Source organism: Pelmatolapia mariae, linkage group LG15 (assembly GCF_036321145.2).
Source record: "Pelmatolapia mariae isolate MD_Pm_ZW linkage group LG15, Pm_UMD_F_2, whole genome shotgun sequence".
Lineage (NCBI taxonomy): Eukaryota > Metazoa > Chordata > Actinopteri > Cichliformes > Cichlidae > Pelmatolapia > Pelmatolapia mariae.
In genome coordinates this window covers 15,190,103-15,301,112 of record NC_086240.1, presented here as the reverse complement: position 1 = coordinate 15,301,112, position 111,010 = coordinate 15,190,103, and the positions used below count along the sequence as shown (strand labels likewise).

General features: G+C 40.0%; 4 protein-coding genes and 1 long non-coding RNA gene across 8 annotated transcripts; 2 read left to right on the top strand and 3 right to left on the bottom strand.

Moving 5' to 3' along the window:
• Positions 1–5,953: 5,953 nt before the first annotated feature.
• LOC134643373 (rho-associated protein kinase 2-like) lies at positions 5,954–40,168 on the bottom strand. Of its 3 annotated transcripts, none has more exons than XM_063495705.1 (32): positions 39,709–40,168; positions 34,488–34,569; positions 33,873–33,973; positions 33,085–33,222; positions 31,204–31,464; positions 30,422–30,566; positions 30,013–30,151; positions 28,155–28,246; positions 25,998–26,157; positions 22,977–23,073; positions 22,782–22,861; positions 22,322–22,370; positions 22,091–22,226; positions 21,111–21,202; positions 20,649–20,895; positions 19,623–19,729; positions 19,344–19,503; positions 18,756–18,916; positions 17,245–17,429; positions 16,718–16,787; positions 16,443–16,546; positions 15,728–15,914; positions 15,200–15,293; positions 14,866–14,951; positions 14,431–14,619; positions 13,123–13,288; positions 12,024–12,091; positions 11,829–11,917; positions 10,152–10,230; positions 9,809–10,073; positions 8,988–9,258; positions 5,954–6,648 (listed from the first exon to the last, which is right to left on the bottom strand). In XM_063495705.1, exons 1-32 carry the CDS (start codon positions 39,802–39,804, stop codon positions 6,645–6,647), a joined length of 4,200 nt encoding a protein of 1,399 aa, XP_063351775.1. In that variant the 5' UTR covers positions 39,805–40,168; the 3' UTR covers positions 5,954–6,644. The 3 variants fall into 3 exon arrangements, with proteins under 3 accessions (XP_063351775.1, XP_063351776.1, XP_063351777.1); XM_063495706.1 differs by having other exon boundaries at positions 9,188–9,258; XM_063495707.1 differs by lacking the exon at positions 5,954–6,648 and adding an exon at positions 7,515–7,602.
• A 987-nt stretch (positions 40,169–41,155) lies between these two features.
• On the bottom strand, positions 41,156–53,822 carry LOC134643099 (sine oculis-binding protein homolog). 2 transcript variants are annotated; one of them, XM_063495318.1, is made up of 7 exons: positions 53,574–53,822; positions 50,801–50,930; positions 50,330–50,524; positions 49,170–49,321; positions 47,822–47,917; positions 45,705–47,654; positions 41,156–43,497 (listed from the first exon to the last, which is right to left on the bottom strand). In XM_063495318.1, exons 1-6 carry the CDS (start codon positions 53,664–53,666, stop codon positions 45,714–45,716), a joined length of 2,607 nt encoding a protein of 868 aa, XP_063351388.1. In that variant the 5' UTR covers positions 53,667–53,822; the 3' UTR covers positions 41,156–43,497; positions 45,705–45,713. The 2 variants fall into 2 exon arrangements, with proteins under 2 accessions (XP_063351388.1, XP_063351389.1); XM_063495319.1 differs by having other exon boundaries at positions 45,705–47,633.
• A 2,920-nt stretch (positions 53,823–56,742) lies between these two features.
• Positions 56,743–58,765, top strand: LOC135933804 (uncharacterized). The gene is made up of 2 exons (XR_010573944.1): positions 56,743–56,939; positions 57,675–58,765. It is a non-coding gene; the product is annotated as an uncharacterized LOC135933804 (long non-coding RNA).
• Positions 58,766–75,367: 16,602 nt separating this feature from the next.
• Positions 75,368–84,280, top strand: LOC134643121 (reticulon-4-interacting protein 1 homolog, mitochondrial-like). Its single transcript, XM_063495355.1, has 9 exons — positions 75,368–75,954; positions 76,037–76,188; positions 78,446–78,514; positions 78,977–79,101; positions 79,567–79,615; positions 79,738–79,874; positions 80,393–80,576; positions 82,373–82,468; positions 83,550–84,280. Exons 1-9 carry the CDS (start codon positions 75,657–75,659, stop codon positions 83,742–83,744), a joined length of 1,305 nt encoding a protein of 434 aa, XP_063351425.1. The 5' UTR covers positions 75,368–75,656; the 3' UTR covers positions 83,745–84,280.
• Positions 84,281–85,098: 818 nt separating this feature from the next.
• On the bottom strand, positions 85,099–110,164 carry crybg1a (crystallin beta-gamma domain containing 1a). The gene is made up of 22 exons (XM_063496104.1): positions 110,117–110,164; positions 108,480–109,837; positions 104,424–107,937; positions 103,969–104,148; positions 102,368–102,406; positions 101,450–101,568; positions 100,164–100,320; positions 99,783–99,922; positions 98,284–98,410; positions 96,832–96,867; positions 96,200–96,351; positions 95,889–96,009; positions 94,347–94,492; positions 92,974–93,100; positions 90,049–90,078; positions 89,805–89,917; positions 89,143–89,275; positions 88,054–88,193; positions 86,743–86,866; positions 86,359–86,517; positions 85,899–86,061; positions 85,099–85,198 (listed from the first exon to the last, which is right to left on the bottom strand). The coding sequence occupies exons 1-22, from the start codon at positions 110,162–110,164 to the stop codon at positions 85,110–85,112; spliced, it is 7,215 nt and encodes a 2,404-aa protein (XP_063352174.1). The 3' UTR covers positions 85,099–85,109.
• Between the last annotated feature and the right edge of the window lie 846 nt (positions 110,165–111,010).

The following is a 111,010-nucleotide window of genomic DNA, read 5'->3' as shown; positions in this document are numbered from 1 at the left end:
CAAGTGCCCCCACCTAAAATGATGACAGAGGCCAGTAATTTGCACCAGAGGTACACGTCAACTGTGAGAGACAGAATGTGAAAAAAAAATCCATGAATACACATGGTAGGATTTGTAAAGAATTTATTCGTAAATCAGGGTGGCAAATAAGTATTTGGTCAATAACAAAAATACAGCTCAATACTTTGTAACATAACCTTTGTTGGCAATAACAGAGGTCAAACATCTACTATAGGTCTTTACCAGGTTTGCACACACAGTAGCTGGTATTTTGGCCCATTCCTCCATGCAGATCTTCTCCAGAGCAGTGATGTTTCGGGGCTGTCGCCGAGCAACACGGACTTTCAACTCCCGCCACAGATTTTCTATGGGGTTGAGGTCTGGAGACTGGCTAGGCCACTCCAGGACTTTCAAATGCTTCTTACGGAGCCACTCCTTTGTTGCCCGGGCGGTGTGTTTTGGATCATTGTCATGTTGGAAGACTCAGCCGCGTTTCATCTCCAAAGTTCTCACTGATGGAAGGAGGTTTTGGCTCAAAATCTCACGATACATGGCCCCATTCATTCTGTCCTTAACACGGATCAGTCGTCCTGTCCCCTTGGCAGAAAAACAGCCCCATAGCATGATGTTTCCACCCCCATGCTTCACAGTAGGTATGGTGTTCTTGGGATGCAACTCAGTATTCTTCGTCCTCCAAACACGACGAGTTGAGTTTATACCAAAAAGTTCTACTTTGGTTTCATCTGACCACATGACATTCTCCCAATCTTCTGCTGTATCATCCATGTGCTCTCTGGCAAACTTCAGACGAGCCTGGACATGCACTGGCTTCAGCAGCGGAACACGTCTGGCACTGCGGGATCTGATTCCCTGCCGTTTTAGTGTGTTACTGATGGTGACCTTTGTTACTTTGGTCCCAGCTCTCTGCAGGTCATTCACCAGGTCCCCCCGTGTGGTTCTGGGATCTTTGCTCACCGTTCTCATGATCATTTTGACCCCACGGGATGAGATCTTGCGTGGAGCCCCAGATCGTGGGAGATTATCAGTGGTCTTGTATGTCTTCCATTTTCTGATGATTGCTCCCACAGTTGATTTTTTCACACCAAGCTGCTTGCCTATTGTAGATTCACTCTTCCCAGCCTGGTGCAGGTCTACAATACTTTTCCTGGTGTCCTTCGAGAGCTCTTTGGTCTTGGCCATGGCGGAGTTTGGAGTCTGACTGTTTGAGGCTGTGGACAGGTGTCTTTTATACAGATGATGAGTTCGAACAGGTGCCATTCATACAGGTAACGAGTGGGGGACAGAAAAGCGTCTTACAGACGACGTTACAGGTCTGTGGGAGCCAGGGATTGTCCATGTTTGAGGTGACCAAATACTTATTTGCCACCCTGATTTACGAATAAATTCTTTACAAATCCTACCATGTGTATTCATGGATTTTTTTTTCACATTCTGTCTCTCACAGTTGACGTGTACCTCTGGTGCAAATTACTGGCCTCTGTCATCATTTTAGGTGGGGGCACTTGCACAATCGGTGGCTGACTAAATACTTTTTTGCCCCACTGTATGTTCTTCCACCCATTGTTCAAAAACACACAAAAATTACAAAAGGAAATGAATCAATTAAAAAAAACAAAAAAACAAAACCTTAATTCACGAGGTAATTAGAGTCACTAAAAAAAACTGTTAAAACATAAAAAAAAATACAAAAAAGAAATTCTATCTGAAAAAGTGGAGGAGAAATGTGAAGTAGGATAAATAACTCAAGTACTTTACATAATGCTTTAGGCAAAAATAATTCATTTTTTGAATTGCAAATTAAAGACTGGAAATAAAATTAAAAGACTAACTGCGCACTGATGAGAAAGAGAAGAAAAACACCAGGAGGCTACATGCCACCTGAGACCTCAGTGGCCTGTACAGCAGGGTTCATTCATTTGCAATTTAACCGGAACAGTCACACAGCTGATAGAATGGATTAGACCGGCAAGTATGAAATATGATTTTAGCATCTGGGCAACACGATGAACTATTACATTATGTATGATGAGTGCCAGTTGGCTTTAGGCTGTTCTGAAAGATTTATTTCAGTGGAGCCCACTCACTCCACATGCACTTGTGAGATAAAGACGGACCTATTCTGGTATAGTTCAAATGGTCTCTTAAAATATGCTGTAGTCAGATGTGATACCACTGACGGAGAGATGGCTTCAGTGCAACTATAACAACTGTTTTCTTTAGTGCTGTTTGGCAGTTTAGTAAAAAAAGCAAAAAATGTGTTTTCCCAATTACACACTATCATTTCGTATACAGTCAAATGTGAGATGAAGGTTTAAAAATCAAATACTAAACCTTATTGTTTTTAATCATTTTTCTTTGAAATTGATTGATTTACTTTTAAAGACCTGGTCAAGATAGCAGCTGTACATCACTACTGTTTCTGATGCACTTTCTGAATAGTTTTTAATAACGGACATCAGTGAACAACATAAATCAACAGAGTTACTCATTGAAATGCTGTTAATATGTTATGTTATTGTTATTAAAGTTTTTTTTTTTAAATGCATCACCTTGAGATTTTAAACATACTGTATATGAAAAATCAATAATTATCACAAATGGGAATAAAAACATTGTTTCTGTTGCGTTATTGATTGATTATTCTGGCATGTGTTATAACAATTGTAATTATAAATGCTCATGAAAACATAAAGCCTTCCACTTAAAAATAAACCCTAAAACTGTATTTATAAATCTGCAGGACAACCATATATACTGTGCGATGCGGTGCTGATTTATAATCATAAAAATAAATGCTAATATACAATCATATACAGCAACACTTTACGTGGTATGATATAAAAAAAGATCTTTTAATGTGTATACAAATGTTTACACACACACGCCTATGCCAATGATCAGGAAACAAATGAGATTTCATCACGAAGGATACAGCATGCCTTGAATGAAATCCCAGTTGTCATGACACCAGTTTTCTGTGCAGGTTTTTGTCCACATTAGTATTTGGATTTTGTCACATGTCAACAACACACGTAGACGCTGCTTCCATTACTGCACGTGAATGGAAATATTATCCAGGGTTCACTGTGAAGAGAAAAACACAAGAAAGGAAATGAGAAATCCAAGGATGCTCACACATGCTAGCTAAATGTGTGAAGACAAACCCAATTCCTCAAAAGTGGGGATTCTGTATGATGTAAATAAAAACAGAATGCAAGGATCTGCAAATCTCATAAAGTCCTATTTTATTCCCAACAGGACAGAGAAAAGATATCAAATATTAGCTCACTTTGATGTAACATTGCAATAAAGGGCTGGAAAAGTAAAAGAAAGGAACATTTTACAACTAATTAGATTAACTGGCAACAATTAACATAAAATGAGCACCTTAGACAAGCATTTCTCAGAAGTAAAGATGGGCAGAGATGCAAAATAATCCACTCACAAATTATGGAATAATTTCAGGACAATGGCGTAAGACTTTGAATATGTCATCTTCTGTATTACATAATATCATCAAAGGATTCTGAAAATCCAGAGAAATCTCTGTGCGCAAGGGACAAAGCTAAAAATCAATATTGTGCAGCCATGATCTCGAAAGGCATATATACCCATCCAGAAAGCGTCTTTTTCAGGAAAGGCCTCACATATTTCAGCGAGACACTACAGTTCAAGCCAACAAATGGAAATTTGGCACATCATGAGACATAAAATATAAAAAAGAAGACACAGGACTGTTGAGCAGCTAGAATTTTAAATGAGACAAGAATGGGACAACATTCCTCTCCCAGAAGTCCAGCATCTCAGTTCCCACATTTATAGACTATTGTTAAAAGAAGAGATGGTACACAGTTGTGAAGATGTTCCAATCCAAAGATTTTTTTATACCCATTTCTGCCATCAAATGAACTTTAAACATCTGATATACTTTCTCTGTTATATTGTAAAAAAAAAAAAAAAAAAAAAATGGGCTCATGAGATTTGCAAATCATTGCATCCTGTCTTTATTGACATTTTACTCAGCATCCCAACTTTTTTGGAATTCAGGTTGTACATAAAATCACTCAAAAATCCCAGAGGAATCTTTATTTGTTTAAGTTAAGCTCTCCCTGAAGTCCTGAGTGAGCATGCTGACCTTTGCAGGGTACAATAACGTTCTCTTTTTTATCCAGGTGGTCCTTGTGGAACTTGGCGTGGCAGCGGCGGCATTCGAGCGCTGGCGGAGGCTTAAAGAAGTCCCACAAAGGCCGGCTGCAGACCTCACAGCTGGACCGAAAATGATAGAGCGCGAGGATAAACTCGTGGCCCCTGTGGTTGATGTAGGAGCCGCGATCACCATGCGGCACGGGTTCCAATGGAGTATCCTGTTCACGCCTGATGTCGTCTTCACTGTTATACTGGATCAGGGGAGACAAGAAAGCAAATGCAACATTTCGATTTACTTGAAGCAGCTGGGTAAACTGAAGATAGGATACCTGATGAGTCTTGAAAGTCTATGAAAGAAAGGAAAGCATTGATGGTCCCAACTCATTACCTTTATCTTTGGAATTTCTCTGACATCTGCACGGTACACATCACTTTGACTTATAGATCTGACACGAACCAGCTTACTGAAACAGGGAGAGAGATGGAGAAGTTAAGTCTAGGGCTAACCTAGTAAGACTTTTACTTTAGGTATAGAATGATTTAAAAATATTGTAAAGAAAATGCCATTAATTGGCAAATCAAGTCAGTTGAGATTATTTATTTCATTACTAACTGAATCATCAATTTTTGCTGTCGTCTTTCTGTTTAGATTTATTTGATTCATTAGATTTATGAATTGAAACCCAACAACCAACATGATTAACTAAAACCATAAATTTCCAAACAAACTTCCAAACAGTTCCTAGATGAGGGTAATCAGAAGCAAATGTGAGAGAAATGTTAAAATTCTGAATCAATTAAAGGACAAAACATTTTATATGGATGTCATTTTCCCAGATTCCTTTTACAACAAATATAAGAGCAATGTACATTCATGCGTTCATATCATATTTCTGTTCGAGTAACTGTTGCGTAACTCTTGGGTTACAGGAGGAAAATGTGCATACACAGATGGGCACATCATATTCTATCCTGTGGGAAAGTGAAAAATTACTCATCTTCCACCGACTTTGTGCAGTTATAAGCAGTTTCATGGTCTTTATTGCAGCAGATTTTATTTTCTCTACAGCAGTTTCTATTATATTACACCAAAACCTGCACAGCTTTGACTTTGCTATAACTCTTCATGCTCCATGTTGAGTATAACATAAGATGGAAAAGATGATGACAGGTTCACCTGCTTTGGTTGATAGAAGCAGACCCTTAAAAAAAACAAAAAAGGGTCTTTCCTGCAATGTTGAGGTTTGAAAACTAGAACCAATTAAAATTTGGGATAATGCTCTACATTTTAGACAAAGTTGCATTTGGTAAAACTGTACTGGATGGATTGTGAATGTTTTTGTATAAAACCTATGGAAATTAAAACCCATTTGCAGATTCCAAAGCTTTTCCTTTTGAGCCTTGCTAGGATTTTCATTTGTTCAGTATTTTGCATCATGAGGTACACAAAGTACTTCTCATTTAGTCAATGAACATAACATTTTTGAACGCTGCTTTTAATGACTCACTCATTGTCCGGGGTCATGAAAAGGTTTGCTTTCTCTCGATCCAGCTCAGTGTTATAGAACAGGAGCTTTTTACTGCTCACCACCACACACTAGCTGTAGTATAACATAATTATTTGGTACTGTTTTGTTGTTTACCAATATAATACAGAATAAACTACTTTTTCATTAATATTAACACTAACAACTCAAAAACAGTCACATGTTAGGTATGGTTTGAGAGCCCAGGCATGCACAACACACAAATACGATCACCAGAGGAACTAATTGAAATGCTTAAGTCTTGATTTTTTACTTTTTTTTAATGTATCACCCCAAAAATTCTACACATGGGATTTAAACATATATGAACAATCAATAATTGTCATGAAGCGCAAGAAAAAAAACAACATTGTTTCAGTTGAGTTCACATTGTTCTCTCGTATGTTATAACAGATGTACTTATAAAGGCTCATTTTCCACTCAAAAAGAAGCCATGAAACCGTTTTAATACATTTACAGGACAACCATATATAGTGTGTGATGTGGTCATAGAAACATAACAATCATATATACTATTAGCTTCACGTTATGTGCTACGATACACAGATATAGATATTTATCGTATATACAAATGTTCAAACACATGCGTAATCTTTTTACAAACGCAAAGAGAAAAAGTCTTGTCATAATTATGATGATTAAAAAGAAAAAAGAAAATAGGGCAGTTTAATCGTGAAGATTGTTGAATCTTTTTCACTGGATGAATCACTGTAATGGGAAGACTGTCCTGATTCTCCTTTTGTTAAAATGACAAAAAAACATAAATCCTTTTTCTCATGACGTCAGCCAGTTTTCTGTCCATATTAGTGTTTTTTTAGGGCTTTAGGGTTTTTTTGCTTTTTTTGATAGTCTTCTCTGAAAAAACATAACACATGTAGGCACCGCTTCCAGACCACCATTACTCCACACGGATGAAAATATTAGCCAGGGTTAACTGTGAAGATAGAGGAAAATACAAAAAAGAAGATGAGAAAAACCTGGTATGCTACCAACAGTATGGCAGGACTTCAAAGGCACGCCCACACAAAATCCACACATTGACTAATAAACAAGGAAGCTACCCAGTAACCACACAATGAAAGTGTAGATGCAGGGAAAAAAGCAGGCAGATACAGTTATATTTATTAGTGTGCATGTTTGCCCAAAGAAAAATTGAAGTAGAAGAAATCGTTTAGTATTACAGGGAAGACGCTCGTTCGTAGACATATAACAGCAGGAAAACACGTGTTGCTACTGACTTTACTTCTATTCTTTTTAAGCTAAAGAGCCTCAATTAGTGTGATTAGCAACAGTTGTGTTTACTTGCTATTTCATGTCAAAATGGCTGCTGTGAAAAGGGTTAGGCTAACTATAGCAATTAGTATAAAGGAAAGAAACAGGGACAAACAACTAGCACCCATCTCACTTGAATATAACCTACTAATAAATATTGATCCCACAAATTATGAGAATTGCTGATTTGCACATTAACTGACACTCGAAAGAAATAATCTGAGGTTCATGCTAAGCTAAGCTAAGCTAACTAGCCACTTTTTGTCATCTTAAAAGCAAGACTTAAAAGAAAAACTTTATATTATTTCATGGATTTACTCCTTCCAAATATGTTGAACCACAATTTTCCCTAATATTTCTACTTTTTGGTGATATTATCTTAAACATTTTGTAACTTCAGGATTAAACAGCAAGGTGACTTGCATTTAGCTGTAAACTTGGAAAGCACACAAAAGCATGCCTCAATACGTTAAAGCCACACATCTCATGCAGAGGTCCAGTTACCCTCTCCCTCCTCTTTAACTTTCTTCAGAAGAACATATCATCATCATCATCATCATGATTATCGTCATCATCCAATGCCCAACTCCAGTCTTTGAGGTCAAACTCAAACAGTCTGAAACATCAAGTATGAGGCGTTCAAGGAGCCTTTAGTGGTCAAAAAGCCTTTAGAGATCTATGGAGCTTGGAAAGAAAAGTGTCCGGACTCCTTTAGTTTCTTGAAGACATTTCGCCTCTCATCCGAGAAGCTTCTTCAGTTCTAAGAGCAATTGGTGGAGAGGCCCAGATTTTTAAGCCCTATTGGAAGTGTCTATCAGGGCCTTCCTTAGGGACACTCCCAATAGGGAGAGTCCTATTGGGAGAGGCGAAACGTCTTCAAGAAACTTAAAGAAGTCCAAACGCTTTTCTTTCCAAGCTCCTTAGACTATGATGACCTGGATGGCTGAGTACCTTAACAGACAGCCTTTAGTGATGCGTTAATCTGCTAGACAACACATGCCACTGTCAGAAGGGTGCACCAGGGGGCACCAGTGGGATGCTTAGGAGTTCACCAGGTACTTTACGCTGCTTTCTATGATGAGTGGGTTAATAGGCACGGCAGCGATGCAGGTGGAGAGGGTCACCAAGCTATGCTACTTACAGTCTCCCAGCATGAGAGACGTTAGAAATGGTGGGGTCAGAGGTGAAGAGATCGGGGGTCAGTGGAGGATGATACGGAGCATGGGGCCAGTGCTGAAGGACAAAAGCAAGTTAGGGTGTGGCTGAAAGTTGAAACTACTAACTGCATTAATGTTCTCATAAAACAAGACAGATACAGTTAATTAGTCCCACAAAAGGTTTGATGCCATTTTCTACTCAGTTAAGTCACCATTGATGCTCGGTGAGGTGCTGTGTGCGAGCATTAATGCTGCATCATTAATGCAGATGAGAAGGTTCAGAAGTCAGTTTAAAGCAAAATATTGTACATCAGCCAGAGCTTTGGTTTTTTTTTTAACTATGCAGAAGCTAGACAATGTAGTTAAGAAACAGCGTTTAAGACCTTTACCTGCATTTTTCATCATAATCAAACAGTTTTCATGTTTTTCATGCTAACGAAAGCTCAGAAAAGGTTCAGACAATTGAAAGTGAGAAGAGAATAAGGCCAAGAAAGCACAAATCAAAACACAAAAGATCTCCTGATGAGCACTAGATTAGTTAAGTAAAATAACAAGCAGCATTTGCTGCATATTTATTTCATTTAAATTACAAACGCTCATATTATTTTTATTGCATAAATATTTGAACAAATTGCATTTTTATACTTCTGTTGTTAGTTTCTTTAAAACGTCAATGTTGGTGAAGTTTCTTAAACATGCTCAGTTTTATTATTATAATAATAAAAACTGAAAAACATATTTCCTAGATGACTGTGAAGGGGATACCCCCAGACAGTATGTAAAATTAAAGCTTATAGTTAAGAATAAAGTAAAATTTCCAAACTTGTTTTTGTGGGTTTCTCACCTTGGCTTCCCCGATGACGGTTGCTGCCGGGTGGATTGGATCTTTACAGCGCCTCGATGGGACATGCGAGGAGAGGTCTTGGGCGAAGGTCGTGGGGATACTTGCGGAGAGGAATGGGGTGCTTTTTCAGGGGAATTGCGTGCCACAGGGGGAGGACTCAGTGTCGGGTGTTTCGGGATGCGCTTAAGGAGGTGACTGACCCAGTGCTTCTGCTCCGTCTGAGAGCTGGTCAGGAGGAGCAGTTCTTTGGCCGTGGAGATGTCATAGTTCACTGTTAATAAGATCATAAAAAAAAAAGATTAAGAGAGAGATATTCCCAAGATTAGATTTTGCAGCTTTTCATACATCCACTTTAGCGTTGATCTTTTTTAGACACGCAGACATGCGAGAATGTGAATATTGGATGCAGTAGATGGGACATTAAATGGTCTTTAACCATTTAAGTTTTGTGTGATATCTGATTGCGCTCTAGTGTCTTCTGCCTGTTGCGCACTCCACCCAGGCAGCCTGTGTGAGGTGGATTATATCCTGATGTGTACGAGAACAAGAAAGAACAGCTTTGGACCCACCCAACTCCCTCACCCCAATATCAAGTCTATGATGTATACATAAATCTATTACATGATGGTGCCATTCTAATCTTGTGTTTTTGTGTGTTTTCTTTATTTTGAATTTTGACAGCAATTAATTTTAATATTTTGGGGCTGTTTGTTAAACAGATGTTTGAACCCAAATGCATGTACTATGTACAGATTCTTGGGTAATTTTAGTGCAACCGTAAAAATCAAGTTTTCTGTTAAATCCTGAGTGAGCATGCTGACCTTTGCAGGGTACAATAACTTCTTTTTTATCCAGGTGGTCTTTATGGAACTTGGTGTGGCAGCGACGACACTCAAGCGCTGGTGGAGGCTTGAAGACGTTCCACAAAGGCCGGCTGCAGACCTCACAGTTGGATGGGAAATGGTAGAGGGTGACGATGAACTCGTGGCCCTTGTGGCTGATGTATGAGGCGCGATCACCAGAGTTTGTGGGTTCAGCTCCAGCATCCTGCTCACGCTTGCTCTCACCTTCATTGTCATATAGGATCTGGAGAAACAGAAGGCAGCAAATGCAAGAAAGCAAGAAAATAAAGAGAAGGAAACCGGGACGGTCTCAACTCATTACCTGGAAAATCCTTGGAATTTCTCTGACATCTGCACGGTACACATCAGTCTGAGTTACAGGTCGGACATGAAACAGCTTACTGAAAGAGTGAGAGAGATGCAGAAATGAAGTCTAATGCCCACCCAGTATGATAAACCTACTTTATATAGAGTGATTCAGATTTATTTAAAAAAAAAGAAAAAAAAGAAGAAGACTTGAAATGCAACAACAGATCAGTTTTGGTTGTTTTTTAATTGTCTTGCATTATTATCAAATCCCATTGTTTACACTGGCTTTAGCTTATTCCCATGTTGCTGTTTGCCATTGCAAAGATTGATTATTCCCAGAGGATGAATCCAACACCCAGCAACATTCATCATTTTTAGTTTTACCTTAACTTCCAGACAGCTACTGGATCGGGGTAACCAAATCTCTTTAAGGTAAAGTGGCATAAAGTGGGACAGTATTGAGAGATGCGTTGTAACTGTGGCATTTAACACTCTGAAAGCACAAACCTTTGAGTTTCAGGAGTGAAAAATGACTGGTCTTCCACCTGCTCTGTGTAGCTCTGAGTAGTTTTGTGGTCTTTATTTGAGCTGATTTTTTCTATGGTAATTTCTGTTATTTTCCACCAAAAATCTGCACAGCTTTGACTTTGCGATGAGTCACCATGCTCTCTGTGGAGCATTTGATGGAAAAGATGGTGACTTAAAATGTAAAATTATTTTTTTTTTTAAATTTGGACAAACAAAAGAAAAAAAACATGTTCTGAGTCAAATTCAGTGTTATATTTTAGATGATCTCAGTTATTTGGGATTCAGATATTTACTTTAGTATGATATTGCAAAGCACCATTGGCTAACAATGATTGGTGCTGCTCTCCCAAAGTGTGGGATTTGACAAAGGTTACAGTTATGATGATCTAGACCTCCTTTTTAAAACTAGAGTCAATCAGTGTCTCAATATGCAAGACAAGGCACAAAGTGTGGGATACCAGGCTGCTGATGGATTGTGGATGTGAATCTTTGTCTTAACACTCACTCAATTATAATACATTTGTTAATTCCCCAGGTTTTAATCTGGTGCCAACCTGTCAAAATTTTAATTTGCTTCAACAGGCACATGACGTTCTGCTTATTTAGTAAAGTTATTACAGTGGTCCCTCGCTATATCGTGGTTCACCTTTCGCGGCCTCGCTGCTTCGCGGATTTTTTCGTGCAATTTTGCATGCTTTTTTTTGTGTGCATTGTGTTCTGCGTCCTGATTGGTTGTAGACCATTGTCAATCAATCTCATGCCATGTCTCCTGTACAGTACGGAATGCGTTCATCGTGTGACTCTGAAGTGCTGTACTGTATGTTTGTACGTTTTCTCCCCAACAAAAACACAACAATGTTGACGAAACGTTTTGCACCGTCAAAGGTGGGTTCCTTTGGTTTCATTCTATAATACTGGACTTATTTTTCTACGAAGGTTTGAACTTTGAGAGTGTTTAAACGAGAGAGAAAAGTGTGAAAATGTTCATGCCTGTCTGAGAAAAGTGTATAAAGCATGTAGTGAGGGGATTGTACAGCCTTAAAACATCTATAATAATTTCACCTATCGCGGGTTATTTTTAGAACGTTACTGCCGCGATAAACGAGGGACCACTGTATTTACTAATGTGTTCCATGTTTAAAAGGTGCTTTTAATGACTCACTCAAGGTCCAGGGTCATGAAAGGGTTAGCTTGCTCTCGATCCACCTCGCTGTTATAGAACAGGATCTTCTTACTGCTCACGACCACATACTGTAAAGGAAATGGAAAACAATGTTCGATCCGTGGAAAATGACTCCAAGCTTTTTTTTTTTTTTTTTTTTTTTTTAAATGCAAGAAATATTGGTGGATTCATTACTTTTTTGTCCCAACCAAATCGCTTGGTGTTCTTGGAAGGAAGTGAGATCCAGCCCTCCAGCCTGGAGTCTAATGAGTGGAGGGAAAACAGGAAGGTGTTAACATACAAAAGACAAAAACCTTAAATTGTGTGAATCACTTAAAAGCAAATATTGACAGTCTCATGCTTTGGTGGCACTTTCTTTAAGAAGATAGCATTCAGTAAGGAAATTATTCCTCACTAATACAAAAGGGCAAGGCACAGGATGTCCTGTTCTCCGTTTTGAGAAACAGCAACAGACTATTACGCGAGAACTACAAGATTTCTAAGGAACTGCAATTCCAAAACATAACATGTACATAGTAGAGATATAAAAAGAAAGAAAGTAACTTAATTATTAGTAGAAATCTACACACAACTTCACTCTCCAAATCTTTTGTAGTGGAATAAATTTCAGCAAAGCCGTGCTGCATCAAGCTGTGCGTGTTTGCATTGCAAGGATTAGAGAGAAAGCCAAACTGTACAGGGATTAGCTACAGGTTCACGGTGTCAGGCAAGGGTTTGGAGTTATTTCATTCCAAACTCACTAAAATTAGGGAAGAAAATGAACCCCCCATCCGAAATTTTATGGATAAATATTGTAAAAAGCTCTTTCAAAAAAAATTGCTTTGCTTTAGTTTCAATCCACATCCTGGCTTTGAACTGCCATGCAGGGTCACCTCTAGGTTCAGGTTCGGTTTCAGGCTCAGAGGACGGTTCATAGGTAAGGGCCAGGGGAGTTTGGCCCCGCTCCTGACGCCCATCATGCTCTTCTTCGTCCTCAGAGTCAGAGCCAAAGAGAGCGTGAGCCGAGCGAAGGTTTGGCCGAGTGTCGATGCAGACGGATTTGTGTGTGCGCTGGTAGGTGAAGGACATTGATTCTGAGGTGTGAGAGTGAGTAATGCGCACTGCACCGGACCATGAAGAGAGAAGTTAAGGTGAAATGAATGGGATGAAAAGGAAGAGGCATAATGAGGAAAAAGAAAGGACTGGAAGAAAGGTATAAAGAAGTGCTTTCGGGCATTGAATATAAATGTTAAAGCAAATCTTTGTGATGATGGCAGCAGGATGAAGGGTCTACCTGGGTATCCTTCTAAGTCTAAGTCGTTGCCACTGCTGATGCTGGTGGAGTCCAGAGAGTGAATGCTGAGGGATGTGAGCTGGGATCGCAGCTGCTCAATGTCGCTCTCTTTACTGTCCAGCGTCATCTGAAGATCTAGACGCATCTGGTTCTCTTCTGCCATCAGCTAAATAAACAAACAGCTTGTTAGATGAACTCACTTTCTCACTTGCTGCATTATCAATCTAATGCAGAATATCAGGGAGATAATTAGAAACACAGAAACTATGGATATTTTCTTCCAAGAATATAAAGTGCATATTTTTTCAGTTTGATCTACATGGAGAAATGTTTTCCCCTATACAATTTCATAGCATCTTTACATGAAGTTAAAAAAAAAACAAAAAACAACATATCAAGCTGCACTTCCTTGAATGGCCACCTGAAGCTGACTTGAAAAGAGTCCATCTGCAGAATGAAAGTGCCCAACTTTCCAGCAGAAATAAAGATGATTAGAGATTAGTAGTTAAACTTCCACAGTTTTAAAATATATACACTAATGGCCACCAGTGCTACTACTCAGCCTCCTAGTGGATGCACTTATGATATCAATTTGAAAGTCCTACATCACCTCGTTCTTGACTTACTGTATTCACAAAGTTGGGTGTCCATGCTGCCGCCGACAATACCCATCAACACTGATTGACAGTACTGCTCACAAAGTCACTAAATGGAGCTCTTGTCTGTGTTTGGGCTGTCGGTAGCCTTGGAAGCATTTTAAATGCAATTAATCAGCCAAATATTTTGGTCTCCGTGTGTGTGGTTAACTGAACAAAAAAAACAAAAACAAAACTGTCCAAGAAGTCTGTGATCCACTGAGTATTATTTGGGAATTTACCACTATGAATTGGCCATCCTGACCAACCCTCAAACACTTTTCATTCAAATATGGCCATTTCTGGCTTCAAAAAACCAAGATGCTGAGGGAAATAATAGTAAAAATGAGGCTTTTAAACAAAAGTAATCAAACCAATAGATAGTAATAAAGCTTCATCCATCTTCTATGCACTCTCAGCTCAGGTCCTGTAAAAAGCACTCCAAATCTCTAGCTGACACTACAGCTTGAGAAATATTGAGAAATTCTAGCAAATACAATGATCCCAAGTCTTTTTTTCCCCAGTATCTCTGTCTGTCCGTCTCCTTCTCTACAGTAAGAATTTTAATTGGTAATCAAAATTCAGCCTCTCTCAGTATCTTACTGATTCTTTCTGGCAAATGTATCTGCTTATACGCCGTGCGTTTATTTTCTGGGAGTGTGGGCGTACTGACCGCCTCCATTTCAGCCAGCTGGTTCTGGTATTTTACGATGGCAGTGCTGAATTTCTCCTTCTCTGCTTTCAGCTCCAGCTGCAGTTTCCTGTTCTCCTTCTCCTTCTTGTGCACCTCGGTGTCAGTGCCTTGGTGGCCTCCCCGCACCTTCTCCCTCCTGTTCATCACCTCAGCCAGTTTGTTCACAGCCTGAGAGAAAAAAAAAATCATGTAATATATACTTTTACAGAGATCTATTTATGATAAATACAAGCCTGGTAAATTCAACAGGAAAGCCTGCAGCAATATGTTATATGTTTCAGTGACTTTTACCCAGAGTTCAACACAACCCTGTAGTAGAAAATTACTCTTAACAACTGATGTGACACAAGAGTAGCACGTAAAAAATAAAGTGTAGCAGACTTTCCAGACCTGTGTAGGCACCCAGACACACACCTGAATTTTTAGCGTTCTTTCGTTCTGCAGCAGCTTTTCAAAGGACTCTTTGAGACAGTTTTCTTCATCTTTTGCTTTCTGGAGTTCTATAAAAATAGCAAATCAAAACTCATACACATTTCTTAACACAATGTTTCAGAAATTTGGTTAACAATTTACAGGACAAATACTCTGTTTTTCGATAAACACAACAGTGGCTACTTTTCTGATAATTTTACATCTTTATCTGCATAAATAATGCCAACTTTTAACACACATTCTATAACTTGGAGGAAATGACTTCTTGATAGAAATTAGTTTTATCGGTTGCTCATTACAGAAGAGTGACGCTCACTTTGTTGCATTTCTTTCAGCTGGTTGTTGAGTTCTTCCTTCTCACTGGCCAGGTTGGCTACGTCCACCGTCAGAGTACGATTGGACTCTTCCAGCTGTGAAGGTGGATAGAGCAGAGGTTAGGCGATGTTATCAGTGGATACTCTGCATAGCAGTCAGGTGACAAGAATATTATAACTCATTTCAAAACAAACTGTACTTTGAGCTTTCCAGAATGAATAAAAGGGAACAAAGCCAAGCCAAACATTAGTGACTCTTATTGTTCTTAATAGTTTATGATGTTTTGTTACAGTGGCTGCACAAATGATGGTCTTGAGGGTAAATTGCTACTGACATAACTAAATATTTCCCAGGGCATTAAAGATACCTTGCAGAGTTTCTAGCTACAACCAGTGGTATACAGAAGTGTCAAGACTTTCTGAAAAGGTCATAAGTTACAAAAAAATGTAGCAACAGCAGGCAGGGACTTCATCCAAACAGCTAACAAACATTTTTTGGCTCGAACAAACAAAACTTGAGCCAATCTTACCGAGCTGATGGTGGCCTCCTTATCGCTGAGCTCCTGCTTGTGCCTCATCATCATGTCGCTGATCTCTAGCTCCTTCATGATCTTTTCTTTCTCCAGATTGGAGAACTGCTCCTCAACGACAGAACGAGCCAACTTCTCAGTGTCTGCTTTGGTCAAGCTTTCTTCCAGCCGGGTTGTCAGTGACTTCCTGCAGAGGGAAAGAGAGCATGAATTACCATTATCTTATTAATTACCAGAGCTGTATAAATCCTAGAAAGACAGGAAGATCCCTTCTGTTATTACCTAAAAATCAACAGCCTGTAGTGCTACCATGCACTGATATTTCTGGGACTATTTGTCTTTGCTGAATTATTTGAAAGCATTATTTGTCCACAATAATGTTTGGCTCGAGTGCATCTGGGACAGCTGCTAATCTGGTTCAGCTTCATTCAGTCTGTGAAAGGTCATGTCCTTCTGTTTGGCTGAGATTAATTTGAACAAGGGAAATGACACTAATCTGAGAAGACTGTTATATTCTTCAAGTACAGATAAAATGAATTTTGTAGAGTTGAGATACACATATTTAACTGCCACTGCCACTTTAAAAACTGCAAGTTTGAATGATTCGTTTTTTGCTGCTTATGTCAATTTCCATACTAAGCCGGTGATTAAGTGTTTACAGTGTTTTTATACTGAATGCAGAGTCGGCTGATCAAAGCACAGCAGCCACAGTTACCTCTCTTCCTGGTATTCTGCCAGTTGCTGCTGCACCTCTTCGTACAGCTTATTCTTCTCATCACGCTCATCCGTCAGCTCACGGATCTGCGTCTTGTAAAGGGTCTTTGATAAAGAAAACATGTAGACCCAATCAGTTTTTAGATTACACTTACAGAGTAAACGTGTGAGGAGCTAGGGAAAGCCAATTCACTTAAATGTACAATTGAAGTGGTTTGGTTGTCACTGCTGTTTGCAGATAGCATGCACAAAAAGGAAAAGAAAAGAAAGAGTTACTGTGAAACAGTGCTGTGCCTCCAGTTGGTCCTTCAGTTCCTTCAGCTGGCCATCAGCCTCCTGCTTTTCCCTGAAACAGGACCAGAAATCTGTCAGTCATTGCTGCAGGCCAACTGAACACCAGAGCCAAAGCAATGTCTTTAAATCAGAGGAAATGAATGAGACTTGCCAACAACATTAAAGTCACTAATACTCTTGCTATATTTGCATATGCATATTATCCTCATTAGATATCATGGGTGCAGTCCAATACTCATACTACCTACTTAGTTAGCCAGAAAAAGATTTAGTATGTTCTAGTACACTGTATTTTAAAAGTACCGAGTTGTGCAGTTGCATGTGGTTGCATTCTGCATAAAGCGAGCCATCGTGCTTTTCAGGGCATTTTGATGCACAATCTTCTGCAATATAGAGGGGTCAAAAGTAGTATGAAGACTGTATGTGCTATTAAGTACTTCCTAAGGGCAGCTGTAGTATATAGTGAAATTAGAATAAACAAGTATGCAGTATGTGGACATGTGTCTGACCTGCGTAGTTCTTGGTTCTGTTTCTCCAGCATCTGCTTCATGTCTAACAGTTGGTTGAGTTCCTGTTTGAGCTGTTTCTCAGAGGACTGGAGCACAGACACCTGCTGGTTCTGCATCTTCAGTTCACTCTGGCTCATACTCCGCTTGTGCATCTCCTCCTCCAGACGTGAGGTCAGGTGCAACACCTGCAAAGATACATGCAGGGATGCGAAGCTGTGGTTAATCCTACTAGTAGTTGGTTAGACACAGAGGGTATAACTTCAGAACAACTGAGCACCACTTTGTACAAAATGCTTGAAAATAAAATCACATGCTCATTACAAGAGGCCGTTGCTCACCCACCTAGCTTTCCTCGTTCATCACCACAGAACGTAGATATTAAGTCTGTAATAATGTTTTTTTTGTTCAGTCAAAGCCATGGCCAGGTGCAGAATATGATTTTACCCCCAAATGAATTTTTCTTCAGTGAGTAAAAGCACAATGTGAAATTTCAATAGTCTTGAAAGTTTACGTCAAGCAGTGGGATGACTATTATATACATAGTACACATACTATAACGATGATAATACCGACTGAATCCTGCATTGCAAGGCACAATTTCTTTCCATGGCACACCTTCATTTGCTACTTTGTTGAGTTTTATCCATTCTGTTCAGGTTTGCTTTGTTTTTCCACAGCTGCCATTGCTGAGTGGATTAGGTAAACACCCTAATTTACTTTAATTTTAACAAGTGTGTATGAAAAACGTACTGTTGGATTTATGAAAAGTGGGGAAAAAAAGAAAACTTCAGGTTTAGTAAAAGGTTTTGAGATGCTCACTGTGGCACAAGTGAGAAAAAAATGTTAAAATCCTCAAATATTAAATAATAATAATAATAAGAAGAAGAAATAAATAAATAGCATCTGTGGGTTAGTGCCAGGAAATGACAGTGTAAGTGATGATATCCAGAAATGATGGAAGTCATTTACAATGACAAGATAAGATCATTTAAAATAAGATAAGCAATACCAGAGACCTTTCCATTTAGTATTTTATTTTATTTTTTGAGAATTTTATGGCTTATGGACTTGGAAAACTGTAAATAATGACCCAAAAGTAGTGTGGTAGTAATAGAAACAAAAAAATAATAATATTAATAACAATAAGGGTTACAATGATAAGTAGTAGTAGTAGCAGCAGTATTCATTTTAAAGACTTATGCTTAAAACTCCTAGAACAGCCAGGCCATTTGTTTGTATGCATGATCAGAAATACTTTGTTCATGCTACAAAAAAAACTTCAGATCTAAAAATATTAATACCGATTTGTGAAAGGTTTGTGTGCTCGATTCATGAACAGATTTGTGCGTACATGCCATTAGTAAATGAGAGCTGTTGTGAGGTTGTTGTTTTAGAGATTGCTAAAATGGGAAACTTTGAAACTCTTAATATTTGATGTAGGGTCATTTTCTTCAAAACAATGTTTACTACTTTGTTAGTACTTTGCCATTCATGTTTCATTTGGGACAAACCTCTTCAGAAAGTTTCTCCTTCTGTGCCTGAAATTCATCCAGCTTGTTCTGCGCCTGCTTGTAATCACAGTCCAGCATGGAGTAGTCCTTTTTTAGCTGCAGCAGCTTTCCCTCCACCTGCATCTTCAAGCTGCGCTCCTCCTGCAGGGTGCACTCCATCTCTGAACCGAAGGAAATCGCAAGGAAAGACATCAGCAGGGCAATCTACACTCCACTCGACACTGGAGTACTGACAAAAATCATTGCTGCCTTTCAGTAAACTTGCTTGTGGCATGAAATAAATGGACTAGCATGAGAGGGACAGTCAGCAGCAAATCTAAACGTCAGTCTGTTCCGAGTTTTCTGTCAACCTGCTGGGAATGAACTAGAATTATTTGTCAGTAATGTTTAACATCAATTGACCCTTCATTTGTTTCTTCAACAGCTTTTAAAAGCAGCAGAAGTCACCTTTTCCCTTTCATGACTGGCTTTTGCTTAAGGCAATGCCTTACTTTGGTTAGGTGAGTTAAATATGGTGTAAACTATCACTTTTACATTTAAGAGTACTCTCCAATCAACATTCCCTCTTCCTCCCTCCCACTTCCTCACCTTTTAAGGCCTCGGACTTTGCCTCCTCTATGGATTGGTCGGTCTTCTTTTTATCAGCAAGCTTGGCTTTGGTGGCCTTGTGCTCTGCCTCCTCCTGCTCCAGACTCTGCTGCAGGGACTTCAGCTTGAACGTAAGGTCGATCTCTTGGTTGCTCTTTTTCTAAAGGGTCAAAGATGGATATTGGAGTCGTAGTGTCTGTTATTTAATGAACAAAAGTTTTTAAGGAGGAATACTTCTCCCTTCAATTTGGAAATTTGTAATAAGTAATCAAAAACAACCTTCTCAAGCTCATTGAGCTTCTCCTGTAGCTCCTTTTTTTCAGTCTGGACCTTGGAAAGAGATGACTTCACTTCTTTCACTTCTTCTTCCAGCCCTGAGATGCGTCCTGTAATGGAGCAATAGGAATTGTTTAAAAGAATGAATAACATTCATTACATGTATTCTTTTTATTTGTCAAGATGCTACCATAATGAGGCTCTATACGATGTGACAGTGTTGAGCCAAACGTGTAGTAAATTAAAAACTCTGCCTGAACTGTTCAGCTTCAGACATTACATAATATCCCAGCCCACATACATCTTTAAATATGCAGAAAACATTGCACTCAGTCTTTCTTTTCCCTGACTCCACCCACACGGAGATTCTGACATGGGGTGGGGGGGGGGGGGGGGGGGGGGGATCATCAGGCATCACAACAAACAGGTAACACTGTGGTCTACATACATCCCCTCTGACCTCAGTCAGTGGCCTCTCTGCCAGGAGTGAGCATGCTTAAGTTTCCACAAAAGGTTCTGGCTTGGGTTTTCCTTTGGCTTTTACGGCCTCTTGCTTCACTCTCAGGCTTTTGAGCAGATGTTTCCACCTATGATCAGACATTTCCCAGTGCACGATCCAGAAAAGTGATTCACATCTAATGTTGAGCCTTCAGCTCCAACTTGCATAACATCTTTTTTTCCTGCGCTGTTTACTGCAGTAACTTTTAGGGAGTATAAAGATCACATTGATTACCTGTGGTTAGGGTGAGTAAATCAGTATTTTCACTGCAGAGGTATTCATTCAATGGCCTTTAACTATCTAACAAAACAAATCAAAGCTTGATGATGAGGTAACTGCTGAAAAAAGATTAAGCAACTATAGCTTAACATAATTTTACTTCTGAACATTGCTAATGAAGGCTGTAGTTTACCTACAACTGGCTACCAACAAGAAAGTCCAAACAGAACTCACATAACCTTGCTTTAAATCTGTTTACGACTATGTTAATACCTCTTGCTGTCAGAGTGTAATAGAGAGCCACGTCTCACCCTGTAGGTCATTAATAGTTTCTGTCCCCATGTTGCGGCCTCTCCTCTCCTCCTCCAGTTCGGCCTGCAGCCCCCTCAGCTGCTTCTCCAGCTCCATCTTGCTGTTTTCAAGCTGGCTGCACTTTTCCTGCATCTCCCCGAGGCTAACGTCCAGGCTCTGGGCTTGTTTCTGCACCTCCGCCTGACTCTTCTTTAACCGCGCTACAGCCTCTTGCTCAGCCTGAAGCACAGCATTGACGTCCTCAAGCTACGGATATTAAGGGAAGGAAAATAAATAAAGAGAAGATGAAATTGTTTTTATGCTGAAGGCATTCAGAATTAGGGATTACCAATTTGGTATGTTTTTATTAACATGAATAAAAAACACATATTCAACACAGGAAAAAAAGTGCAGTGATACGGAAAATTGAAAATAAGAGAAAGACAACACCATGTTAGGTGACTTTAAAAAGCTTCCCTCACTTGTTTTTGCAGCTGGATGTTCTTCTCATTTGAGATGTGTGAATTCTGGTTCTTCTTCCTCAGATCCTCTAGCTGGTCCCGCAGGTTGTTCACTGTTGAGTAAAAACAAAGTCATTTTTAGTTAGTGTAGTATAAAAAATTTCATCCATCCATACGATATTATAATACTGTCAATCCACAACTATAAATATTTCTGAGCCTGACGTATAAATACACAATTTGACTTGCCTGAATTGAATATAAAATCAAATGACAACCACAAATATGGAAAGATATTTCACAAGTTATACATCTGATATTTAGATAAGGTACTGTGCAATAGCCTTGAGCAACTCCTTAGATTTTAGTAGGAAAATGGGTGCAAACATGTACAGTTTGTACACTTCTTACAAGCTTGAAAGTCAGTGCTTGGCGTGACGACTTTTATTCTTCAAAGCAGCCTGAACTCCCTTAGACAAGCTTTCTTATAGTTTATCAGGAATATTTCTCAAGACGTATGAAGGATAAGAGAAATTCTTCTGTGGGTGTTGGCTGCCTTTCGTTGCTGTGATGTATCATATTTTTGGTTAAAAGCTCTTTGCTTTGCACTTTGTTTGTGCAGAAATATTATTTTATACATGGAACATGCATATTTGGAATTTTTCATAGATTTAACTAAAGAAACGAAAAACATATGTGTTTTTGATTTTGTGGCTGCTCATAACAAAGTGGCAACTTAAGATTGGTTCTTTAAGCCTGATGATTCACAGTGTTACGTAGCTTAAACGAAAAAACAAAGCAAAATGAACAAATGGTCAGGTACAAGGACTGGACTGAAAAAAAAAAAAAGAACAAAAAAAAAGAAGAAACGACAAAAAACTTCAAAACTTCTGTAGTATTGCTCAAAATCACTTTAAATAAAATAAGAAGTCCTCCTTTGAAGCAAAATTTAAAGAAATGAGGGACAGCTCAAGACTCTACATTTGTTCACAGGTGCTCACGCTCGTTCTCCAGGCTGCGTTTCCTGTCAGTTTCAATCTCCACCTTGCGCAGATTCTCAGCACTCTGGTGCTGCAGCAGAGCTCTCTCTCTCTCCAGCTGCCTCAGTGAGGCCTCGACTTTCTGCCTGCTGTTCATCTGATGAGAGAGGAATTCGCACACAGTGTGAGTGGAAACAAACTCTGACCTTCTTTATCCCATCAGGTACATGGTTGAAATGCACCCGCTCTTACCTCCTTGTCTAATTCTTTGACGAGTTTGTCTAAACGGTTGGTAGCATTTCTGGGTGGTGGAAAAAAAAAGATTAAAATTTTTCACAATTAGTTAAAAATTGTCTTTTCAAAAATGTATTTATACATTGAAATTCTTCTTGCTTTTTTCTTTTTCTCTGCCACTTTTGGATTTCCTTTAACGTCTCCTAATATTGGGATTTCTAAAAGCAGCTTTGAGGATGGGATGTCACTTCCTGTTTTACAAAACACTTCTATATATCCGGAAGTAAGTGACACACCATATAAAAATGTCCTCCATGGCTCAGGGAAACCAGTTATCCTTTGGTGATGTCTAATTTAAAAACCTTTTAACCAAGACATTTAATAAGCTGACTGAACACTGATTAACATTTACGTTTATATAGCAAACAGGATCATATTTCATGATGATGATCAGCTTTGTCTGTATGTTTTATCTTACCTGCACTTTTGCTCCAGCTCATCTTTGGCCTGCATCTCATTGTCGAGCTTCTCTTCCAGTTGGGAAACCTTTTTCTGCAGCTGCTCAAATTGACAGATGAGTGAATACAAAAACAGCATTATGTGATTTTCATTTTCTCCTCAACCCCTCCCCCACCCCCACCCCCCCAAAAACCCAAAAAAAACAGGAAACTACCTCTTTTTTATTGTCTGAACAATTCTCCTTGTCCTCTGAGATTTCCTCACAGTCCTCTGAATCTTTTGCAGAACTGCTTTTACTTCCCTTTAACAGCCTGAGAACGAGAGATGGACGGTCAATAACCATGAATGCTTGTAACTGAGTCAACCTCAGGTGGATTTCCAACCCTGACAGCATCACACACCATCATCAGGTCCACATTTCTACAAGCATGAGATACATTTTGTCCCAACCAGATCCATTAAAAGACATTTTTTGCCCAGTGTTACATGACATTAGAGAGCTCAGAAAGCACTTACACTAATACCTATAAGCCTAATCCTGAAACCATACACAGTGGAAAAAGCAATAACGTGTGAAGATCTTTTTGGTGTCTTGGCAGAAATCTTTCAACCCACGCACTTTTTGCCAACTGTTAACCATCTCGGTGGGCTTGTAGTGGTGGGAATTATTGAGTGACTCGGCCACAGGGGCTGAATAACAACTTAACTATGTAAAGCCTTTTTATGACACCAATTTTTGCAGAGTGTTCAGAATTTTTAAAATAAAAATACCCGTGCTTACAACAGACAAATTAAGGGTGATTTTAGAAAAGGTACACACTAATATGCAATTAGACTGAATGTACGAGTACGCACTCACATACAACACATTCACTTTTTACATGAGAAAAAAAAAAGATCGGAAGGAGACACATGCTAGAGAACTCAGTGTCGGCCGTGAGGTTGGATAATTGGTTTTGTCAGAAAGGGCATCCAGCATAAAATCTTTGCTAAATTAAACAAGCAGATTCATCCGCTGTTGTAACCTTTCTGGAAACATGTAATAATTATAATTAGCCTGATTATTTTATACTGCTTATAAATAGCTTTCAATTAAGTCTACAGCATTTCTGCTCAAACTTTTTCAGCTCCCCTCAGTTAAATGTAACCAGAGATGGGCAGTAATGTGTTATCCAATTCCTTTTTTCAAGTAAAGAGTAAAGTAAGGGATTGCTATTGCAAAAAAGTCATTAGATTACTGTTACTTTCCCGTAAGCACGCTGCGTTACTGCGTTACTAAACCGTGATTTTGTTTGTGAGAGTGTCTCATGACGTATGAACATGCGACGTCTGTGGCAGCAACAGACGTGTGTAGATCAACAATGGATAATATGGAGTGCGGTAGAGAGTACGAAAGCTTGGAAGTACTGACATTACTTTGAGTTTTAATCTGTAAAAAGTGACAAAAACATTAGAGTATGCTGTACACTCTGCGTGGGAAGAAAACTTTTTTCTACAGAGAAAAATTAAACTTTAAATCTGAGCAAGCACCTAGCAAGCTGCCACGGGAATGTGAAATTCACAGAGAAACCCTAAAATCCCCCCACTGACATGACCGCGGCCCCACTCCTGCTAAACAGGTGACAATAGATTGAATCTTTGACTTTATTTGTTTTTTGCCGTGTTTTACTATTTGAAAGAGCGAGTGTAAACACATATGCTGGAATATGCAAAAAAATAGGTTTAAATGTTCAGCAAATTTCTTCAGATTAAATTTTTGCTTGATGCAATGTGCATAAAGTTAAAAGATTAAAACTAATAAAACAATTTTTAATAAGGGACTTTTTCATTTGATTCAATTTATATGATGGATTATGCAGAAAAAATAAAATTGGGCTGAAAGGTCTACTGCTTTATAATGTTTTCAGGTTGTGTATCATGCTTTTTAAAAGTAACTAAGTAATAAAGTAACGAATTGCTTTTAAAAACATGTAATCAGTAAAGTAACAGGATTACTTTCTTGGAAAAGTAATCAGTAATTAGTAACTAACTACTATTTTCAAGTAACTTGACCAACACTGATTGTAACACTTGAGCCATTTAATTGAGCTGTTTCACTGCAGAAGCAGCTCCTGTGGTAATTGGGAATAGCTGCGCTGTTGTGTAGCCAGATGGAAGCGACGTTGGTCTGGAAAATGACTGGTGATAAGGGGCACCGGCTGGTTAACCACAGAACAAATTTCAAGGCTCAGTCTCCCACGCACATGACTGGCTCAGCTGTTGTCCACGCTACGAAAAATGATCACTAATGATGTTGCAAAGAGAGAGAATGATATCTTATTCTGGTGGAGAACGCGTTCAGCATACCTGCTGTCTGTGTTTATTTTGAAAATGTGCATGTAAGCATAGATGACTCATGTACAGAAGACCAAATCTACCTACGGGTACAAAAAAGGTAACCTGAAGCTCATCTAACTGACTAGGTCCAGAAGCATGGCTGAGCAGCTGTGATAAAGACAGGTTTGTTTCTTTATCTGTTGAAATTGAGTTATTTTGTGAAGTTTCTATTTTGTTTTTGTTCTTTGCTTATTGAGGCTTGACTTTGTGTGGAACGGGAGGAGAGGCTGGCTACTTATGGCAGATCTTTAAAGGGTATAAATTAATCTATTGAAACGGATTGTGAGCACATAGTTTCATGTATGATGATTAGAAAACTGTGTGCGTTTTTGATCTTCACAACCAACTTGCCTTAGCCATTTATGAAGTGAATTTTATCCAGATAATATGTCTTGAACAATAAACGCTGCCATTTTTAACACAATAGCTTTGTTTGGGTGATTGCTGCCTTAATGGTGGTTGAACCTGCAAGTGTTGTTTCATTCTATTTTTTGCTGAACAAAAGCAGGGTTTACAAAGCAGGATTCATCACAGGCGACAAGGGCAGTTAAAGAGGCTGTCAGAACAAGGCAGCAGTGTGGAGTTTTAACAGGCCTGCAGTGTCTGACTGGTGAGGCATGGGCGTGAAGCTGTCTTTTTCTCTCATATTTTAAGCACAGTGTTATTCTAAAAGCCTGTTTCCTCAGTGTAATTAAGTGTTGCAAAATATCTACACATGCTGAGCTTTGTAGCATAAAAATCTCAATTTAAAAAAAGAAAAGACAGGAAAACTAAAAGGAACGCAAACATGAATATATCAAATACTTAAGAACAAACATAGAGTTAAAGTAAAATAAAAATATGAGATTCAAACACTTACTGATCCTCCTTGAAGTAGGTGAAACCAATAAATGGTAGCTGGTTGCCAACAAAGGCTTTGGGTGGAGGAAAGGTCTCAACATCTCCTTTCTCAACCTCTATGTCATCGAAGTTACTGGTGTCTATGTCACCTTTCAGCTCTGGCACAACTGGGGCCACAGCTGGAAGACAGGAAGAAAGGGAAAGAGTCATGAAGCGAAAAAGGGGAACAAAGGAGGTGCAAACCAGGAGGGTTAAAGCAAAGAGAAAACTGCGGTTTTACATAAAATCAGACTGAAAACAATCCTGTGCTTGGGGATTTAAAATTAAAATACATCAAAGACATTTGAGTGCTAATTTTTTTTTTTCAGCAATTTGAATAAATGCATGTCCATTTTGGCTTTGGTTACTTTAGGAGTCTGCAGGTTGGCGTGAGCCTGACACCACTCCTTTTCCCGTACAGTGCTTGCTTTGTGCCCCATACACAGCGCCTTTCACAAGCCATGCCAAGAGAGAAGGTTCCTTCTGCGCTCTCTTTTCACAAGACTGACTCTAAAAGTCTGCAGACAAAAATGTGTTAAAGGGCCAATCAGATAAAACTAAGCAAGCCCTCGAGCCTATAAATAGATCCTAATTAGAAAAAAAAAAGCAGCGATTTTGGATGAAGTTCTTCAGACCAGCGCAGTTCTGGCTCTGAGTAAAGAGCTTATTACTGCGGGTCAAGACAGCCCCCAGTGTGACAAATGTGACTCAAAGATGGTGCAGAAAATACAGAGCGAAATCAAGCGCAGGAATGAAACAAATGAGGGGGAAATAAAAAGAAGCGATAGAAAAAAAAAAGCCAAAATGTGGTGAGACAGAAAGAGACTCGGGGCGCTCCATGGAGGCCCTTGTGGCATGACTTCCCAGAATGCTCTCTGATAGCGGGTGACTAATGACAGGCAGCCACGGCCACAGAGAGAGTGAGAGAGCGGGAGCAACCCTCCAAACTGGGACGCCCCTCTCATTAGACCGGTCCACACAGGCCGCACAGCCTGCCCCACCCGCTGCTAAGGGGGGTGCTGCCTCCAGTCACATCCATCCATTCATTCATTCATTTATCCAGCCAAGCATCCATCCAACGACCCGTGGTGCTGGTTTCGTTGCCTTCAACCATCCCTGTGCTTAATAAACATGAAAACAACTCAAATGATAAAGCGCTGAAATCAGGGCCCAGACGGTGCGGGAAGTAATATCACCCTTAGACACAGAGGGCCGAGAGGGACGTGCAGCTTAGCGGGACTTCACAGTGGAAGCAAGGTCGTGTTTGGAGCGGTTGCATGAGCGTGCACATGCAAACATGAAGAGAGCCGAGCAGCAGAGCAATGGTTTCGTGTTCCAGATTGCCAGGCTGTGATCAGAAGTTCTGCCTTAATCGGAGCCAGGTGAGGCAGAGACAGGGCGAGGCAACGAAAAAGAGACTGAATGTAATTATATACAGACACAGAGGTCCTGCTCATACTTCTAATATATCCCTTTCTTCTTATTTTTTTCTCCTTCTTGTTTATTTTGTCCTTCCTGATACGGACAGTCTAAGCCTAAATTTAAAAAAAAAGAAAAGAAAAAATATACTAAAGTACAAACATTGGTACTGATTTAACAATTATAGTATTAAATAGCTAAGATTTTTTCTCTTTATTCTTTTCCTAACACACCTGTGAGTAAATAATTCTGTTATATTATCTATCTATCTATCTCCTTAAGCTACAACATAGTGTTCCTTTTATCCAGTCACACATGTGGTGCAGGACCTCAATATGTTCAGTACACTCGCCAATTTATGATTTTAGACTGGTACCCATACGTAGCTGATTATTCTGCATAATGTTCTCTCCTGCTCTGCAAAGCACCCTGTCATATACTGTCAGATATGAATGGCGAGCATATGGCGAGCATGTGTACCATACAAGTAGACTTAATGACTCAGGAGCTGGAAATAAAATTCTAACTCAGACTGAAGCAAAACAGAACTGCAGAGGAATGGGCTGGAGATGATAAGAGAAGCAAAACAATGGGAACGGCAACAAACCGAGAAAAAGAAAAACATTTGCACATTACCAGAAATGGAAATGTGTGATGCTCCTGCATTGTGGCATAATATAGAGAGAAGTTTTAAAGACAAGTATATGGATACACTTACTGTCACGGATGTTGTCAAAGGTCCACTGGTTGTTCTTAAAGAAGGGGTGACATTTTATCTCGTCCACTCCGGTGCGGCCCAGACGAACCTTCCTGCACACAGCGACAGGAACAAGCAGTCAGACGGTGAGCAGGTTTGCCTAAGTGTGACACAGTGCAACGCAGTACAGCACACCCCTTTCCTCCTCTCCACCCACCATCACGAACATGTCATCCCAAACACATGGAACTTAGCGGCATGACCACTCTGCACTGACCACACTGACCAGCACGGAGAGCCACCAGACCGCTGTTGGACAATGGATACGCCTGAAAACCTCTTCAGTCCAAGTTCCAAGCAGTAAAGACAGGGGGACTGGATACCAGGCAGGAACATCAACAATTCTGACTCAAGAACTCCTAAATCTTCCCTCCTTCTCTCCTCTCTCTCTCACTGAATCTATACACACACTCATTTTCCCTCTTGCCTCATCCCCTCGCCTCCCTCCTCCACCTCTGGGTACAGGGTTGGAGGGGTGGGGCAGTTTGGGCTTGCCACGTGTGGGACATTCCAGATCCAGCCAAGGGGAAGAGAGGGCAGGGGTGGGGAGGAAAAAAAAAAAAAAAGGAGGAGAGACTTTAAAACCTCTGCGTGAAAAAGTGACATGCAGCCAAATCAGGGTTACAAGCCATGTCTCGATGCCCAGAAAACTGCAAAGGAGAAAGTTACAGACGAAAAGGGAGAACGAAGAAATGGAAAGTGGCACCGAGAAAAGGTGGAGGAAGACATTTACAAATGAAGCGATGAAAAACACATGGTGAGAAAGGAGAGATGAAAAATTCCAAAACGAGCAGGGTGGTTGTGCTTACACATGTGATTCAGCATAATGAGGAGACAGTGATGGAGCATGTAGGTTAAGTGGTGAATGCAGTCAGTAGTCAGTGTTCAAGATGTGTGTGTGTCAGCCGTACACACATGCGAGATTCTGTCTGTGGTGAGAGAGCAGTGAGTGAGAAGGTAAATAAACTGAGTGAGGAAAAATGAAAGGCTGCTCTGTACTGAAGCAGAAAGGGCCTGTGTTCGAGCCCTGTCGTGGGCGGAGTTACTAATGTAAACAGGAAGTGGTTTCTCCAAGGGGGATGGGACACCTTTACAACTAATTTTCCCAAAAGTATCTTAATCAGCCACGTTTTGATTGGTTGGTTGGTTGCAGGAGGAAAAATACACAAACTGAAACTCAGAAGTGATGCCTCTCAGTTACTTTGTGAGTCATGGGCAGACATCCCTGTGGTTAATAATATATATTTCAGGCAGGAAATCTAAAGTGCAGGATCAGTCCAAGGAAACAAAGAACAATACCACCATGATGTGTATTTGCAGGCAAATATACGCCTTTGTTTTTTATCACTCAGTGCTTTCCTTTCTCTTCCGCTCACCCCACAGGCAGCCATGGCAAATAGCTGCTTCTCCCTGAACTTGGTTCTGTGAAAATTTTTCCTGACAAATTTGTGTTCTTCCTTCCTGCTGTCGCCAAGTGCTTCCTCATTGGGGATAGTCCGATTGTTGGGGTTATTTCTCTAAACACTGCGCGCTAATCAGACTTCTTGGTGGTCGTTGCATTACATTCAGAATTGCCTGTGCTTTTGCTAGTGTTGCTGACATATGGTTCACCTCATTGCTTAAAGGCTTTTTATTACAGTGTTGTATTTATCTCTAATGTAAATTCATAAACCTTGTTAACAAGGTTATATGTACTATGCACTATTTGATCAGTTCTATGCTTTACTAACATTTCAGTATTTTCCCTTTTTACTACCAAATTCTTGTTACATTACAAAAACAAGGGCTTACAGTATAATCTATGGTTTCATATACAAACCTGTCAGTAAGGAAGGCACAGATGAGATCTTTGGCATTTTGAGACATCTCCACATCATCTGGGAATACGAGCGAGTTCTGGTGGTTCATAATCTTTCCGTACGTTCCGATAAGGGACTCGGCATAGAAAGGAGTTTCACCTACAAGAAGAATGAGAGGTCAAATTCTCAAAACACAGATCTGGGAGCTTGAGCAAAAACTCACATTTTTATAATTACTAACATAAAGGAAGTTACATAATATCCAAACAGCAAGAAAACATAACGTAATACAACTCTGTAATGTTGAGTTGACCTCTCATTATCTGGTTACAGTCAGAACAGCCTGGGCTGAATTATACATGTAATGGGCACTAAATCATGTTTGCTTTCTTAATAAAAGCTTAACTGAATGAACAGTACATAACTTACCAACTAGCAATTCATAGAGAAATACTCCTACAGACCACCAGTCACACTCCCGGCCATAGTAGTCATCACCACCCTGAGACTGGAGAACCTCGGGGGAGATGTAGTCTGGTGTGCCTACAGCTGTGTCACATTTCACCATACCTGTCTGCAGAAAGATGAATTTACAACATAACACACGGGAAAGCAATAGTAAAAGGTTGGAAAGGACTTTGGACAGAAAGCAGAAAATAAAAGTTTTAAAAAAGCAAAAACAAAATCACAGTGTGGCTCAATGAGTTTATGAAACTAGCTTAAAATTGTTTTACTATATTTTCTTTCAAAATCTTGGTTTTTGCATAGTTTCAAAATCTTTCGAACCATGCAAAAAATTCTTTAAAAAATCTTTACCATGTGGACCACAAATGAAATGTGTTTTAAGACCACTTCAAGTTTCTTTACCAGACTGAGACTAGGGAAGGAATTGCATGACATACTCTGTCTACTGGCAGATATTCAGAGAGCTCAAATGAGTGAAATGAGCTATTTTGAAATTGCTGTGGTGAAAACAAAAGGATGAAAAACACTTCCTGTCCCACAGCAGCAGAGGCGGGACTGCCGCCTCACTTGAGGCTGGTTGTTTAGCACATAACTTCTGTGGCCTTTCAAAACAACATGATGTAAGAGCTTCACTTCACCATCTGAACACCTGGTGGTGCACTGAAGCTCTGAAAAATCAAAATGTCATTTTCCTCTCAACTAACTCAGAAGGCATGTTTTGTGACACAACTATAAACTCGACATACCGAGTCCATCTTCATGCATGTGCCAAAGTCAGCCAGTTTGAGGTGTCCGTGTTGGTCCAGCAGCATGTTGTCAGGCTTAATGTCGCGGTGGATGAAGCCCATCGAGTGGATGGCGTCTAGCCCCAGCACTACTTCTGCCGTGTAGAAGCGAGCCCATTTCTCAGGGATGTCGTAGTTCATGGTGAGTGTGACCAGGTCTCCTCCGGGCATGAATTCCATCACCATATAAAGGTGCCGATCATCTTGGAAAGCACAGCATAGCTACGAAACAGTAACGAGTAATTACAATATCACTGATTACTTTTTCATCTCAAACTTAATGCTGATATGGTGCCAGGTTATTACTGAAGTGTATAAACAGAAGGTACTGTTTTGTGACGTAAACGTGAATATCATCTGTGCTGTCTTAACACATTATTTGATTACTCTATGATGAATGTTTTATCTCCGGGTCTTTAAGGCAGCATTAAATTGGATCTTATTTAACAAGCACACTATCTGCTTTTACCTCATCCAATATAACAAGACTCTTACTATATATTGGTTCTATTGGTCTATTCCACACATCATTTGTTTCATTTTCTTATCATAAAAATATTCTTGCATCCCTACCCAACTGTTTTACTGTTCATTTATCTTAATATAATCTCCATATGCCATCTCTAAACACTCGGACCATCTGGTTACACCGCTTGTTTTGACAAAGTGCTTGCCATCTGTACCTACTATCAGTACCTAATGCATGCAATAACAATAATTCCAAATAAATTATTAAATGTTTTATAGTTTGGTGGTGCGTGAATGTAATTATTTGATTACCATCTACAGAAACAACAAGTAACAACCTAGTTTATATTTGACACAAAAAAATATATATATCAATATCAATCTATAACAATGTTCTACAGAAAGTTTCAGCATTATGATTCTATGATACCAGTTTTAAAATGCATAAATGAAGCACGCTGTAAATGTGTGAACTTCCTTTATCGCAGCATCACTTAGTAGAGACACAAAACAGTATGACCGGTTTTCCCACATGCTGCGTAGGGGTGTTACCAGTCAGCGCTGTATTGACTACGTCACATGGAGGATCTCATAATCCTAACAACAAGCCAGGGATCGGTTAAGAATAAGCCAAAAACGGGCTATGGGCCTGTAACAGACCATTTGAAATGGCTTTATGTTTATTATTGTAGTGTATTTACCATACAGAATGCTTCAATAAATGGCACAGTGATCTGTGCTCACAGTCAGTGATTTCTGAAGGTGTTCCTGCATCCATGCACTTATTTCCATGACCGAATGAGGCCAGTTTTTAATGCAATGTAGTCCGAGGGCCTGAAGATCACGGCCATCAATTACAGGTTTGCAGCTTTCTCTCTCGTGCACAGAGATTTCTCCAGATACGCTATAAATCTAAATCCTGATAACATATTCAAAGTATTCACAATTTTTTTCATTGAAAAACGTTATCCTAAAATTGTTGGTACAGTTGGTAGATGCAGTATGTTTTTGTAGATTGGTGAACTTTTGTCCATCTTTCAGAGAAACTCGGTTCTTTTTATCATGTTATTGAGCCGTTGTTAATTAAACTAATTAGCTGCAAACTGTTTCTTTTCAGCATCACTTAATTTCCCAGCCTTTTGCTGCCCTCTCCCAACTTTTTATGAGATGTGTTACTGCCATTCAAAATGGGCTACTATTTTTCATGAAACGCTAAAACATTTCAGTTTAAACATTTGGTGTGTTTTCCGTCTTCTACTGTGAACAAAATATATCTATGAAAACCTCTGTGGCTGAAAGGAGTTAAAACTTCTGTTCTATATGTTCTCCAATGCTACATCTTATGAAAATTTGTAGAAAAAAAACAAAACACACCTGGACGACCCAGGGGCTGTTGGAGAAGGCCATGATGTGTCTCTCCTCCCAGAAGAAGGCCGAATCTGACCTTTTGATCATCTCAAACTTGCTGAGCTGCTTCATAGCATAAACCTTCTTAGAGGCCTTGTGACGGACCTGCAGAGGAGGACGTGACAAAAAAGGAGAGATGTGAGAATGTAAATAGTGATAACTCAACAAGGACAACATGGATAAGATGGTAAGAAGGTCACAGTGACCAAGATAACACGGGAGATGCAGAGAAACAGAGACAGAGATGGGAAGCCATAATTGTAGGACACACCCATAGAAAGACATGTTTACACAAGATTTCAAACGCAAACATACCATGTCCCCCATCCACACCCCCACACCAGACTTCACATTCATCTCTCACACACTGAGCCTGTCCAGACTTGTTTCCACCCAAGAGACTCAGCAGATACCAGATTCTACCAGAATAAGATGCAGATATATGGGAAACTGAGAGTTAGGGAGAGTAAGAAATGTACTGATTGGCTTAAACTGGGAGTCAGGCACGTTGGCAATTTTTAAAAAATCAAAAACAAACAGATAAAAAAAAATCAAGTTATAAAAATCACACATTTGGTATTTTTAAAGACTGTTGCTCCCTCTAGTGGTTCAAATATTTCTGGTAGCTGCTGGATTTAGGAACAACTGGAGAAATTCTACCTTTATATCACACTGCTTTGCTCTTCCACAGAACGCAGTTTAAAATTAAATAGGGCAAGTCAACAGACAACCTCTTATTGATCCCTTGAACTCACCAGCTGCACTTCTCCATAAGCTCCTTTTCCGATCAGCTTGACTTTCTCAAAGTCATCAAGCTTCATCTGAAGTTCTCGCAGCTCACTCACTAAGTCTTTATCTGCAGATGAGATCAGACAAAGATAAAGCTGATTTTATCTAACACTTCCCCAGTCTAATGAAACTTACTGCAGTAGTTTTGGAGAAAACATGTTATACATGTTGAACAAATTAACATAAAAGTAGATTTTTAAGAAATGAAATGTCACATTTAGCTACAGTCACCACATTCTGCCAGGTTTTCTAGGTTGAATGTGACTGCACCACCTTAAATAAGAAAATTATTGGGGGGGGGGGGGGGGGGGGGGGGAACAAGGCTATGCAACAAGACCACATATCAATTACTAAGGTTTTGGCAGGAAAAATCTGTTAATCTCCCCAAAAATGTTAATTTGAATAGCAACACCAGACCAGGGAAATCTTTCATATACCTCTCGTTTTACCTTCTTAAAGAAACAGTGCACATGTTATATCCCAAATCTGACGCTGGACAACAGGGAAAGTCTTGCACAATCTAAAAAGTCATGGTTTTCATCACTAAGACACACAAATGCAAAACACACACGAGAACTTACATCTGTTCAGAAAGGACTCTATGTTTTTGTTTTTCCGTAAGGGGGGGTAATTCAAGTCATTGACCAGTGCACTCATGGAATCCTGAAGGACAAGAAAGAGAAGAAGTTTTTATTAGAAAGGAAAATTAACATTTAGAAATAGTGTTTAATTAACAAAAAAAAAAAAATTCAATGTCAGTGTACACTGTAAACACCAGTATCATTCAAAAAAGGGAATATTCCTTATGTTGAGCTGAATATTCACAGAAAATTAATGAAATTTAAATAATTTCTTTATCATTATATTGTCAAGACAATTCATGAAAGTCGAGAAGCTCCGACATTGTGCTGGCTAATAAAAGCAAACCACTTTAATGAAGTAAAGATGACAGTAAGAACACTCCAAAATGTAAACAAGTGGGGAAACAAAATCAGACTGCTAAACCAAAACAAACACAAAAGAACAATGGAGGCTGGACAAGGAGACAAAACATGTCATGCAACAACAAATAAAATTAGACGCGTGTTCATGTTTCGGTCGCTTCCCTAAACACACAGACCCGCCATCAGGCCCACCGACACCAGCTCCAGTAAAGCACAGTGGAGCTGTGGCACTGTCAGAGTTAAAGCTGGAGCCTCAGCAGTGTCATCAGTGCTTAAATCGGGGGTGTTGTGTTTCAAGTTGAACCAAAATGTCTCTGTGATCCACATGCATGAGGGTGGCAGGGCAGAGCTGGGTGGGAGCTGGGTGGGGGTAGGGTGTGGGTGTGTATGTGTGTGGGGAGGTGAGGCGGGGTAGGTCAGAGTGTGCTATGATCTCTGTTCCCTAAAAAACAGGGGTCGTGTTGAGTCATCCAGCATGTCAGCGAGTGTAGGGGCTGTATCTGGTTGTCTGTTTGTTCTAGGACATATGAGTGAGTGGAAAGGGGCATGTGGAACAATTCTGCACCTTTAAATAGCAGCGGTGAGGAGCGATCTCCCCCACCACACATGGGTGGAAATAGACCTAAAGGCTCAGAAGCTATTGTGGGACGAACAGCTTATGGACCTGGATTCAGGCTGAAAGCTCGAGGATAGGCGATCATTTTACTAAAGATCAGCCGGCGTAACGGTCGTCGTTATCGCAGCACTAAGGGAACTTTGTTTTAAAGAGTTTCAGTGATGGTAATATGCAAATCCAGTCTAATTTTAGCAGGTTCAAACAGGGTGCACCTGTAGTTTGTTGCAATATGTGACTAAAATCATGAAGGACTTTTTCAGGCTTTTGCAGCTTGGCATCAGAGTCCTGTTTTCTAAAATAAATTTAAAGTGAGTTCCTGCATCTTTTGTCACTGCTTTTGTTTCTGATACAAAAGGCATACAATAAAAAGATTCATGAAGGGATTCACAAGTTAAAACAAGATTAAAGTCGGAGCGAAGGTCCATCACACGTTGATGCATTAAGCATACAGCTTCAGGTTAAAAATAAATAAATAAATAAAACCCGATTACATATCAATGCGTTCATTCTCAGCATGGAAAATTACCAACATGCTGGTTATACTCCATTTAAGGAGAACTGTAATTGTGCAAGGCAGAGGATCCCCAAGCTAAAGCAGCTAAGCATAACAACATATTTTAACATCTTATTTTCAGCTGGGTTTTTCCTGAAGAAAACAATGGACGCCAAAGACTGGTGTCACCATTTAGGTATCAGACCAAATTCCTTTGGATATAAAAAGCCATCACGTCATCGTGTTATCCTGTTAGACATCATTTTAGATAACATCAAATTAGAGATTTGATCACTGAGTGTTTTGTTATCCTACACTGTTTAATTCTAGAAAATCACTCTGTGTGATGTAAAGTGACGTAAAGGGGTTAAGATTTAAATGCCTCCCCTCTTATTTTACTCTCAGACCAGTGAAAGGCGAAAATGATTAGACCCAGCATGTTTGTCTTTCACTGGAATCTCGACAAATCTGAACATGATTCTCTAGTTTAGTCTTCATGGCTTGTTCTAGCCTCCTGAGAGAGCACCTTCCACCCACTTCAGTGTGAGCTGATACTGTCAACATAGTCAAGCGTCAACAATGGCTTAATCAAGTTTCTCAGGATGCATCAAAATGTACTCGGCCCATCCAGATCCAGCCTCCACCAGACACAAAACAGACATGCCTTCAACTGTTCTACTGATCCCAGATTTAAGGGTTTTTTGTTCTTATATACGGGGTGTCTGATCCATACACGTTTTTAATTCTTTCACGTAGGTCTGATTGCATCACTACAAACACTATTAGTCATTTCATGGTTAAGAAAGTAAACAAAAACAGCACATTTACCGAAATATTCAGTGAATATGTTATGAAAATAAGTATGTGATATGTAAATATGCTGATGAGAAACCAAAAGTTGTGTTTATCACTTCCACAATAGTGCCATAAATTGACCAATGACACATTATATGGGCAAAAGTGTAGGGCCACACCTCTTCACATTTGAATTCAGGTGTTTCAGTCCCATTACCACAGGTGTATAAAATCGAGCACCTAGCCATGCAGGCTACCTTTACAAACATTTGTGAAAGAATGGATCGTTCTAAACAGCCCAGTGAATTTGAGCATGGTACTGTAATGGGATGCCATTGTCCAACTAGGTCTGTTTGTGTTTAGCTGTAAGTGGTATTATTGCAAAGCGGAAGTATCGAGGACCACAGCAACTCGGCGAGGAAGTAAACAGAGTTGAACAGGGCGGTCGAGCGCATAAAGCAAAACTACATAAAGGTCAATAACTGCAGGGTTCAGAAACTCCTCTGGTTTGAACATCAGCACAAAAACAGTGTGGCAGGAACTTTGTGGCAGTCATTTCGATAGACGTTTCCAAAACATACAAGAAAATCCTGTTTATGCTTTGTATATTTAGTAGCTGATTTGCAATTATTATTTTTGTACAACCCGAGGGGCTCTTTAAAGGGGACTAAACTTTTAGCTTTGATCAGCACTACAATTGACTCTGCATGATTCACGGTTAAAAATAACTCTTATTTACTCTACACTGAACCTTGTTATAGCCCATCAGTTCATCCTGTCTAAATCGACCTGTTTAGCTCCTTTTCCTTCGAGATGACTTTTTTCTGATTGGCTGCAGCCTCACAAACAGAAGGCTTTAGCAGCACATGGGAAGGGTTCATGCACTACCAGCCAGAGGGAGTGTATTGTATCTGAGATGACCATACTAGGGATATCAGCTCTCTCTGTCAGGAACCAATAGATCTAATAAATGGAAATACACAGTCTAGAACGGAGTGTTTATAGCAGTCTGAAACATTGCCTATATTTAATATGACCATCCACTATTGATATATTGACAGAAAAAAACAAAACAAAACAAAAAAAACAGTAACGAGTCCTCTTTAAGTTTTATTGTTTGTGATATTTCTGTGATAAATATGGTGCCCAGGTGTAGCTGACTGGACTTATTATACATGATTTATTTATCCATTTATACTCGTTTGTCAAAAAATATTCTCATGTCTTAAATCCTTATGTGGATATTTAAGGAGTTTTTCTCTGACAACTTGCACAATTAATTGCTCAGTTAATTGACACAGAATGTCATGACACTGCGCAACAGCTAACATTAATTTACCGACTGAAGTGCATCGTTCTCGATTATAATGATCTGCGACTCAACCACATTATTTTGTTCAGTTACTGTGAACTCATTAGAATTTCAAAGCATTCCATAGACCTCAAACATTCAAACCTTTTCTCTGGGGTTTATTTTTTCCTTTACTGACCATCAATAACCCAGTAAAAGCATTAACACAGAAATAAAAGACAACAGGTTATTCTATTAGAAGTCTAAATTTGTATTGTACAAAAGAAAAAAAAACGTATATATACGAAAAATAATTGTGGACAAACAGGAAATGGTGACATCAGGGCACAACAGGTTAATTCCAGGAAGTGACTTCAGCTTCCTGTGTGGGAGCTCCCCGCATTTTAAGCAGCATGATGGCCACGGAGATACCTGACACCACTTATAGCTGAGCACAGTGATAAAAATCAAACATGACTACTAGTGAAATTTGGAGTGATGACAGGCACGGGCTAAAATTGATTCTCATCATTTTTTTGGCCTGATTATGTCACAGAGTGATGTAACCTGGGTCTGTTGTCGTACATCTGAGGGAGATTGTACTTTTGGCTCATGATTCAGCACTGGGAATAGACATGGACCAAAGGGCTGCTTTGTTTAGGCAGCAGGTGCATACGGCATGAAATCTGGTGCAACTGTCACATTTGTTTGGACAGATTTAAAAAAATATAAATCCCTCAGCATGATTTATATATTTTAATGCTCCAAATGTCACTAAAAGACTATGAGTATAAGCCGTGGATTATGGTGTTCTGTCAATATCAAACGTGTGTGAAGCAAATGAATGACTTACACAGTAAACAGACTCTACTGGCTTTTTGCTGAGTCAAAGTGTGACTGCAAACAGCTTACAAAAGTTGATCCAGGCTAGACATGTTCTCAAAGCTAACTCTGGGTTGTCAAGATGAAAATATTAAGCCTGTTTTAAACTGAATTGTGCCATAGGATCAGCACTACATAGAAATGGAAAACTATAGACAGCCTGCTGTGAGATCCTGAATTTATTCTTAAAGATTGAGGCTTTAGGAGTGTGAGCAGCTGAGCTGAATATGTTCTCAGTGCAGGCCACCACACCAGACCCCTGAACAGGTAATCCCAGACAGGCATTGACTGAGTGAGGGAAAGGGAGGAGTGAATGTAGCTCATAGCTGATCACATTGTAAATTTCATTGGAATTTCATTTACTCATTTGAATGACTTCCAGCTTCAGTGAGTTGGAAAACTATCACATCTAATTATTACTATGCAGCATTTTCCATTGAATAATTCTGTTGTAAGTTTAGGGAGGAGTGTATGGCATTCCATACAGGAAAGGTGGGGCTTCCCTCTGCTACAGTAAATGTCTGATTAAAGGCCAAAGGAGTATGATTAGCTTAACCTTAGTTCTTATCATTATCTGCGTGATTAAGGCTACAGGTCAACAATTTCACTTTTTCAGCTTTCGGTTGTATTTTTTTTTTTTTACGGTAAGACCTTCCTCTAAAAACTTTTTTCTCAGATGACTGATAGACTAATTACTCACAAATATGTGTCTAACTCACTCCCAATCTCTCAGTCTGAAGACCATACTTGTATTAGAGCCTCAGGGTGAATGTAAACTCACCAGCAGGGTTGCCAAGTTTAGTGCCGACTGTGGATTCCTTATCAGGGACTCCAGCTTCTTCAGCCGGCTTTCCAATCTGCTCTCCGCTCCCAGCATGATTACAATGAAGTGTATCCAGTTCAAATGGCATTAAAAATATAAGGAAAAATACAAAAAAACAAAAAAACACCTGCGAGCCTGTTGTTTTCTCTCAGGTAACAGGCTGGCGATAGAGGCGCACTCCGCTCTGGCTTTGCTTCAACTCCTCATGTCAGCTCTTGAAACTGCGGCTTGAGTTGTCTGGTTAATTATTTATCCAAGGCCCAAACAAACCGTCTCGCCCAGTTTTCATTAGTGGTCACACAGACATACACGCAAGTGAAAACCAAGCGGGTGTGTCGAGGTAAACTTCACTTTCAGATAAGTGGCGTCTTGCTATCAGGCAGGCAGGTAAAACTAAATCAGAGTCGACCCAACATGCTCAACCTGTAAAAAAGATTAGTCAAGTAAGGAGAACACAAGTTTGACTTCCGGTTGCAACTGTCAACATAAAAGTCGTGAGAAACGGCGTAAATCTTAAGGCGAAGACTTAAATAAGACTAAATAAATTATAAAATCTGGGAAGATATCAATCATTATGAAATTTTCTTTTTCCAAACCTTGCAAATCTTTTTTTGTCCGTACATATGGACAGTAAAACAAGTGAATGATAAATCATCTTTCATAAATAACCTAAATAACCTCTCAAGGTCATTTAGAAACGTTTCTATAACGTTTCTATTAATGTTTTATCATTTTAACTTGATTGAATAAAATTAATACTACTACTACTACTAATACTACTACTACTACTAATAATAATAATAATAATGACGGTGATGATGATGATCATTATTATTTTATAGCGGTTTTTTTTTCGGTTTAATGCCTTTATTTTATAGGATAGTTTTTACATCCGGTTTGTGCTGTCTAATTGTGGGTGACTTCCTGCAAGCAAGTCCCGCACATATCCCTTGCCTTGTTATTATTGTGGAAAACTTCCGTCCTGCAGTTTCAATCCCTAACTTGAAAACCTGGAAGTTGCCCCCCCGCTGCCCTCCTAGAATCGTCCAGTCACTGCTCCCAGTAGGTCCACACAAAGCCGGAATTCCTGCTCTCTTATCTCATTCATCTGATTTACCGTCATTGCAAAGATGGTCGACTTCCACTATTTCTGGAATGTTGATGCGTTGCCTTTCAGACAGGCTGCCACTAAAAATAGGCATTTACTGACCAGAACCTGTTAGCAGACGGTTTATAAAGATGTATGATGAGTTTAATAATTACAAAACCAACATGCCGATTTACAGTGAAGCCTCACAAAAAAGATAAAAAACCCCAACATTTTTTAAAATAAAAACTTAAATAAATTAAAAAAAAAAAAACAGCAGAAGTTTCTTTGATCTTAGAATAACTTTTATTTATTTCACTTTACAAAGAGGTCTTCACCAATGCTCTTATTTAATCTTTATTTGAATACAAACATTTTGTCAGATAGTGAGTTTGACAGGGAAGGTCAGAAAGTACCTCTGGGTGAAGCAAGAAGCAACCAAACTTCTGGTAAAACGGGTTTTCTGTCAAAACTCTGAGGTGACACAGATACTGGGTGAGGTGAAGAAAGGCATTGATTAAACATGGTGAAACTAATGATGGCAGTTTGAATTGTGTACTTTTTGGCCTCTGCCGTCAGAGCCGGAGATCTCCTGTTGACACTGCAGCTATTTGTATGAAGTGATGTCATCACTGCGCCATACAAGCTGATGAGAAAGTCCCCTTACCAGCCAAGAATGACACTGACTTAAAGGCATGATCTGTGGTGGGGGAAGTGGGCTGGAATGAGTGAGGAGACGGTGAAATGTGTTGCCACATATCCGTGCATGCACACACGCATGCCCACAAACTGATAGGTAAGTGATTTTGGAATGATGGCTGGGGTGGGCCACATCTGGCGGTATTCTAGCATCAAGCAGGTCAAAGGGACTGCTTAGTTTAAGTCAGGGGAGTGCTGAACTGTTCACTAAAATGCGTTGAAATGCAGCTGACTGCACCCTTGGTTTGACACTGCTGTGAGTGTGGCAAATGGCAATATTTGAATTTAAGGATAAAATAATGGCGAGATGGCACTGAGTGCAGCTGTTTGCAGAGATTGCATTGGGTTTCAGCAGACTGTCTTATGGCCTCCTGGTTCTTTCTGCTCAGGTGCAAAGTTACAAAGGCAAACACTGCCCTCTAGTGGGGCTACAGCATATTAACATATCGACAAGAGGCGTTTAAGAGTTCAGGCACTCATAAAATGAAAATCGTCAAAGAAAAAGAACAAAACAAACAAAAAAGAAGAAGAAGAAATAAAGCATTTTTGTGAAAATCTACAGATGCTTCATCCATAAGTTAATATAACATCAAATAGTATCTGTGTCGACTACAAAACTGAAATCTTGCAAAGGAACAAGTGTTGACAAGCTGCTAAGTGATCTAGCTGGATCAAATCTCAATAGGTATCCCTGATAGCGGGAACTGTAATACTGATCGCTGCATACTACAGCATTTGATGCCTTTGGGTATAATACCACATTTGGTAATATTACAAGGTTGCTTTCCTTTTCAGAATCGTCTGATCAAAACCAATAGCATCCACAAGAAAATCAGAATTAGGATCATTCATTCATGAATGGCAAGGACAAAACATGCATGGTATTTGGTGCTGAAAGTGATTCAAACTCTGATTTGCTATTAGAGACTTGGTAGATCAGGTGAATATTGAATGAGGATCTGTACGTTACACATTTATGTACCAGCGTCATCAAGACGTCTAAAGTGTTCACAGACCATCTCAGCTACTATGTATCAGTAGGTGTACCCTCATAAATTCAGTTTAGGTTTACATTGTTTAAGAGGAGGGGGAGGAGACTCTCCCCTGGGGTTGTTAGGCTGCTCCATCATCTGTCTCAACAGCCCGGCCGGACTCTCGTCAGTGAGTAAACTGGATGAAGTCTTAATGTCAGCAGACTGTCTTTCTTCCCTTGGAGGAAGTGAGCTGAGTAGGGAATCACAGGCAATCACTTGTGAGGAATAAAACCTCAGAACTGGTGCGTACCGTATTTAGATTGGGCGGAAAGGTGGAGGAGAGAAGGGTATACTATATTCCTGGCTGTCGGTCAAAAAAATAAAAAAGCTGCTGAAGTCTGAGCCCCCGTCGGCCAGGTAACCCAAAACCTGGAGTGGGGAGTCAGCGTGGGATATGGGGAGAGGAACAATGCAGCTCTTTGTGCAAGCCGGGCAGAGAAAACAAACCGTTTCCCCTGGAAAGAGATCATGTTCAGGCTCCATCTGAGAAGACCACACAAGGCTGATCGGAGCCCTGTCTGCTGTGCGGAGCAGGGAGGGGAGGAGGAGGAGGAGGAGCAGCTCATCTGGGCTGCCACACTGACTCATGCGTGCATACACACTTTAGGGCAATGTCAGACAGGAAGAAGATCTGAGATGCTCCTTTTAAAGCGCTTGCTGAACACAATGTAACACACACGAGCCAGCGACAGCCTTTTGGTCCAAGACAAAATGTGTGACTGTGTTGTGTTCTTCCCCCATGTTGGCTTGTGATGACTTGGCCATCTGGACTTCTTCCTGGGTTGGCACCCTGCTGGTCTGCAGGCAGAGCAACACTCTGGTGGGCCAACAGGCTGAGGGACAGGCTAGAGGGTGTTAGCACTGGTGTTGTCCACAAGAGGGCATGGCACTGAATCTGGCACTGCCGTACAGTGCTAAACAGGGAGTCTGTTTATTAGATAGACAGGGTAGGAGTACAAAAAAAAAAAAAGAAACAGAAAGAAGGAAAGGGAGAAAGAGAAACAAAATAAGTTGTGAGATATCATATATTTTATTCTGTGCAATTTCCATTTACACCATATCTTATATCAACCTCTGCAACCCTGGACACTCATTCCTTAATCTGCCCTTTCTATATAAACACTGAGAATGAACCTTTTAGTCATGTCAACACTCAGATAACTGTTGCACGGGGCACAATCAAACTAAGAACATCTGGCCTTTTTTTTCTCTCTTACACACACTTACACAGGCTTTCATTCAAACACACACATTAAACACAAACAGACACACACACACATGCACACACACACACGTAAGGGCCAAACCAGGGTTCTGTACTCCCTCTGTCCCATTGCGTTTTAGTTTCAAACGCTCAGCGAATACCCATGTGGTGGGATCGGATTACACGGGGCTATAAAATATCCCAAATAAAGGCAAGGAAAACTGAGACAAAAAAACTGGCTGTTTCCTGAGGTGAAATCCTCCAGTTGGCTGCTGACTCTGTCAGTGTGGGAGACTTTTTTTTTTAAAGACTTTTAGCAGTTCAGACAATAGAACAGGACAGCAATGTTTAGCTCAGAGCACAGAGGTGGCGAGCTAAAGTCACTCACATACGACAGCCAGCTCCCATTACACACAACACAAGGCCATAAATCCTTCTGCACAGCACAAGCGGCACACTGTGATTTCATATGTATTGGTTACTAAGGCAATGCACGGAGCCACAACAAATGACAAAGAGTAAAGTGGGAACTCATTTAGTGAAAGGAAATCTTGTTGTGCTTCAACACAAAACATCTGGGAGTATGAGATAAAGGTTTATGTCGTGCGTCCGCGACCAACAGCTATCCGTTTTTAACGTAATTATGAAGGTGACCCCTGACCTTTTGAGGCTTGGAGTGCAATATGGAGAGAAAAGCAGGCCAGGTGAAATTTAAACCATCTCTGTAATATCAGCGGATTAATCTCAGGACATACAGTAAAATGGTAACATGATCTTGTTATGATGAGATACCAGCTGGTGAGGATGACGGCTGGTGTTACAGCCCTTTGGACTAGTGACAAGTGAAATCAAGAGGGCCTTTGATTGGTCCAAAGTAAGGAGGCTTTCCTGCTGCATTCAAACAACAACATCTGGTTGGCAGAGGATAGCAGTGCTAAGTGAAGAAAAGGAAAAGGACTGAAAAGGGAGAAGGGGGGGGGACTCGAAACTTCTACATATGAGAGGTACAAGCCAAAGCCAGAACAGGGTGTCATTATGACATGTGTAAACGGATCGCTCTGGTTCTGCCCCTGTGTTTTCCTAATGAAGCCCCAGAGCTCTATCACAGCTGAGGGTTCGCTCTCAAATTGCCGCGCCTTGTAGTCTGCCTGACAATCACCTCTGTCTCTACAGCACCCCAGAAAGATGCCTGCACTGCCTTGTAGTTAGGGCTGCAAGAAGCAACAGTTTGACTTTATGGTCACACGGAGAATTGACCTATCGCTCTGTCTGAATGTCATTCTGGACAAGCTAACTCATAACCTCAAGGTCACATATTTGATTCAGCAGCAGCCATTTATCTTTGTCCAATACAATGAACCTTCTACTTTCTCTCACAGTCATTTTCTCCATCCATCTGAGAACAGATGTATACTCACATAACTTGGCAAATGTGAGCCTAAAGAAGAGGCTGCGATGCAAACAAAGAATTGTGACTGTCAGTCAGACTGTGGTGAAGTGATCGCCTTTCAAAGTGACTCTCACTGCCTGCGCCCTCCACCTCCTTCCCTGGTGTAACCTTAGAGCACTGGGGAGTGCCAGGTTACTGGGATTCTCTCTCTTTGGCGCCATGCTGTTTAGTGACCATGCGCATGCTGTTAGACCTGTGATTAAGCTTGCCCTCTGTATGTGCGAATGTGTGTGTCCACACATTTTCCAGTCCCTGGTTAAATGGTGTTTAAAAATAATTGCTGGTTTTTATTTAAACCAATGTGGAATACCACAGAGCGTTTAATGCAAAAAAAGTTGGTGTCAACTTGGTTTACTATGACATTTATCTTGCCGATGTATCAGTAAGTCTGACTTCTGGTCTTTACAAGATATAAATTAAAAAAGCCATTGAAAACCGTGCTATCTGTATTTTTCCTCACTTTACATCAGAATCTCTTACCTCCATCCTCTACTTATTCTGATCTCTGATTCTTAGGCATCTCCTCTTCAGAGCTGGCTCCATGTCTATTGCACTGGGCACATTGGCAGGGCTCCGCAGACTGCCCTTGTCCCTGAGTTTGGGCAAGAGCAATGGGCCAGTGGTCCCACCTATCTTTGGCGCTGTGGGCAGGGCGTAGGCATGGTCCTCATCAGGAACATGAGAGTCCTCTCCTATGTCTCGGACTACTGTTAAGGGCTCTTCTGACAGATTAACTTGCCCCTCAACCCGCACTGGGCTAACAACAGAACACTTGTTCTCTTTGATAGCCTCCAGCTCACTAAGTGAGGGGTCAGGGGGGAGTGCTGGTAATCTCTGGGGTCGGGAAGAGTCCGGAGTGGCAGTTGTTGGTGAAGAAGACATCCCATTTTGACCATGGTCCTGAGATTTTTGGGCAGAGGATGTGGCACCATGTGGATGGTTGAACTCCTTGGGGCTGGCTGGGGTGCAAGAAGGTGAAGTATGGGAGTCCTGGTGCTGGAAGACAGTGTCATGTGAAGGTGACGGTGACAGAGGAGGTGTGGGTCTGATGATATTGTGAATCCCTGACCTGTTAACCTGCCCAGCTCCCGATTCGCCCAGCCCTGATAGGTCCACCACTCCATTGGTGCTGGGCTCTAACTTCACTTGAGTCCTTTGCAGAACCCTTTGGATGACTTGCCGCTCTGTCTGCTGCTGCTTATATTCATTTATCCCGTCCGACCCCGGGGCTGAGCAGGGGGATTCGTTGCACTGGGCTCTGGGGGAGGATGCTCCACTTTGGGGTGTGGATGCTGGGGACAGAAATGGCCTCTCTGATTTAACCCAATCTGTGTCCCTTGTGTTCAGGTCACTTGGTGAGGATAGCCCTTGAGGCAAAGTTCCACCCATTTTGTTGACTATCAGTCTGCTGTCTGCCTCAGAAGTCTCTGGAGAAGATTGCCTGGTAGACCTGGATTGAGCCCTGTCCAGCAAATCTGGCACAGGCTGAATAACTCCGCTGTGACTTGGAGTTTCTAGGGATGTTTTAGGGGGGACTGGTATAGGGATAGGAATGGGTATGGGGACAGGTAGGGGTACAATGATGGGATAAGGCACCAGGACAGTGGGCTGGGGCAGAAGAGGGCTAAAAGAAGGAATGCCAAAGTTCATCATGGGAGGCATTGGGACAGGACCTCTTGGCATCATATTCAGTGGAGGGGAGTGTAAGCCAGGAAAGTAGGCTCCTGGGAAGGGGTGTATCAGTCCAGGGGGATTCATGGATGAAGAAGTAGGGGGCTGAAGGTGAGGAGAGTGCGGAGCTCTGTGGATAGGGCTGGAAGGAGGGCCAGGATGTCTGGGAGGAGTGGCAAGGGGGCTTTTTAAGCCCTGAGCATGAAGGGGAGGCCTTATAAAGGGCATGGGGATTTGAGGTACTGGCTTTTGCTCCAGAGGGGGGCGAGGAAGAGGTGGAGGAGGAAGGGAAGCAGGATGGGGTGACACATCCACAGTTGAAGGAGGTGGGGGAGGCTGAATGGATCTCTCTAGGGTCCTTAGACCAGAGACAGGGACTTTTGAAGTAGAAGAGATTGCTTCTGAGGGAGACATGGAGGATTCTCCTAATCCACGGATTAGTGCAGGCCCTTTAGGGGAGAGGTTTCTATTACGGGCTTCCCCAGTACTGTTGTTGTTGTTCCAAGATTCTGGAGTGAGTAGCTTTTGCCCAGCTACATTGCTGTCTATCCTCCCCTCCTGATTGGTTCTGTTTGGGCTGGAACTGGTGCTGGTGAGAGCGGCGCGGGCTTCCCGGTAGAAAACATCCATCTTGTACTGGTTCAGACACTTGGTGCTGCAGAACTGGAGTCGCTCCTCACCAGATCCAAAGTCCAGGTACTCTTTAGTGTGACGAACATGCTTGCACCAATCGCATACCTGTGGCACAGGGGAGAGAGACTGTGGGGGGTCACTGGAGTGAAAGATTGTATGTGAAAACAGATCTTTGTGTAGAAACAGAAGATTTTCCCAGTATTCCTGCTTGTTAAACCTTGTCATTTTCATCGCGTATTTATATTAATATCTCACAGTGGAAAACAAAAGATACATTGATAGTGTCCTCTTACTCTGACATTGGTGTTTATCTTCAGCACCAGTCTGGGCGAGTCCTCTGTATGGGGGTGCTGAGGGGATCTCTCACTATGGAGATCTTCATCTCTGGCCTGACAGGGGAAAACCACAGTGTGACAAACATCACATGAACTACTGTCAGTCAGGTTTCAGACAACAGTTCATCTACAAATACTACACTGGAATCATTCTGCGGTGTCTGGTCTCCAAATGTGAGCTTCTTACGTAACAAGTACAAAATATAGTTTTAAATAAATCGCCTTGTCATGAAGCATAGCAGTAGTCTGAACTTCATGCAAGAACCAAGCCCTAAAGGTCAGTGCAACAAAGGAAAAGCTGTGTTGTGAAACGGATACAATTCTACAGCCAAGTGGGGAAATAATGCAGGTGATGTATTGTCGTATTATTAATGGTTCTGCCAGTATTAATATAGGAAATTCTTCTTGATTCGTGTAAGCTGATCTCATGTGGATCTGAGTGCTCCCCCATCTCTGTGACCCATTGAGTCGTGTTGAGTTACGAAATATGAGGCAGCTGAAGGTAAGGTATGCACTGAAAGTGGACACCTCGCCCCAGGCCTCCTGGCCTTCCTCTCAGACAAGCAGCAACAAGCCAACAGAAATGCTTTCCTCCCTGCCTCCGAAAAACTAGAGGGCTTGTTGCGCGCAGTCTGTTCAGCCCCCCCGCCCTTGTGTCTCCGTTGTTGTGTGAATTCACCCACCACGCTCTAAACAACACTGAGGGTGAAAGCAGATATAGCTACTTGTCACCCTGTACCTCTACAGAAGGTATATCCATGTCGTAATGGAGGCTGAAAAATCACGGCAAGCGCATCAGAGCGTTTCTCTGTCTTTGCAGCACTCCTGTCCTCCAGACCAAAGCCACTTAATGGCTGGTCCCTTCTCCATTAACGCGAAACTGATACTAAGTGTCCCACACAAACTTTGACCTCCCTCCCACCATTCCTAAACTGGATCAACCATACGCACTAGGAATTGTGTTCTTAGAGATCCACCCTTTTTAAATTTCTGTAAACGAATCCATCAGTAATGACCTCACGAGATCAGGAGTATCTGTTTCTGCTAGTTTGTATACCTGCCAGAAACCACTTGATGCCCATTTCCCTTTGTGTGATGGGATGTGCCAGGGCTGAGGCAAACTGCATATAGAGTACCTGTGTTTGCTTAAATGTATATGGTTGTGTCAGACTGACTACTGAATTTACAGATTACTCATTATCATATAGATACCAGGATTTACAACACCTCACCAAGAAGAGGCCAACATGAATTGTTTTTGACCCTCAAGTGTAATGATAATGTGCAGTACATTATATATACTAACCTTATTGCGTTTGAAGTAGGCCCGTCTGCAGGCAGCAAAACACTTCTCACTGCAGAAGCTCTTGAGCTCTGATCCCATACACAGAGAGTAGCGTTTTACACCTTCCTTCTGGCACCACACACATACTATCTGCACATTTTGTACATCTTCCACTGCAGGAGGGAAATCAGAAGAAAAGCTATGTTAGATGATCTTAAAAGCACGAGAATGGTGTGAAACAGCTACAACTGAGTGCTTTTTAGTCTCACAAAGGAGAGCGCACTAAACAGCGCGCATCCAGCTGTGATCTAAACTTCCTGTATGGATGTACCTCACACTGAATGAATCTCAGATTAATATTCTTCCAAGGAACACAGAGATCCTGCTGCATCCCTCTTATAACCTTGACTATGACAGCGCTGTTATTTATTTATCCATCTGTAATGGGTGAACCCATTTTATGCTTATATTCCTGTACATTTTAATAGTACAGCAGAATACCGACAGACTTACAATTCAAGCATTGTTAATCAGGGATGCCAAAAACCTTCAAACTAAAAGCAAAAGCCGCAATTTATTACCATATGTAGTGTTTGTTTTTCAGAAAAACAAAGTCCGAACAACAGAAGAATTACACAGTCTATACAGTATAAAAAGGTGCAGCAGCATTAGTTCTTCTGTTTAACTTACTTTACTCTTAACAAATGCTTACTGCATTGCACCATAATTGCATGCTGAGTTATCTCAGACTGTTATCACACAGTTATTACCTTTGCGGCAAACGTGGCTTATCTCACGGGACACTTTACAGGTTATCTCTCTTTTTCAGAGCTTGTAGCACACAGAATTTCTCTTTATTTTGTAAAAGAATCTAATTTTTAATATACATAATTATTATATATTTATCTATAATAATTTTATATATAATATAATTACCGAAAGAGGCACCAAAGCAAGCTCAAACTACTGCACCTAGCAGGGATGCCTCTTTATCATTCCTCAGGAGTCTAGTAGGTAAAAACTGAACCTGCACCATCTTCTGGAGCTTGACACTACACTCTGACCTGCTAGAACATGAATATCAAACTAATCATGAGGGTAGTAATACTAAAAGCATATGTATAAGGAATGCACAACAATGAACATTTAATCTCCTCATGTTTGCCCCTACAGCCTGCTACCTGCTGATGGCTTTATAAGGGGGACGATGACAGGGGCACTCTTGTGCTCCTTCGGGGTCGTCAAGGATGAGCTTGTTGAGGAAGAGGAGGGTGACGAAGACGGGATGCCGGAGAACTCTCTCTCTCCGCTCTTGTTCGGCAGGACCAAGTGGCTGACTTTGGTGTCCAGGCTTTTGGGTTTTGGCAAAGAGTTTTCTGCAAGACACAAACAGATTCCAGTGTTAACTTGAATTCGTCGTGTAACGTTACACCGTGCAGCAAATCTGCAATACGGCCTACATGATACTATAATAACTTTTTCACAAACAACAAATGTATCTGAATGAATGAAACTCGAGAAGTTCCGACTACAGGAGGTTATGTTTAGCAAATTTGTGCAGTGACTCAATGTCTGCATTACAACCTGCAGAACCTGTTAGCGTAAATTTAAGAACACTGCACCAATAGTGAACCCTCGACGGCTGCCCTCACCTTTCAGCACAGACACATGCTGACGCCGTTCTCTGTAGTTTCTGATCTCGTTGGCCTCTGAATCTCTGAGATCTACCTTGTCGTAACCGTACCATCCAAGGAGTTCATTCATGGTGCTTTCTGCAAAAGTCTGCATGAGAAAAGAAATCAGTGATTAGTGATAATCTACGCATATGGATAACTGAGCTATGCCTGCCTACAAATAGGAAATTGTGAGCATGCATCTACGGGTTATTAATGGAAATTTTTATCCTATGTTAAACATAATCAGACCTTCCTTCTCTGAATCAATGTGAGCGATTCTTTCTCAGCCACAGCCTGGTTGGAGAAATGAATAGGGGCACAGAGGAGTACAGTATGACGCTTTTTCCATGATGTATTCAAGTTGTTTACTCTTGCTAAATCTGAGACGGAAAGGTTTAAAACCTAACACCAGTGTGAAATCTATGAATCATCCTTTGTTTATCTCTTTTAATTGGAAAAAAGAGGGAGAAAGAAAACTTTTCTCCACAGATGGGATGTGTGGTCTCAGTTTTTTTTTTTATTACGACCAGATGAAAAAAAATACAAAGGTCTCTCTCTTTATCCACCCACCTCTCTCTGTGGCTTTGGAAGAACTGGATTGGAGGAGAAACCTGATCCAGAATGGGCAGAAATCAGAGCGGGACACCCTACACCACAGCCAGGTCCCACGGTTCTCGGAAATGCCCCACTCTGCTCTCTTCTTCTCTTTCCAGTGTCCACCACTCTCTCTTTCTCCCTCTCTCTTTCTCCAGCTTTCCCTGTCCCTCCCTTTGCCTCTTTTTCTCTCCTACCCCCCCACCTTCCATCTTCACCATCCTCCCCTCCATCCCAGCACCTTCCAGCCCTGACACCCGACACAGCACGGCCTCTCAGGTTTCACCCTTTTCCAGCACAGCCAGTCTGCTGTGGTGGTGGTGTTGTAGTGCTGTAGTACTGACTGCACATTCTTTCCCCTGCTTTCCTCACTCCGACCTCTGTTCTGCACTAGGGCCTCAAAGAAATGGATCTCTCCCTCGCTTGCTCACTTTCTGCTGTGTGTGTGTCTGGGAGAGTGTGTGGGTGAGTGCAAGCAGAGGTATCATATCCAGCTAAATATGCCTAACGATGATTAAAGTCAAGTATCCGGTGTCTGGTGCCGTGCTCGGGGTCTGACGTGGAGGGAGTAGGTCCGAATGTGGTGTTGAAACAGATGTATTACAGAGACAACACTGGGACGGACCTCAGCTGAGCTAGAACTCAGCTTGCCAACCTTCCTGCCTGTATTTCTTCCACAGTCCCCCCCCCCCCCTTGCTTTTTCATCATTTGACCAGTTTTTAAGGTGCACCTCTTATGGGATTTTACCCGATAATTTCAATCTTATATGCTTCCCATCATGCCTAATTTTGGTATCGTGATGTTCTCCAGAAGTTCGACACTGATGGCAACTCTCCTACCATATCTGCACGCACAACCCAGTGCCACTTCTTTCTTTTTTTTCTTCTTGTGAACGAAAAGACGGGCAATATTTTTTCTTCACCCACCCCTCCACTTCCCACAATGTTGTTTTTGTTTCTTTTTGGCAGTTTAGACAAACATCTGCTTTGCGAGAGTGACAAGCCATATCCCAAACCACAAAGAGAGTTGCAGCCAAAGGCAACAAACTGGGGCCGACCCTGAGATTCAGCCCAGGCAGGCTTACATCAAGCAGGGATAGCGTTTCACATGTTTTGATTAAAATTAGTTAAGATGTAACTCTACACCTCCCCTGGATATCAAACGCTACAATCCAAACCACTTACACAAAAAGAGCACATTTCCTCTCTCACGAAGGCCAGAATACCCCCCCCCCCCTTAAGAAAATGACTTTTAAAATTTTTATTTCTCAGCTTCAGCTTGAAGAAGCCTCGAGTATCCCTTACCCCACCACAATCAACAGTCTCAAATAGCCAGTGTCCAAACCCAAACAAAGCAGACAACCCATGGATTAGTTTCCATGCAGTAACAGGCTCATAATAGTGGGAGGGAATCGTGCCTGTTACTGTGATTTAACTTATTACTGCCTGTGCAGTGGCTCTCCTTCTACACAAAGAACAGTGGGGAGATTCTTAAATGACATGTCATCAGTGAGCACTTCAAGCGGGAGCTTTCGTTTAATGTGATGTTTGCATTCTTTAACAGTCTGTGACAGTGATTTTAGAGCTTTCCCAAGGAGCAGGGCTATTTAAAGAATATAAATGCCCTGTCTCTTTTTCATGGGGGCAAGCCTCTGTGGTACAGCAAGTGAGCGCACCGCAGGAGCGGGGAAGAATTGACGCACATCTGGATCTCCGCTGGACAAGACTGCGCGTCCGGCCACAGCTGGCCTGACATGGCGTCACAAGAAGGCAGAGGTCAGACTACTCTTCAGCACTAACATTTATATAATCAAAACGTCCCGTGTCTGTCTTTGCGTCTGTTTCAACTTGGATTTATAAACACGTTTATTAATATTTTCCTGTTGTCTTCTTAAAGATGAAAACTTTCGAGGTTTTTCTTATTTTGCAATACAGCTTCACGCAGTAGGATATAATTACTTACATAAAAGACAGAAAGCGAGCATTCATTAAAAGCAAATATAGTTTTTGATATTATTCCCCGCACTGATTTGTGCGCAGCTGACTCACTCGCTGCGCAAAGAAGTTATCGCACCGTCTCATCTGATTACAATAATAATAATAATAATAATAATAATAATAATAATTTATCAGTGGCACACAAACCCACTCTCACCTTCATCTCCTGGTTGATTTCCCTCTTTACGGGGTGCGCGGGTTTCCTGCTGCGTTTATTTTCCGGTGGTCTCCCTTTCTCCATCTCTGGCATAGTCCCGGTCTGGCTGGATCCGATGCGGATCAGTGTTGAGTGTCGGCTGGAGTAGTTTCAGTGGAGTATCTCAGAATGAAAGCTGTCACTCCTGGTGACAGCGGCTGTCATTCCCGGACGTCCGAGTCCCTCATTTGAGGCTTCACACCACTCAAGTCCACTGAACATGCGTGCACTGTGCTCTGGAGGCTCCGCCGCTGAACAATCTCAACTCCCTCTTTCCCACTTCTGTCAAGTTTCTACGGAAAACCAACATACGTCTTCCGCTTTGAATTTTCAAAGTATGACAACTGTCAGCTGTTTCTTGAAAGCATATTAGAAACGAATCCGGAATTAAAAACAAAAACACAATTACGCCAATGATTTGCGTCACCGCGCAAAATTTGGTTTCTTGCGAGAAGTATTTTAACTTAACTGAAACATGAACCAGCAAAAAGTTTCTCATCAAAATTGAATTGCATTTGCTGGTTTTTGCAATATTTGAATGTTGCAGTGTTGGTATAATAAAAAAAAATAATTACATCATAGACTCTGTAATGAAAGATGAGAAGCACGGTGCTCTCTCAAAGCTCATTAACTCTGTTCAAAACCTACTAAGGTTTATTATGTCACTTGTTTTGTAAAGTTTAATTGGCCAAAATTATATGTTATCAGTTACTTAATGTTTCCCCTTTAGCTTTTATTATGAAAGGTGCATCGCCTGGTTACCGGTCTCATTCGTGCGCTCTCTGTGAGGGGAGGGCTTTGATTTGATGTAACCCAACACCTGGCGCCCACCCCTCCCAAATCTCAACAGATACATTTCATAAGGAATGCAAAGACTGTGTTTTATCTGAGGGGGCACAGAACAAACACTGTCTCTAGACTATGTCTTAAAATAAAGAGATGAAAAGAGCGCTGCGAGTTAAAAAAGATACCAGAATGTTTGGAGCTTTCTCAAATGGCATCCGTCTGATCCGCGCCCGTCTGAGTACGAGCGTGTGCGCGCAACACCTAAAACGTCCACATTTGGCCTCTGAGCAATCTTGGCTTGAGGAAAAGTGCCAAATTCAAGAGGACAGGATTTACACAAAAAAGAGTCGTTTGTTCGTGTATGTCTGCGCACAGATGAACATAAACATTTCCCACATGTTTATCGCTAATGCGAAGGCCACAGAACTTATTTCCGTATCACGTTTCTCTGCTGGTAATGAAAGCATTGAGGTTATCTAATTGCATTACGCACATAAACAAATTCAATTCGTTAGCCGTAACAACTTTTATTTTATAACTTTACTACAATTCTCCTCATTTTGTCCATTAACATGTTAACAGTATGCAGTATGGCCTACATTAGGAAAGTGCGTTTCCATTGCGCTTCTGCATCATTGAAAGCCTCTGTCTCGCAGACCTCAGTGTCACCGAGCTCTGTGTAGAGAGACAGACAGGTACAGACACAGCCGTGACAAGAGGGATAATTCAGAATTTTTTTCCCCCTCCTTGTCTCGAGTTTACCTCTGGTCTGCTCTGGTTTGAGGAATCCAGGGACCACACTCGTGTAAACAGAAATCCGACCCACTGCGCAGGGTTTGGGTTTCGCCCCCGATGATGATACTCGATCCGTCCCGGCTTTGGGAACAGGGCTTATCTGATGCCTCATCCCCCCCCTGCTCTCCATAACAGCGCACATCTGGTGCCTCTGCAGGGAGCGTTGTCCCTTTAGGTTCCTCTGGTGGGGGTGAAAGCTGGAATAAGAGCGCCTCACTATTCCCTCAAGAATCCACTTACACAAATGACAGAGGACTAGAGAAAGTCTTTAGGTCTAAAGTTACAATCCTCAACATCTGGAGCGAATCATAAAAAGTTGTCCACTTTGTGTACCATTACTTGCATTACCGTACACGGTCACATGATTAAAGCGAACGTATACCCTGCAATTTAGAAAACGACAATTTTGGCGTCCGTGTTCAGCGTTAATGGAGGGACATAAAAGTTTGATCCCCCTTGTGGTTTAGTGGTGTGTCCTCGCCGACAGAGGGCGACGTCTACCCATTAGTCTTGAATAATTGTGCAAGTGAATATAGCCCGGTGTTTTCCCTGCATCAAATTACATGCAAATATAGTCATCATGATAGGGGCATCTGTGTTACAAGCCTGGCTAAATACACCGACTTGTACCATGGAAAATGACTTAATTTGTCATTATATTCACATTTGCTTAAGCAGTTAGGGTAATTATATAGATATTCCAGCATTACTTTTACTCTGCATGGAGAAGGAAAACAACAGCCATAACAACAAAAACTAATATATATATATATATATATATATATATATATATATATATATATATATATATATATATATACTGTGAAACAACAGGAGGATAGGTCTGGGTTAAGGATTTGATTTGATTTTATAGTCTATAACTTAATACAAAATTAATACAAAAATGCAATAAATAGATAGATGATTTTTTTTTAATCTATTAGAACAAAATTTCGAGAAGTCCAGATATTTAATAGATTTTCTGAAAGCTCTGACACGGCCTCTATGAGGGAAAGCTTTTACCCTGAACACTAGGCGTCGCTGTTGCCACACTTATTTTATCAAACGTGCAGCGACTGCTCAACAGGTTGGACACTATTCATTTATCAGTTTGAATTTTTTTCGTTTCTTTTTTTTTCCGGGAACAGTAAAATTCTGAACAAAGCACCACATTCTTCAGCTCAAAACAGACATCTCAATAATCAAAAATCAGGGAAAGCCCAAATCAGCACCCCGACCCCATCAGCAGCCCGTCACCATGGCAACATGCAGGAAAAGTGTGGAGGTTTATTCAAGTGTTCAGAGAGTTTGTTCCCTGTGGTGGTAAAAGCGAAGTATGTTCAACAAGCCGCTGAGCAAGGTTTTTACACACGCACACAAAGTAGGCAAACGCGGGATCGGGACGGAGCATGCGCGCCAATCCCACCTCTCCGAAAAATACTGTTATTTATAAAAAGCTTAAAACGAGCCATTATTGCGTTATTCTGGCCAAATTACCTTAGATTATTATATTAAATTTTAAAACACTAACCTTAGCGGTGTCCCTAGCACACCGCTAGGGACCTTAACGTCACAGACCTGCAGCTGGTATAAAAAGCTCTGTCTGATCCAGCCTCCACATTAGAGAGAAGCAGCGTCTGAGAGCATCGTAAACCATCTGGCCAGGTTACAAAGAAAAAACAAATGTGCAAAATGACGAATGTTCAGCTAGGAGTGGTTTTGCTCGCCATATGTTTATCAACACAGGTAAAATGATCTTTATGTTACATTTAAACAGCATTTTAGCTGTGGGATTGATTTTAGTCAGCAGGGAGTGGTGGAAGTGTGTTTTTTAAGGGCTTGGGGGATTGTGTTTTTATTCATCAGTGGGGGTGAAAAATAATGGTGTAGTTTCTTTAACTTTAGTCGTGTTTTAAGACATTATATAAAGCGGTTGATAGTCTGGATTACAGCCTGCTAGACATGGAGATCTCTTGGGAAATTAACATGAGTCAGTCATCTTCCAAATTTGTGGCGTATCTTTAGTTCATTAAACTATAGTCCTTTTTTTTATTAGTATTTTTACAGCTTTTTCACTTTTTACTTCTTGATGAGCGTGTGCTTGGGTGGATTAATGATTCAGGTGCTGCTTGCTGTCTACATTATGCAAAGGTGGAGGAAGAATCTAAAGTTTCTTTTAGATGCAGTCTGCCATACGAAACCTGACACGCAAGCACAGAACCTTGGTCTCTCTTTTCTTCTTGGTCACTAACCAATCCTGCTATGTTGTAAAGAAGAGTAAAGTGTTGCAAAAGAAAACTTTTTGTAAACACAGACTTACATTTTAATTAATTGATTTTGCCATAAAGTTTTTTTTTCTTTTGAATCTAACTTCCTTATTTCAATGTTCGTCAAAAAAACCTGAGGGAAGTTTACATTTGTTGGAAAAATAAATTCCTCACTCTGCATCCTCTTTTTTTCTACTTCTCCTTCCTCCAACAGATGGTCTCCTGGACTGCAATGGCAGCCAGCAACAACAGCACAGCTATGACAGCAGGGGGGAACTCCACCTACAACGCTACCACTACTACGGCCACAGACACCTTTGGCGGTCCAAGCAACTCCACCTCCCCTACTGGAGCAGGTGTCTCACTGCACACAGGCACCTTCACTTTCTTGATCCCCTTCATCATGGCAGCCTTTCTCCTCCAAAGCTACTGTTGAAGCCCGGAGCCCACAGCCCCCATCTTCTCTGCCTCAACACTCCTCCTCACCTCCCATCCCATTATCCCACGCAGTCCAGCCTCTCTCAGAGACCACAAGACTAACATGGATGGGCTCTGCAACCTTTCTACGTCCTCCTTAAGTAATGCTAAAAAGTATGTAAGTCAAGACATTTCTTTTAACAAAGGGGGGTTTAGCCTACAGCAGGAGATCATCACCAATCCAACTTCCTTCAGCCCCTTGCATGGATTCAAAAGGAACAGTGGTGCATCCAGCTTCCCTTTTTGGCTTGCATTTCCTTAGTCATGCCATCACATTTTGGAGATGCTCAGGGCTGCGAGTTTTCATGTCATGTGTCTCGATTGAAATGCGGACCACTTGAGTGTACAGAGGTTCTTTTTGTGGCTTCTAATCGACCTGGCAATCAATATCAGAATGTGTTTTGTTTGTTAAAGTTTGGCAGATACAGTAGGAGGTTTGAGAAAAAAGTATGAGCCAGATGACCTCTTTAGTTGGTTTTACAAACAAAACAAAACAAAAAACAAAAAAATGGCTCTTCAGTCTTTTTATTAGAAATGTCACTGAGATGTATGTAGCAAAAAAGTTGCCACACGATGTGTCAGTTTTGCCTTGTGATTTTTAAAGAGCTGTGGTCTTTTACAATGAGGGTTTGATTGACACCTTTGCTCCCTTCATCCAACGGTTAGGTGCAGGAAATGAGTGTATGTAAAACCATATGGGAAGGGTTGATGTTACAATTCCCCCTTATAGTTTATATTTTGTATAAATGGAAATGTTGTACTGTTTATTAGTTTGCGTAAAGATCATTGAAGAAACGACAATGTACAATAAATTATGAAAAACTACAACTGTAATCGCTTCTTTGATTCTCATTTTGTTTTAACATGGCTAACTTTCCTGAGGAAACATTTAACCAACTCTATCTAATCCTTTGGTTTTCCCACCTCCAAACGTGCAGGCCATTTATCATCCTTGTGCAGTGTATAGAATTAAAGGGTGTGGTGATATTTTATTCATCATTACTAAACTGCCAGGCAGTCGAGACAGGCAGTTGCTGAGCTGCAGGCCAGAGAGACGGACTCAGCACTCCCTTGTGCCCCTAAAGATCTACTCTGGATTTGTGCCAGAGCAGTACTTACCGACTGGATACAAAACAATATCAGCCCCTATGGTGCTCTAGTGACGAACAACATTTAGACAGATGGATGAGGAGTCTTCAATTTTGAGTTTATAAGAGGGAGGGAGGGCGTGCAACAGCTGATAACATGCACGAATGGGTTATTTCAGTCTGAAGTTTGAATACCATTATTTTTATCCTTCAATATTTGAAAGAATAAAGATGATGTCAAAGACCTCTCCAGGGAACACAATGTCAAATTTGATTATGTACTTAAACAGGTTTGGCCTTTGGCTGTTACTTAACACTGTCTAGTCTTGTCTGTGGCTTAATTGACCAACAGCTGCAGAGTATAGAATAATAACTGTGGAGGCACACTATCAATTGAAGTTCATATGATTCTAACTGAAATATTTTCTGAATATTTAATGTATTCAATACAAGAAATGTTTATTTTTTTTCTAAATATGCTCTCTTGGGGAATAAATGAACAGCAGATTTAATTAAACTTAATTAAACCTAAAGTCAGTTCTTCTATTATCCCATTTGTAATAGTGCGTTTAGGGGCATCATTATTCGTACACGAAGCTTCAGATTTATACCTTATTATTCCATTTATCAATTTCCTTTTTGCGGTTTTTGTAGCTTTCTGTTATTCACTGCTAGTCTGGCAAACAAAAAAAAAGCTACCAACAAAGGGAAAAAAAAATCAACACATCACATACGAGCGTGCCCCTACGATGACAGAGAGTAGCGTGTGGCTCGGAAATGCCTCAGCACCAGTAAAGCCAGCCGCATGACTCATTAGCCCAGTCTATTGTTTCTCAATCCTCTCTGCACTATTAACCTCTCCTCACGCTCAGTCTCCCCTCTCTTTTAACATCCCTGTTCCGGATCTATCTGTTTAATATCCCCCAACAGACTAGTCTGCAAATGCAAGTTCTCAAAAACGAATGAGGCTTTTTCTTCCCATAATGCAGCTGAAGTCATGATTTTACAGTGACATTAAGACTTTCAGTGATACATTTCCAACAGTTATACTTTTTTAGCACCTTCAGTACTTGAAAACGTTTTGCACACTGCTGACTTCATATACAGCACTGTCCAAAACTCAGCCTCTGCCACATTTCTTTATATTTTGCCAGGAAGAGGGGAATTTAGTGAGGTAATTTATTGAAAAATGTGCAAACATACATGAAAATATAGCACATGGTGCAAAAATAAAGTCTGTAGGATTCTAATGAGCTTGAAAATCAGTATTTTGGACAACCTGGGATCTTTAACAATGTGTTTGGGATCACTGTCATGATACTTTTCAGGTGGTATTGCATGGTGGATCATAATCTGATGGTACTTTTCTGCATTTGTAATTCTATCAATTTTAACAAGATCCACTTGATCCACAAAAAAACACTTGCTAAAATGCACCCACAAACCATGACAGAGCCTTATTTTACATGTTTTATAGATGACTCAGTCATTCCAGTGTGAAGAGATTGGCTGAGTCATTTCAGCCTCATATATATTTGTATGCATATTTGCCTCTGTTGTCTTTTTTGTGTCTTAACCAATTCTCTAAGCTAAAACCAAACATCTAGAAAAAGATATGCCAGCCTTATCCCACAAAAGGCTTTTTATTGTTTTTTCATTTTCAACCTATCAGCGGTGACTAAGCCACTCATATAAAGCCCTTCCCATTGGTGAAAAAGCAAATTTGTTTTGCTTTATTGTTTCTAGTCCTTCCTTATTATTCTGAATAAACCAGGATTGCTGTTTCTGATAACATCAAGATCATCACTTTGATGTTATTCGAAAAGACTCTTTAGACGCAAGCTATTACCAACATTAACATCATGTAAGCTTTTACCATAAAAATACTATTAAATTTTGTCAATACAGCAGTGATTAGTAAAATGAAAAGTTGAGAAATGGAGCAAATCTTCAAAACAAACAAGGCACAGGGAAAGACTATTACGGATCAGACCAGATGCTTCAGCAGCATCCATTCCCTCCCAGTTTTACTCCGTATTTTCTAAGTGTTTGACTCACTGTTTATTCCTTTAGCATACAGTCACCTGTGTCATAGTGTAAGGCGTAACACCCAGCAGACATTTAATCATTGATTAGGCTGATGAATTATTCAGACATCCACCATTGTTGCAGGGACAATGTCCCACACTCTGCCCCACTCCTTACCCACACGCACGCTCTTCTCTTTCATGTGTTTCTTTGTTGTGTAAAAGCAACTGTTGATATCACATGGAACATTTTTCACTATGCACTATGCTGCCACACCGGATCCAAGAGTTTATGAATGAATAGTCACGACTGCTTCTGAACACAGATAAAGGTGTGCATTTTTGTGTTTTCATGAGGTAATGACTGATATTAGATCCCTTTTCTTTTATTATGGTCTCAGCCTGGCTGCCTTGTGTCAGGTTTCAAACAGATCTCATAACAAAGGGAGCAAAAGAGCATCTTTTCAGAGGTTCAGTATTTATGCCAGATAAAACTTCAGTTATTAAACATTCATATGACTTTAGTATTTTTTTCTAAGTGAAAAATTTGGCTCTGCTCTTATCAGGAAATTGTTTTGAACCCATGATGTTTTTAACCTGAGACTAACATGTAGATAGGTGTTACACCTAACACCTGGTTGGCTAACTGGCCTTTAGTTGGCTTAACCATGAAGAAGAAAACCATCAGATAGCAGATTCAGTAAGCTTCAAAACAAGCTTTTGGGCATGATAAAAAAGTGAGAATAGTGTTGAAGTGAAAGCCTGGTTTGTCCTGTACCTGTAGCACTGTTTTCAGTGCTGCAGGTACAGGATGTAGGCAACACACATAAAGAAACTGCATAATAGTACATTATGGTATATAAATGTAACAGTTAATAAAAACTTACCAGTGTATTAGCCATTATTTAACCAATTACAGCATATGACACTATTACAAAATAGGTATACAAGTAAATGTGCCAAAAAACATGTATATTAAACAAATGTTCTTTGGCAGTGTGTATGTATTTCTTGTTTTGTTTTTTGTTTTTTTAATTCAGCTAATATGTTTATCACAGTTTCATTGAGATCAAATTTATTGCCTTTGTGCACTGTCTTTGTCTGTCTCTCTCTTAATTAGCACATTCTTTCCCACAAGGCATCTCACAGCATGATTTCCAAATCTCATTGAAATTAAAACCTGGTTGAAAATGAAGGAATAATAATAATAATAATGATAATAATAATAACAAATATATAGTAATAATGCTAGTCTTATTTCATGTGTGTAGATGGTTTAGGAATGTAGAATAACTTAAATCTGTTGAAGAATGGTTCCATCTTAAATCCTACACCCAGTACAAAGAAATAAAAGATGTGGAAGACACTCCACATCCCACACCCACTTATACAAATCAGATTAAATCCCAAAGCCAGAGAACCAAATTTATCAAGAACAAAGAGTCCAATCAAACACACAACAAGCACCTCTGAGGTTTCAGATGCTTATTTCTGGGAAAAGATGATTTACACAAATTTACATTTTTTGCAAATGTAAATTTCTGATTTGTAAATTTTCCATTTCTTAAGCTATGAAGTCAAGGTCTGTTATCATTGTTAATATTACCTCTCATTCTCACTCTCACATTAACAGTGTATTTAAAATAAGGAAAACTTATATTTGCTAGGCATATTAGAAATAACTTCACGCCCACCTGTTACATCTTATTTCAATGCTTGTAATCCAAATACTTTCTGGATTTTATGGCTGTAACAGTAATATGTTATGCAGTGATTATTTTATTGTTTACATTATTTTCATCCTTTCTCAATTGTACGCTGTTTATGCAAATCATCTGTTCCTGTCAGCATTTGACGGTCATGAATGTCGATGCCTTGATTTTTTTATTCCCCCCCCCCAACCATTGTATTGTAGTTTTACCCCTGTGGTTTGGATCATTATCCTCTTGTATGGCCCAATTTGGGCTAAACTTTTTCTGTTGGACAGACGACCTGACATTTGACTTTAGAATACTTTGGTATACTGAGGAGTCAGCTGTAGTGACTGCAAGGCTGTATGTAGCCTTGGCTGTGGCTCCATAACACTCACCATCCTTGACAGTTCTTATGAGGCGTTTGTCCTGATATGATGCATTTTGTTTTCACCAAATGTGGCGATATGCATTTTGGACAAACATCTCCACTTTGTCTCACTTGTCCAGAGGACTTTTCCCAGACGTTTTTGGTTTGTTCAGGTGTAATCTTACAAACCTCAGCTGTGCTGTAATTCTTTTTTAGAGAGAAGAGGCTTTCTCCATAACTGCTGTAAACAAGTCATGTTTGTTTAGTCCTTTTCTAATTTTACTGTCATGAACATTTAATATGCTAACTGAGGCCTGTAGACTCTGCAATGTAGTTCTTGGGTGCTTTACAGTTTCTATTAGCATTACACAATCTGACTTTGGGGTTAATTTGCTCTTAAATGTTTTCCACCAGTGAATAATTTTACTCAATACAGAATGATGGACTTCATATTCTGAGGAAATAACCTTATAACCACACCTATTTATACAAATCAGATTAAATCCCAATGCCAGAGAACCAAATTTATCATGAACAAAGAGTCCAATCAACCAATCACACAACAAGGACCTCTGTTTTGTATGCTTATTACTGGGACAAGATGATTTACACAAATTTACATTTTTGCAAACCTACTCTTTCTGATTTGTATATTTTCAATTTCTTACCTATTTGCAATGAACTTTGAGGTCAAGGTCTGTTATCATTGTGTCACAGTTTGCACTGGCAGACCGTGTGGAGGGAGGAAGAGGACCCAAACACAGACACTTAGAACAAAAGTATAATTTAACAAAAGGTGAGACGTTTATTTATGGCTGGGAAAAGGTACAAGACACACGGCAGATGCACACTGAGGCAGAACTAAATAGAACTAAACTGGGAAAAACTAAATGCTAAACACAATAGACAAAGAACAAAACCTGAACATGGAAAAACCTTGAAATACAGAGGCATGGAAACATGACGAGAACTCAGACGACCTGACAAGGAATGATGAAAACACACAGCCTAAATGCACACAGGAGGTGATCAGGGGGCACTGGAAACACATGGGGAAACAGCTGATTAGAATGAAGACAGTGATGCCACAGGGGAATTGAAACTAAATCGTGACACGTTAATTTTACATGTCATTCTTACTCTCAGATTAACAGTATTTAAAATAGGATGATTATCAGTGCTAGTGATGTCAGTGATAATGGAAGTAAAACAACACACTGATATGTGCATTAAAAAACAAAAAACAAAAAAAAAAACTTATATTTGCTAGATATATAACTTCACGCCCACCTGTTACATCAAAGTTAAAAGCTTGCGATCTAAATGCTTTCTGGATTTTATATTATGCAGTGATCAGATTTTCATCCTTTCTCAATTGTACCCTGTTTATGCAAATTTCTCTGTTCCTGTCACAATTTGACATTCATGACCAGAACAAGCTGTTGTCATTCCTGTCCCTGGGTACATCTTTCTTGTGTGACTAAACCAACAAACACTATTTGCACCCATGATACCACAGACATTTATACACCCTCATTTCCTGTCCTTGACAATTAAAGAAAATGACAAAAACTGCTTTCTAATTTTCCCTGGTTATCATTTGTCAATTGAATCAATCATATTCACGTCATTAGACTGGGCTACAAACGGCTATTAATTTGACGAAATGTACCCTGTGACATTTTCTTGCTGTACTGTGATCTATTTGTTTGAGCATTCAAATGTATTCCAATTTCAAGTAAGACTAAGAATACAATGACAGATACAGTCAGGGCCAAAAGAAAGTACACCCTCAGTCAGTTCTAAGGTTTTGCATTTCAGGATGTACCAAAAAAAAATATCCAGTTCTTACCAGGTCTAAAAATTTGGTAAAGAGCAATAAAACTATGCAAAACTTTGCACATGTTTTCATTACATGTTCAAATAGTGAAAACATACGCCTCTTTCTTTTCTCCAAATGTGGTGATGTGGATTATGGCCAATCTCCACAAACTCCAGAGGTTTTGTGGTCTTGGGTGCTTTACAGTTTCTATGAGCAGTACACAAACAGACTTTGGGGTGAATTTGCTCTTGAATGTTTTCCACTTATGAATAATTTTACTTACCTCTTCAAATTTGGTGGAAATAATCTTATAACCCAACTCAGATTGACTGCATCTCTCAGATCAGTGCTGACATCTTTCCTGCTTGGCTTTGAGCTAACATGCACCTGGACGCTTCAGACAAGCAAACTGCCAAAACGTCTACTTTTACAGAGGAGCTCACACTTGCTGATGATCAGTTAATCAAATGCATTTGATTAGCAGCACCTGGCTGCTACTTACCCTCTCAATTCTAATGGAAGCAGCAAGGATTTACTAAGTTTTTTTACACACTGCTTCTGCGTGTTGGCTAATTTTCTATTTAACATGACACAATAAGCCACAATAAAACAATAAAATTATATATACATCTATATATCTATATCTATCTATATGTATATATATATATATATATATATATATATATATATATATATATATATATATATATATATATGTTTCACTTATGCATCTATGGTGGATCTTGGATAGTCTCATGTTGTTCCTAGTAGGGAGAGCACAAATATCATTTTCCTTATTCAGCACTCAATTAAAAATAGCATCTAAAATGTACAAAACATTGTTGATCTATCTAAATATAATCAATTGTAAACTCATTTAAAAGAGCCACAGAAACAATTTAGTAACATTATGTCCCTATTAGGTTGAAAGAGAGGAAGGTAAAAGGAAAAAACAGACAAAAAGCTGTGCATCAGATGAAAGGTCCTTCCTGCCAGATGGTCAGCTGTACTCATTTTTCTTTTACAAGGAAGCTTTTTCTTCTTAGACACAGTGAAGCGTTGCCTTGCTGTACTGAAACACAGCAGAAGTGAATCAGTTAGCATAGATGGGAGTCAGATCTTTTCAAGCTGCTTGGTTTCTCTTATTTTCAGTAATCACATGTAGCTCATCAATTAGGTAGATAAAGTGATCCCCCGTTCCTGTCTCCAGTTTCAGTGATTCATGTCCAGTGGCTTTGGTTGCTATAGACACCAAACAATGGAAAGATTTTTGACACCAGTCCAGTACGGTAAATGTGCCCCTGTTAATTTGTAGGTGATTTCTCCTTGCTTTATCAAAGCTGGTCACACTGAGTGATAAGACAGACATGGCTTTTATTTACTAAGCCTGAATGCAAAGGTAACAAAAATCCTCTTCATGTGTGAGCCTTGAATGACCTGTTTAACATAACATAGGAGTGAGAGCCCACATAACTAACCTGATTCCATGAGCAAATCAGGTTATCCCAGATTTACACCACCACTGTCCCAGCTGTCAGGGACAGTAGTGCTGTCCCTGCTGGCTACCAAACTCAGAGTGCCCTCCGAGAGCGCCTCTGATCTAACTAGCTGCATATCTAGGACAAACCACCCTCTCCTCCCCGTGTAACCTCTTGGAAGGACACCTGATGCCACATGATGGCACCTGTTTGCTGAGAATAGATTCCACCCACTGCATGTGTCGAAGAAAGATACACGAGAAGCCACAGCCAGAAAGCTGTGATGTACATGAACTAATCATGTATACAATGACTGCTAAATACACTGATAGCTCACAGAGAGAATGAGAGAGAGAGACTGTGTCTCAGTACCATCTGCTCTTTGAGGCAGCGTGCTTTTTATTCAGACTGCACTCACTTGTCTGAGACATCTGACAAACTGAAAGCAGAGCACAAATATAATGCACCATGACAATTTTGGTTTTCATGGCAAGCGTACCCTAAAGGAATCTGTTTCATAGAAACTGAAAATCAAAGCATGTTTTTCAATTATTTGGATATTTGTTTTCAGCTGCACATAGTTCACAAACCACATATGTTATGTCTGCACTCATTTTTTTCAGGCAGTGAGAATTATGATGTTGGTGATTTGGAGAAGACTTTGACAAACAGGATATTTTGAAGGCCAGTGGTAATAACTTTTGTGTCATTAAATTTAATGTAAATTTCCAGAATTATCAATGAAACCAAAACCATCAGTTATTTTTTTTTTTTGCCAAAATAGCTCACAGGATCCTATGACAAATATCATGCTATTTGTGATAATCCTTAGATCCAGTCACAAATTTAGATTAGTGTGTGTCACACAGACAGAAATAGTTCCAAATACTGTCCATTTGTTTTTATTGATCTCTGTTTAGCTTCATTGTTGTGTTTCTACACTGTGTCATATTTGGAGTGAGTCACATCTCTGGCACAGGAAGCAAAGGAAATCAATTCCACAGCCACAATTTGTGAGGCCAACTGGAAATTTTGACAGTAGATCTTCTGACCATACTGCTGTTGGCGAAAGTGATGGCATTAACTTCCCAGGATCTTATTTCTTAGATAAATAAGGTCCTGTTTTTCTTTTAATTTCCTACATTTAGCAGCAAAATAAAAAAAAAAGAGGAGTGGGGTGGGGGGGTGTTAAGGCTTTTAATAATGCCTTTTCATTGTGTTGTTTTGCCTTGTTCATTTCATATGACATCACTGGCTTGCATATTAAATATCACGTTGGTTAGCTAAGCATAGTCTGGAAAGGAAAAAAATACAAAAAAAATAAGTGGAGAGAGCTAACCAAATGTCACAAAATCTACCCACAGCACTCCAAAGCTTAATTAACTGTGACTTGCAGGACTAAGAAAGTCATCTGCCAAGAACCAATCCTGCAAAACCACAATTTGTTGTTTCTGTAATGAGTAAAATATTTTTCCTGATAGATGTATTCTTTTTTTTTTAAAAACGTAAATAAACATTAGAAATGCCCTCACCTTCTGCTAACACAAATATATCTCATTCACTGCATGTAAACATTAAACATTAGTGATTTTAGTGGCAAAAGAGCATTTTGTTCAAGTGCTCGTGCGGACTTCTTTTAACAAAGGAAGGAAGCTGAACATCTTTGACAGGAACACATGGTGAGGGAACATGTGGGGATGGAAATGTTTTATAGTTCCAAAAATCTGCACGATAACACACTAATTTCTTGTGTGTTGTATTATACACCCAACTGCTATGTAAAACTGTGCCTCTTAAGTGGACCGCGGAACCTTTTTTCTTGATGATATCTCATTAGCAGACTGTCAGCTTGATTCGCAGCCCCTCCACACCTCCTCCCAGCTCTCTCTTCTTCCTACACTCCACCAGCAGGCACTGACATTTGTATAATGAATGTGGTTCATTTTCAGATGGCTTCCCAATTAGGTGCGAGACACTGTGGGCTGAGCCGAAAGTTTAGTTTTATTTGTGTAAGTGCAGTGTTCCATACTAATAGAACTGTCCAGATTACGCTTAATCTCTACAAGAAAACATAAAAACATAAACAATTTGTAAACTGAGGTCATTTCCTAACAGCTCACACTACGTGCAAGCAAAATAACAAACACCTAATAGGGCTGAAATTAACTTAGGAAACAAAAAATAATGTCCATCTATTCTAAAGATTAATTTGTAGAGAACTGGGATTATGGAAGCACTTTAATTTTTATAGGATAAAGACTTTAGTAAATGGTGCAAGGTGTTTAAAACAATAATAGTTAAATTGTTAAGAGCAATGTGATTTACTGAATGGCCATCTCAAAGGTCTGCAGATGTGACATAATGAAAACTAAAACAATGACTTTTGTTGAAATGAAACACAAGTAGAAAAGTGAGAAAGAAAGCTGTTTAGTAATATAAGATAGAAAAGTGTTAGAAGCCTGAAGCAGCAAGTGCTGATGTTTGGGTCTGGAGCTGTAACATAACGACAGTTCAGTAGTTTAGTGGGAAGTTTAGCGAGACCTGCCGGATTGATGCTCGGATTGAAAATTACCATCATGTGAAGAATAGTTGTTCATACTAACATCAAAATATCCAGCTATAATACACTGAACTGATTGGTCACCAGTGATGGATCTAACAAGTCTGTTACAGAATTCAGGGTTGCAAAACGCAAATTTAGATAATATAATATAATAATCTCAGAGCTGTTTTAAAACCTGGAACATTGTATTAAGTGTGACATGTACAGTGGAGAACAACAATTAAATACAGTGATGACAAAAATGATGAGACTCATGATTTTGCGTAACATATGGTGTGAAAAAAAAACATGCAAAATGAGTGTAAATCAAAGATAACTAAATGATGTAATTATATTAACAGTGTGCTTTTTACTTAACGCCAGGTGTGACATGTATATTTCAGTCTTTTTTGTCTAAATAACAAGTTTCTGCCGTTTTAGCGAGTACATATTATTGAAATTAAATTGTTACGTTTTATATTACTAGAGTTTTGACTGTTATTAATACTGGAGAAGATGTGTTTATTAGCATATATTAATAGACAATAGACATATTTGTAATGCATAGATATTATAGACATTCTATCTACAAAACCATACCAAAATATAACATTGTGTATTTTTTTTCATTGACTTACTTACATATTTACTGCAAATTAGAACAAAAAATAAAGAATAAACAAACAAACAAAAAAACATAGGATCTCTTGCGAAAAAGTCTTTTTAGAAATATCTTACTCCTACTTTTAATTTTTTGGAGAGCGATGACAAGATATAAATAAATATAAATATAAAAATGAAGCCACTTTTATGTTGGCTTTGCTTAGCACCATTAACTGGTAACTGTGATGTTAGTTTTTTCACAATAACATGTAAATTAGCAAAATGTTGTTTTAACATATTCATTTTTGTAAGTTATAAAAAACCAAGATATAATTTCTTAGGGGTGCTGTTAGTTAGCATCTTTTACCCCCTCCACATCAATTCAAGTGTATGTGTTAAACTCTATGAACTCATTAAGTGTGGCTTCATATTTTTATATTGTGTGTGTTGTGTGTGAATGATTTTTCCAATCACATAAGTAAACTTGGTTGTGCTATTGAGTATTCTGAGAAGGGAGCCTTCCAGTAAGGTATAAACCAAAGAAATGCTGTTCGTGCTTGTGAATGGAGAAAGACTTGTGTTTACCTTTAGAGTCTGGGTAATGTCCTTAAATAGAGGCTGGGGGTATAGAGATGGCATGGATGTAATAAGAAAGTCTCTGCCAAGAAGAAGCTATTGGCATTTACTAAATTTATTGGATGGGATTCTTTTTGTATCCTTAGAGAGAACAAAAGCAGAAATATAACAGATCACACAGCTTACAGTAGAATGTTGTATAAGTGGTTATTTATATTCCAGTGGTTATTAAATATGCAAATATAAATAAAAGTACAAAAAAAGACTGTGTGTGCTCTGCTCACTTTTATGACCTCTCCATTTCAGACTGTGCACAGTCTGAATTAAGTTAGTTGGATGGCCATTAGTTCTGAAATGAATTAAAATGGTTAAATGTGGTTTTAGATCTAATAATCAGAATGAAATTTGGGTTTAGCTTTAGTGAAATGGGCAGGACATCATGTGGGTTTATGCTGGATGTCTAACACTGTGTGTGCGTGTCCACATGCAGGTATCTAAAAGTGTATTTGCTTCGTTGTTTTGCTGTATCCACTGGTGATTTAAATTAACAGCAATTTACTCTGACATCAACATATGGTACAGTTCATCCTAATGCACCGGATAAACAGAATAAACATTGTATTACTTTCTCAACGCTGTCCTTGGAGCATAGAGGAAGGCTGAAGATAAGATGTTATCTATAAGATGGACAACAGAGCACACTATGTTTCCTATGCCACTGCTTTGAACCGACTATGGTTCATGTGTAAGTGTCTAAAAAGCAACAACAAAAAAATATATTAGTAAATGTTTATGCTCTGATGCATATCAACCAATCTTCTTTGTCTCTCTGGAATCAGTCTCTCAATGTTAATTGCTCAAGGATAAACTATTGGGTTTAAATACTGTTAGTTATATAGGAAACAACAATAGCAGTAATTCGAAATCAATAACACTCCACATGCTATCTGCCTGGGGAAAAATAGGCTGTGAGCTATGATTTTAGCGCGTCCACTCTCCTCTGTAAATTATTCATAAACAAAATATGTCTACAAGCAAACTGTCAAACTGACACCAAATACTGCAGTTGATACAAACCTCTAAAACCTTTGTGCCTTTAACAGTTACACTGTTACTTTGCAGGCACAGAGAATGCTAGATGTTGCGAGACAAAAAAGGAAACAAAAAACTGTCAAGTTGGCAGATGTAGTTATGTAGTTATATACAGATATGATTAGCCCCCGACACATAACTCTGTGAAAAGGGAGACAGCCTTCATCTTTGGTTGTTACAGCTAACAGGAGCTTGTTAATACCATCTCTTCACTTTGATACTGAGTTATCATCCAAGGTCAGAATAAAAGAACTTTGGGGGTTCTGAATCAGTGAACAGCACTTGAATATGCATATGTTGATATGCATCTCATAGCCTCTGTGCCATGATTACTGTGAGATGGACATTAGAGCCCTCATTGTCATTTTTTGTGAATTAATAGTAGTGAACACATAAACCCTTGGATAACTGTGTCCAATATGTATATGTATATATTCTTAATTTGTATGTGTGAAAATACAGTGCGCAAGTCTTAGGCTGAAACGCTGGAACCATGAAATAATTGTCAAAAAATTCCAATTTCTTGAAACTAGAATTTATGTGTGTTTATTGAACCTTCTAACCAATTAAAATAAAGAAGGCAAATAACAATCTGCATACATAAACAACAATTTGTATAATTCTTGCAACATTCTGCATTTTTGTGCAATTTATTGCTCACAGCCAGTTTATCTTAAACAAAAACATTTGCATGGGTTAGGTTTAAATGGTCTCAAAACCTCATGTAATGAATTTGATACACTTAACATTAGAGGGTAGAGCCGTGCATGAGATTTTCATTCTGTTTTTTTTGTTTGTTTTTTGTTTTCAAAACATGTCTCCTGATTACACTTAACTCCATTTCTTTCAGTGAGACTCATGTGAGTACAGGATTCCTAAAACAGGATAACAAGCTTGCAGGCTTTAGGTGTGTTTGCCCTGTGTGTTGTCCGGGCCCTTGGTGAATACATCACATCACTGATGTGCCTCAGATGGATACATGAACTGGAAAACCCAGTCAACTTGCACATAATTTGGCCTCTAGACTGGTCATAAAAAAGGGAGAGTGAACATGTGGTCAAGCTCATTAAACACAGCACAGATACTTCTGCAAACATTGCAACAAAAGTTACTTTATACCTGGCAGAAAATAAAAATTCATTTAATTTGGTACAATTAAGATGATCTTAGATCTAGATCTAGGACGGATGATAAAGAAGCTTAATATAATGTATGCATAACATTTAGCTTCCTCTACAACAACGTTAATGTCTGGCCTATTGAGAAAAAAAAAAGAGCAGCAGTTACCAAGGAGAGAATCCAGTCGTTCATTCTATAAATAATCTCAGACCTCAGCAAGTGCACAGGCCTCTTTTCCTTCTCTGTTGTGTCTCAGAAGGAGCTGGTTTGTCAGGTAATGAATAAGGTTTGTGTGATCGCTATCCAAATAACGAGTAGCCGTTCATGCCCAACCTAACCACGGGCTCGCTGTTTAGCTGTGTTTTGCCAAGCATCGGGAAGTCTGTCTGCAGGCTAATTTATCTGACTCTGGGATGCAGTTTAAAAAGAGAAAAACAGATACATAGCTTATACAGCTACTTCTCGGGTAGACAGATGACCTAAAGATAGGGTTCATGTGTCGTTAGTTTAAAAGTTAAACTATCACTATATTAAATTAGAGCAAAGCAATAATTTTTAGAGCAACCATGTGATTTAGGCCACATGTCCCAATATAGAAAGGAGGCCTAGAAAAGCTACACTCAGAGGTTCGGTGAAAGAATGACCCTTTCGAAAATGCAAATTTAAAGCAGATCCTTCTCAAAGCCTGAGCAAACACTTGTCTTAGGTAGATCATCCCATAAAAAACAAAAATTAAGCAGTGATTATTTCTGTGAAGATGAATGATGACACTGTCTACTTGCACTAACACAGATTTGAAGGTTTTTTTTGAGCAGCAGCCAAAAGTATAATTCATTAGATAGACCCTCTATAATGAGCCAACATAGACAAAGCACCCAATTTCCACTGTGTCCTCTTTCCCCTGGGAGCTGTGATCATAATGACAGTGCTGTTTGTTGCCTGGTTTCATGCTGAATCATGATCGCACAGCCACAGGCCCTCGTTCTTTCTTTTCTCACCTCTCTCCCATCGCTTTCTGGAACATTGATTATTTTTGCAGCTTGTGTCACTTGCATGAGCAGTGTGATCTGTTTTATCTATTCATTTCATCAGCCTGTTACGAAGACAGCATGAGTTGATGAAGCAATTTTTTTTTTTTTTTTCAGTGCCTTACGAGGGGACTTAGTTTGAAACCCTGATAGGAGCTCTTGTAGATGCAGAGACAGTGGAGCTTAAGGTTAAACAGCAAGGCAGCCTGTTTGCTGTAACCCTGTTAGACCCTAACCCTAAACCTAACCGGTGTGCTATCAGAATATGTAACGGAAAAAATAATAGTCGGTCTCCAAAGAGGCAATTACAGAACAAGAAAGTAATCAATCTAACTGACACTCATCAAAAACTATTTGTTGAACATCATAACAAACCAGAGTATACCCCCATGTGTACCGTTGAAGAATAAACAGATAATCTCTTCTACCCATTTGCTTTATGTTTCCAACATCGATGCGTGTGCTCTCCATTAGGCCTCTACACTGGCATGTATTCCACCCATTTGGCTCCAGCTGATGGAGCACTCAACAATCACTTCAGTGTCGAGTGGGCCTCTCAAGTATATTAGGTTATAATTTTTTCATGTACACTTGCATTTTTATGATAAGAGGCTATTATTGCTATTTGATGGGTTTTGGGTTTTTTAGCTAATGCATTTTAGCTCTTTCTTCCCCTTTTTGCTGCCATTGCTGCTGTGTATAGGACAACAAATGCTGTAGGTGCCATCAAAACTGGTTGATAATACATAATATAATTATAATTTATTTTTTTTAATATGATTTAACAACCAGGCCATGTCATCATTAGACTATTGTAGTCAATACATCCATAACTGCTCAAAATAATAGGTAATTCCCCCTCTACCATCTCACTAACCCTAACCCTTCTGCCTGTTATTAATGAGTTATTAATGAGTCTCATCAGAAAGAAATGTAATCCAAGCTTGAGAAAACAAGTAAGGGTGTTTGTAGTATTTTTTTCTGAGTTTATTATTATTATCATAATGCACAGTATAGCATCAACTGTTGCACACAATTAAGCAAAGCACAAAACCGTGACTTCATTCTTTGTTCACAACTCTTATTACAGAGAAAGGGATATAACTGGTAAGGACCTTACAGTCTCCCCACAGCCTACTTTTCTAAACAACAACAGCAACAGTGCTGTAGCAGTTAATTTGATATTTAAATAATTTCTTGCAAAGTGACTATCCTCTGGTTCAGTGTTTAGTTCTGTCACAGGTGCTGGAACGTTTTTAGTTCAAGTCTGATCTTTTCACTAATAAAGCCACATTCAGTTGTTCCCTTATTTACTAGAGGTGACCACAGTAGGTAGCTCCACATGGTGGAATGTTTACGTCAAACTCACAGATACAAAGCTTTTTAGACAAAAGTGCAACCCACTTATCTATTGGTAGCTCTGATCTTTGTGGTTTTTGTCTTGAGCATTTTATTAGTTTCTCCCTTTATCTGTTCAAATTAGCAAAGTAAGTATTACATAATTATTGTGCATTGTGCACAAGGGTGTTTTTCGTACATAGATAACTGGTAATCTCTCAATCTATCCAAAACATGGCAAGAGGTAGCTTAGGAACAATCAAAAGACAATTAAATATGCCCGATACATAATAAAAAGACGAATTGTTGAATTACATAATAGCACTGTAGGACACTGAAAAGCCCAGTAGCCTTTACTTTAGTTTACTGCTGTTTTTTCTAGGAACTACGACGAAGAGATAAACAAATGGTACTAATATCAAGCGGCAGTTCAAACTTTAATGAATACAAAATGCTTACAAGCGGTTTTACTACACCACATCCAGATAATAAATAAATAAATAAATAAATAAAATTATTGTTTTATATTAGTAAGAAAACGTTTAAGAAAACATTTAACTGAATAAGCTTAACGTCAGTCTATTCAGTGCTTCTATTGGCCATGATGTAAATGTTGTGGAAACTGATTGGCTACCGTTGTGAGTTCAGAGGTTAGCTTATTTGGTAATGTTGTTATGTACCCAGCTGCTGAGATGTGTGTTATCTGTTCATTACTGTAACAGCTGTTGCTCTTTGAGACTTCTGTTACATAAAAAATAGTGCACGAATGTGCTATCGCTTGATTATTTGATTCGTTTTGCACTTTTACACATTTGTTTTGATCGGTGATAACTTCGACATGCTAATGCTAGCTGTGTAGCTACGTAGCTTGGTGAGAAGTCTCCTAAATGTCATGTTGTATCGAAACCTGACCTTGTAGTAGCAGTGAGCTGGAAGGCGACTAGAATGGCTTCTGCCAGAGCTATGACATCAACCAGGCTTCTGTGTTTATTCAATGCGACAGCAGCAGGGTCCATCAAAACATTAGCCAGGACAGGGTGCAGAGTGTGTCTCACAAGAAATATGAGCAGTTCACCTCCAAGGCTGCAGGGCTGCATGTCAGCATGGATCATTGATCAGTATGGCAGTAATGGTGTTCTGAAGTACACAGAAGAAATCACCGTTCCCACGATTAGTTCTGCCACTGAGGTGATGATTAAAGTCCATGCAGTTAGTCTCAACCCCCTTGATGTAGCTATGAGGGGTAAGTGCTGCTAACCCAAATTAATCATTAACAAAGAAACTAATAACTTACATCAATAAGCCAAGTAAATTCTCAATTTCAGGTGGCTATGGGGCTAAACTGCTGAAGTTAAGAAGAGATCCATTATCTGTGATGGACAATGACAGTGAGTTTCCTCTCATTCTTGGTCGTGATTTGTCTGGTGTAGTAGTGGACTGTGGATCTGGGGTTACCCATTTTGCCCCGGGAGATGAGGTAGGTTCTGCACTGCACAATCATCTTTTAAAAGATGTACTGGAAGTTAGTGACAATGCAATGTCCTGTGGGAACTACTTTAGCGGAAATGCCTCAGCTGTTATTATACCTGCATTCATTGCTGAGGTTATACTTTGCATCGATGTTAAAGTTAGTGTTTAGTGCTCTTTATTGACATCCTCTTAAAGAATATTAGAAACACATCTAAATGCATTCTATTACAACATCACCAGCAGCTACAAACTTTCTCACATTGTTAGTGAAAATTTACTATATTCTCATATTGTACTCTAGTGCCTCTTCTATTTATTTGGAATGCATTAAGTTGTGCATGTGCACTTAAAAAGTGACTTCGTAATATCAATTCACCAGATACTTTATTAGTTGCTTTTTTGTTGTTAATGCCTGGTTGGAACCTATTTTGCATTCAGAACTACCTTCATTCTTTGTGGCATAAATTCAAAAAGGTGATGGAAACATTTCTTGAAGATTTTGGTCCATATTGACTTGGACAGTTGTTGCAGATTTGTCAACTGCACATTCATGATGTGAATCTCCCGTTCCACCACGTCCCAAAAGTTCACTATTGGATTATAGGGCATTTGAGAACACTTGTCCTTTTCAAGAAACCAGTTTGATGTGAGCTTTCTGACATGGTGTTATCCTGCTGGGAGGGATCAGCATGGTCAGCAACAGTACTCAGACAGGCTGTGACATTTAAATGATGCTCAGTTGGTACTAAGGGGTCCAAGTGTGCCAAGAAAGTATCCCCCACACCATTATACCACCACCACCACCAGCCTGAACATTTGATACAAGGCATGATGCATACATGCATTTATCTTCTTTTCACCAAATTCTGACCGTACAATCTGAATGCCACAGTAAAAATCTAGACTCGTCTGACCAGGCAACATTTTTCTAATCTAATGTCTAATCTTGAGGAGCCTGAAGAAATTGTAGCCTCAATTTAATTTTGTTAGCTGGCAACTGGTGTGGTCTTCCACTGCTGCTTTAGCTGACTTGCATCAAGGTTCATTATATTGCACATTCAGAGATGCTCCTCTGAATTCCTTGGTTGTAACAAGTGGTGATTTGAGTTACTTCTGCCTTCCTATCAGTTTTAACCAGTCTGGCCATTCTTTGACATCAATAGGGACTTTTTGACCAGAGAACTGATGCTCACTGAAATATGTCTCTTTTTCAGTCAATTCTCTGTATACCCAAGAGATGGTTGAGTGGGGAAAATCCCAATAGATAATTTGTGTCTGAAATGCTTAGACCAGTTCATCTGACATCAACAACCAGGTCATATCCAAAGTCCATTAAATTATCCTTTCGTCCTCGTTCTGATGGGGAACTTCTGCAGGTTGTCTTGACCATGTCTACACGCATAAATGCACTGATATGCTGCTCCCATGGACCATATGGCTGCCTGATTAGCTATATGCTTTAACAAGCAATTGATCTGGTGTACCATGCAAAGTAGCCAATAAGTGTCTATTAGTGATCAATTGACAAACTGAAAAATAACTAGACAGGAGGATCTTTTTAATATTTTCTTAGGTTCAAATGCAATTTGTGATTGAGTAGATGACTGTAAAAGAAAGTGCACAAAGCAAGCAAAATGCTTTGTTTGTTCTTGTACATTTATAATATATTGTTTGCATAATAATATAGTCACGATATTCATAGACATATGGACTGAGGGTCCAAGTCATAAAGACTGGGCACCCTTGATTTTATGTGAAGTGATAAATACCATATTAAAAATGCGGAGGCAAATTTGCTGATGTTACACAATTTTTCTAAAGTTAAATATGGTTATCTTGCTTAGCCCACTTACATGCACCTCCATAGTTAAGTCATTCAGAGACATTTTCTTGTTGGAAAGATCAAGTGCTTTCTGCTTGGTTTCCCAGTCAGTGTGACTCATAATAATTTGAGACCTTCAACCCCGCTGTCTCCCACATATCTACATTACTGTCTTCCTGCAGAGAGAAATGCAATTATGCAAATCTGGCTTAAAGTAATTGTAATTAAATCACTGAACAATACACCAGTAAAATTTTCCACATGCACTATTCTAGTAATTGTGTTTCACCAGTATAAAAATATCTTTGGAAACGTCTAATGATGAGAAAGGACAGGAGCAGTTGTGTGAGACCCTAATAGCTGATTAACCAGATTCAGAGACTGGGAGTAGGTGGTTAATTTAAGTTGTGTTCCGCATGTTAAATGTCATATTTGTCTTCAGGTGTGGGCTGCTGTTCCCCCATGGAAACAAGGCAGCCTGGCCGAATATGTGACTCTAACAGAGTACGAGGTGAGCAGAGTCTGTGCTGCAGTTGGATGGCGGTGCATTTTCAGAATTAACTGTGAATAATTTAACTAGTGTCTACACAAAGACTGAGATTAAAGTAATTTTATTGTCAGTTTGTTTTTAAACTAATGGAAAAAGTTCATTGAGAACCCTTATTTAAGCTGTAAAATGCATTAAACAAAAGTTCGGAAGAAGCGAACCCTGTTTAGTAATCCTTCACTGTAAAATGTAATTAGGATTAAGTTTGTTTGTTAGCTGTAACTGCCGTGGCAGCAATTAAAGGGACATACAAATTGCCCTGTGTTTTCTTGCTGCATTGAACTTCATTTATTCTCCGACTCTGGCTGTCTGCCCTCACAGTAGCTGTGCTGATTATACACAGCTTCAAAGTTTGTAAATGTAAAATATTGTTTACAAGTGAATGCAATTCTAACATTGTTAACACTGTGTGGCTGATTTTTGCAGGTTTCCCATAAGCCAAAAGTACTGAGCCACATAGAGGCAGCATCCATTCCCTATGTTGCCAACACTTCTCTGTCTGCACTTGTCAATGGAGGTGGTCTTTGCAGAGACAGTTCTTCAAATAAAAGGCAAGAATCAGCCTGATCCAGAATAATTTTATGTTGAGCTCATTTCACCCTGTTGCCATGTATACTTATTAAAAAAAAATTAAAAAAAAGTGTTAAACCCCTGAATGCTATAAAAGATTTAATAATGTCTTTAGTTTGTGACTTCGAGAATTGAATATGCTCTTTCCTTGTTGAGAAATCAGTCCGGTCATGTCGACTCAGAGTGTAACAAAACCCGTTTCAACACTTTCATTTCATTTTAATTGGCAACAAGAGTTTTAAAATAACGCATTTAACCTGCAAACGTCAAAACATTTAACCTAACCCGAATTTTAATAGAACTTCCACTTTTCCTCTAACGTAATAGCTTCCAATCCTGCAAATCCCTTTGTACCCCCTGAGGCTTCCACTTCTTTTCGTAGCTTTGCATAAATGAGTCACACAGTAATTGAATGACCCTCTTGTTGCTGGGGTTTCTCCTCCTAGAGTTTTAATCACTGGAGGATCAGGAGGTGTTGGAACATTTGCTATTCAGGTAAGACAGAGTGTCTTCGTTTGGCTATGCCTGTATGTATATTTATGCCTTTTAAACCCTGACAAAGTAAGATCCCTTGCTGTGTGCATACTCCCTGTTTTTTATCCTTTATGTTTCACCAGCTGTTGAAGGCTTGGGGCGCCCACGTAACGGTCACCTGCTCTCAGAACGCCGTGGGTCTTGTTAGAGGGCTGGGAGCTGATGAGGTGCTGGACTACACAGCAGGAGATGTGGTTGAACGACTAGAAACAATGGAGAAGTAAGAGCTGCGGTGTTTGGACTGTATACATTGAAACCTGTGTGGTTACATTGTACTTCGTTTAAAGAAACACTGGAGCAAAATGTTGCTCACTGGTCTCAACGCTGGTGTCTACTGAAGTATCATTAGAGTCTGTGCCAATCCAGTGAACGTGTTAATTAAAAAGGACTCATCTAGATTTGCTAAATTTGGTGTGTTTCGCCCTTTAAACACCCAAATGTGGTAAACATATTCCTATCAGCTTGGCACACCTGTTCGCTGACTCGCTTTCTAGTTTCCATGGAAACCACGGCTTAAGGTCTGAGTGGATGATGGTTCATTTATTTTCCTGCCCCTAAAACAAAATTGGTAGTCCTTGGTTTGGTTTCTTAGAATTCCAGTGAGGGGCTAAACCAGCACAGTGCATAGTGTACTGACATAGGATAATTTGTTTTGAAAAAGTTAATTTTGTTTGTTTTTTTTAACCACATTTCCAGCAAGATGTTTACAAGATTGTCTGTCTCTTTTTCCACCTCAAGGTTTGACGTTGTTTTTGACAGCGTTGGTGGGGACACAGAGGAGTGGGCGATGGGCCTGCTAAAGCCCTGGTCTGGTGCAAAATACGTCACACTGGTAACACCTTTACTTCTCAACACCGACTCTATGGGCCTATTGGATGGTACATTGAATGCTGGTTTCTCTCTGCAGAGCAAGGCCATTCAGGTAAACACCATAAAACTGACTTTTGATTCAAACAAAAGTAGATGTACACAAAAAAAAACTTCCATTGAGGTTGTTTATTTTTGTAACACGGACTGAGGTTTTATTTTTCTCACTAAGGCATTATTCTGGGTGTGGCCTGCCAGTGCTTCCAAATTGAAATGTCATACTTGATCCTCAGTGGCATGGAAAGAAGACATGGATATTTCTTTTCCATTCAGTTGATTATATGGATTGGAGCTGAGGTGACACAGGGAGGGGAAAAGTCAAGTGATGACTTGACTGAGCGTCACAGTAAATTCTTGCACTGCCTGTATTTTTTCTTATGTTTTTATTTGCTGTGTGCAGGTGAAGAGGGAGGCAGTTTGAGTCCCTGCATGCGTGTTAGGTTTGTGTTGTTGTGTTTCTCCTAATAGCTGGTGTTCATGTCATGAAGATCATGGCCGAACAGACGAGGACAGGGTGGACAGGGTGCTCTAGGGACTGAGTGAACTTGTCCTGGGCAGGGTAGGCACTGGTGACAGCACAGCTGGCAGTGTTAGAATGGATGAGACCGTGTGTGTGTGTGCGTGCATGTGTTTGCTGCTGAACCAGCAGTATTTGGTGTTTGTTCAGATTGTGGCCAACCATTTCCCCCCCTCCCGGCAAATACCACTGTTTGTGTGTTTCTTGCCAAGCCTCCGAGGCCCTTTGTCCATGGGAGCAGCCAGCTGGTCACTTTGGCGAGGCTCTGCTGCATCAGTCACACCCTCGGTGCCCAACGCTGGACAGCCTGCCGTTTTTATCTGTGCAACTGAGCCCTCTAGTGTCAATCTAGAGCTGCACTGAACAATCATGAACTGTCTGTTTTTTTTCCAAGCAAGTCAGGGTGGTTTTACCAGAGCAGTGTTACATAACAACACAATATTATCAAGTATAAAGCAAGGTTATGTTTTTGTTTTGTTGTTTTAAATGAATTATTACACCAGAGCTTATGTCTTATTTACATGTCCCTTATATTTTTATTTTTATTTAGACATTTGCATCTGGAGCACCTTTTACAGACCTATTTTCATAGCAGGCAGTCCTGGTCTTTTTCACATATAGCAGGAAAAATATTAGTGAAACAAACCATTTTTCTGTTTAATTTAGATGCCCTAATAAACTAGTATGCCATCAACCAAAGTATTTGGGCTCAGAATCCTGCATCTCTCAAAGAAACGTAGCTCCGATTCATGCGATATGTGATGGTCAGAGGTCCAGTTTGTGTCCGTGTGTGTAAAACTAAATACTAGCTTTCAAGTTATGTATTATTTTTTAAGAACAATACTTTAATAAATGATAATTGTATTACTAGATGTGAACAATAACACCACTAATATAATCCAATATTCCTGTTTCTGCTCATCTCATCATCAGTTAGTTATGACAGTGCGTCTGAAAATTCACAAAACCAAATCGTTAGATGGTAATCTAAACATAAATGTTTAAATAAGGTGCTTTAAAATTTTTAGTAACCTTCAGTGGTTTATTGAAAACTTATCAGGAAATTAGTGCTAATCAGTCCTTTCATACAAAATGCGGTTTCTTCCTTTTAAATCCTTATGGTGCTAATTACTGCAAGTCAGGGTAACTGCCATGTGTGTTTTAGTCAGCTTAGTTGTCTTTTTTGGTGTTCTGATCAAGATCTTAATTTTTTAAAATACTTTTTACATTTTCCTTGTCTTTTTTTTCTTAACAGATCTGTGTGTTTATTCATGTGTATGAGATGCAGACAAGCCTGACTTCTAATTACTGTCTCCTGTTTGCTTTCTTCTTAGAATTTATTATCCAGTGGAGTCTTCTATAGGTGGGGATTTTATGCACCAGATGGACCTGCCCTGGATGAAGTCAGCAAGCTGGTAGATGCAGGGAAGGTACTATATGGCTTTATTATTCATATCATGCACACCTGCCTTTTAGGACCATTTGTACTGACAGAATTAGGGCGATGTCTAATTTGCAAATCCGTCACAGCCAGAGAGTTGAATTTATACAGAGATGGAGATCATGCAACTCACTGAATATTGAATATACCATGGATTCCCTATGAGTTTGTATCCGAGGCTCCCATGTGGCTTTGTGAGGGAGTCAGAATCACATTCCTGCTATTCTGGTTGGTTGGTGGTGTGCACGGTTGGCTGCTGGGCGATTGAGTCAGGCGCCATCAGACGGTGAATGGATTTTTAAACAGTGCTGAGCAGCCATTCGCAAAAGCGTGTGGGACCTCTGTCCTTTTGTGCTGGGGCTTACAGCAAGCAGCAAACTCAGGCCAGTGGCGGGAATCTATGGCCTCCGGTGCCCCCCCACCCCACCTCACAAAACATACACGCACGATCTCTCTGCTCTCTCTGTCCTATTTGCAGTCAGAAGTGTGGATGGTTTCCAGTGACGCGACTGCCCTCCCCATTCATTGTTAAAGACAAAAGATGCTGACCACAATAACAAGCCTGGCTGCTTGTGTTCTGGGACTAGCACAGGATTGTCCAGCCTCATCACATTCTAAACCCCTCCCTCACGTTTTCACTCTTGCAACTATGAAAGCAGCGATGTTGTAGCATTAGGAGTTTGTGGTTATTTGCTAGACTAAACTTTTTTGATAATGGGTTTGATTATGGGATCACTATAATTTGCAGTGCTTTGTGACTTGCAAAAAAGCCTCCTCACTAAGACGTGAAAGTGGAAATGGTTCCAGTGCTGTTAAGTTTGGACAGTTACTCATTTTGTCTGGTTTGCTGCTCTTAAAGCATGGTGCTTACCTCACGAGTACGATTTGCATAAGCTGCCACATTCATGACAGACTGTCAATACTTATTCTGGTGTTTTGCTTTTTTTTTCTTTTTTTTTTTGGCGCCATTAAAACAAAAGCCAAAACTAATTTTCATAATCAATTGAACTCCTGCCTAAATGTGTAAATCTGATCTTTAATTATTTCCCATTTCTGCTGCTCTGTCACAGATCCTGCCTGTTGTGGAGGCCCAGTTCTCATTTACTCAGGTGCCTCAGGCTTTTCAGAAGCTCGAGAAGGGCCACGCCAGAGGGAAGACTGTAGTCAGGGTGGCTGAAGAGGACGATAGACAGACTGAAGAGCTGGTGCAGGACAGCAGCACAGAGACTGCAGAGTCAGTGCAAGAAACAGCCAAGCAAAGCTAAGTAGAGGAAAGCAGGTGCCTAGAGAGTTTCTGTTATGATCCTTCTCACCTCCCCTTCACCATCAGCAGAGTGAAAGGTAGTCTGTTTTGTAGCAGACTGCAGTCGTGACCTGCGCTTGTAATTAGAAGATACCAGAAGTTGTATCTCTTGTTAACGCGCCTTCTGTGATGTACTCGAAGTTTTCAAAGTTCTCGAGTCGTGCTGTGTTCATCATGGTGAAATTACTAATATTACCAGCTAAATGCTCCTCATGTCAACCATGCAGCTGGTTATGGTTACCAAACTTTTGGTAATTAGCTGGCTGGTACAACACGCAGTTGTATAAAAAAGCTTTTCTGTTACAAATGTGGAAGAAATTATTTCTTTTTCTTTTTTGGTTTAGTTACCCATCACTACCTTGTATGTGAAATTATGTGGACATCCTGTAAAGCTACATAATCTGAAAGAAATATATCAGTGTAACTTTCGGGGAACAACAAACAGATCTGAAATGTTTTGTTTTTTGCATGTTCATTCCACTCAACTGTGCACTGTTTGAGAAGTTCATTGACAAAAATAGTTTTATTATATTGAAAAGAAAAAAGTTCTATGTTGAATAGTTTTGATTAAACAAAAATAAAATACATGATATTTGTTTCCTTGTGTTGCATGCAGCTGGAAAAAAGCAATATGTACTAAATAACAGCACATTTCATAAAAAAAAATCCACAAAAAGTTTTAACACTGTTTTAAGTTAATAAAAATAAGGCAAAAACAGATTTGTTCAATGGAGATACAGCTCAAAAAGTTTGGGGTCACCTAGAAAATGTCTTGTTTTTGAATGTACAACAATATTAATTTGTTTTGTTCTGGTAAAACATTTACTTGATCAGATACCTTGTAAATAATAATGGAACGTGGAATCATAAATCAAATAAAGGATTTTTTATGGAATATTTGCATATGTGTAGGCTAATGTACAGTCAGGCTAAAAGGCCAGTTTTTGTCTCAAGATAGCCAAAAATCACCGTACACTAAACAAGTCAAACTTTCTTTTTCTTTCAGCAGAAATGAATCCTTAATTGCATCTTAAAACATTTGCAATCATTTAAATATTTTTTTCTTTCAAAAGCAGGACTTTTCAATTTGACCCCAAACTGACAAACGGTGTAAGAATAACATGTTAAATATTTCAAGTCCTGAATGAACTGTTTGTACGTTTGTTACGTAGCAATACATTCTACTAAAATCCTTAATTTCTATCCAAGTTGACCTCTTCATCTGCCTTCTCATGGTTCCCCTGCAGCAAAATGTTGAGAACCTCCAGCGGCGTACCTCTGTTGTGAGCACTGTCTGTCACTGGATCCAGTTCAGCAGACTTTGTTTTTATATAATCTCCACATCCCACCTTTGTTGTAGTTTACTTGCATCAGGTGTGTTCAGAATCACTTGGTTTTTGTCATAAAGATGACCACCTGAAAGAAACAGATGTTTTTGTTAAGTGGATTTTGTATACATATTTTAGCATTATTCTGGCACCTGGAAAGAGATTGTGTTGCATAATATTGTTTATTTAAGATGGATTAAAAGTAGAATTAAAAATGTTTTGCATATATTTAATTTCAAATACAATAATGATAACTCCTACAATAGTGTTCAGTACTCCTATTGCAGGGAAAAATTCAGTCCACAAGGGGTCACTAATTGACAATGATGCAAACAAAATGACAAGACATAAATCCCCAGTTTTATACTGGGAATATTTAACCACAGGTTTCAAGATCCCTTTACTGCGTTATGCACAGAAGTTGCAGTCTTTACTATCTCTTAAATGTGTATGGGAACAAAGAATACTCAGTTTGAGAGCTTTAAGTGCTCGAATTAAGTAGGAAGGCACAATGTAAGTTCACTTGCCATTTAATAATAATTGTAGCATTTGCTCCGTAGTCCATATACAGGCAGCTTGTTGGATTTGACAAATTTCATAAGACTAGCCATGAAACCTGAATATTTAATGTATGCAAATCAAACTGAAACTTAAGTGTTATGTAACTCTGACATTCGAATCCTCTGTGGGAAGCTTGTCACAGATGGTGCTTGTAGTACAAACAAGTCTTTACAAATCATCTATCAGAACAATTTTACTGTTGGTGTTGTAACACTGGTGAGGCTTACCTTTGACTTCCAGGACTAGATCAGAGTTGAGAACATAGCGAATAAAGCCCTCAGGAGTGATGCTCCAGAGGTGGATTTGGTCATCTGGGTCTGGAGTGAGACCCACACGGCTTCCTGCAATTGTCACACTACCACTGGGACTTAGGCAGCACTCCTCCAAGAGCTGGAAACAGAGAGAGGAGTCAGTTAGAGATATTCAAATTACCAGCCGCTACTGTATTGTCACTGAAAAAAGGCAGAATGGTGAAAAATTCATAGATCATATATGATCAGATATAGTGCAGAAAACACCTCTGTTTGACCTGGGGTCACTTTTCTTTAACTCTTTAACCTTGTTTTGATTCTCATCTGAGATTTGACCTTAGGATCTAAGATCTTGATCTTGGTCTAAGGGCTGCTATTCATCAAGCTTTTCCTGACCTTTCTTTATCGATTAGTTGCGTAATGAAGGTACTGTTACCTTGCAGTGTAGGCGTCCATTCTGGTAGAACCAAATCTGCTCCAAACCATCCGCTTCTTCTGTTTCTTGTATCCGTAGCAGTTTGACATCATCTAAATCCCCGGTCACTGACATCATTAGCCCCGTCTGTCTGTTCCTTAAACGGAAGTGCACTTGCTTCTGCTCAGAAAACACATACAAATAGTTGGTGCTTCTTCTCAAAACAGGATTCACAGCAAAGGAATTTCAAATCAACTCGACGTAGCTCTTAACTATCACAACTAACAGTCAGTCAAGATGGCACTAGTTTAAATGCACATGTGTGGTATCTAAAAGTGCAGCCCTTAGCATTACCACCATTGTGGTGTAGTAATCTAATACTAATTGCATAGCTTCATTGTATACCTGTAAAAGAGGGCGGAGCGATCCAATTTTCTGCCAGTTGCTGCGTTTCCGCCAGTCGAGCACCTCTCCAGGCTTTAGCAAAATCTGAGCACCCCGATAGTTGATTCCCTCGTATAGCACCCACCTGATTTTTTAAGATGAGACAAAAACATAATCAAGTCTCAGATATTCAACAGCACAAATGAAAACAACACTTCCTTATCAGCTTTTATCGCTGTCTGGGGACTGACAGTCAGTCACCATGAGTGAAATTTGGCTTGAAAATGCCAGTCCTTGTTTTAATATATTTCAATATCCTCCTTCCTCGTGTGATAGGATATTACAGGATGCTCAAGAGAGCACAGAGACAGGCAGACATAAACAAACATGATTTTTCTATACCTGTTTTTTTTTTTTTTTTTTTAATTTTAATAGCAAAAACTAGAAACCAAGCCTTTGATGCTGGTAGGTCATTGTTTTATCTTACAAAATAGCTGAATTCTGAATCCTGGCTTCCATTCAATGCCTAGCAAAAGATAATAACACTGCTGAGTTTTATAACAGTCCAATTTTGCTTTGAGGTTAGATGTTGCTTTTCACTCGTTGCTTAATGGCTCATCTCTTCTGCAGCAAGAATGTGCCAGTCCAGAGGCAGCTCTGCCTCACTGCGAGCCCTTTATTTCCTCAGTGTTGGCTCACACCTACAGTCTAAATCTTGCACATCAGCAGCAGGTTTCCACCATCGATCCATCTGTCAGTACTGCCATTCTGCAATATTAGATGTGCTGACCCTGCACTGCATTCAATATTTCTGAATCTACAAAATGCCATCTTGGAGTCTATATGGTAAAGTTCTGGAAATGTTTTGACATGTTGACTAAAGAGATAATAGCGTCTGAATTTGAAATAAAACCAAATGGGATTAAGAGGTGGCGCTGCTGAGTAACAACAGGCCACTGTTGTGTGAGTGAAAAGTAAAGAATTTTATTTAGTGTCACGTGTTGCCTAGCATTAAAGAAATATTTGGGAGCAGCTTCATAACTCTTGTTATGAAGCTGGGAATTTTCACCCTCTCCATCTTTGTGTCTTGCGACTGTACGTTATCAGGGGAGGGTCTGATCATTAACCAGTGATAACACTCTGGGTCTCTTTTCTGGCTCTCAGAATCACCGAATTTACATAAAATTAGGTTAATATTTGATTTCATAAGATCTGAAATGAGTGATGGATCTATAGGATTTTCCAGAAAGTGTTAAACAAGGGTTACTAAGGGTATCCTTAGTAACGGCTTAGTAACGGCTGGATAACCAAACAGGTCTGAAAAGCACTCACAGGCCTCCTTCCACCAGCACAGACTGGACTCTGCCACATCCTCCGGCCAGCTGGAGGTTGACTGATCCGTCCGTTAGGACCACCCTCTTCCCACGCAGACCACATCGCTCAAAAAGAGTGATGGATGGAAGTGAGAACTCCTGCCAAGAGTGAGAGAAAGGACAAGTGCATTAACAAGCGCTGAAAGCTCCAGGTCATACAGGTTGACATTAAGGTTATTTTGAAGTTACCCTGGAAACAGGCCACACTCACACCTTTGTGCTCCCTGGCATTTTCACTCCCTGTTTACTGTTAAAGACAGGCTGCCTTCTAAATGGACACTAATGTCATGGGTCAACGCATTTAATACTGGATGGTGATGATGTTGATGATAAGGAAAGAAATAAGCAGAAATGTGTGAATTTTTGCCTTCTGATACAAAATCACCATTATTAACAGTTATATTTTTTTTTATTTTAACACTTAGCAGTTTCAGTTTTGGGATGATTCATCCATTGTTTTTTGACAAGATGTCAAAAAAGTATTAGTTTTTTGGAAAAAATCAAAGAAAAAGATGGAGATGCAGTTTAATAAAAAAATCAAAAGAATGCCAAAATTGAACAGAATTTGGGATAATTGAAAAAAAACCATATGGCACATGACAGAGATGTGTACTTTCCACATCTGCTCAGGTCCGAGTCATTTATCATTAAAGGGTGAACCCAAAACTCCAAAAGGGTGTCCAAGTGGTCTCCAACTTTAGTGCAACATTGCAGATTACAGGCACTATTCATGCACCCTTCAGAAAGACTCTCAACAAGCTTGTAAAAAACTACAATAGCAATGGATATTTGTCTGTGATGCCTTCAGCTGTCAATTACAAATTATTTTTTGTAGCTTTGCAAGACCTAAATACTGATGAGAGCTAATTTAATGCTTAATCTCCTCCTTAAATAGTGTTGCAGTTCAAAAATGTATTTAATTCTAGAAAACTTAATGTCTACATCCCAGGGTTTAATGACCAAAAATAACATGTTTCAGTTTTAGGCTGGCAATCTGTAAAAAAGGAGTGAGTGTTAATTTGTTAGAAGAATTAAATTATAGACTTACAAAGCCAACAGTCTGTAGTGACAGGATGGAGGAGCTTGTACTGACACAGCCCATTGATCTCAGATCTGGGTAGTTTCCCACTTCTAACACATACATCCTGCAGGTGAAGTCTTGGCCCTCAAAAGCTATCCAGCTGCAAGAATACATAAATACAATTACACAAATATACTGACACACACACAAGAAGAACAAAAGCACAAAAATGTGCCCATGTTCTGCACTGAATAAGATGGATGATCATTGTGTAAACCTACCTGCACTAAAAAGATTTTCAATTTTAATACTATTCAAGCTTGAAGGTGAACAAGAGTTTTTACTGAGCTACTGAATTCTTACTTATTAATGGGCCAAAGCAAAATAGTATATTAATATTAATGATGCATTTCATAATACGTAATGCAGGCAGTGTATCACTAGCTACTGCCATATGGCATTTTTTTCTGTTTAGAAAGTGTAACAGTGACAGCCTGAAGCAGACTCTAAATCACAGAAATTGCTTTTTAATGTGACCGATATGCAGTTACAATTGTAGCAGATCACCTTGGGACATCTGTCTCTAAAATCTGCTATTGAAAGGCTGTTGCAAAGTGTTTTTAGTGCCAAAGATTCACCTTACAGCCCCGCAGTGTGACAGTTTCTTCGCAATGTACAGTATTACTCACCTGCCAGCTAGAACCTTGCAGGAGGCCACAGAGAAACCATCCTGCAGGGAGGCCACACTGTCCTCCAGAGTGAGGACAGAGCCCTTAAAACCTGGATCAGAGAAAAGCTGCACCTGAGGCACACACAGCAAGAAAACAAGACTGAGTCATCCACTCTGAGCTCCTCACCTCCTCATCACATAATAATTGCAATAACACTGCAAGATTAGATGTCCTTTTTTTTTCTTCCTTTTCAAATGCCTACCTTAAATTTGGATGTGTTCTCAAAATCATCCTGAAATGAAAATGAAAAAAAAAAAAAAGATTATTGAGACTGATTCACATGCACTGAACCACAAAAGAGAGTGGCGCTGATAGGAAAGGAGAGATGCAACATTGTGGGTGGTATTGCTTTAACTTGTGTGTGTGTGTGTGTGTGTGTGTGTGTGTGTGTGTGTGTGTGTGTGTGTGATATGCCCTCCCTCCACTCCGTTTTCCTGGTTTTACCTTTCCTCATGTCTCATTGTCTGTGTTTTTTGTTTTTCTTTAATCTCTGTGTAGTCTGTGTGTGTGTCTGCCTGGGCATTGCACTCCATTCCTGCCCCTTTAATCAACTCACCTCATCCACTAATCAAGCTCCTGTAGCATTCTTTGGCTCGCTTTGAATCGTTCATTCCCTTATGTGAGTCTAACACTACTCCCACTTCTGATTTAGTTTGTTACTCATGTTATGTGACCCTTTGAAGCAACTCTTTGTTTCCGTGTGCATCCTCATCAGCCAGCCTGGCTCTTGCTCACTCTGCCTCCAGCAGCCTGGCTTGCTTGTCCTGCTCTCATAACAGGCAGCACACAGCAGCCAACAAATCCATCTAACAGAGAAACTCGACCGATTCTTTGCACAGTTTGACAAATAATAATCAAATCAAACTCCAGCCGGTCACAAACCGATAGCAGACTGGAAGGCATTCACAAGGTGCAGACACTCTTCAACTCTTCTGCATTAAAAAAAAAAAGAGCTGGGTCCAATGATGTGCAGGGCTGTGCTGTCAGAGGTATTGACACACATTTTGAACCTCCCTTAAAACCACCATCGGGCCTATTCCCAGAAAAATTTACTGTAACTCGTTTGTACAACCACTAGTCTGTTTTTTTTTTTTTGTTTGTTTTTTTTATTTATTTATTTATTTATTTTTTATTTATTTATTTATTTATTTATTTTTTATTTTTTTAATTTAATTTTATTTTATTTTTTTTTATTTTTTTTTTTTTTTAACCACTAGTCAGTTGATCTAACCTCTGTCATCTCAAAAGCCTTTGAAGGATTGATACTCACATCAAAGACTCCATCGTTGCTGATCTTAACCACTATTGCCTACCGGGCAATGATGATGCCATCTCTGTGGCTCTCAATACAGCCTTTTATCACCTTGACAAATACGGCACTTCTCTGTTGACTCCAGCTCTACATTTATCACATCCTTGACAAGCTGGTGGACAAACTCAATGCAGTAATCCGACTGCATATTCAAGTGGATACTGTTTTTTTTCCCTCCCTCAAACTGTTAAAGGATGCGTACTGAGCCCTTTTATGCACTTTTGACTCATGCAAACCCATCCACAACTCTAATTCCATTGTTAAGCTTGCAGATGATAATGATGACAATGAGACTGCATATGAGGTTCAGAAGCTATGTGCCAAATCTGGCCTTAAACACCAAAAACACCATGGAGATTACTTTATGTTTCAGGATGAGAAAGCCAGACATACACCTGTATACATCAAAACAAAGGCTATGGAGAGAGATCGCAGCTTCAACGTAACGGCAGCCACCATTACAGAGGACTTTTCCCAGGCTGGCAGTTGTGAGTAAAGCATAAATACATCTTTATTTCCTAAATTTAAGGAGAGCTCACCTCCTCAAAAGCGTGCTTGTATACTTGGACAGATGAATATAGAGAGTACCCTCACAAACTGCGTGACAGCTTGGTAAGGCAGCTGTGACTAAGCCGACATAATGTCCTTCCACGGTGTTGCAAAAAGGGTACAAAACATTGTGGGTACAGAGCTGCCATCTTTAGAGCATCTCTAGATCACTCCCTGTTTGAGGAAACCCAAGCAAATCATCACAGACACTGCAGTGCACACCATGGACACAATTCGTTCAATCTCCTACCTGCGGCAGGGGCATGAAAGCTATCCATGCATGCGCAAACACACTGAGCTCTGACACTGTTGACCTCAGTCTGACAGTAAGTTATGTAAAGTGTTAACATGAAATATTTTATACTCAATTTTTGCCTTATGTATATCAAATATATGTATGTAGTGCTGTCCTGTTGCAGACACACTTGCACCCTTGTTAACTGCCCTTTTATAACAATGATAATCCAATATTTTACTATATCTTGTGAGGTTGCTATAACTAGTTTTGTTGTACTTGCATAATTTCAAGACCCTGGTTACTTGGCAGCCAGTTTCAGTAAACTGTGTTTTACTGCTATACTAACTTCCCTGTAAGTCTAGCTTCTGAGTCCTTTTTACATTTAAACTCCACAGAAATGGTTTACACAAATATCTGAGACAGACCATCTTAACTTTAAAGCAAAAGCCAAATAATTAATTTTTAATGACTGGCCTACTCTAATTGGGACCGATCATTACAGCATTTTACCGAGTCTTGTCTTGTGTATGCCTCTTTGTCATCATCCAGTTTGTAACCAAAGCAACTTCACGATGAGTCACTTTTGTGATCTAAGATATTTTTGCTTTCAGTCTAATGACAAGAATTTTCCTCTCTCGTGCTGGGTAAGTAATTTTATTCACATTTCTGCTCTGCTTCATGCTCCCAGAGTTAATCCACTGTAAAGCCTGGTATCTGTCGCGTGCTATCCCTGACATTCATTTTCCTTTTTTAAGGATTCCACCTTAAATTTTGATTTATTCTGCAAGTGTAAAAGTTGCTGGTTACAAGCAGAGAAACCACATGGTGAGTCACACTAGTACCTCAAGAGGAAGTGAAAATTCACCGGCAGTTGCGCAATTATTCATCGTGCAAAGCTGATCGAGCTAATCGTGCAGTTCAAGCAAACACACTGGATGCTGCATTGATTAAATGTAAAATATCACAGTCGCCAGACCATCTGTCTAATAACCAGACAATGTTTCCACCCTGTGAGTCACCACTCTTACCAGCATGACAGGCATTGTTGAGCCAACTCTGTGCTGCAGTGCCCCCCAGTCCTCTGGGCTTCCATACAGGCCTTTTTCCAGGACATAAGGCTCGCCACAAAAGCCTGGCTCTTCAAAAACAACCCAGCTGAGAACAAAAACAAAAGAGGAGCACCCTTTACTTTTGACATGACATTCTTTTTTCATTTTCATTTCATTTTAATTGGTAAAGAAACAGAGTATTTGATGTGCCCTGTCTGAAACCCACAAGAATTCAGGCACAGTTGTGCTCATTCAGCAACAACTTGCGGTCAAAATCTAATACCTTCCCACATGATAGCATCTCAGCAGCTACTCTGTTGAAAAATGTGGCATGTCACGAGTGGCTGTGCGAGTGGGTGTTGCATTTGCAGAACTGTGTGTGTCCTAACGTGCAAGACTGAAAAACTGACAGTTGTCTCCCAGCAAAACAAACGGAATGCAAATGAACCAATCAAACAGCAGAAGAACATGGGCGAGGCCGCGCAGTCTAATAACAGACTAGCAGCGCAGCAAGAATAACCTTTCAATGTCATGAGAGTCTTTTCTCATAAAGAAGGACGTTATGTTCCACTCCACATTATTAACCATTTTCTTCCTCTCCCTTGGGTAGAAGCAATCAGGAAAGCATGCCCTGCACTTCATTATTCTCGTTTGCTTCCTGTTTGTTTACTTCTGCATTTGTTTTTCTAGCTGATCATACCATAAAGAGAGGTAGAAAGACAAGCAGTGATGGAACACTGCCACTGCTCATTCCTACAGCATGTGGTTAAAAAAAAAAGATGGTGATAAAAATACCTCAAGGGAATAAAGAATTTCCAAATATAAACAGAATTCCTTGTTAACTAAGTTTAAAGATCTGAGTCTGCCTCCTCCACACTCTCCAAGAAGTCACAGAGTTGTTTCCCACTGCAAAGAGTCTGAGATAGTCCTAAGGTCAGGAACATATGTGCGGCAGACTAACCATTAGTGAACGAGGTAATCTGTCTCGACCTGTCAGGAAAGGTGTGGCAGTCATGCAGCCACGCTCCTGAGAAGCAACGAAGGGTAATAAACCAAACAAGACTTCACAGGAACTGTAGCCTCAACTAATCATCTAGCTGGCGGGAAGGAAAGCATCTAAAAACATGTAGAGTAGTCTAAGTGGTTCTCCATCAAGGTAGGTAATCAAGCAATATTTGTTAGAACCATACACAAGCATTACACCACAAGTCTCGCAGGTTGAAGATGACTTGCAAAGGAAAGTGTTTAACCTATTTCTAACAGCCCAAAATAAGTTTTTTATAAAATACCCCAAACTTTTATTTACCCTCAACGATCACAAAACAATAAACCATAATAAGTATGCTACTTACACACCACCGACGACATCAATAGACTGCGTCTTCATGCCATAGCCCGTCTCATCCATGTTAATAACAGGCACTGAGAGGTCAATGTTCATCCCCAGCTTGCCAAAATCTCTGTCGCTGAACATTTTGAGGTGTGGAGACATGAAATCCTGTGACAAGAATAAAATCATCTTAAGAAACGCTGAAGACAAACACACAAAATCTTGCGTTGAAGATCAAAACAACAAATATGAGGGTTAAGAATAAAGTCAATTTACTCTAGGGAGTTATTTTTAAACTGTTATACATTTTTCCAGTTACACCAATTACAAAGAATATGATTACACAACAGCTTATAGGTTTCTGATGTACTTGCACACCCTGTCCAAAAAATGAAGACAGTATCAGCTTAGGCATGACACGAAATGTAGCTCAGCTGCAATCCTGGCATATCAGCATACCATCTTACATCAGCTGACGTCTCAGGTGATATCCTGATATACATCCAAATAGTAAATCTCATATAGGGTTCTCTATTTAACTTGCATGCACAATTGCACAGCTGCTTTGCAACCCGGCTCTACCACTCCCTTTTTCATGCTTCTATCTGACTTAAATAGTATCTTATCTGTTATTACTGATGTCTACTCTGTTCTTTATGGGAGGTCTCACTGCCTCTATCTTTCCACTTATATACAGGGAGGGGAGGAGAGGTCTCAGAACAGAGAAAGGCCAAAAAAATACATTACTGAAGACAGAAAACACAATTATCCATCGATTAAAGTGGTCCTGACTGAAAAGCTGTTTCTAGACAAAAAGCACCATAATGAAAGCGCCCTTGAGCAAAAACTGCTTTGGGGTAAGATTAATATATTATATGCAAGATGTTGATTTGTTTATAGAATCTGGGGCTTCCAAAAACTGTTTATGCCTTCGAGTTGCTATTAACAGTTTGTATATAACAATTTTCTGCAGACTTTATACGTTTTTTTTGTACATCCAAAAGTCAGCCATGCCCACTGGGGATACAGTGGAATGTATTTCTTTGCAACAGCTTCTTAAAACAAAAACTTGTTTTTGCTTTCTTTCTGTTTAAACCAATTCCCCAACAAAGACTTGGAAAATTAGCATTTTCTTTACCATTTAATAAATGTGTCTCCCTGCATGCTAATGCTGCACACTCTTCATAGTCAGTGTTTATGTGGAAGGTTTTGGTCTCAATAGTTTTTATTATATTATATTTTTACATTAGCTTGCAGTCTAAAGAAGAAGAACAAGGTACTGAGCCCTGAATCGACCCCGACGAATCCACTGATGTGTGTATGACAGAACTAAGCTTTGTCAGAATGGGTGAATGTAGGTTATAGTGTGATGCACCTTGAATGGTCTTAAAGCCTACAAAAGCATGCTATTTTTATTTTCGACAATCAGCTGCAATCTGAATTGTAACCTTCATCAACTCAGAGTGGTTATACAAAATTCAAGCATTAGTTGGTGGTTGCTATTAATCACACACTGGTATATGCTAAGCTCCTTGGTAGTTTTTTTAGTGTTTGCAGTACTCACAGACAGTATCGGTCGCAATGACAGAAGTTCTGAGCCACCCCAGTCACTGCACTCCAGGTACTCTCCTTCCTCCAGGATGTGCTGCTGACCCTCGAACCCAGACTCGCTGTAGCCCACCCAGCTGATGCAAGAAACAAAGTTCAGCAATGTCACTGTTTAGAGCTGCACTGGTAGCTCCTGATCAAATTATTGTATCATAATCATATTACATCAAAATCACTATCTTAGTCTAGAATAAACTTTGCTCCAGAGTAAGAGTGCCATTTAACTCCATCCTGTACAAGCAAAGGAACATGCAAAAGAAGACTCACAATCCTCCAATGATCTTCAAAGAGCCCACGGACTTCAGTTTCTTTGTGTCAAGGTCTGCAGGAACATCTCCTTCACTCTCGCAAAAGCTGAAAATTTCACCGTCAACTTCCATACAGGAGCCTTCAAAGCCGGGCTTCTCATATAGAACAGCCTGCATCAAAGAACAGACAGCTTACATTAACACACAAGTTATATTTTATTTCATTTTATTATATTTCCAAGGAACTACGAACAATATATTAAAGTCCTATTTGAATGGCACAGTATTAAGACTGTGTGCATCTCAGTGGTTTTCGAATTGCTGAATGACAGAATGACGCGTTCACCCTAAAAATAATCTGTTTATATGATTCTCACATTGTTAGCTGTGGAACTTCTTGCTCTTAAAATAAACTGTGGTTAGTGTACTGGAACTTCCGTTACTCTTTGTGGTCTTAAATGAAATAAAGACTACAGGTCAAAAACATTTGGGCACTTGTGCAATGCCTGAAGGCCTTTCATAAACAGTTTTTCCTAAATACTCAACACGGATATTACAATTTGTGGTTAGATTATTTTATAATTTCCAGAATTTAACATTAAATTGCTTTTTCCTTTCTTTTTCTTCTTTTTGAGATCAAACAAAACATACCTTGACTTCACTGGGATTCTCCACTTTGAAACCACCCTGGAACAGAGAAGTCATCATCATTAACAATGCTCTTCTCTAATTATATGCACACAATAGAACACCTGCCAGCAATTACACACATTCATAGTTCAACTAATTTTCTCAAAAATGTTCATAATTCCCTTGGCCTGGTAGATGGAAGGTTGAGCTGAGCTATTGTCTCTGTGGGTAATAACAATAAACACTGCCTTTGGACATAGAGTGACCCTTCACAATGCGGAAAAGGCAGAAATCGGAATGCCAGCTTTTGGTAATTATTACTGAACACAACATGAAGCTGTGGCTTAAGGGGATGTCAGCAATTTTGCATAATTTCAGTTACATTTAATTTAAAGTAAAACTTCTGAACTACTTAAGAATTTGACCTTATGATTGCACTTGGTGAAAAATCGGGCTCATTAATTTATCTGAAGGGGTGGGATGTTTGTAACAAATGCCACGGCAGTCCAATATATGTCTGCATCTCCCATAAAGCATAAATCTCAACCTAAGTGAATTACCAGAGGAACAGTGTCAGGAGAACCAAGTCAGAACATTGCTGGCAGTCACCCTGTCTCACATAGTCTTAGAAAAAAAATGAACAGAACAGAAATAGAAAGAGATAGTCTTCTTTAGAAGCTTTGTCACTATTGGAAATGCTGTTTGGTTTTGTGCAGGTGAGGGTGCTGCGTAATAGAGCTTGCAGGAGGCAGGACACGTCACACACAGTTGCTCGCTGTCAATTCTCTAGATAATTAATTAACTTCACTATTCTTACATGGGCAAAACTGAACATCCTGACTGTAGCGTATCTGCAAAAACATATGCTACACTCATGACTCATCCTCTGGGAACTATAAATGTCTATGCCATGTTTTCAGCAGGTACTTTCCACAGTAGAAGGATATGCATTTTGATTTGAGACAGGTTTTATGTGAGCTGCCCTTCCTGACACAATCCCATTTATCTGCACTGGGACCAGCACGAGGAGTACACTAGCTTGTGACCTCCTTAAGATTGCCTTTGTGTCTCCTCCCAGAATCATCAAGGGTCAAATGTGTTAACGACTGCACCACAGAGCCAGTCTATATCACATTTTAAGTCCATTTACAAAAGCTCTGATGTAAATTTTTATCTGCAGGAAGGATGCCATAACAAAATCTGGAGATCAGCAGCATCGCTAACATTATAGCCTCTAGGATCCTTAAATACATATAGCAAATTTTATAGCAATTGGCCTCATGGATGCAGAGATTTTACTAAAAAACAAAATCTGTATGCTTCATCCTTTAGGGATCACAAATGACTGTTCCAAAGCTTTTGGTTGTGTATCCAGTAGTTATTTTATGCCTGGGCCACATTGAGGGAATGATCAACAGAGATCATTTGTCATTTTAAAATGCATTAGATGTTATACATTACAGTAATACAAACCATTTTAAGTGGTCTAAGAGATCCCACGAAGGTTGACGGGAAACCCCAGGTCTCAGGAAAAGGGTACACTCCTGGTTCCAGGACAGCCACCATGCCCTCAAACCCTGGATCACTGAAAAGCAGCCACCTGAAGAAAGGAGAAATTCATGTTATTTAATCATCAAAAACCTTTATTCATATTATGCATAACAACAAAACTGTTGGTTGTTTTAAAACTAATGTAAGTGAGGACCTTAAATACTTCCATAAAAGAGCTGTAAAAAAAATCATTGTCATAAAAATAACAAACTTTCTGTTCCCTTTTTTTCCTCAACACATAAATAAGCAGCAGCTTTTCAGTCGTGGTATCAGCAGAAGTGACTGATACTTTTTCCTCAGTACATTAGGTATTGTCAGTTCAAGGCGGTGCTTTATTTGGGTTTATTTCTATATCTACCTCTGCTATGAGCCAAAGAACTAGAGCTAGGAACAAAAGCTATTTGTTTAAGAGCAAAATATCTGGGGAATGGCATGCTTCAGTTCAAATCACTTTTCTTCACTATTCATATTTATAGCCCAGGCAGCCTTTGTGAGAACAATGCCCCCAACTTTGGTATTTTAAACCATGGTGTGGCACAGCACAATGCCTCATACCAACAACCAGATGCGAGCCTCTGTCAAGAAAAATACACCCAGCTCATTCAGTCAGGACTAAAAAAAAAGTGATTACCAAGAATTTATGTCAACCTTAACTTGCTAAATCCACAGAGTCTATCTGTTCAGTGAAGTCAACTGGGATAGCTGCACGTTAGGATAAATGTGTAAAACACAACGCTACATCTGCTGAGCAGCTGCCTTCACTTGTCACAGACAGACAGGAGAAGCTACAGTGGCAGAATTTGCAATTATGTGTTGAGATGAGCTGGCATCTGACAGCAATTAGTTTTGTTTTTGCTGCTGACAAATGCTGAAAAAAATCCTGTGCGTTAAGTATTGTAGGTAAGCCTACAATACTCGCTTTAGAGGAAAAGGTCTAACTAACAGCATTCATTCCCTTCTGCTGTAGGGCACAAAATGTACCGAATAGCTACACCTATAACCAAGAAAAACATTCTTGTGCCATTTGCCAAATTCTCTCCACACCTTTGCCTGTTTCTCACTTTCTGTCAATTCTCCTCCTCTGCTACTCTGCTTCCCATGTGTCCCAACTCCCGCTCTCCCTCATTTCTAACATGCAACAGCAGGACAGACATTCCTCGGCGGGCAAATGAATGAGAGTTAAACCGAAGCCCAATATAGGCACAGCGGAATGTAGTAATGATTATTATCACAGTTATTTGTCAGAGCAAAACACAGAGAAGATCTTATTAAAGAGACAGCTCTGATTTAAGCGCAGCAGGTAAGAACTCATCAAAAGGAAAAAAAACAACATCATTGAGAAGGACTGAGATTGTCTCATTTTCTAAAAGGTGCATTTCTTGTATCTTTATGGACTACGTGCATAAAACAACAATACTTACACCCCAGAGTGCACTTGAATGGAAGCAGTACTCAGTGGGATGCCGAATGAGCCAGTTTCTATTGTGTCGTCGTGGTATGGTGTTACTCTGCCGTGGCCTTCGGGTTCAGTAAACAGATCAATACGGGGGATGCTGTAATCCTACAGGGGGGGGGGAAGCAAGAAAAGCCATTATCAGCAGTGGTCCACACAAGATCTTCAATAATTCCTCCCAATAAATCCAAGGGAGATCTTAACTAGCTGACTTGTATTCTTTTCTGCTCTGGAGTCTGGATTGAATATCAATAAAACAATGCAGTCTGTTAGCTACATTTCAGATCCAATGTGAGGTGAAGATAATGTCGATACTGAAGACCATGCAAGATGGAGTTAGTGTACTCACCCTGACAGCAAGTCGAATAGAGCCGATCACCATTGGCGGGCTGTTGTGCGGTTCTGTCCCCACTTGAGGCTCTGCCCAATCGTTTGCCAATTCTATGTTCCCCTCCTCCAAGGCGATGGTGCGGCCCTGAAAGTCAGGCTTCTCATACAGCATCCAGCTAGTTATGAAAACATAATCATCATAATCACAATCAGATAGCTAATGATGAAGGTTAAAAACTGTGGATTACATCACTAATTCGACATTTTTGGAAATACACCTATTTGGTTGCTTGTTGAAAGCTAGATGAGTAAATCAATATCGTTCTCCTGCTATTTTAAGGATACAGCTGGCAGTTGGTTAGCATAGCTGGCTCTACCAGCTCCTCTTTAGCTCACTAATTAACACATTGCTTCTTCCCCGATTTCATTGCAAAGTGGAAAAAACACATCTTTGCAGAAAGTCTGGCAGCCATGCTGTGAATGAGATGAAATCTGTGTTTTTAAAAGGACAGGGCAAGAGCTTGTTACAGTAGTCCTTGCTGCTGGAACTGAGGGCGCTGTACTTTTTAAGTCTTGCTATTTGTTGAATATGATAAAATGCTAATTTAGTGTATCTTGATGTAGCCGCTGAAGGTCAGATCTGAACTCATTTGTAATTTGAATTTTTTTTAATCATTTTAGCACCAGAATCAAGCTGTGCTTTTCTCTCCCAGCACAAAAAAATATTTTTTTCCTGAATTGAAAAATGATTTGATTTTTTTTTCAACGTATGTAAGTGTCAGCATTTTCAGAAAGTGCATTTAAATGTCAATTTTTCATTCTTTTTTTTAGACAGCATCATTCCAAACATCTACCTTGGATATCAAAAATAGCATCTGATCACTACAAAGAAGTATAAAGAACTACAAAGCTATTTTTTTGTATAGAAGACGTGCAAGCCAGAGGATGCACCTGCACACACACAAGCACATGGCTGGTGTTTGGCACATTCCTGCAAATGGTATTACACACTTCCAGTGATCCACAGGTGCCTGGACCACGTCAAGAAAAGCAGGAATGGTAAGGGTAAAAAAGGGACTGATAGCAAAGAAAATATGAATGTAAAGCATGCATGGTTCTAAATAAATAATAAATAAGTTCAGTTATCAAGCAAGACTCTCTCAGTGCTCATACTTCATTAAATTAGCTTGGTGTAGAGCCTCAACAGGAGGTTTTGGCATCTCAAAACCACATGACACTAATTAAAGCTATACGGGGCATTTTCTTTCCATCATCTGACATTTTGGCTGAATATTTGCTACTTACCATCCTCTAACAACCTTCACAGATATGAAAGGCGAGAGCTGCAGAGATGTAGCATCTGGCATATCCCTGTAAATCTCATATGCCTGGCCACTGAACTGAGGTTTTTCAAACAGCACCATCTGCATAGAGAAAAGAAGGACAGTGTCAAAAAAATAAAAAAGTAAAAAATATCAACACATCAACCATGAAGAGAAATAATGGCTTATTATTATAATGCATTACTTGCTAAATCTATTACATTAAGCAGGATTCAGTGAGTGCAAGGACATCCCATTTTACTCTCTCCTTTTAATGCTACAGTAGAAGCAAAAAAACTTACAGGTAAATAATTACTTCAACTACCAGGACACCATAATTTTAATAAAAAGCATAAATTTGAAAGTTTTTATTTTTAAAGCCACGCAGAAAATTGATAGTTATGAATAATGAAGCAGTAAACCACAGTTGTGGAAAAAGCAGCTTCTCTAGAAACCTCTTTGTTATGTTTTGTTTGTTAATAAGCCTGCTTAAAATTCTGAATCTTTACATATTCTCTTCTGTTTGTTTTGGTTAATCCCAGTCGTCATAGTTCAAGCTTCTCCAAAGGTAACGCAGGAGGTAAACTGAATTAATGAAAACCTAATATGTAGGAAAGCAACTACAAATGCTGAGTGCCCCGGGAATCACTCGTTTGTTGTAACAACTACTAATGAAGTTCTGCAGTAATGAAAAACCACAGGATCTGCACTACGTTGGCAGAACTGAATTCTGTGATTGCACCCAGCTGAGCAATTGCACAAGACTTTTTTTTTTACTTTGTTTACCCACTAGAACACCATATGAAAAGCAGATGTTTTCACAGAACAGAGACTTGTCTGTTCAGATTCCTCTCTCCCATCTTGTTTCTATTTCATGATGGCAAAGTTGTGCCTACTGTACCTTTCCAGGGCGTTTGTGAAATCCCTTCACAGTTCTTATCTGGAATGGAGAAACACATAATTAAGATCAAAGTAAACATCTCGTCAATACAAAAGAAGCTGATATGAATTTGTTTGTGAAGAAGCTGTGCCTATGGCCTTTCAGTTTTACTCCCAGGGACATAGTGGGCATGTGGAGAGGACATTCCTCTCATTTCATATCTAAGCACCCAAAACCAGAGACCAGCCAAAACCAGAGTGCAATCAGCGTAAGCTCGTAATGTTGATTGCACAAAACGGCAGTAAAATTAAACTAAAAAACATAAAATCAACAGCAACTAGAAAAATCAAGTCCAGACTTTTGATTATAACTGATTTATAATTTACATATTTTATGCTGTTTTGTTGCTCTCCTTCTCGAGGTTCATGCTTGGAAATGTGTTATATCTATGTATCATTAATTATCTGAGCCTTCTCTTATGTACTCAGTATTGAGAACTGTCAATTGAATCTAATAAACACTTTAAATACTGTAATATACTAGCTTGGGCTTTGTAAAATCAAGCTTTTACCATTTACAGAGAACAGCAATCGTCATACAAATTCCCTTCAGCTCAATTCAGCTTTATTTATGCAGTCATTGGCCACTTTGTTAGATACACCTATTCAACTGGAAATATATAGTCAGTCACATGACAGCAACTAATTGCATTTATACATGTAGACATGGTGAAGACAAACCAATAAAGTTCAAACCGAGCATTAGAATGGAGAAGAAAGATGATTTAGGTGACTATAAATGTGGCATGGTTATCGGTGCAAGACAGGAAAGACGACACCAGGTCTGATGAGTCTCAATTTCTGCTGCAACATTCAGATGGAAGGGTTTGAATTCCGTGTAAACAAAATGAAAGCACTGATCCATCCTGCCTTATATCAACACTTCAGGCTGCTGGTGCTGTAATGGTGAGAGAGGTATTTTCTTGACACACTTTGGCCCCATCAGCACCAAACGAGTTTCATTTAAATGCCAATGTATTGCTGAGTATTGCTGCTGACCATGTCTATCCCTTTATGACCAAAGTGTGCCCACCTTCTGATGGGTACATCCAGTAGAGTACATATACAGTTGACAAATCTGCAGCAACTGTGTGATGCTATCATGTCAATATGGACCAAAATCTCAGAATGTTTCTAGCACCTTCCTAAATGTGAGATTTACATCAATTCTGAAGGCAACATGGTGTTTAACCAGGTACTAACAATGTGTACCTAATAAAGTGGCCGGTTACTTCTGAGCAGTTTAACTTTTACATGGACTCCACTGGAGCAAATTCCAGACACAGTGTTACTGAGAATAAGAAAGCTTCCCTACTTGTGATGACCAAAAAAAAAAGAAAAGAAAATGTAATTTTTTCCATGAAAACCATATGTGGTGTAGCTCCGAAAATATAAATAGCATCCAACTCTCTTACCAGCACAGCAAGCTGGCTTGCATCTGGCTTGTCAGAAAGTAAGAGCTGATACTTATGCACTTCAAAGCAATCAGCAGCTTTAATTTATGACAATAAACTTTTTATTCATCCTTCAATAAAACGTTTGTAATGAATGCAGAACACTTACATTACTTCTAAGTACTCCCTGCGGCTGAGCCGGAGGCTGCTTTAGTTCGGGGAGGGTTGGTTGTTTTGTTGGAGGAACAACAGGAAAGCATGGAGCAGCAGTGTCAGGAAGCACCGGACCTGGTTTTGCAACGCTGTCTGCTTCATCTCCAGCAAAAGGAGTGGCCATTTTCTTAATTAACTGGTGTGTAAAAAGAAAACAATGGAGTAAGGATAAATGTTTTTAATGTGTTTGCTTATGAAATATGCTGTGGCAACGTCTACTGTGGTTTATTTACTAAAGTGCCATTTCCATGTCTCTCCTGTCAGTCGACAGGAAAGCAGAGTTCTATGCTTTAGCTAAATAGCTTTGCTCTGCTTCAACTCTGCTGAGCTTGCAAGACGCATTGTGTCTTTGTGCTAAAAGGACAACTACACTGACACTCACAACTTTTAGTTACATGCAGAAAAACTAACCTCTGGTTTGACTTGATCCTGTCCTTGTATGCTCTGCACTGGCTTTGCTTGATCTCTTGGGAGGTACTTCTCTAAATAGTCAGGCAGTTTGATGTCGTTAAAAGAAGGAAGTGGAGGACCTGAGTCACTAACCACAGCCTCTGCAGCACGGGTTTCCTCTTCACTCTGCTTGGCCAGAGTGTCTTTGACTGAAGCTGTGGCTGACGGGCTTGGTGGGGGTGGCTGGGACGAAGGTGGAGGGCTCAGCTCGGAGGCTTCAGTAGGCGATACATTTCCTGAGCCAGTGCCCTCTGACTCGGCTTGAACTCCATTTCTCTTTCCTCTGTAAAGGGAGGTGAGACTACTCAGAACGCAGCTCCCCTCCAAGCGAGACCTCACCTTGATTTGATCATCTTTCTGTTCCTTCACGTCCTCCTCTTCCTTGACAGGGGTTTTGTCCCTGAGGCGAGAGTGTGTGTCTAGGCTATTAAGCAGCATGCTCTTGTCTGCAAAGCTAACCCTGGCAGGCTTCAGGACAGATTTTGTATCTGTGTTTGGGTTCTTGGATAAAAGGCTAAGTGATGTGTTTATGGTAAACTCAGGCTTTTTTCTCAAGCCAAATGTAAACTCCTCTGGGTCAAAAGTCTTCTCAAAGCGGTCCTCCTTAATGGCTGGCATTGCAAATGGGGGCTGAGGTGGTCGGAGGTGGTTGTGCTTCCGTGGCGGGAGGGAAAATGGGGCACAAAGTTTCTTGATTCTCTCAACAAAATCATCATCATCTAGCTTGCCAGGAGTGTCCAGAAGATTGCTCTCACTTCCAGAAGAAGTCAGCTTTTGCTCCTGGACTTTAAGTTTCCATTTGGGGAAGTCCACATCCAGCCAGCTAGAGGGGGCATCTTGCTGTTTCGAGGAGTCATCTTTGCCTAGACCCCGTGGCAATTGGAGCTTCTTCATGGATGAATGCTGTATTGAGCCTGGGATCAGCCTGTTAGACTCTGGGGAAGTGGGTGCTTTTGAAGACCGTCTCAGATTGTTATCAACAGGCTCCTTTTTAACTGGCTTGACGTCTGAATGTGTGGAAATGTCACGATTGATATGAGATGAAAGTTCATTCACTGGCAAATGCAACGCCATCACAGCTGAATTCTCTGTCACATTCACTGTGGAGCTAGCAGCAGTGCTATCAGGGCGGCTCTGTGTTATGTTTTCAGCATCCCTGAGTGAAGTAATATCGCTGCCATTCTCTATATTTTTTGATTCATCAGACAGTGTGTGGCTGGAGGCTGGTTTCGTCATATCTCCAGAGGTACTGACTTCTGAGGCCACTGATTTGACAGTTGAGCTTTTTTCCCCGTCTTCCTGCCCACCTCTCTGTGTGTTTGCAGATTTGCAGACAGAAATAGGAGAAGGCTCTTCCACATATGATTCTTTGTTTTGCCCATGTGTCATGTCAGTGAGTGACAATAGAGTGTCATTAGAGACTTTTGCCTTCACTTCCTCACTGGCCGTAGCTGCTTTGGTAATAGGATTTGTGCTGGAGAGCTCTGAATCATTAGCTCCATGTGTACATGAGTCATCCTGTGAATTCTCTGCTTTTTCCACAGATGCAGAATTAGGCTGTGCAATCACCACTGGCTCTCCTTCTGTTCTGGGGCTTTCTGCAGAATGAGTCTGCAACTCAGAAGGCCCATTTATAAGCGTCTCTACCTTCCCAAGCTCTTTATCACTCTTGGCGCCACTCACAGCCTCATTAGCCTGGGTGATGGTACAAACAGCAGCTTTTTCTGAAGGTGCAGTCACCGACTGACTGAGATGTTGTGTTTGAGCAGGGAGATCTGATGAGCTGCTGCTCTTTTCTGACTGAGAAGCTGGTTCTGGTTCTTTAGTTTCTGGTCTTATTATGTCTTTAACCAGTTGTGTCTCCTCATTTTTTTCAGGATTTTTTCTTTCATCATCCCTTGCAACACTTTCCTCTTTCCCTGTGATCGCCTGCACACTGTGTGAAACCTTGGCCTTTGCGGTACTTTCATCTAGAGGCAGGCACTGCTGCGGTTTTTCTTTAACTTTCTCCTCAGTCTGATTTGTTTTCTCACTCACCACCTTCTCTAATCTCTCCACATCTGCAGGTTCAGCATGAGTTATTAGTTCTGTGTCCTTGTTTTGAGGTTGCTGTGTTTCTTTTTTACTAGGCTTCTTCCCTTTTTCTTTATCTTTTGACTCAAGTTGCACTGAAAATTCTTTATCTAATTTGGGAAGTTTAACAGGTGACTCCTGCTCCACTGCAGAAGGCTTCTCAATAGTTGGTTCAACCAAAGGTGAGGGGGGAGAGACTAAAGGTTCTGTGACTTCCACAGAGGCCTTTTTCCTTTCCATTTTAAATGTCAGACTTTGTCTGTCTGCTTCTTCCTCTTTTTGGGGTAAATCAATGGAGCCCTTGTTAGCGGGCACCTTTGTTGTGCTGCTACAAGCAGCAGTATCAGGTTCATCTTTGCTGACAGATGGTTGAGGTAATCCTGCTAGTGTGTTTACTGACCGGTGAATATTCGCCTTTTTAAATGAAGCATCTAACTGTTTCTCCTGTTTATCGGATATCTCCATTTCCTTTTTAAACTCCTTCTGTTGGCTATCGTTCAGTGGCTGTTCGTCAGATTTTCTTCTTTGAACTTGAGATGGCTCTTTTTCTGAAAGCTGTTTGGGAGCAGAGGCAGTCTCATTTGTTCCATCACTCTTATCTGGTTTTGTAGCGGTGACCTTTGACTTACTCGCAGAGCACTCTGGTTTGTTTTGAATGCTTGGACTGATGGGACTGGTTGGTTCTTTATTTTTCCGTCTTTTAGAGCGGGAGCCTGTTCTGCTAGGGCCTTTGGGAGATGGGCTAATGTTACTGGTCACTTCTGTGGAATTGCCTAGTTCTTCAGCTGGAGGATCTGTTTCAGTGCTGCTGGGTTTCGTACCTTCTGTTGCTTCTGAGACCACCGTTTCCTTTGTTTTCTGGTCTGTTTGTTGTATTGCGGGGGTGGACGTATGCTCCCCTAAAGCAGTCGTATCTCGTCCTTCTGGTTTTAGTGCTATCTTTGACACTGCTTTTGTCTGTATCAGCTCTTTTGTATCCAGTTTACCTTGACTGTCCAGTTCTGGAGACTTTGACGTAACGTCTGCCACAGACGAGGTGGATTTGTGAGACATTCCTTTCACGGCCAGTGTTTGAGGCTGCACAGATTTATCCTCCGACGCAGACGCGTCTGTTAATTTCCGCACTCGCTCCTTGATGGTCATCGGCTTTTCCATGACAGGTGGCTGTTCCGTGCTGTAACGTTCAGCTGATCTTGACCTCTGATCAGACGCAAGAAAATCCATTTTCAACCGCTCGGTGGGTTTCCTATTTGGAGACACATCAGCAATCCTCGGGATTCTGAAGGTCTGCTTGTGGCCACCCGGAAGTTGTTGCTGCTGCTTTTCAAAAAGGCTGATTTTATCCGCAATCCTGCCAGTCGTTGGCTTACGTTCTTCATCAGCCTTCTTTGGGGTGTGTACTCTGTGCAAACAAGAGGTAAATATATCAAAGAACTTCTGAATTTAAAGTCATAATCCATTTATGACCCACCACACCTGCCATAGAGATTTCTATTTGTTAATCACTTAAGAGATAAGAATAACCTGATCCACTTTTCACGTCCTCTATATGTTATGAAATCAGTCCTTAGAGCACAGCACTGATCTTTGCATTATGAATCATGGCGTTGTTTAAATGTGGATACAGTGAAGCAATGCTGCTTTTCATCTAAAGCTGTAGCCTGCTCTTTTACCAGTAATACTGTGTTAAACAAAGCTGGAGCTAGCATAAGTATCTGCTAATAAGGGGATATCGATGAGTTAGATATTCAGTCTTGACCCTCAAAGAAAACAAACAAAAGATAGCATTTTAAGTGAGGTTTACTTATTTAGTTACACTTACTTTACTTATTTTAGTGAGCATTACTAAAAGACTGATATATGCACGTATATACACATGTGGTGATTAGCCAGTGTTCTTTCTATGTAAATCAAACACTTTCACTCCTTCTATATTCAACTTACCTGCCATCATTCTCTGTTTCGGGTGTATCCTTTGCGTCACCTTTGGTATTCTTTAATGCTGCATTCCAATCCTTGTTATCTTCAGCTGGACTTTTCTTTGGATTCAGACGAACATGTTTTGTAAAAAGCTTCACCTCACTCTGAGAAACCTTAATGCTCCTGCGTTTGGACTCTGGTGTCTCTGTCTTCCTTTCTACTCTATAAAAATCGTCATCGCCCTCCATGTCTGCACCTTCATCTGCCACACAGTTCAAGTCTTGGAGGTTGTCCAACTGCTTGACCGTGGCGGGGCAGGAAGTCTTTCTTTCCCCTCCTTCAGGTGAGGCCTGTGAGGTGGGGTTTTGCTTGGAGGAGGAGGAGTCTTCAGGTGCCTCACTTTTGCTCTTTAGACTACTCACTAAGTTATCTGACTTAGGGAATCCCTCTGAGGCAGGTTGTGCAGTTGGAGGGATTGTTTCCGCAGGAGCTTTCCCTCCATCGCCCTGAGAGTTTTTCCTTCTTCTTCTGGCTGAGTTTTTACGCCCCATGATGTCTTCTTCTATTTGTTCTTGATCTGGTTCAGGCTCTAACTGTGAGTCTTTGTGGGATTTTAGTGGCACTCCTACTAGTGCGCTGTAATAATCCTGTGCCCCAGCAGCAGGCCTTGCATGTGTCTCTTTGTTCTCTGCACTTGACCTATTTGGTAAATTAAAACTTGGTGATGACTTTGCCTTAGGGAGGACTTGAAGGCTTTTTGTGAGTCTGGTGCGGACAACTTCCTGCCCAGCACAACTGTTCTCGCCACACTGAATCACACTCGTTTCCTCCAGGTATACATGGAGCTTCTTGCCTGTCTGGGCCTGTGCTTTTCTCTGGGCCTGAGGCTGGGTGTGGGCCTGGTCAGAGTACCGTGCCACTCCCTGTTTAGTAGATGAATAGAGATGTGTCAGATGGCTGTCATTCCTTTCAGGATTCCCACTTGCTGAAGTACGTTTGTTGCTCTCCTCCCTGTCCTGTCCTGTTGTCTGCCTACTGCACTCCCAAAGCTCCTCCTTTTTTGGACCTCCTACTCCCGTCTCAGCGCTGCACACAACAGGGCCGTCTCTGTGGGCAGACTGCGTGGCGTCCTCCTCTTCACAAGGGAAAATGCCTCTGAAGAAACCCTGAAGATGGGGATTCTCCTCCTCTTGCTGCTGTTCTCCAGCCCAGGGTCTCACAGTCTCCTCACTTTCCACTTCTCCCTCTGACTTAAGAGTGTGATCGCCAGTCGAGGGGGCATTTTCAGTAGGAGTCTTCGGAGCCTTTCCCCTCCACGGAGAGAGCCAACTGCCAATACGACCCAAGACTCCAGTACTTGGCTGGTCTTCGGGGCTCTCAGACTAAAGCAAAGCACAGAAATAACTCAAGTAAATGTCAGCTTCAAAACGTAGCTGCAATTTGCAAACATGCATATTTCCGGTGAATATGCGCAGAATTTAGATAACATGACAGTTATATAAACTATCTAAATGGACAAAGCAAGGGAGTGCAAGCTGGAGATCCGAAGAAAATATAAGTGAGGGTTTCCTGTTCATTGAGCTGTATTTATCTTTTAGTACAGCCATGCATCTCTCAGCATAGCAAAGACATGCAAGGGTGCTTATAACCTGTAAGCTTACCGTAGAAAATACCATATCATTCAGACCCTTTATGTAGGCTGTGAACATGATTTTGGTTTAGAACAAAAACTCCTACAGAGCATAAAACACAAACAAAATCATTCCACCAGGACAAACAATAGCAGTGTGAAAGAGCAGAAAAAACATCACATGGATCAATCACTTTGACAGATCCATACATAACTCTCTAATTTGGACCAGACACTCTTGGCAGTCATTTCAAAATCGACTTACCCTGAACTTCACATAGAAGAAAAAACTTTGATCTCGACTTCAAAATGTAAACCGCTGCTTAAAAATCTTCTCTAAGATGTTTGTCTAGCTGATGGAGAAGCTGCGTTTAGTCCCCGTTGCTTCCAGTAAAGCACCCACAACTGTAATAAGAGCGCGGCAGAGTGTGGCTTTGGAGATGTGCGTGATATTTTGAAGTTCCAGCCCCTCCATCAGAACGCGCGCAGCCCAGCGCTAAAAGCGATGCTTTCAAGTGCTGCTCGTACACATCTCCCAACATGCAAACACGAGTGGCCCGATGAAGCCGGTTTGTCAACAGGTGTTTTTTTCCCACGTCAGCAGCTCAACCGCAGTTTCATTTTGCTGGTATTTAGTTTGGCTGAAGGCCAACTTCTAGCATCAGATATACGTTGAAATGATTGGCTATATGACTGGCTGCTATTAGCAGTTTAAAGCTTTAACTAACACTTACTGGAATACCTTTAGTTATAATAGGCTTAGTAACTCCCTCCAAGTCAAACAAAATCAGTTTGTTTGTTTTAAATTAAACGTGTTGTTTTTTCAACTTGTTAAGTTAAGAGAAGTGGTTTGTAGGGGCAAGATATGCTTAAGATAGATATAATTAGCCATCCATCCATTCACTTCCCCTTATCCTTTTTCAGG

Bases quoted from the DNA above. Each gene is read 5' to 3' on its own strand.
- LOC134643373 (XM_063495707.1), bottom strand. From the start codon at position 39,804: ATGCTGGGAGCGGAGAGCAGATTGGAAAGCCGGCTGAAGAAGCTGGAG. The intron at 22,862-22,976 runs GTAGTTTCCTGT...CAATTTGAGCAG, and splicing joins GTTCAGACAATAAAAAAGAG to CTGCAGAAAAAGGTTTCCCA. The intron at 14,952-15,199 runs GTGAGCGTCACT...CTATTTTTATAG, and splicing joins GCTGAAAGAAATGCAACAAA to AACTCCAGAAAGCAAAAGAT.
- crybg1a (XM_063496104.1), bottom strand. From the start codon at position 110,164: ATGTTCACAGCCTACATAAAGGGTCTGAATGATATGGTATTTTCTACG. The intron at 109,838-110,116 runs GTAAGCTTACAG...GCTTTGCTTTAG, and splicing joins ATGATATGGTATTTTCTACG to TCTGAGAGCCCCGAAGACCA. The intron at 96,868-98,283 runs GTTTGTATTACT...TCTCTGTTCCAG, and splicing joins CTCTTAGACCACTTAAAATG to GGTGGTTTCAAAGTGGAGAA.
- LOC134643121 (XM_063495355.1), top strand. From the start codon at position 75,657: ATGGCTTCTGCCAGAGCTATGACATCAACCAGGCTTCTGTGTTTATTC. The intron at 79,102-79,566 runs GCAAGAATCAGC...TTCTCCTCCTAG, and splicing joins GACAGTTCTTCAAATAAAAG to AGTTTTAATCACTGGAGGAT. The intron at 79,875-80,392 runs GTAAGAGCTGCG...TTCCACCTCAAG, and splicing joins CGACTAGAAACAATGGAGAA to GTTTGACGTTGTTTTTGACA.
- LOC134643099 (XM_063495318.1), bottom strand. From the start codon at position 53,666: ATGCCAGAGATGGAGAAAGGGAGACCACCGGAAAATAAACGCAGCAGG. The intron at 50,525-50,800 runs GTGAGGGCAGCC...TGTGTCTTGCAG, and splicing joins GCATGTGTCTGTGCTGAAAG to AAAACTCTTTGCCAAAACCC. The intron at 49,322-50,329 runs GTAGCAGGCTGT...TCCCTCCTGCAG, and splicing joins CCTTATAAAGCCATCAGCAG to TGGAAGATGTACAAAATGTG.